The sequence below is a fragment of the Harpia harpyja genome, chromosome 6 (assembly GCF_026419915.1).
Source record: "Harpia harpyja isolate bHarHar1 chromosome 6, bHarHar1 primary haplotype, whole genome shotgun sequence".
Taxonomy (NCBI): Eukaryota; Metazoa; Chordata; class Aves; order Accipitriformes; family Accipitridae; genus Harpia; species Harpia harpyja.
In genome coordinates, this window is record NC_068945.1 from 29,010,244 (window position 1) to 29,147,429 (window position 137,186).

At 43.4% G+C, this 137,186-nt stretch overlaps 4 protein-coding genes across 10 annotated transcripts; 2 read left to right on the forward strand and 2 right to left on the reverse strand.

The window, feature by feature from the left end:
- Positions 1-3,086: 3,086 nt before the first annotated feature.
- On the reverse strand, positions 3,087-24,170 carry SLC25A17 (solute carrier family 25 member 17). Its single transcript, XM_052790194.1, has 9 exons — positions 24,044-24,170; positions 19,107-19,167; positions 17,970-18,036; positions 14,991-15,142; positions 12,632-12,748; positions 11,783-11,928; positions 9,748-9,843; positions 4,934-5,016; positions 3,087-4,487 (listed from the first exon to the last, which is right to left on the reverse strand). The coding sequence occupies exons 1-9, from the start codon at positions 24,095-24,097 to the stop codon at positions 4,340-4,342; spliced, it is 924 nt and encodes a 307-aa protein (XP_052646154.1). The 5' UTR covers positions 24,098-24,170; the 3' UTR covers positions 3,087-4,339.
- A 7,841-nt stretch (positions 24,171-32,011) lies between these two features.
- On the reverse strand, positions 32,012-56,181 carry ST13 (ST13 Hsp70 interacting protein). The gene is made up of 12 exons (XM_052789400.1): positions 55,979-56,181; positions 51,025-51,082; positions 49,711-49,780; positions 49,531-49,601; positions 48,922-48,988; positions 48,267-48,351; positions 46,143-46,253; positions 44,693-44,795; positions 41,233-41,349; positions 40,495-40,558; positions 38,168-38,268; positions 32,012-33,869 (listed from the first exon to the last, which is right to left on the reverse strand). Exons 1-12 carry the CDS (start codon positions 56,086-56,088, stop codon positions 33,741-33,743), a joined length of 1,086 nt encoding a protein of 361 aa, XP_052645360.1. The 5' UTR covers positions 56,089-56,181; the 3' UTR covers positions 32,012-33,740.
- A 382-nt stretch (positions 56,182-56,563) lies between these two features.
- Positions 56,564-90,945, forward strand: XPNPEP3 (X-prolyl aminopeptidase 3). 7 transcript variants are annotated; one of them, XR_008235515.1, is made up of 18 exons: positions 56,564-56,688; positions 58,311-58,427; positions 60,925-61,332; positions 63,173-63,375; positions 64,064-64,126; positions 65,512-65,625; positions 68,048-68,133; positions 68,794-68,977; positions 70,488-70,608; positions 71,428-72,498; positions 74,285-78,418; positions 79,116-81,639; positions 84,199-84,276; positions 84,380-84,485; positions 84,591-84,669; positions 85,194-85,340; positions 86,375-86,446; positions 89,402-90,945. XR_008235515.1 is itself a non-coding variant. In XM_052789350.1 (10 exons), exons 1-10 carry the CDS (start codon positions 56,628-56,630, stop codon positions 71,592-71,594), a joined length of 1,524 nt encoding a protein of 507 aa, XP_052645310.1. In that variant the 5' UTR covers positions 56,564-56,627; the 3' UTR covers positions 71,595-74,254. The 7 variants fall into 7 exon arrangements, 2 of the variants coding, with proteins under 2 accessions (XP_052645310.1, XP_052645312.1); XR_008235514.1 differs by having other exon boundaries at positions 74,285-78,010; positions 78,356-78,418; positions 79,116-84,276; XR_008235513.1 differs by having other exon boundaries at positions 74,285-77,752; positions 78,356-78,418; positions 79,116-84,276.
- Positions 90,946-92,761: 1,816 nt separating this feature from the next.
- RBX1 (ring-box 1) lies at positions 92,762-105,045 on the forward strand. Its single transcript, XM_052790243.1, has 5 exons — positions 92,762-92,904; positions 95,258-95,336; positions 102,065-102,135; positions 103,437-103,522; positions 104,869-105,045. Exons 1-5 carry the CDS (start codon positions 92,827-92,829, stop codon positions 104,879-104,881), a joined length of 327 nt encoding a protein of 108 aa, XP_052646203.1. The 5' UTR covers positions 92,762-92,826; the 3' UTR covers positions 104,882-105,045.
- Positions 105,046-137,186: the final 32,141 nt, after the last annotated feature.

A 137,186-nucleotide genomic window follows, 5' to 3' on the forward strand; every position in this document is an offset into this window, starting at 1 on the left:
ATGTTTCACACTAGTAAAAGTTTTACAGGGGGTCCACATGAGCAGCCCTGTGCAGACCGTGCAGTCGAGCGCAGCTTTATTTGTGCAAGAGATGGACCTGCCCCCTTCTCCTTACCATGAAAACTTGCTTTGATGAGGCCTCTGCAGCTGACGCCATCAGCGTGCCCCAAAAGCGAGAGGTTTCTGCTGCAAGAGACAGCAACTGCAAGGGGCAGAGAGGGGTCTGTTATGCAAAGAGCATCTTCTCCCCCCTGCGTGAAACAGCCTTTGCAGACACGGAATTCAGCCTTTTAGACTAGGTGATTGAACAATTATAAGAAAACAACTGGTTGAGACATCCTGCCTCCCCATTTAACACTCTGCTATAAATCATACTGGTAAAAAAAAAAAAAAAAAGACATAAAACCCCACAACAGACATAACACTGCTGCCCTCCTGAAGAGCTCCCGCTCTCCCATGGCTCTGTGCTCTCCTGCCCCATGCTCATCCATTGAGAAATATTTTTCGCTTGCGATGGAAAAAATAATTCCATCGATAGCAATGACTACATTTTTCAACAGAACCCTGTGCAGGAATACCCCTACCCTGAAGGTTCACTCATTTTTTTCTCTGAATAGACTGTGTTTGCCTGCCTTTACTACCAAAGGCCAGCAAGGAACAGGGTCAGCACTCCCCTTTTCCTGCCTCAGCAGATGAGCAATAAGATGCGTAATGGAAGGATTAATCTGTACAAGAAGCTTTGCAGTGCAGCGTGCTCTATTCCTCTTGCACATGCTGGAGGTAAATCTCATTTCTCCTCCCACACAGGGTACGTGCCAGCTTTCAAGTTTTAATAACTTTCTTCGGTGCAGCCAGCAAAGGCAAACCGTCCGATGGAGTGAGTTTTCCAGCAAAGTACAGCCAGCTCTGGCAACAGACACTGCTATTTAGCTGCATTCAGCAACAACATTATTTAAGACAAGCAGTACACGTTCTGCCCTATTGGCTCTCAACCTCTAACCCGAGGCTTAGGAAGTAACATTAAAATAAGGTGTGTTAAATACTGCCCTACTATACAGGCAAACAATCTGTAATCATGAGCAGCATGGTCTAGAACACAAATAGGAGCAGAATTCACCCCAGACATCACAGATACCTGAGAAGCCACTTGCTTTGCAACCTCTAAGGTGCTGTAGGGGTTTCCTACCTTCGGTCAGTGTGGGGCAGGGAAGAGAAAGAAGAGGACAGGATTAAATTTCAATCTCCTAAATTGAGCCAAGGTCACAATTATCCATGATGGAACTTGGCTAAGACAGATGATCCTCTCTGCTGTTGTCTTTTATAATCATCTCTCCCTTCTTTCTTCCCTCAAGAATAGTATTTAAAAAAAAAAAAAAAAAAAGAGAAAGTCTGTTTTTCACTTCAAGATGAAAATACTTTGTTGGGTTCTCTAGAAGTGAACTGACACCTTCTTTGGCTGGAACATGCAGTTACATACTGACCGCACAGCAGAAATGCAGTGCATTGGCAACCACAATCCCAGAGTCGAGGGTTTCATTGCGAAGTCCTTGTGCATAGAGCCGCTTCTGCCACCGCACCTCAAACGCTGTCTCCATGTCCATCTCCAGCTTCAAATGCCAAAACCATGACAACTAGACACGAGACACAAGACACTTTTGTCTAACAGAACACTTGTATGTTTTGTGCTGGCTGTTATGGAAATGGATCATTAGTTCTCCTAAAACTTTTTTTTTTCCAGTGAAATGACCTAACTACAGAGCCAGATTAGCTGAATCATGTCTTTACGACACCTCCTGAAGCTATACATTTGCTTGTGAGGGACATCAGGAAGTAATAATTTACGTAAATATATTTTAAAAGAGAGTAAAATTATTGTATATTGGTTTCATTTCTGGACAGTATTTATCTACCAAGGGTGACTTACAACTTTAGTACCAAGATTAGAAATAGTCTTTCATAGTCTGCTTTGATTAATTATGCTTTTTTAATCTCAGAGATACTCACATACGCCTTTGAAGCCTGAAATAGTTTTAGCAATTCTAATGGAAATGTCATCATCTGTTCAAACTATGCCTGAGAAAACTTAGGCAGAGGTCCCACCTGTAACATGAATGTTTGCCTGCTGATTGAACAAACAACTGAAAAATTCCTCAACCATCTCTAGTTTGGCTCAGTCACGAGAGATTAAGTAGTCTTTCAGTTAATTCAGTCTAATGTCTACATCAATACTGCAGAATGCAGGAGCAAAAAAAGTTTTGAATACCATAAGTCTAGCACTCCCAGCTCCAATAGCTTTTGTTTTCACCCCTTTATGAAACTGCTTCATTCTAACGACTGGTCAGCAGAGCCAAGCAGATTTCAGTGCAAAATGTCTATTCCAGGTTTAATAGTAACACAGACACAGCCAAGGCCAGCACTCTTCTCTACACAATTGCTCTGTATTTAGCTTTTTTGCAAAAATTAGATATTTCTATATCCCTTTGAAACCACGCTGGCTGGTAGGCAAGTATTTTTTGGCTAGATAGCAAGCAAGCATTTACTTTCTTCTTACAGGTATAGCAACCAGAAAAATCTTTCTGTATTTACAGGAATTGCTCCTTCATGCTACAGACCAGAAAAATCTGTGACACTGAACTAAAGCTTCTAGCAGCCACACAGATTTCAGCCAAGTGGCATGAGAACCACTCTGCATTTGCTTGAAGCCACCAGCCTCTCAGCTTCCCCACAATGATTCTGACAGCAGGAATTTCAAAGTGAGGTAGCTTACCAAGAGCCATACTACTGATTCCAAATTTCTTATTAAAAAACACCAAAAAGAGAGCAGACTATCTTTCCACAGGATAACTCATCTCAGTTAGAAGAATATTTTCACTGAAGTTCTCCAAATTGTGATTGTTTCTTTTCCAGTGGTGAGGTCTGCAGTCTTTCATTAAATTTCATCTATCAAAGTATAATTACAGCTCATTATGCTTTTTCATTCTTACTTCTCATATGTAAATCCCATTTGGACTGAAAAGCATCCAGCACTGAATTAAGAGCGTTTTTCCTGTATACAGATACTCCCAATACTCTTAAAAGCAGCAGTCAGTGGTAAAGTTTTTATTCTCGTTCAAAAGACAGCATTATCTGCAGAACTGAATTCCAATTTCATACTTAGAATTGACTCAATTGAGACCCAAAAAAGGGTGCCATTTAGCAATTCACTAACATATTTCCTGCAGCACTTAATTCTTCTCCCAGACATTCTTTGTGTTAAACTACCATGGAATTTCTCAATACTTCAAATATATAAAACTGTTCTTCAGAACAATCCTACTGCAAACTTAATGATGGACACAGCAGGATTTATTTGGATTTTATGGCCTAGGACTACTGAGCAAAACTATGCAAAAAGAACATACATACTTACATTAACTGGGACAACGGTTATGACCTTTATGCTTTATGGTCAGGAAAGCGTCTGGGAAGATCAGTGGAAAAATTAAAAATTAAAGCACATTTTTGAGAGGGCGTATCACTTCTGAAGCATAGGGTAGTGCTCCCTGTCTGCATGAGAACATGGCATGAATTCACATATTCTCACAAGGAACAGGGTTACAGAACTTCATGTATTTCTGTGTAGCAAGTCCATTTTCTTGAAGCAGCTTGAGGTACTCAGCTTGAAAAAGCATGAGGTTATGCTCCTCCTACCTAGCCTGTACCAGCATTCAAAATTTTCAAGGTTCAAAATAGGTGGATTCAAGGCAGCAGTGTGCCTACTCACTGATAATGTACATTCTAGCAGTTCAGAAATCTCACCACCAGATATTTAGGGCAATAGCCTATCATTCTGTGCCACAAACATACTGAAGTTACAAGAAAATTATGTCCAAAATCTTGTTCTTTATGAATTATTTTAATGAACCAAACATGAAGTGACATAAACACAGACCAAGGAAGATAACATGAAACCAGCCCCACCAGTTGCTGACAGAAGGTAAAGATAGAAGAATAGTTGAGGATGATTTGAGGGAAAACAAGAAAGCATAGTGAGAGATACTCATTCTTGCCAAGAATGTCAACCAAATCGTATAGTAGTTAAAATTTCATGTCGAGTGCTTAAATAAGGTCTCTACTTTGTTTTTTAACACAGCGAGTCCACAGAAGAGTAGGGAACAGGCTATCCTTGAATTCATGGCAACAGGTCCTATAGAGTGTATTCCAACTTTCTCCAAATAATGGAGATGGAGGTGGCTAAAAAGAAAGAGAAAAAGAGGAAGTGAGGACCCTTTGTTACCCAGCCTGGTCTCAAGTGGAATGTGTTTTCCAGACCCCACAATCTTTGGCATAGGTTCCTTTTTCAATGTCTGCGCGAATGCTTTAATCCCATGACAGTGAAGGTTGCAGCAGTCAGTTTCTCATACACTAGGAACATAAGAGCAGCAGTAAGGACTGTCTGCAGGAGCTTTGCTTCAAGGCCCTTGTAGAGTCCCATTAATCCAAAACGCCTAAGGAAAAAAAAAAACCAAACAAGAAAACAAACATGAATACTCTTCTGTAAGTAAATAGGTACACTGCAAGTATCACAAGTTAATGACAACTGTAAGAATCTTAAAGTCATTCTTGATTTCTTGAGTGCCAGCTATGTTTAATAATATTTTAAAGAGAAAACTCTGCAGAAAGTTAAGTCTCTTGTGCAAGAAACTTGCTTCTTTTCAAGACGAGTGAATGAATTAGTATTCATAGATATCCTTGATACCACTTACTGTACAGGTATTGAGGAGAATTTGGTTTTGTGTACTTATTCCGCAATATATTACAAAAACCAGGTTGACTCAAATGGCAAGTTTATGGCAGGCAAAAAGAAACAAAAGTCAGATCCAGCAACATTTTTAACATATTAGTAATACTCAAGTCTTCTGTATCATGTTAGGAAAAAACCCAGAAAGCTCACCTCACTCTCTGTTGAAGAAGGTAAAGAACATTTCTAAGACTGCCTAGTGTTCGGTTCTCTGGGTTCAACCTGTGGCGTCCAAACTGAAAAAAAGGAAGAGCATTTTGTTGTACTATTTCCCCATGGCATGAGGCAGAGAACCCAACATATGCGTAAAATCTGGAGAGCCTATCTTAAACCTCTTTTAACATTTTCCAGGTTATACTAGCCATCAGTGAAGAACTGAGGCCAAAGCTCACACTATTAAACTTTACATACCAGGGCATTAAAACAGTATGTGCTGCAATAATTTGGGTTTAAGATAGATTCCAAGAAAGCGTTACACATGGCCATACTTGCTCTCTTTTAGTTGCTCTGGAGGAAAGTTTTCACGATCTCCAAAGCATAATTTGCAGAGTCTTAGTAGGCATATGACATTCAAAGCAAGTTCTTTCTGACTTGCTCAGCTTTCATTTAACAAATCTTTACATTGAGGTTGCATAGTTGAACCCAAAATTTATCTGCCCAGCAATGGTCTTGGAGCAAAACATTTACATGTTAACTGCTGAGGAAGAATCCAAAATTGATCCACCTACCTGGCCTAAATAATACTTCTCTCTCACTTACTGTGTTGGCTTATCCCCAAACAGTTTTTCAGCAGGCAAGATAGCTGCTGCTGTAATTTTAGGTCTTGGAATTAAACTAGAAATTTCAGCAACTCCTTTTCTAGCATTCATTAATACTCTTATCTGATACAGGTCAATAGTACTGTCAGCAAGCCATAACCATGAATTATTAATATACAAGGGTTGCCACACTTGTATTTATAACAACATAGCCAAATAGCTTTTGAAGCCTGTATTATGCTTCTGTGCCAAGAAAGGTGAACTTGAGCAACTGCCTGTGGATGAGTTTCTCCCAGAACTTACTCAGGCAACTGCTACTTCTTAGGCATAAATTACCCTTGACAGTAGGTAGAGTATGCAAGCAGATTTAGTCAGTTCAGAAATTCTAAAAAAATGGCAGGATGACACAGGTCCCTTGCTATATGTGTTAAGAACTCAGATGGAAACAGCAGCAACAGAACGCTATTGGAAATCTCTCTTTATTAGGCGAATATGTGCTCACAATCCATGATCTTCTCATCAGCAACTAATTTGATATTGATAAATCAATGTTAAGGATTATTGTCAAAGACTCAGACACACCCCCAAAAAATTGCTAACTAGGTTCCAAGTTACAACTCCAGTTGCTGTCCAATTACTCATAGGCTTCCAAACTACACCAGGATTAGATGCTTCCTTCTCCTCTCTTCTCCACCATCGGACTGTTTTTGTACTGCAAACAAAGGCTCAAACAAAAGCAGAAAAAAAAGTTCATTTCTCCCTAAGACATCAATACTTCACTGATTACTGCAGAAGATTTCCCAAAGGAACTAGCGTTCTCTACGCTAGAGGAAAGAGGCTTGAGTTTTAAAGAGAACTTTTTCACCCAGGATCACTAAGAACATTAACAGTATTGCTATTTCTCCAGAGGCAATTTTAATTTACTCACTGTTTACTGACACATAGGCTAAAGAACAGTTTTACTGTATAATGAGTAGTACCCGTGCCATGTATTTTTAATGACTGAAAAGGAAATAGACATCCCAAATGGCAAGGCTGGAAGCTGCTTACTACTATCAATTACACCGGATAACTGTTCATTATATGGAAGCAAGAGAAGCGCTTTGCCAAAAAGTTGAAAGCAAAGGTGTAGAGACTTCATTACCAAGAACCCTAACTTTCAAAAAATAGTAAATTTCTAAAGGTTTAAGGTTCAAGAGTCCTGTACTTCTACTCTAACGATAGAACTTAATTATGATGTGTAAGTTTTTATGAATTATATTGAGATTGTATTAGCTTGTGTGTAAATCTGCTAAAATTGTTCCAAAAAATCCCCACAACTATACAAAGTATACTTAATGCAGAACGTTATTTCTGAAAATACTAAACCTTTATTCATAACTGTTTTTTTAAACATCACTTAGCGTGAGTGACAAAAACTTCATCAAATGTAACAATGCTAGCTTTAGATTAAACGTCACATTACGAAGTAGTGCAAGTCTGAACTGGACAGCACAGGTATCCCAGATGCCTGTTTCTGCTGTTCTTGCCAGAAATGTTCAGGGTTTCTGGCTATTACTTCTTTCATAGATCAAAGGGAAAGAAGTCACCACTAGTGACTGCAGAACTAGAGCTAGGGTCCTTGTATTCCCCGTCATCACAGGGAGAGGATGGACTGGCACTGAGAAGTAGAATACAGGCCACTTTATTTCACAGTGGGCCACTGTGAGAAAAATCCCACCACCACTGGGACACTGATGGTTAGCTGTGCTCTAGCAGAAAGGCAACTCGCCACTGCTCTGGCAAGCCAGCAGCGAGCTAGCTGACTTCAGCTGAGGTGAGCAGTAGGCAGCAGCTGGTTAGTACATCAAGCTAGCAGCACAACTTACCAGAGCTGCCGTTTTTTAAAAGAATGACACTGTCACCAAAAGATAGAAAAATTTTGTTCAAAAAGCCGAAAGGAGACAGACAAAACATGAAGTAATAGTCCAAGATTGTAACCATTTCTATAGCAACCATGGAAAGGACCAAGGGTTGAAGCTGTTCTATTTATGTAGCCCCAGGAAAATGGCGCTGCTGTGCAATGCTAAGGCTAAAAGAGAGCACTCCAACTTTCCTTCCAGTTCTCCTTCACACAGCAGAAAATGCATCACAAATTAAAAACAGACTGATGTTGCAACTTATCCAAAGAAAGCTATATTTGCTTAATTTTTTTTTCTGTATCTGTCACTTCAGCAATAGAAGTCTGCGTTACTAGTTTAACTCATGAGATGGGTAAGTCCAGGCTGTTAAAACAGGGTAAGACATCGAATGAAGGCACTAGCTCAGCTGATCACAAAAAGTTATGAAAACTTCAGAAGAGATGACTGCTGACAAAAACTACAATATGGCTGACATCTACAGTGCTGTGCTGGTTTTGGCTGGGACAGAGTTAATTTTCTTCACAGTAGCTGGTATGGGTCTATGTTTTGGATTTGTGCTGAAAACAGTGTTGACCACACAGGGATGTTTTCGTTACTGCTGAGCAGTGCTTACACAGAGTCAAAGCCATTTCTGCTCCTCGTGCTGCCCCACCAGCGAGTAGGCTGGAGGGGCACAAGGAGTTGGGAGGGGACACAGCCAGGACAGCTGACCCAAACCGACCCAAGGAATATTCCAGACCATATGACATCATGTTCAGCATATAAAGGTGGGGGAAGAAAAAGCAAGGGAGTATGTTCGGAGTGATGGCGTTTGTCTTCCCAAGTCACCCTTATGCGTGATGGAGCCCTCCTTTCCTGGAGATGGCTGAACACCCGCTTGTCCATGGGAAGTGGTGAATGAATTCCCTGTTTTGCTTTGCTTGCTTGCACAGCTTTTGCTTTACCTATTAAACTGTCTTTATCTCAACCCATGAGTTTTCTCACTTTTACCCTTCTGATTCTCTCTGCCATCCCACTGCAGGGGAGTGAGCGAGCGGCTGTATGGGGCTTAGTTGCTGGCTGGGGTTAAACCACAACAAATGCGGATGCCATTTTGTGCACCATTAGGTTGGTGAAGTAGAAAGCTGTGCAGACACAAAATTGTCTAGTGTCTTTTCAGGGCAGCAGTAACCACACAGTAAGTATATTCAAGTCCTGTTGGTCTGAAATATGGCATCCAAACTATCTTTTTACAGGCTATCAAAAATCAAAATACATTTAGTATGCTCTAATTAGAGAAGAAAAACTAAAATAATTACAAAACTTGCATGAAAATCACTTTTTCCAGGCGAACAATTAACAAGAAAAATCCCCTATTAGACAAGTCTGAAAAGTGATACCCTTAACATGGAAGGCTCACGTTCAAAGTTCAGCTAATTCTCCAAATTTGTACAAGTTTTAGAACATATATAACAGCTTTACCATACGTGTAAGTTAGGGCTTCTCCTTGCTTAGGAAAATAGCATTGTATTTCATGTGGAAACATATATTAATATTTAACTGTTATAAAAATCATCAAGAAACAGCTTACGAAAATAGATTAACAAGCACAGAAATTAGAGTACAATATGCTTGCTTATGTATGGCCAGGTCTCTTCCCCACCCCCAACTTTGTCTTGTTTCAATATTACAACAACATTGGTACATACTGAAGGTAGCAGCATTATCCAGCATATACACAAATTGCAAGTGAGAATAAATGCAAGTGTTTCCATTACCACTACAATTAGCACACAAGGCTGGGCAAGTGGTTAAAGATATTATTTACGAGGGAGCTCAGCTCCCCCTGATGAATCACATTCTGGCTACTGACAAGGTCAGGCCATCATCTGAATAAAACAAAACCTATGAATAGAACTTTTTCTGGATTACCCTAGGTCATCTGGGAACAAACTGGGTTTAGAGGATTTAATTTTAACTTCCCACTTGACACATTTTCTATTTATATTCAAAGAAGTAAATCTACATTTTTGTAGTGCCTAAAAGCAGTATGGTGCATCAGCTTCTGTGAGACACTGTATCCATGCATTATGTTGTCAATCCTACCAGCTACTTGAAACAAATGTGCACCAGTAACACCAAGTTCCACCAGACCCTGTCAGTACAGGATCAAAGGAAAGAGGCATCATTATCAGTGACCTGCATTGTGCAAAAGGAGCTCCCAAAATGATGGGTTCGTTAACACAAAGGAAAATGAGCCATTTGAACAAGGATTGCATTATACAGAACAACTCAGAGGCAGTTACCCTGAAATGAAATTATTACTTACCCGCAGAATTGACTGTATTGTCTGCAGAGGATAAGTGAGGGTGGTGGCAACTGCTTTGGCTATTGCACCAATGACAAAAGCATCCAAAGATGTGAGCTATTCAACAGATAAAGAACACATTACTTCCACACAGTACCAGAACAGCCAGTTACCCATATATGTTTGGGGATTTTGTACTGGTACCTGCCTTCTGGGTTATCTAAGTATCTTTGGCATAAAGATTTCATGAAGTCTCTGGGTTTTCTCATTTTAAAGAGTTAGTTATAGTTCAAACAACTCAGTTCCCCGCAAGTAAAGTTCATTTGTAACTTCTACCTGCTCACAAGCTTTTGCATTTCTCATTATAACTAGGTTACTAAAACATCGTGAAGATAAAGCCATACAACTAGACCAATTTAAAGCACTGACAGCAGACAAAAGATAGCGAAGTATCATTTAAACATACCATCAATCAATAAGCATTTCAGCTTTTGCAACATTTAAACTAACAAGTCACACGGCACTCGTGAAAAGGTGACAGTGAAAGATTCCTTGAACATCACTCTATAATCCTGAGACATAATCACTACGCTATCAGGCAGAATTTTAGTCTTGATGACACAGGCTAAATCTCATCCCCTATTAGTTAAGAACACCTGATGGTAGCCCATCCCCACCTCCAAAGCCCACACTGGTCTACAATGCACCAAATAGATTGTTATAGCCTAAGCTGATTACAGTGCATCTCAGTTTAACAGTGTGAATTAATCACTGAAAATAAGCAGGTGCCCATAACAAAACTCCAAATTTGCAAAATGTTGATTGCAATCAGAAATATGCACACACATGCACATCTTAAAACAGTCAATCTGATGTACTTAAGACAATCTGGAAAAGATCAAATAGAAAGAAAAATGTTGTCCAAAATAAAAATGACCATTGCTAGGGGAAAAAAGTATTTTCCCTCTGATGATCATGGACAAAACATGCCCTAATTTAAGCTAGAACTAAGTAATTTAAAAGAAACACAAGAAATAAATATAGCAATTAGTCAACAGGCAAATAACAATGCAGAGGGAACCTCAGCTCATCACTCAAAAAATGTATTGTCCATAATGTAACTGGATAGATCCATCAGGCACAAATAGAGTGCTACAGCTGCAGTATTGCCTAAAGATGGTAAAAACCCCAAGCCTCATTTATGAAGCAAAATCTCACGTAAAAATAATTTCACTATGTCTTGAGGAAAAACAAGACAGCTTTGTAAAATATTGATATGATCTAACATTTTAACACAACCAAATGCATTCTAAAGTCACAAATTAACAGCAAAGCACTGCATCTTAAACACGTAATAGTTTAGGATATTATCCTAAACTAACACAAATGCTCTTCAATTTGCTAGAACATAAAAGGAACGTGAGTTCAGGTGAGCTGCTATATCTGATATAGAGAAAAAAGAATAAAGAAAAAGACAAGGACTATAAAGCAGGGACAGAAAAATGATTCTATCTCTATTTAAAGAATCAAGGAGGTATGGCTGCAACACTATGTTCAATCCTAGTGTCCATCCTTGCAAAAAAGGTATTGAAAAATTGAGGGCTTCAGAAAAAAAGTGGTATTAAAATGACAGGGTCCAGAACAAATCTGTGATACTTCAAAGGCTCAGTATACTTGATTTACTGGAGAAAGGGTTAAGAGGTGACTTCAAAACAGTCTGTAGGTACATATTTATAAAACAGATATATTAGAATTGAAATATCTACTTTAAATCAAGTCCTGTGAACAAAGCTAAACAAATGTGGACAAGAGGTGCAGTTTTGTTTTTACAGGAAGAGGAATTCATCACAGGAATATCTTCCCTAGGGACATGAAAGATTCATGTCTCACTTCATGATGACAGATCCTTTTTAGAAGATATACTAACTCAAAAAACCCCTCAAAAACACAAGAACCAAAACCAAACCTACATTTCTGAATTCATTCAAGTAACACATGTCAAAGAACCTGTCTTATAAGACAGCATGTCCATCACCTGGCCTCAAAACATACTCACTTGCAGCTGCTTTTTCAAAAGCTTCCGTTTAAAGCCTTCATAAAACATGAACTGTATGGCAGGATTGAAGACCAGCAGCAAGGAGGGGAAAGTACCATTCCATAAAGCTACAACTCCTTCATCTCGTATTATCTGATGAAAGGCATCTGAGAAGAAAGTTGGAAAAAAAATTATTAAAATTTTGAGTACAAAATTCTGACTGTAGAAGATAAGAAAAGTTAAACTTAAAGCCTAATATTCAAAGTGTATAAAAATCCACTGCAGTCTTTTATGCAACTTTTTTTACCTTCCATTCTAATCTGGAAGTTAACAGAAAAATAGTGACAAAGATGGTTCTTGCTCACATCACCATTAAAGTAAACAAAGCTTAACATCTGCACAGACACCCTGCTCTCTTTAGTACAAGCTCAGCATCAACATTAAGGTCTTCTAAACCTTCTTCAAAACAACAATATTTATTTACTTATTTATTTTTAAAAGGAAGAGAGCCTGAACATGTGGATGATTAAGAGATTAAGGTGAGTGAAGTTTAATTTGCAGATTGTCTGTCTAAACTCAGACTCCCAGCTACCACCTCACTGGGCTCACTACTACTCCAGTATTTATATAAGACACCTGCCTTTGCAAAAGGTATTTTAGTTACAGGTGTGCATACTACAAACTCTTAATTATCATCAGAAATGGCCAAGTCCAGTTTCCTGTAAAACTCAATGACTGCAAAGTGATAGGGAAGCATAGAGATTCCAGAGTGAAATTGGTTACATGAATAAAAGTCTTCAAACATCAGTGTCCTTGATATATTTCATTTAATGAACTTCTCTTTGGTTGACGATAACAACAGGTGCTTACCTATTATACCTTTATAATTGGTTGGTACAATGTCTTCATTTCTAAATTTTGCTCCCTGCAGCTTCAGACGTGTGTTCACTACCCAAAGAGGAGTAGTCAAGAGTACATTCACTACACCTAATGCAAAACAGCACAAAGAAAATCAGCAAGAACCGGAAAAAGATTTGAAATGTTTTCTTATCCCCTTTTACTGGGATTCACACACTACTGAAATGACTGGTAGGAAGAGGGAAAAAAAATTAACACAGCATATGGGAAAAGTAAACTGGTAATTTGTAATGAGCTACTTCAGGTATCCCCCCACAGCCCCACCATGAATTAGTTGTCAGCAGATTGCATGCAGTGGGAAGACATTTCTGCTACTCCTCCCCAAAACTTAAACAAAACAAAACAACCCCCAAAAACCACTCACACACAAAAAAATCTCCCACCCCAAACAACAAAACACACCAAACAGGAACATGTTGAAGGAATCTTAAGTGGATTTGTGACTATGCTGCATTCTACACCACACTGGAGCACAAGATACTCTACTTTTTTACACCCTACTTCACTCCATGTTGACTTGCTGCCTGCCTACTTTCAGAAAGAAACACAGAGTGATAAGGTTAGAAGGATTATTTTATAAGGAGAGATCAAAACAGATAAGTGCATGCAGCTTGACAACCAGAACAGAGCTCCTACACTGCCAAAAGAATGAGGACATCTAGCTTCTAGATTCACTAAGTACACTTAAGGTGGAAAAGACAGGATTCTGCAAGTATTTTAGGTAAGGCTTAGAAGTGGCAAGAGATTACACACAATAACAAACCCCAACAGTAAAGCTTGAAAGTTGAATATCAGAAATTAAGATGGGGGAAGAGAAACAGACAAGCATACGTAAGGCTGCAACAATGAGGTATTGCAAAATACAGTTCTAAACCAACAGGGAGAAGGATTAAGTGACATTACTTCTGCAGTCGCCTGGTACAGGTCTCTCCTGCTCAGTAATGACCGAGGCAGTTACTTTGAAGTAACTATGTAAAAACAAGCTTCTGATCTTTCTTATTAATCTGCATCACAGAAATTAGCAATTGCTTCTACATCAGTTGCTTTGGTAGGAGTCTGAGTGACAGACTGAATTATTCCGTTATATTGAGATGGACACACTACATAACCATCAAGAACAGTAAATCTGAAAAAGGTGACATTTTACTACCTACATTGTGCCTGTTTTGTTCTTTTTCTTTTCCTTTAAAAGGGTTTAGAAAAGCAGAATATAAACATAACTATTTCAGTATCCTTCATAAGCACTACAGTCAGCTCTCAAAAGAAGTTTTGAGCAAAATCAAGCACTAGAAAAGGCAAGCCACATTAATCTCTCTTAACTAAAGTCAGTGTGATTACATTAAGGAGCAACAGGTTAGAGCACAGTCTACTTGTAATTTTTCACCCAGACTCAGTTAAAGGAAAAGTCATAAAACTTCATTTTCCAGACTGGAAAGGAATTTTTTTTTTTTTTTTTTTACTGTATTTTTCCAATCTGTATTTGCTACCAGTAGTAGGAATGAGAGATGGGTAGGGAGAATTAGTAAACACCTTAAGTGGAATTTTTCCATTTACACCAGATGTTATTCCATTATAAAGATATAAACTACTGACATTGAAGAAGAGTTAGTCATTTAACTGACAAGCTGTTACCCTAACTCCTGTAGCCTTTGATCCAGAATGTAATTATATGGAATTTTACCCCAGTGATAAAGCTAGCTTAGGAATTTCCATCCTTATTTTCCCCCAACTATTCAACCATTCATTGTGCCTACATTGAAAGCACAAGAAACTAGCAAAAAGTAAACAAAAAGCCTTCCCCTACTCACTACACCCTCCTCCCCGTGGAGCCCCATATATCTAGGCACTTACTGTCACTTTCAGGTGACAACCCAAAAACAAGTCTGGAAACTGACACCCAAATGCTTACATTAAAAACTCTTACTTATCGTAACCGAAAATATTTCAGAATTGGCACTTATCTTTTCCTCTAAAAAAAACCTATCCCTCTCCCTGCCACTTGTCTTCAACATCTAAATGATGATGCTTAGATAGCATGGTAAACAACACACCAGACACAAATAAAATATTAGACCACAGCAGCTCTGTGCTTTGTGCCAGAATTCACCACAGGAACAGTTTATGCACCTGCTGATGAGGTGGGGAGGACACAGAAGAGCAATCAGAGCTGTACAACGAAGCAGGTCTAGGTCTACATACAGTGGGAGGCATAAGCACTCACTGTGACCTCCAGTGGACTTCATAAAGAAAAACATTAGACAGAATATACTAAAAATACATTTTTGATGAAATTGAGATTTTTAAGTATTACCTGCAACAACCCCAAGAACCAAGTCTTTTCCAGTGGTTGAATGCTGACCTTTGACCCAGAGAGCTTTAAGACTATTAAATGTATAAAAATAAACAAAATTGGAGCAGCAAAGGCTGGAGATAACAGGGAACCATCCTCGATATGGTGCCAACCTAATGGAGAGGAAAAAGTCATGGTAAGTATCAGTAAAGTATTTATGTGATCTGGTTGATTTTACATGTTGGTGGAGGGTCCCAGAGATACAATACTGTATACTATATACAATACTAAACTCCTGACTGTACCACAAAAAAATTAAGCACTTATAAATATAAATTAATCGGGAATAATTCCATTGAAAAGGAGCTGTAGAGGTACAATAAATTTACAGTGAGAAGCTTGGGACTCAGTCACTCCAAAAGTGAGTATTACCACCATATTTGCTCTCTACCAACAGCCAGCAGTGAACTCCAAACATCCAGGGGATGAATATATGTTTGAAGTATGTAAGTTAACATACAGACTGATACATTCCGTTCAAACCATATACTAAAACATACCAAGACATAGGAGAATTCTCATCTTTGTTGAGAAACAGAGTTGTCAGTCCAATACAAAAGATAACACCCCAGTAAAGAGATGTTCACATCTCCAAGGAAACAAAGCAATGCTTAACATAGCTGGAAAAAAAATTAAAGACAACTACTGCTTCAATACAAAATTAAGAAAAACTAGCGTAAGGAAGACAAAAAATGTATGTCTGGATTCTCACATAAAATTTAAGAATGGAAGACTAGTTACTGAAATTAATATACTCCACCAAGGAGAGTTTTCCGAAGGATGCAACCTGGGGCATGAGATATGCAGGTGAGAGGAATTTCTAATAAATGCCTCACAGTGAAGTCTAGAGCAAATCAGTCAGGTGAGAAAGATATTAACTAGATTAATCACAGCTGAAAAACTGAATACCCCCTTATGATTCACAGCTGTTTTATTTTTCAGGTGTTGTGAATAACAATAATTGTTTGTGTGTCATCTAAATCTACCTTAATGATTTCCTAACAGTCAACTAACAAAGCTCCCTTCTCTGACAGGCCTGATGAGCCTGTAAAACAGTGACACCTCAACAGCTGCCCTACATCCCCAGCATGTTCTACAATACATCCAAAAAAAGACAGTAATATGCACCTTCACTGAAGCTGCACAGGACAGGCAGAGAACTGGTATCATGTTAAGAGCATAAGAAATCTCTTCAGTGAACAGCAGTGATCATGGAGGCTCTTTAGTATTCATTAAAATATTGAGAATACACAGAATATAAGGATCCCATAAAAGATGCAAGGCTGGTAAATGCAGCATCTGACTGTTCTTATAACCTAAATGCTAGTTTTTCATCTTGGATGCATCAAGTGCTTCTCCCTCCCATGTAGCTGGGAATACACCACATTATTAAGACTGCTTCTGAAGTTACAGGCTTAGCTAACCGTACAGTTACAATTACAAATTAATTGACTATACAGTTAGTCATGAGCAGAATTAAAACAATTTTTGCATCACCTCTCTCTTCTGTGCTGGAAAAGAAAGGGAGAAATACCCTCTGGGGACCACATCCTCTAACTGAGAGTGTTAGTTTGGTTTTGCTTGATTTATTAAAAACTGATGATTTTCAAACACAACATCTTGCAGTACAAAGCATGAAACTAAGACAAAAAACATGAGTTTATTTTAATGACTTAAATTGTCAGTGCTAGCATCCATAATTCACATACAAATACTTCTGCACACAAATAAAACCTAAGTTTGTATTCCAAACTGCAACCTTGTGAAGAACGCAGTGTACACCAGTGAACACCTTTCATATCACCTAGAAAAGCTAAACCTATTTGCTTTATCTAGATGAGAAAAGCAGTCTCACAAAAGTACAAGATAAAACTCTACGAAGTAATGTGAACGAGATGTTTATGATCTCACATTACATTTCAGATTTGTTGTTGTTCAGGGGTTTATTATTCCAGACACATCTCTAAAACTAGTATCATTGCTTAGCGAGGCCTTCCCAATGCCTTTGGAAGAAACAATGTTCCCCTCTTGCCAGAATTACTGATTTTTCTGTTTCACAGGAAAAGTAGGATTACCACTTTTGCAGTCTCTCCACTAAAGTTAACTTCTTAATTTTTCTTTTTTACTTTTTTCTTTTTTTTTAAATTGAAGTTTACTTGCCACCCTCATGTGACAAAAGTAATGCAGGAATATGAACAAAAGAGATCACCAACTGACCGAGAAGTACTCGCGCGTACAGCTGTCAACTGCTCAAGTTCAAAGGTGGCAAGACATTATTGGCCGAGCAAAACTTTTGTCAGCTTTACTGTCCTGGAAGCTCTGGTCTACTTAAGAGTTCCAGGGATTCACTTAGGAAAATACTTGTAACAAGGACACACATACAACTGTTTTTCCCAGCCAGCTCAGCCCAGACTGTGTGGCAAATACTAAAGCACAGCATTGCTGAAAGTTAACTGCTTTTAGATAGATCTTGAATCTCACCAGCATAAAGTCACTTGCTGTTTACTTCCACATGCTTAGGAGGAGAAAAAACTTCCAACTGGGAAACACGTCTCAATTATCCTGTTGAAAGTGGCTCAGCTGCCCAAGAGCTTAATGTTGGTTATGAGAAATGGACACACCCGATAATCCAGGTACATGAAGGTACGTTTGCATACAAACCTGCATTTCTGAGGAAGCACAGCTACCTCACTAATGGAGGCACAGTTACATCACTGAACAGATCGATGGCATAAGGCGCTCAAGAAAGTTAATCCAAATTAGCTAAAGACAAACACATAAGATTATGCAAGTCATATCACACTTATATGGAGACATTTTAATTCAGAGTAAAAATCTGTCCACAGAGATACAGGCTAACTATTCCACTTTAAAAGCAAATTCAAATTAGCTTTAGAGCTTGCCTACATGAAGACAAGCAGAAAATTAGTATCTACTCACAGGCCTTCTTCTCTGATTATTTCCAACAGGACTGCCGGTGTTGTCTTAGACTTCCGCTTCTCATCAACTGGAAAACAGGAGAACCAACCTTTTAGATTATTCTGATTTTTAGCATTCATTTTCAAGTCCTTAACCTTCCTATTCTGAACATATCCCAGAAAAGCATGTTTCTTCTTCCTCATAAAGGATAGACGTTCCCTATTTCTGCAGCAATTCCAGAAAGCTCCTTACTTTTATTTGCTAGGCAAGGCTACTTCCTTTTTTCATTCTTCCCCAGACTAGCAGGTTCTGTTGTGCACCAGAGTATCTGTAGTTACCAATTCCTCACCTGAGAGTTGTGACATGAACTGAAGACAGGTTCCCCTTAGGTAAGGGACTAGAATTGGGCCTGCCTAACTGCTCTCAAAATCGTTCCCTTGGACTCCAGACTAGCACCACTAGCAGAGCAATTTTTTACAGTTTATCTGCAAACAGCTAAGCCTTAGCAAAACACTGTCTCTTCCTGCATTGAAAGCTGCTCAACAGTGATATGGTGCTCATTTCTCAGCCACATGTTTCTGACGACCTGGCTGATGATCTCCCTCTAGTTCTTAATAGCGCTTGAGTCACAGTGCTAAAATGCTTGGTGATTCTGTGACTTTTGATTAGAAGATATGAGCATTAGAACAACAAAGTTTGTACCCAGATGCATTTCTGTAAATATTGGATGTTCCTACTCCCAGTTCTAACCCTGACTTTTCCCTTTAAACCATTCTCAGGAATAATTCCAGACTAGTTTTTCATGATACTGCCCCTGCATTTTGAAGTGTTCTCAGCAGCCAAAAGCAACAACACACAAATGTGATCCTGTTTAATCTCACATCTTTATTTTTCTTTTTGGTCTTAGATAACCGTTCAAAAGCCATGTCTGGCCACAGATCACACAGCCTTTTCAGCTAATTAAAAGGTTGCCCAATACTTCCAAAACGGAAAATTACCTTCAGCGGGAAAAATGGTGTTAGTAATTAAACGGTGTTAGTGTTACACAGGTAAGATTCCTGTTCATGCAAGATAGGTCCCCCTACAACCACCCTTGCAAGTGCCCAAGCCAAGATGAACAGAAACACCATCATACAAAGAAACTAGTTTGACACTTACCCTGAAGTCTAAGCCTAGCTGTATCCAACGGAAAAAATACAGTCATTGCAGTCATACTGCCCTGAAAAACAAAATAAACTGGCTATATAGTGTATCAGTTGCTTGTACAGATGTCTGCCAGACTCCTTGTAGCCCTTCACTTCTCACCCAGAAACCAGTCTACTGAGTAAGTTTAAAAAGGGGATAAACTCCATACATAACAACGTCTGTTTGAAGTGGGTTTTGGTGCCATGCTTACAAACAAGATTTTTTTTCTCTTGTATTACATCAAGCTAAAATTAAAAACATTAGAAGCTTTTTGCCCAAAAAGAAAGTTTTTGAAGTCTGAAAGCTGATAAAGTGGGTGTCAGGAAACACACATACTGCACTTCCTCTACCTCCTATTAGCCTCAGTACCCAATGTCCAGGTTAAAAAAAGAAGATGACGACTATGACACAAGCAACCATTGTGTTACAATAACCTTGTTTTGACTTAAGAAAAAACCAAAACTTTTATTCATTAAAAAACTGATAGTACAAGTTCAGGACTTAACTAGCATTGTACTAAATTCCAATTTAGGCAATAAAGATCTGCCTACTAAGGCACCCCCTGTGGCATGAATTAAATCATGACCTAGGTGTCAGCAGACTCCCTTCTTGTGAATCCAACACTCTCTTCACTTCCTGTGCGATCCAACCATTAAAGCCTCTAAATGGAAAAGCCAGCAGCCACCCTCCTTTATAACAGGGTTAAAGACTGTATTTGCAAATGCCCTTATCTTCCATACAAGCAGCTGTTCCCTCTCTGTCCCCACCATCATTCAGCTTCTTCATTCTTTAGTACCCTAGCATTAATATTGCACAGCTTTTGGAAAAGATATCTATCTCAAAAGGACCCTGGCTGGGTGTAAACCTGTTAACACTCTATAGTAGTATTAAATGCATTAAATGGCTGCTAAAGCTGTGGCACTCTTCCGTTAGTTGCCATGCAAACTGTTTAAACGGTGGGAAGGCCTGGGATACAGCAAGTCACACAAGCACTGTGTTTAAAGCATCCTGCACAGTGCAACTTGAATTTTTCTGGAGCAATGTTACGCCATACATTTAAGCAAGCTTTGTCTCTGGAAACACTCCAGCTCCTGAGCAGGTGGCTTGGACCTATCTCTACAACCAGCAACAAAGGATTATTTTTCAGGTGGTATTTCCTCACTAAGACAACTCTTGGCTGAAGTCTTAACAAGACTTAAGTTTCTCCAGCTTTCGTAACACCAGGTAGCAGATGAAAGGAAACACTTGGCCATTATTACCTGGTTATTTTAACCCATTTAGTTTGGGCTCTAGCCCAAAGGACTGGTTTTGCTCTCCCACATACTTGTCCTGTGTCTGCTCTTTCTAGGTACCTACTATGCACGCAGCTGAACAGCAAGCAGGATTAATGAACCCATCTGACTAAAAATTTACAAAAAATAAATTCCAGCTAGAAGGCTAGTGCCAGCACAAAAAGAAGTGCCAGAAAGAGCCAAAATGCACCTCCTAATGACAGCTGCATTACAGCACCTCTGAAGCCAACCTCAAAAGTTACACACACCTATGCACAAAACAGCCACAAAACTGCACAGTGACTACAAGTTCCAGCCTTCCCCTGCTCAATTTATCCTTCTTCCATCCTCCCGAAGTGAGATTTATCCTGAATCCTACTCTCAATGCAATCCGCCATACAGCAACACACACACTTGCACTCAAAATCAGAAAATGGAAATAGGGAAACAGTCAGGGTAGTGGCACACAGGACAAATGGGTGGACACAAGATACAGAATAAAATATTTCAGTTAGACCTACAACAATCACCTAGTCTAACTGCCCGATCACTTCAGGGCTGACCAAAAGTTAAAGTGTATTATTAAGGGCACTGTCCAAATGGCTCTTAAACACTGACAGGGATGGAGCATGGACTATCTCTCTAGGAAGCCTGTTCCAATGCTTGACCACCCTCTTGGTAAAGAAATGCTTCCTAATGTGAAGTCTGAACCACCCCGACACAGCTTTGAACCATTCCCACACAATGAGCCTTACAGGCTCAAACTGGCTTAAAACATATATGAAGCTATAGCTCAACAGAATGTCATGAGATAACTTAGCTAACAGATTACTGCCAATAAAAGATAATTTGTACCCTCTCCCCTCCTTTTGCTAAATTGAGGGAAATAAACTCAGAAAAGCAGAGTTACTTTTCTCCTGGGCTTATAAATGGAACAACTCAATTACATGGTGAGGAGAGTGCCAGAAGCATCATATGGAGCAGACAGGATTTCATGGCTAGAAGTAAGGGAAAGGAGAGGGATGAGCAGGAGCAGACCTTTCCCCAGCAACAAAAACCCTTGAGATGGGCTCAGATTCCTTACTGAATTGCACTTGAGGCCAGAAGGGAAAGTAACTCATATTACTGATTGCAGGAACATATGCTGATATGTATGACCCTGTACTGCTGAAGGGGTGAGGCTTCATTGCCTGCCTTCCCACCACCTCCCTGTTGGCGCTGAATCTCAGTAGTTTGCCAAGTCAAGTCATGCTATTGCTGAATAATTGCTAGGACAGGTACAAACTGGCTAAAGCAATCCTAGCTCTTGGTCAACTGTATTTGCATCCCTGCCTCCTCCATTCTGGTGGCATAAGTTTTGGGGCACCTACACAATGATGCAGACAAAGAAACTAAGCTGGCTGAAAACTAACTTTTTCCGCTGGGCTACTTCTTCAGTCAGATCAGTTCCCTGATCAGCTGCAGCACCACATAAACAACTGTGCAGTAGCCAAGAGGTGGTAGTCAGTGGCCAGAACAAACAGCCTGAGGTGACTGCTGCCAAGAAGAGGCATGCAGGACCACAGCCTAAAGTTAGGTTTTCTAAAAAATATTAATAATAAAAAATGTAAAATATATATAAAAATATTATATTGTCAGCCAACATTCAGAGTCAAGCAAAGCAGCTTGACTACTGCCATAATACTCCTATAAAATTCTCATTCCTACAGCTTTTGTAACAGGAAGGTTACTTTATAACTGTATGCAGAGTTAAAGAATACTTATGTAATTCAATTAAAGTTCACAGGAAATCAAGCACTGATTTTTTTTTGCTGGTCACAAAACTATTCATTTGTCACAGGTTTGACTAGGTAGCCTAGATGTATGAACTTTCATCACATTAGAACAAAAATTATCATGTTGTGATCTGACATGTTCTTCTCATTACCTCAGCACAGTTCTGTGGGTTGCTTTTTCTTTTTTTTTAAATTCTTGCATCACATCCACACATCAGTGTGCTTTATAATAATTTAAACAAATGGTGAGACAATACCAGAACAGTTAGTACCCATGCCAAAGATCTTGCCAAAATTCAGATATTACTGCAGCAAACAGAAATCTCTAAATCAATGAGCACATCTTTACTATACAAAAAAAAAATCAAGGTTTTCAGCATAAGGCAGTTAAAAAAAAAAAAAGCCACCTCATTTAAGGAAAAAATTCTTGCTCCAGAGCTTTAAATTGTATATGAATATTAGTGACAGCAAGTGGAAGTCACAAGGGTACAGAATTCCAATGGCTCCAGAAAGTCCTGTCTTCCTTCATAGCAGCATCACTGCTGAGATATAAGCATCTTCAAATACAATAGGGAATTTCTGTTAATTTAATTAACACCACCAAGGGACTTAAGATACTGTTTCATTATGTGTTTTAAGTTTATGGCCAGATTTATAAGGTCGGTTCATACCACAAACTTTGCTCAGGAGCACAGGCTGATTATAGTGATCTGTATATAAGAGTGAGAAGTTAACAGCGAGGGCTAGAAAGTATTACCAATTTCTGTACAAGCCAGCAAAAGGAGAGTGAGCAGTATTTCAATAACGAGATCATTTGAGAGAGTTCCATTTCTTGAAAGTCCCCATTGCCTTTGATGCTTAAATAAGCAGACTTAAAACACTTTAAGGAGCAGACAACAAACCCATGTTTACTTATGATAAAGACAAAACACCCTTTAGAGTCTTTTTTTCATTTTAGAATCAGCCGTTATTGTTCAATAACTTTTAGTGACTTTCATCCTATAGAAGACATTGCAAGATCTTTTAAGGTCTCAAATTAGAACAGTAGATCAGCAATTGCTAAAATACACATTTAGGTGTTCTTGCCAGTCTGGAATAACCAAGGAGTAGAGCTGTATCAGCTTGCTGGTCCAACGTGCTACGCTGCGCTAAAATTCTTAATCTGTTGGAAGTACAGGGCTGATTTGACATCTGCAGAGCTAGTGCTCATTCATTCAAGAGCTGGGCACACTGGGAAATCTACAGAAACCAAACGCTACTTTTTAATCTACGAGCGTCCCATGAAAAATGTAATGCAATAACCTATACAAACCTCCTCTAGCTGCACCGCGCTTGCTTTGCGTTTTGGTTAACACCTCAGCCTTGCCTCACCCTTCGCAACTTTTAAGTATTTACGAAACAATCGCCGAGCGCGGATGCTCAGTACAACTCGCCCTATCAGGCAGCTGAAGCGTTCTCCCCGACCGTAACTTCTGGCCGGCGTTAAGTCTCCATAGCTAGCCCGACGCCCACCTGCTCGCTCTCTAAGGCAGCACACCTCAGCCCGGACCCCCCTCTCCCGCCCCTGAAGGCCTCGGGCCCGCCTCAGCCGCCTCACCCCGGCCCTGCTGGGCCCGCCCGCCCTCACCCCCCCCGGCGGCCGCCCCCTCAGGCGCAGCCCCCTCCGCCCCCCGGTCAAACAAAAGCTTAAGGCGGCCTGCCACCTCCTCAGCGCCCGCCGCCAGGCTGGCACGGCCGCCCCCCCCCCGACCCCTCGGTCCCCTCACAGCCGAGGCCAGACGCCCTCTCCCCACCCCCCCCCCACACACACACCGGGAACCGCCCGCAACGGCTCCGCGGCGCGAACCCCGAGCCGCTCGCTCACCACAGCCCCGGACACGGCGTGCACCAGGCTCTCATAGGAGGCGATGGAAGACATCGCCACGGCTCCCGCCCGCTCGCCCACCCCAGGCAGACCCAGACTACCGCCCGCCGCCCCCGCTCGTCCCGTGGCGACCGCCCTCCAGTCACGTGGCGACTCGCCCCCGCCCCTAGCCGGCGGACCCTCCCTCCGCCGGGCCCGGCGCATGCGCGCTGCCGTGCCTCAGCCGGCGGGCGGCGGGAAGGGGAGGATGGCGGGCGGGACGGCTGAGGGCACCCACGGGAGGGGACGGGGATGGGATGGGAATTCCAGCGCCTACCTGTGAGAGAGCAAGCCGGGGGGGGGGGCGGAAATGCGTTACTGGAAACCCTGGGAGCGGAAAAGGAGGTGGGAAGAAGAGATCTGAAGTGCTGTTTATGTATCTGGTCTTGTACGTCGGGGTTTTTTTTTCCACACAGAGTAGACCTTACCTCGTGGGAGCTTGGAATAATTTCTGTGGCTGTAAGGAAAATACAGAATTAGGGTAGATACCGAGGAAATCCATTGTTCCTTCCTCTGAAACTACAGTAACACCTTTTCTCTCCACCACTGGCTTCCCTTTCTCAAACATTTAAAATAAGCATTTAATTACGAAGAGGAGACAATATTTAACTTAACACTGTTTCTACCTTCTCTGACTTCAGCCCCTCTCCTTCTACCTAAAGTCCAGCAGCTTTAAAATAACACTTCTTCAGGCCGATCATTCCTTACTTCTTACTCCACGTGGACCGGTCAAGCCTGTTGCTTTTCCCAACTGTCGTGTTTTCTCCTTTCCCCGTCCCGTAGCCCCTTCCTCCTCCTCTGCCATCATGGCTGAGAGACTTCCCAGCGCCCACAGCCAGAGCACACCGTTACAAACAGCATCTCCAGGCTCGTCGCTCCCTTTGCTGCCTGGGGATGGAAGGAGAAGTGCTGCAAAGACAAGACTAGACGCGAGTAGCTGGCCCAAGGACGAGGTAGCCACGGCTCGCAGCAGTTAGGGCACACAGTGACAAGTCTGTGAAATACGCAGTTTGGAAAATGCCAAGAATCCTATAGCCTCCTCGTAATCTTTTACGTAGAAGAGGTTCTGCAGGGTAGGAAGCAGCTGAGGGAATGAAATTAGGTTGGATGTGCCACAATTCGTAAAATCACTTGGGATGGCATCTGTGTCTGTTCCTGTCCTGGTTTTTTTCCCCACTCTCATGTCACATACTGGTTTCCAGATAGCTTCAGGGTTTTGCCTGTGTTAACAATCCTTCCCCTTTCCTTAGCTTCACCTGTACTTCAGAAAAAACTATAATTAAAGAATGAATATTCTCCTTAGCTTTGTCTCGTGTTACTCCTGAGCTCTTTTGTTTCTATTGTTACTCCATCATCTTTCGTTGTCTCTTTCTGACCAGACAAAATAACTTAATAACTCATTCTTCATATTTGCAGCTCTTAGTTCTTCGACGACAACTCTCCGGCTGCCTCTTGCTTGAGCTGCAAGAGCTTCTAGCACTTACACCAGTGGTAGGAATCACCACGCCAGCCATTACCTAAACACGGACAGGGCAGTGAGCACGTTACACCGTTCCCAAGAGTTATACTACCACACCGCCAGATAAGCCATTTCCTTTTGGGAAGACATGCCTTCATCAGGTGGCCTAATAACAGACCACTCGTCTTTATTTACCCTTCTGTGAGGAAAATCCCCATGATCTTCTGTGAGGGAGGAGGGCTGTAAGGAACGCAGGCTGCTCTGCCGAAGGCAAGCGTTTCGGCTTGAGAAAAACATTCTTCCAGTGCAGTGCTCCAGAATCCCTGTGCTCCAACGTCAGATGCTGACACCAGCAACCTAAGAGGCCACAACTGTTGATTCCTTTACGCGAGGCTGATACCGCTGGTAGTCCCAATATTTTTTTATATATATATATTTAATGGGATCCCCTGCGATGCGTGCACCCACGCTGACTGAGTGAGCAGTACTTTGGTTCAGGCGTCACCGACAGGTATGCCTGACTGAAATCAGCCCTGCCATGCAAACCCCGAGAATTGTGCCCGGCCGTATCTCCTCAGGAACTAAGGAGTTTAGGCCATGTCTTATCAGGAGCTAACAGTACCAGCCGGAGCTGGGACTAGACAAAACTGAAACCGCTACAGCTGCACATACACCAAAAGGGGATTGACTACGAGTCAATCACTTTATGCTATAAATATCTGTATTTGAGCTCTCCTGCACAGCAGCAGGCTGCCCGGTGATTATCTCCCCCTTGAGCAGGGATGCCTCTCAAGGTTACTCCTCGAGGTTGAGACCCCCTTACACGGCACCTGATATCTATGATGAGCTGAGTGATGTTTTACATTAGGCTTAAAAGTATATTGTATGCTAGCGGCATGTTTATATATATCCAGCTATAGCTTAATTATTAGAAGTGTAGTAAGCAGTAGGGTGTTTGACCGCTGTCTAAATTATTGTTTAAAACGTAATTTAAACCATTGTCAAATCACTGTTTAATTACCATTCAATTATTGCTTAATAACCGTTCAATTACCATTTAATTTTCATTCAGTCATCAATTATCATTTGATCATAATTTAATCATTAATAAAACCCTTTTAGTTAACCCCACAGTGATGACTTCTCTTAATAATTCACCTGTGACACCCCCCCTACATGCAGAAGACTCAAACCTTAATTTATAATTAAGGTGCACACAGTTCAGTGGCTATCTCCTGTCACTAAAGCAGCCAGGAGCAGCTCAGGTTTTACAAAACCAGGGAACAATTATGCAAAGTGACTTTGCACAATCAGGTACGTGTGCTTTTTGAAGAAATGCCTCGAGCACGACACAAACTCACATTTCCGCTGTTCTTTGTGATTCTGTCCCTCTTGCACAGAGGGAAGCTCTCGCCAAGAGTCAGTTTGTACTGAAGATTGGATTTCCATCATAAATGTGCACCCAAACCATTCTATACTATACCTATTCTATTTAGCAACATTTTAAATACAACACTATGCCCTGTACATATTGCAAAACAAAATATTAACAGGTAACGCAATAATTGCAATATTCCAAAACCAACTGATGTTATTGTTGGAACACACAGACCTAGTGCAGCTGTCCAAGAAAAACAAGGAGAACGCTACAGATTATGTTAAACAAGACATGCCAGTGTGCTCTGTAGGGAAAAAAATGGAACCTACCTATAAAAAGTTTCGTGAGGACATGGCCTTAGGTCTCCACAGCAACACTGCAAATTCAACAATTTTCCAGGCAAACATGTAATACGTGCACGCGGAGCTTACTGAAGGACAGAAGGCCCAAATTACCTCCTTTTCCTCCCATTTGTCAATTCTATTAGAAATCCTAGAAGAAGTAAACCAAGTTAAGCAACTACAAATATGAACACATTCTCTGTACATGAACTGCATCTCAGTAATTTCTTGTTTGCATAATTTTAATTCTGCAGATACCTGTACAAGGAGGTAACAGGTCTTGAGAAGCTTTAACCTTGACAGATTTTCTTCGGCCAGCCCACAGCTTTGTTTCTGATTCATGACAAAGAATGAGGACACTGTTGGTGACTCCAGAGGTCAAATTTTGCACTGTGTCTTACCTTAGCAAATAAAGGATGAACTCTGAACTTAAACCAATTTTACCCTACTACTCTCCTAACATTAATTTACAAAAAAAATTTAGAAATGCACATCTCCTTTTTTGGCTTAGAAATTCAATTCATTAGAGAGTGAAAACATGTTAAGACAGATTTACTACTTTCAAAAGGACTTTCTGAATCTGTTGCAAAACTTTATCTTTCAGAAAAGGTTGATAAACTGCATCATACTCCCAGTACATCATAGATTAAAGCAACTGGAGATTAACAAATGAGACTGTGTGTGCTGACGATTTGAATTCATTAAATAGCGCAGTGTTTGATCACACAAACTTGGCAAGATTGGGCTTAAGTCTAAGGCCGTGGAAAGACCAGCCTGTTCCAGAAGCAAGCATTGTAATCACAAATGTATTAAAAAGCCCATTGCTTAAGTACGTGTGTGTTTGTGCTTTGCCTGAACCAATTTTGACTGAGCCTTTGGAATGCCACTGTTTTCCCTACAGACTTCACTTAGGCTCAGGGACATCAGAGAAGTTGAAATGCTTTTCAGTTTAAATTACTTGAATTTGCCATTATTAAGTTTAATCTCCCATTATGCTACTTGTTTAACAGCCTTACTAGTTCAGACCAAATGTTCCTTAGCCACCTCTAGTTTTACATAGACTAAGCAATTGTCAAAGACAAATTTTGGTGCCTTGGTGTTTGGTTTTTGTTTTTTTTTCCCAGGCACTTCCTAAATATCTAACATCTGTTCTAATTGCACATTTTTGTGGTCATCTGTTTGTTCCAAAAAGGCTAGTGATTCATTCCAGTTTTGATTTTTACTACTTCTGGTTTGAAAAGTTTTCACACAAGAGACTACAGAAACAATATCACGGATTACAACGTGGCTTCTGAAAATCTATTTCTCTCAAGCACTTTTCCTTATTGTAGGATAACACCCCAAAAAGCTAGAGCAAATCTTCTTTTAGAATAGTTGTGTTCATTTTTTCTTATAAACTGTTAGCAATAAGCCATTTTTTAGATCAATTTTTTAAAATCTGAAATAAGAAAGCCCAGTTGGCACTTGGTGCTTTTCTTTTCCAAGAGAACTAGACACTACTGGCTGAGCTTCAGCGTGAATTTTCTCCAATGAGAGGTAGTGCAGTTGGCAGCAGCTCAGCCGCTTCATTCTCCATATAATACCTTGGTATTTTTCCATCTAATTCTGATGACTTCCTAATTAACTTGTACCTTCAGCCTATTTTAAAAGGTCATTTTATTAAACACTGCACTGGTGGTTACGTGACTGCTCTGATTTTTCTGTTATGATGCTTTTCTTTCTGAAATGCAAAATGCAAACTAACTCATTTCTAGAAACTCTTACCCTCCAGAGTGAGAACATTAGATTTAGGAAACTAAAGGTTTCAATAACAGAGTTCCCTTTACTATTAACTGATTTAGACCACCTCACCTCCTTGTCATTTACTTTACAGTTGAGTACCTTGTCTTTCCGAATATCTTTGTTCTATACAAATTATGCTTACCATCTGACTGCTTCCGCTGCTCTACTTCAGGAAGAAATTCCAAGATAAACTGCTACCCCCTGTCCTGTAATCTTTCACATTTAATTTCTTCACACCTAGTAGCAACTTGTATTCTTTGTAGCCACTGAAATGTTTGTACATTAAAAATATCCTGTTTTTAGTAAATGTGTGCAACAGCAACGGTGCTAAAGTTTGTTACCCAGTTACTTAACAAAGAGAGTCATAACACATTCTGCAAATACATTTATTTATTGACAAGATCTCAAGCTTGTCTGAGACCTCCATCTACAATATACATTTCAAAAGCGTATTTGTACATCAAAGACAGCTTCAGTAGTAACACTTTGTTAGCAAGATTACAAGTTAACATCTTGACTTTTGTAGTCCTCAAGATTCAGATTTACAGGAAAGTCCTTGGTATTTACATTCAGTAGGACCTCCAGTCAGTGGGGGCGAAGAAAGGTTTGTCTCACATAAAGTTCCTGTTCATGAGGACCACACCAGAATGTGACTTACCTAAGCTCTTGATTCACAAGGTGATCAACAACTTGCAGCCCAAAGTCACCTGAATATTTTGTTGCTCCACAGCACAGATCCACCAGCCACCACCTGACCTGCTTAATTTCTTTGTCACATGGAAACTGTTCCTGCTTCCTCTGTATTTGCATTTGCTTATATCACACTAGTGACCCCCTATGACTTTTCCTGTAGTACTCAACATAGTGGTCTCTGCATCCACTTGGAAGCTGCCATTTTTACTCCATTTCAGCTCTTTGGTAATCCAAAATTACTTTCTACAGTGCAGCCCTCGCTCCATCGTGTACGAAGTAGGGTTGAGGCCCACCTCTGCAAAGCTCTGAATAAGGTTCACCAGACACCTTTCTCTAGACATCGGAAGAAAATACTGCTACACTTTTCCTAGTGAATCACCCTCCTGCTCGCGGATGCCAGTCCTCTTCTGTACCGGTACCAGACACTATCAGACCACCCTGCAGCCTGTGGGATTTCAAAGGGGCTCCAAACACTTCCAGTCAGGAGCATGCCACGATCCACAGCAAGGTATATGCCAAAGCTGACCTGGCTCCAACTCACCCTCGCTAGATCCATAACCTCCTATCTGTTTGGGTGAAGGATTCTGCTCAGACAGCAGTTGCTATGAGCTCCCGTAACAATACTGCTTGCTCTTACATCTCACAGAAGAGGGATGTACAGGCATATACGAGGGTGTGTCTTGTACGAGCTTTATGCAAAGGCCCTGAAGAAAAACAAAGTGGCATTTAAAGACAGGTATTTTAAACTACAGATAATACTGCTGGCCACTTGCAACGAGCTGTTTCTACAACATGGGTTTACCTTTATGTGGCTTTTTAATACTCAATTTATTGACCCATTCAGCCTCTGGCCTATCACTGCTCTGCCCAGGCTTGTCCCACCTGCCTTCACCCAACTTTGAGATAGCCTGGCTCCTGCCCATCTAATCACTGCCTTCCAACCAAGACAAAGCCACATTGACAAATAGCTTTTATTCACAGCCCGACACTGAAGCAAGAGAAATTTTCAAAAAAACTCTGGTAAAGGCACCAAGCCTTGCATTGTCCACGTTACTATGCAATAGGGCTCACTGAAGTAGTACAGTCTGGAAGCGGCACCTGACCCAACATTTATTTTCCCTTGGGGCAGCAGTTGAACCACAGAGGACAGACAAGCCCCTCAGACTCACGTGCACAATAACAAGACCCTCTACCACCAGTCAGCTGCAGGTGTATCATCATGCTCTCCGGCAGACCAGGTCCTCTGATCCATGGCACTGGACTGGCCAAACAGCGCCGCACACCGCTTCCTTCAAATTGCAGAACGCACACCCAGACCCGGGTCAGCACCTCCGACGCCGCACTGCACTAGCTGAGCCCTTCATACACGCTGGCAGCTTTGCGAGTCAAACGGTCAGCTAAGTAGATTACTGCCACTGTACTTACAAGAACCACCCCTCCTCTGTGCTGCAATGGAAGGAAATAACCTGAAGGAGCTGCCAATAAATACCGGAGCAAGCACTGAAAATACTAACTTCCTCATATAGCTACTTATAGCCCACATTTGAAACTTATCATCCTTGCTCATCTCCTGTGCAGTTAACTTTCTGCATTTGCACTTCTGTTCAAACCCGTTTAGCTGCTTAGATGTCCACACGCCAACTTGGGGAACTGAGATGAAGTCCAGACCTCTCCTCCATTACCTTACTGGATAACACTAAAACCAAAAAACCCCACGCACCCAGGGAGCCATGGGATGTGCATTCCCAAAGAACAAGAATTCAACTAGATTGCTAATGCTAACACCAAAATTAGGGAGAATGTTTTTCTTGAGTCAAGCAGCTCTGAATAAGGGCAGCTGATGTGTAAGCAAGCAGGCAAGACACAGGCAGGACCATTTCTACTAGCTAGGGGCAACTTCCTACTTTTGCCTTGTCAGGGGTAGACAGACACAAACAGCTAAAGATGGAGTAACAGGAAACTGTAGGGAAGAAATCTATATTCAAGGTACTCTAATTCATGCACAGCACATACAAAGAAGTTGAGTTTCAGCCTATACTGAGGGGTGACCTACTTCAAGTATCTGCTCTTGGGAACAGGAGATCAAGAGGGTGACCAAAAGCCAGGCACACAGTAACACTCAATCATAACTTGAGTTCATTTAGTCATGAAGACAAGCCCTTAAGCATTTAGTTCCAATTTAAACCAGAAGTCATATATACAGTTTAATTAAAGCACTTCCACATTTAATTTAAGCAAAATAGGTTTCATCAGAAAGTTACACAAACCCAAAAAGCTTTATTTTTCAAAACCATACTTTATTTTTAAAGGCTAAGAGAAGTATTCAGAACTATATTTCTTAAGCAAAAAGATTCACATTTCATTCTGCAGGGTCATTAGTATGAGAAAAAGCATTTGGGGATTTATTTTTTGCAACTGTTGTTGAGTTCCTACACCAATCCAGATTTATTTAACAATGGTAACATCAGTTATGGCTTAAGATACTGGATTACAAAACAGTAACACAAACGTTGAGACTCAAGTGGTAGCTATGGTCATTCTTCCACAGAAAGATAATGTTTTAGCTAAGACAAACAGAAGCAACAACTGTCTTTATTGGTAGACAAATCAACTGAACATCATCAGCACAGACACTGCTTCAAGGATACCCACGCTCTTAATCTGCAAATGTTAGAAGAATGTTCTGTCTGTTCCAATTACTTCACCTTTTCCTCCATATCACAAGCCTCAAAAACATGGAAGTATGAAACCGTGACAACACCTTCTTGGTTGGGGGGGGGGGGGGGGGGTGGTGGTGTTTTGTTTTTTTTTTTGTTTTGTTTTGTTTTTTTTAAAGAAAAGGATAGAAGAAAAGATGGAAGACTACAGTATGTGGTGAAGGAAGAATCATCACCTCTAAAGCAACAGCAGGACTTTGGCCAAGAAATTTTAATCAGTAAGCAGGTAAGGACTCAAACTGACACAGAACCCAGAGCTGCAATTTCATTGGGTGTTCTCCCCTTCACTGATTTATAACTCTGCATTTACATGTTCTGGATGGCTTGCATTCAGTGGGACAGAGGTAGTGATGGGAACAAGATTCCTTCTCTAAAGATTCCAAATAAATGAAACCTGGTAAGCATGGCCCCAAGGAAGGGCAAGTGCAACCAGTGGAGGACCTGCCAACTGGGAAAGGACAAGAGCACAAGCACAGACAATAAGCTGCTCTCCCATACCCAGACTGATAAACAAAATGCTACGTAAAGGTGCTGGACAAGAATTGAGCAAGTAACAAAACCTCTGTGGCCTCTGCAATACGTACTTCATGCCAGGTTGTGCAAAGGATAGGACCGTACCTTTGCTGCACAATTGTGGTGATCAAAACATTGCATTATTTGCAGTACTGCCAGAAGTTCCAGTGTGTAACTAGCTAGCATGGTTATACTGATAATTTTAATAGCTATATAAAGTCAGTGACCCATTTAAAAAAAAAAAAAAAAAAACCACCAAAACAAAACCTGGTATTTGCAGACAATTGCTTTATCCAGTTAATTCTTCAGACTTGTCCCATCTTTGCTATTCGTGACTAGGCCAACTTTTCTGTCCTAAGGGGATTAAGACCGACTTCAACTGTTAAAGTTCCTTCCTCTTTGCTCACTGAGAGTAATTAAAAAAAAAAAAAAATCAAAACAACACAACAGCAGGTTTTTATCTTACACTCCTGGAATATTATAATTTCTTACTAGAGTGTTCATTCAAAGGAAACTGCCTGCAACACTTATAATAAAAAGGTTGCAACTCTTGGACTAGGAGGGATGGTTGAAACTAGGTCGTCTGAATATAATTTGAGTGCTATAAACCAATCATTGAATAAAGTCAACACTTGGGGCTAGAGAGCAGCTCTCCTTACAACACCCCATTTCTCTTCTTAAGAGGATCAGAGGTACAATGGTTTGTTTTATTGCAACACTGGTTAGCCAAATCCAATCCTTCCCATTCAGATATGATTTTTAAGAACCAAGGATTTTATGGTTTACTGCCAAATTTGGCAGACAATTTACTGATGAGATTCATGACCTTGGGATTGTTCTGGTACTTGGACATATTTGCTGGGTTCTGGGCAACGTCTTGGAACGCAACCATAACTTCTGGATCCTGCAGGACAAAGAGCAAAAATTTAGGGCATTTATACAAGAAGTCTACAAATGTTAGTGGTTATTTGGTTCCAACACGAATCTAGTCTTGCTCAGCTTTTAACATGGCAAAACTAGATTAGAGTTTTGGGTGAGAGGCATCTAAAGAGAACCAAATGATATAGTACATGTTGTTAAAACTGCATCAGTAAACACCAGAGTCATTACTGACCTTGTGACAGTAATAACTCAATGTGTGAGAAGGGGGATAAGGTAAGAGTTCACAGGAACCAAACACAGCCACACCTACTGGATTATTTGTATTCAGGCATCTTCAAATGCATTTTGAAGGAGGCAGGAGCTGTGTGTGGCATGCCTGATAGGATAACCCTCCGAGCAACAGCTGCTGCTCATCACTTTCAACCCTTTTCCTTCTAGCAGCAGAAACTTTAATCTGCTGAACTGTGAGCAGATGATGTGGCAATGTTTGGTTTTTAAAAATGCATCTAATTCTCAGTTGTTCCCCACCTCCTCTGAGAAATCACGCTTGGAAGAGAACCTTGTTATCTCTCATCACACTACTGTGTTGCAGTTGATAAATACACTCATATACACAATGAAGTCAGTGGTCAAAAAAATAACTTCATCTTCTCTACTTAGTATGAGAACCATTAGTACTTCTTTTTTTTTTTTTCTATACTTCTAGTATACCTTTGGCCTCCATTGAACTAGAACTGGTTTTACTCATTTTACATGTGTATGTTTTGAACAGTGCCCTTTAAGAATTAATCTGTATAGACCAATTTCACATCTCAGCCTGGAAAAATGTTTCTATTATAACTTCTGCAAAGATTCAAAAGCCTTCTTTAATTCAGCTGAAGTGCAAGCAGTTTATTACATCCAAACCAAATCATCTGCATTATCTGTAATTTCATCTGCTGTTCTTCCTAGCACATTTAAGTAGTTTCACTGAAAGATACAATCTTCCCTAGACTTCTAGCCCATTGCTACCACAGCTGTATTCTCTGGAAACCATCAAAAACCAGCTGGTGTCCTCAGAGCTGCCTATGCTACACCACCACCATCCTGTATCTATTCTAGTATCAGACAGACAAAAGCTGTTTAACAAGTCTGATCCAAAATTGCATTTGGTAGGTGTGGACTCCACTGAAATCACCCACATGGTTGAGTCACATTTTATACATGTTGGGAACCACAAGTCAAATCTTATCTTTTGTTAGAAGGATTTACAAGTGTTTCATCTCCCTCACAAAAGGGAATCTGCAAAGTCTAAGAAAAATAGGATGCTGAAGTTCAGAAAACAGACACTAGATATATTTTCTCCACTTTACAGGATTCCTATGCAAAGAAAAAAAGCAGACTTTCACAACCTCAAACTCCTTGTATTTTTTATTTCAAAATAGGGCATATAACTATAAAGATTGTGTCATGTTATTAAAGCTATGTTTTCACCTGTATATGAATCCGGAACAAAAAGCTGAGTTAAGCTGAGTCACTGGTTTGTGTCAAAGCACACCTAAATGAATGTTAAATATCCAATTTTATGCTATGTGTTTTATGGTCCTATAAATTCACAGCAAGTAAAATATTCTGTACTTGTGCAACTCCCTGGAAGCCCTCAACCTTAGACTGTGTTTATAAAAATGTTTAACACATCCAAGGTTTCACATTGATGAGCAATATTATCAGAATAAAGTTTAAGACTGAGGATATCAACATTTCCATAGGGAAATATTTAGTACATAAGGCAGAATGGGAACCATTGTATAAATGGCATTAGTGAAACATTCAGTTTTGTAATGCTCTAGTCTTTAGTTGCAGGAGGTTGAAAAATACTTTGAAGGAAAAAAGAATAGTGGTAACTTTTTCCAACTTCCACATTTTGGTGGAAGTCTGGGTCTAACATATGACTAGATGTCAAATAAGGAATCCATACATTTGTCTTGCACATCGCTCCTTTTGAAAAGGACTTGTATTTGACCCATGACAGCTCTCCAAAACACAAACATCACCTTGTGTCCAGAGAAAGCAGTTGCACATGCAAGACAGGAAGTACCACAGTACCCTCCAGACAACCAAAACAGTAAAATAAGAGAAACACACACACAAAAATTTCAGCCAATTCCTCTGGAGACTAGAAAGCTCAGGGGCAAATGAGCTAAAACAACATGCATTAGAAGTCATTGCAAAATGTCACAACTGCTACCGTTAAGAAGCCAAGAAAAGAAATGCAACAGAAGTTTTGCCACTCTGGAGTCTTTTTTATGTAAAAGACTAGTTATCAGCCACAATTCAAAAAAAAAAAAAAAAAAAAAAAAGGAAATATCCTGAAGACAATATATCTTCAGGTAACAGAACCTGAAATCTTCATCAAGAAACAAGTTTTTATACTAGTTTGCAAAGATTCTTATCTTTATGCCAATGATGAGCAATGACTTCTATAAAGATGTCCATAGGCAGCTGTATCTGGTTCTTTGGTTGCTTCTACAGATGACAAGCTGAAGTTGACAGCATAACTGGTTTTATCTAGCTCATGTTCAGGCACACACACACTTGTAAGGTTTACTGAGATGTTAAACAGACTCAGGCATATTTCAATGTTAGCTCATGGAGAACAGTCTCAAAGATGAGATGATAGTCACTAAGTCTAAAGAGACTGAGAAGGAGGTCTTTACTCTCAGAATACTCCAGTTTCAGGAAGAACTCCTCACTATGAAAAGCTTCTACATCCTGACAGTCAAAATAGTATCTTAAGATTAGCAATTTGGGAGAGACTTGTGTGATGCAGTATCTTCAGACTTTTTCCTAATACCTCAGATAACCTGTGTAAGAGCTGCCAGCTACCATTATCCACCAACATACTCCATAGCTGCACTGAGCAGAAGCCAAGCAGTAGGAACTACTGTCTTTTAAGACTAGAGCTTAAACTGCCAATTCAGAGAGGACCAGACCATAGTCAGCTGGACATTTTAAGAAAAGGCAGCAGTGCAGACATAGGTAAAACACTGAATAAATCATATCTAGATGTACGGTTTGTACAAAGAGGTCAGCAAGAGACTCAAAGCTTTGCTGACAGGTTCTACGTGTTAAAGCCTGCCTGCATTATCAGAAAAAACTGCCAACACACATCCTTGCAACAGAGTCCTACAGTATGTTGGGGTATATATAATCAGCATGCTGTAGAGTCTTCTCACAAGGCATGTGGCAAGCGCTTAATATTCAGCTGAACCTCAAAACTCTGTTTTTGGCAACTCCAATTTCAAACTCCTGTATTACAGCATAATTAGCCAGGTCATGAATACAATTACAAGTCATGGGCTTTTTTTGGATGACTTGCATGCAAATCAACATTGCTGACTCTGGCAGCCTAAGGAAAGGTGTGTTCCCAAACACCAGCAACCATTAAGGGAACCCTTGAACTTTTACATGGAAAGTGATGCCACCTTTGCAATTACAGGGCATACCAAATAAAGGTCCCTTGTGATGCTGTTATTGAGATGGGGACCATAGCTGTTCAATAAGGTGAGAACAACACGTAACTCTAGTTTAACCACAGCAATCCAGAAAGAGCAACAAGACACTTTTATACTTGATCATATTAGTATGCAAATAGTACTATATAGCTCAGATTTTTCCTAGCCCACCTGCCCATAAAACTGATGTTGTCAGATATGTTCTATTTAATCTGCTGGAATACTTTTCTTGTGTAAAAGTAGGCATGACATGGAGGAATTAATCAAGCCCACTGGGGAAGTAAGCTCTCTGAACATGAATTTAGAAAATGCCAGATGCAGAACTATTCTGATATTACTTTGTTTCTGGCAAAAACCAAACACTTAATCCCCTAAGAGAAAGGCAATTCTCATCTCAATATTATTGTAATAAATTGTGTTGCAACAATATTAACAATAATTTTTTGTTTGTGCATAATTATCTTGCCACAATGCGTGTGCATTCAAAAAAAGGAGCAAGTGAATCATACTGTGTGGAAAATAACAACTCAAGAGACTCAAGAGATGAATAACTCTAGATAGCACATAGTTTTGCCTATCATAAGCATGTATGGTTCTGGGGGGGAGGGTGCACATCTTTAATTAAGCTCCCATCACAGCCTGAAAAATAGCTAACATTGATTGCAGACAGTCTGGTGCCACACCCACAAGGAGAGAATTTCACAACAGAAATAAGCAAGCATCCCACTGCTATCCAGAAGGTCACATCTTTCTTCCTTCCCTTAGCTCACATGCACTGTTCTTCCCTCCTTCAGAACATTCAGCTTTGATTTTAACAAATACTCACCTGCATGGCTGCAAGAACTTCTGGATCACTGAGAATCTCGTTGAGACCCGGCATACCTGCCATTCCTGGCATACCTCCAGGCATAGCCCCAGGAAATCCACCTGAAAACCCAAAAAGAATGCATGATGAAAAACATTTATTCATCTATACAAGAGGCTGAGAGAGAGACCATGACATACTTCCTTTGCCACACCTCTAAAGCAACATCTTCCATAAGGCTACAGCTGGTTTGCTGAACAGAAAGCAGGGTCTTCACCTTCTCTTTCTGTGAAGGCCTACATCTTATTTCAACCATGTTTTTAACCCAATTCAATAGGAGGCTTGTCATGAGTTCTAGCACCTTGTACACAGATGCAGTTATTTTTCTGGTTAAAGCAGATAGGTCTCAAGCCCAGGAACATAAGGAGTCTGAATGCCTGGGGTGAACAATTCAGGGCAAAAGCAGATCAGTAGTAGTATGTCCCAGGCACATTCCACATTTGGCAAGAACTTTCGGTTTGCAGAAATTGTACCCCCCCCCCCCCCCAAAATCCCTGAAACGAAATGCTTGAGGTTCTGTTTCTGAATCCTTAATCAACAGCTACCCCAGCTGTGCTGAGCAGGGTAGATACGGTCTTCATTTGGTTCCCCTGACAAGCTGATCGGGCTAGAGCGTGCACACAGCCTACCTCGACTACATCTCGATCTTCCAAGAGCATTAGTACTTACTCTTGTTTCTTCCCCGTTTATTGCACCCAGAAATAACATTGAAAGCCTGATTTTTGTGGAACTGTTCAAGGACAGCTTTTCTAGAAGGTAAACTGCACTACCACCTTTGAGAAACTACTCTGTTCAACAATAGCTTGCAACCAGCACAGATTTCCCTAGTATTATTCAATACAAATTTTCAGCTTTAAAACTACTGTTCTTAAGCAGAATGGGTCCAAGGCACCCTGGGTAATTTAGAAAACATTTTTATACTAGTTTTGCAGCACATATTACTAAGCAAATACTGCACCTTTGTTTTCTCAGACCTAAATCCTTTCATTCCGTTATCCACCATTACTGATTTCTGTCTTCCCTGCCATCAATCCCTACCCAGCATCAATCCTCTTTTAAGAGAAAGAATCCCATCTCTCTTTCCACTAATACTCAAACAGTTCTGTAGACAAGTGTGATTGGCTCTAAGACAGACCCGCCACCAGCCAAGGCCAAGCCAATCAGTGATAGTGGTAGCACCTCTGTAATAACATATTTAAGAAGGAAAAAAAGTTGCAGGGCACACAGAAGTGGCAGCCAGAGAGAGGAGTGAGAACATGTAAGAGAAACAACCCTGCAGACACCAAGGTCAGTGCAGAAGGAGGGGAAGGAGGTGCCCCAGGCGCCAGAGCAGAGATTCCCCTGCAGCCCGTGGTGAAGACCATGGTGAGGCAGGCTGTCGCCCTGCAGCCCAGGGAGGTCCACAGTGGAACAGATCTCCACCTGCAGCCCAGGGAGGACCCCACGACAGAGCAGGTGGGTGCCCGAAGGAGGCTGTGACCCTGTGGGAAGCCTGCACTGGCACAGGCTCCTGGCAGGACCTGCGGACCTGTGGAGAGAGGAGCCCACACTGGACCAGGTTTGCTGGCAGGACTTGTGACCCCGGGGGTGACCCATGCTGGAGCAGCATGCTCCTGAAGGACTACACGCTGTGGAAGGGACCCATGCTGGGGCAGTTCATGAAGAACTGCAGCCTGTGGGAAGGACCCACGTTGGAGAAGCTTGTGTAGGACTGTCTCTCGTGGGAGAGACCCCACGCTGGAGCAGGGGATGAGTGTGATGAGTCCTCCCCCTGAGGAGGATGAAGTGGCAGAGACAACGTGTGATGAACTGACCATAACCCCTGCTCCCCTGCGCTGCTGAGGTGCGGTAGGTAGAGAATCTGGGAGTGAAGCTGTGCCCGGGAAGAAGGGAGGGGCGGAGGGAAGGTGTTTTGAGATTTGGTTTTATTTCTCATTACCCTACTCTGGTTGATTGGCAATAAATTACATTAATTTTCCCCAAGTCAAGTCTGTTTTGCCCATGACGGTAATTGGCTGAGTGATCTCTCCCTGTCTTTATCTCAAGCCACGAGCCCTTTGTTATATTTTCTCTCCCGTCCAGCTGAGGGGTGGGGGGGTAGTGATAGAACGGCTTTGGTGGGCACCTGGCATCCAGCCAGGGTCAACCCACCACAACAAGTTCTAAACTTCCTAAAATATTTTTCTCTCTGTCCTGAGAACAAATGCTATAAAAACTATGGTTGTAATATTCCACATGGAAACAACAGCCACCTCTACCACAGGTATTGGTGCTTAAAAATAAAATACCTGGGAAGCCACCTGGGAAACCACCGAACTGCGCTCCTCCTGCCTGTCGTCTTGCTTCTTCCTCCTGCAGATGAAAGCACATCATTCCACACAAAGCAATGGAACTGCAGCCTGTTTTCTACTGCTCAACTAGTTTTAGGAGAAAAAAAAAAAAAAAATAGCTGAGACTGTTTCAGGCAGGTAGGCTTTCGCAACAAACAAAGCACTTCACTACTTACAAAACCACTGACAAGAAATAGCAGTGGCTACTCTTACTTTAGTATGTTTTTACTGAATATGAACTCTATGATTTGTTTTAGCTCCTCAACTTACATTTTTAGAACCAACTCCCACGCCCAACATATTAAAATATATCAGTAAAGCATGAAGAAAAAGCAAGCAAACTGTGTCAGGAAGCGAGGAAGAGAAGCAAAGTATTATCCTGAATTTAAAGCCTCCCACTTCGGGAGCTGTAAGTGAAAACTATTCTGGTACAGTCATACAATAACTGACTTCTTGAAATACAGGATTAGTAGAGATTCCGGAGCCTGTTTTTGTCATAAGCAATAAAAGCAGATGCAGTACAATGCCCTCTTCTTCGGATTTCATTATTGGTCAAGTAACCAAGACAGAAATCAACTCTCTAAAATTTTATTCTAAGACTTAAAACAAAAGTAATTCTTCTCTGCAATTCATTTTAACCAAAATAACTACGACACTCTTCAAATTATTAAGAAATATTAAAGCCTAAATATTCACCCTTTGCGCTCTCTCATGCTCCTCCCGTGCCTTCTTCACTCTTTCCATTCTTTCCTTGATTTCCTTTTCTTCACGCTTCCGCTCATATTTTCGGCGGTGCTCTGCAATTTTTTGAGCCTGTTACAATAGAACACCAAGATTTTATATACATTTCTAGCATATCACACAATGTATTTCAATACAAAATACATGTAAGCATAACCATCTGCTTTTACCACTTCTTAAAAACAAGATCTGACTTCAATTCCTAAAAGCCCCTTTGTTTTAGGAGCCATTTACTCCTTCCCCTCTATGACAATCAGTTATTCATGTCTACTCAGCCCTAACTGGATTCACCAGAACATGCACTCTAGTATACTTTTTTGCTATAGAGCTCTGGGACTTCACCATAGTTAGAACTTAAATATGTTATCATTCCATATCCCTATGTGCTTTTATGCTGAAATATTAATTCCTCCAGGGCTAAAACCAGCAACTGCCCCAGAAAAGGGAATTTCCACTGGCACAACCAGGGGGAATTACAATTCCCCTTGCACACACACACACTTTTTGGATAGTGTTACTGCTGTTCCAGATGCCTTTGCATCTGGACATAAGCAGACCAAAGAATTCCTGAACCAAACCAAGACAGGGCTGGTGGGCAGAAAGTTTGCTTCCTATATGAGCTGCTTCTCAAGTCTATCAAATCTGCAGCCCCAACAGAAGAGAGTAGCTAGCAATGAACTCCCCCAAGGCTCCTCACTCGGTGTTCTGTTGTTACAATGAGCACTAACTGTAGCACCGCTTTCCTGAAACCAGAACGTACCCTTATATAGCATTGCAAAAAACGGTTCATGATTTCACAAATTGTGTATGACGGTTACGCTGTAACACTCCTGTAACTAAAAAACATAGCAAAATCAAGGTTCAAGAACAGAGATACTAACTACTACTACAAGGGATACTCTTCTATTCTTTCAGAATACTCTTTAAATGAAGAAATTATTTTATAAGTAGTGAAGTTTCAATACAACTTATTTTAGCTAGGAGATAGTCATTCCATTCCACATTATTCTTGAAGTACATCTGCCAGAGAAAGCACACTGCAGGCAGCAAGACTGACTGATATTGAATGCAGTACACATTATCAGAACCTTATGTTACAGCCATTCAATAGTTCATTAAGAGAGGGCTAAGTGTTTTGGTTTGTTTTCTTTTTTTAATGAAACATAAAGAGTTTTCAAAGTTTTGATTTTCATTGTTTCTAAGTATTTCTCAAAATGAACTAAGCATTTTTAGAATTTGACTCAGACTTCCAGCTGAAAGCGCTACAAACTAAAAAGTGCTAGGAAAGCTGAAAGTGAATAAATTAGGTGAACGTATCATCTTCACTCATTAAAAATAAAAAAATCACCCATTAAAAGATCATATGTTTTTCCTTGAGCTACATACACAAATTCCCATACAGTTGGCAACTACACATCAATATAGCACAAACATACTCTGCTATTTCTGTGCATGGGCAGATTAACTGGGAAATAAAAAGCTCCCCTTCAGCCAAGCATTAAGTATACCTCTCACAAAAAACGTTGAGACCTAAGACCTAATTACATTTACCATGGATCAATAGTCTCCAATACAGAAGACTAATAGGTTGCAAGATGGTTTCCATTGTTGTTTTGCTGGAGACAGCAAAGACATGGTAAGAAAACTGAAAGCTGAAGCTATTAGACACAGGAATGTTTATGCATGTGGTGGGTGAAGTTTGGCTGGCTCCCAGATGCTCACAAAGCCACTCTCTCACTCCCCCTCCTCAACAGGAGACAAAATAAGATGGACATGCTCTGGTTTGAGCTGAAGACAGCGAGATCACTCATCCACTACCATCTTGGACAATACAGTCTCAACATGGGGAAGATTAATTTAATTTATTGCCAACTAAAAAATAGAGTAGGATGATGAGAAACAAAGACAAAACTAAAACCACCTTCTTCCCAAACCTCAACTTTGCTCCTTTGTTCCCCACTCTTCCACCTCCGCCCCCCACCCCAAACAGCACAGGGGGATGGGGGCTGTGGTCAGCTCATAACGCTGCACCTCTGCCACTCCTTCCTCATCACACTTTTTTCCTGCTCCAGTGTGGGGTCCCCCCCACAGGATAAAGTCCTTCACAAGCTGCTCCAATGTGGGTCTCTCCCACAGCCTGCAGTTCTTTAAGAACTGCTCCAGCGTGGGTCCTCCCCATAGGGTATGGTCCTTATGAAACAGACTGTTCCAGCATGGGCCCCCATGGACTGCAGCTCCTGCCAGAAAACCAGCTTCTGCATGGGCTCCTCTCCTCTCCACAGGCCACAGTTTGTGCCAGGAGCCTGCTCCAGTGTCAACTCTCCATGGGCTGCAGCTTCCTTCAGTGCACATCCACTTGCTCTGGCACGGGGTCCTCTACAGGCTGCAGGTGGGTATCTGCTCCACTGTGGACCTCCATGGGCTCAAGGGGGACAACCTCCTTAACCATGGTCTTCTCCAGGGACTGCAGAGGAATCTCTGCTCCCGTGCCTGCCACACCTCCTCCCCTTTCTTCTTCACTGATCTTGGTATCTGCAGGGTTGCTTCTCTTGTATTTTTTGTCTTTACTCCCCCCTCTCACAGCTGCTGTGCTGCATTTTTTAACCTTTCTTAAATATGTTATCACAGAAGCACCACCGACATCACTGATGGCTCAGCTTTGGCCAGCAGTGGGTCTGTTTTGGAGCCACCTGGAACTGACTGTCTGACACAGGGGCAGCCCCATGTCTCTTCTTACAAGAGGCCAGCCCTGAAGTCTCCACCTCCCCCCAGCCTTGCCATGCAAACCCAATACAATGCAACTGCTGCAAGCTGTGGTCTGTCAACCACTTCAAAGGAATATGCAAAACAGATGAAAAAAAGTCTGCTATCAACAGTCTTACATTTGTTATACAAAAGTTCTTCCTTAGAAGAACGCTAGGGTCAACCGCTTGAGAAAAGCTGAAAACCAGTCTTACAGAGATTACGCTGCCCTCATGGGGTAGACTAATGAAAGTACAAATCACAGAAAAGAATGTTTCCTTTGTAAAATGTGTTTAGGATGAAGCTTTGATCAATTCAGAAACGTCTTATTCAAAAATCCATTATCAGCATTCTCTTGCTCTTCTGAATGTTTTTAGTCTAGATTCTAAAATGCCTGGCAAACTTCAACTGCTTCAGATTCTGCTGTTAAGATTTTTAAAAAGGAACCTACTATTTCATACTTCGGTTACATGCCCAGCCCCAGAGACTCAATTTCTCTACACACAGCCATAAACAGCTATGATTGAAGACAGAAGTATTTATAAACTCAGTTTGAAGTGTCAGATGACACATGAACACATTCCCACAAGACAATACATATTGGAAGAATTTGAAGGCAGCAATGTCACTTGAACAAATAGAGGAGTGACCACTATTATGACTCCCCACTTACTCTTGGTTGCACCTCCTTCAGCATGGCGCTAGCATCTTCATCATAATCCAGTTTACAAGCTAATGCAAGATCATGAGCAGCCTCCTCCCAGTGACCCAGAAGTCTGGAATTCAGAAGACACCAACATTCAGAAGGAAAAAAACAAACTGAACTCTTACAATTCTTCAACATATTTACAGCCATGCAGCATTCAGTATTTTTACCTGCAGCTATACGGACTTACAGAAGTTTGAATTTAATAATCGTGATGTTTTCTGTAACCTGCACCCTATGATGCCCTAATTAGGATACTTGCTTGCTTTATACCCTCACAATAACTTTCACTTGAAGTAACAATGAGGGGAAAAAAAGACCCTCAATCAACTAGTGTCATTGTTTGCTATAAACAAGGAGGGTCTAACAGGGAGAAGGTACCCTACCTAAACACGTGAGGCACACTAAAATACTCTGCACCACTAGGCACATGTTCAGTGTAAAACTACACATTCAGTGTCCTGTACATGTCTACACCACTACTACCTCAAGCTTAAGTGGACTCTCTTTACTCAGCACTCAAACATCCTAGCTAACTGGATGCACCATGTCTTAGCTGAAGAGGTCATACAAGCTACTGCATGCACTTCTTCACTACTCATTTATACAAACTCTTGAAAAATTTAAGAAAATGGCGGTATTCCTAAATGGTCAAAGCAATTCTGCTTACCAACAGCTGTTAATCCAAACTATGCTCCAGTCTTCTCACTCTTAGGTTCCATGACGTTTATTAAAACTGTAGAAATTAACAAACTACTCTCTGAACACTGTTTAAGATGCCTTTTTTTCTTTTATACAGACCATAAGAGGTGCCACTTTATTTTGGGGGAGCTAATTTATTGTCATTTAAAAACCCAAACAGTTGAAGTTTAGTTGGGGGGGGATGCACACTGGCCTAATGCCATTTTAAATAATTATGCTGTTTGCTTAATACCACTCTTCAGTTGCAACAAATGGTTCCCTTAATAACTAGGCAGTTTAATTTACTATGTAAGAGAGCTCTAGGATTTAATGGAATAGGGGCAGCAGAAAAATGTTTTAAGAATTATAGGTTAGTAAATAAAAACTAAACCAAGTGAAAACAAAAGACGTCCAGACAACTAAAACCAAGTCCTAGAACTTTTAGCAAATGATTAGAAAATGATACGCAGAACAGCAGTAAGCCATTAGAAGATATGTTTAAAAAGAGAAGAAAAGACAGTGCCAGAAGGACTACTCAAACTGCCATCAATAAATCACCATCATCCTCTCTTTCCTGTAAGCCATACACTCAGCACAATGGTTTCTTGGCTCATGGCTACTGCTCTCAGGTACAAGACAGACAGTTCAGAGACACAGAGAAGGAGAGCATGCATAAACAAAACTGTTCCGCCCCAAGTAAGTAAAGACAATATCAAGTACAGGTGCAGTTCATTACCTATGCGCTTTCCCCCTCCATTTATAGGTCTGTGCCGAGTCAGGATTAATCTTGATGGCTCTGTCACAATCTCTAATGGCAGCATTTGGCTTCTGTAGTTTCACAAAAACACTGTGGGAACAAGAACATTTATTGTACATATTGAAATACCAAGTTACTAACTTAAGCTGGAAATAATTCTGGATGACTAACAGGCAAGCTAGTGAGATAATACATTGAAATAGCTGAGTTCAAAAAGATTTCGTAGTGATAATGAAGTCACTGAAATTTAGTTCCACCCCCACCATTGTAGGTGAATCAGCAAAAGCATTCATCATTCAGACTCAAGCCTTGCCAGCAAGAATAACTTCAGTGTACAAGGAAAGGATGCATAAATGCAAAGGACAGTTCAGTTCCATGGTGTTTGGAGTCTACAGCCAACAGCAACTGGCAATTTCAACAAAACAATAATACTATGCATGCCATATTACACAGTCTTTAAAACAGTAAGACAAAGAAAGCACAAGTTATCATGCAAGCTACAAGGATCACAGCTAGAATCATCAGGAACTACAAAAGCAGATAGGAGATGAGTCATCAAAATTGAAAGAGGCAAAACATAACACAAACCCAGAAAGCAGCCCCAATCCCTTCTCAGTTAAGTGAAATAACTGCAAATTTTACAACACACAAGCATATCAGATTAACTAGTAGAGCAGTACTTTAGGAGGTTCAGGCATTTCAAATTAAAAATCTCTGAAGGAAACACTAAAAAAACCATTCCTGAAATGACAACAGCACTTTATACTCAAGATACTCCAAGTCAGAATTTCTGTCCTTTTACATCTACTTGGAAACAATTTATCAGCAATTGGAGTGCCTGTAAGTAACTTCATCATTAAGCAAGCAAAGTCACACATTCTCTTCTAGAAACAGAGCTGGACAATGTGTCAGGAAACCATCTCAAAGCTGCACCTCACCAATGAGAGACATTCTGATGCTGCTGGCTGCCCAAAAACCCTAGTCTCCCAAACACACAAACACCCCAGAACCAAAACCGAAGTCCAGAGAAGTGGATTACACACAGCACTTGATCAGCACTGCTGTTACACTGCAGGTTTTACAATATCCTAATATATTGTTTGCTTATTTCTTCAGTAGACCAAATTGAGGTAACTTTTAAACTTCTCCTAACACTCTTATTTTTCATTGCTAATCCCAGTCCTGAGAAGATGTGGCAACAACAACAGTCTATTAAGGCACACAAGTGGTATTACATGCAAAAACTTTTTATATGGAAAGGAAAAAAAACCAGCAAGGCACGTACCAGCTAAGGTGTACTAGAATAGAACACTAGTTAATCACATGAAAGTCTATCAAAAGTTGAACTTTTAAATTATACCTTGCTATGGAAAAGATCCACTAAACTATCAAATCATCCAGGGTTAGTGGGGGTTTTTTGTGTAAAAGGAGGACAAAAAAAAAAAAATATCTGTGGGAACTTCTGCTTCTGCAACCCATATGTGCCCAGCCTTCCTCAAAAATTAGGAAGATAAATATGTTTGTGCATTATTAAGTTAGGGTTACCACACATCAGATCTGACAGTGTTCCCAATGCATCATCTGCAGTCTGGTAGATGTAATTAGCAGTCAGGTGGTTATTGAATGAGTTGAGAAATAGGTGTGTCTTGTTCAAACGTAGGACTGTTGAACAGAAAAAGATCTACTTCACAGTGAATGAATTCATTTAGCAGGTACAACAGGGAGACAGTTTACATGACCCACAATTAACTTTGCATCTAAACACGATGCAATTTCAATCATCATCTTAATCCCAGAATAAACTTCAGATTTTACAAGTGTTTGTTATCCAACATTTTCCTAACTCAACATACCAAAAGCTCTATTACCATAATGCATTTTGGAACATCACTCTGTTACTTACTCTATTATCAAGATTCTTTATACGGCTGCTTCAGCAAATCTGGTTAATCACATATAAGAGAAAATCCATGAAGTGTAATTTTCTCTTTCCCTCATGTGGTTTAAGTTTACATAGATCCTCAAGTTGCCATTGTATTTAGGTTCCTTAAGGAAAATAACAGAACAGGCAGAAACATAAATCACTAGCTTATAATGACTCACCTTGCCCTCTTGGCATACAAGATGGCCAAACAAGGATTCAGCTTGATAGCATCTGTGAACAAGTCGACAGCCTTCTGAAGTTCACCTAAATACGAGTACCAGTAAAGTTTCAATCATTACGCAATGAAATTACATCCAAATTGCCACACTTGCCTTACAGGGTGTTATGTCTCTAGGTACTTCTTAAATGGAATGTTATCAACAAAGCAAAATCAATTTCTTCCTCTTGCTATGTTAGTGAAGTATGAACTCCAAAATTAATGCTGGAGGGGAGGAGAGACTTCTCCCATTTAAATTTGTGCATTTAACTTTGTACGCAATCACATAGGAAGTCACCTCCTCATTACACAGCTTTTCACTGCATTAAGACAAACCACTAGAGACACTAATCATAATATGTAGGGAAGTACTATAATGATCAATTTGTAATTAAGATGCTGCAGTACCTCATTCCCGCCGGCCCTGCCCAGAACTACAGCTACATTGGGAAGACAGTACTTAAAGAAGCTTTCATGTTCTAGATAGTTTTGGGTATCCAGCAGGAAGTGGGTCTTCTCTTCCTTGAAAGCATTCAAAATGGTCCAAGATATTTATTTTTTTTTTAATAACGAGAACCAAACCTAATGTCCTTGAATATGTACTAAAAAAGTATCACCTTCACTTAGAGCATTTATTGCTTCAATCTTCTTCTCATTAGCTTGATCCATCATCTCTTCAGTTACCTAAGAAAATAAAGAAAATTAAAAACGCACACAAAACCCAAAAGCTGTAGAGTCCAAGCCAGAATTACCATGCTGAGACAGCACCAAAGAAGGGAGCTCCAGTTTTCTGATTCTAGAATCTTGGTTTTAGTTTGCATTGAAATCATAGTTCAAAAAAAACCCCAAAAACAAAAAAACACAACCAACTTTGCTTTCAGCTTGGAGACATTAGCCATCATTATTTTTAGCTAGAAAATGCTCAAAAGCTAAGTTGAATAATGGCAGATTTCTACATATCTAGTTTTCATGGGCATTTTGATAAATTTTTTTGGTATTTTCTGAACTGATTTTCCTCACTGAACTTTCTGACAGACTCTAACCTCGAATAAGAAAAGACTATGGTTTTAAGCCAGTAAGTTTTCTATTCAGGAGAAAGAGCCAAAGCAAAAGCTGGCTACTTAGCTAATATAATACTCATCCCCCCTCAGCTGCTATACTTGTCTAAACTCAGAACTTCTCCCTATCTTTCCTACTGCCACAGACATTGAAAACACCATGTTTACCTCCACATTTTCATCCCCCATCTCTTGAGGGTCATCATTGTCTGGTTCAATCACTCCCTCATTGTCAATTTCTGGGGGAAAAACAAAAAGCAAGATTAAGCTACATCTACAAACATAGAGAGGATTTCCAGAATCATGTTCAAATTGGTGAAATGGGATAAAGTCATCTATTTTCCACACCTAAGTCACTCTCTTCACTTTCTGGTTCAGGTGATTTAACTGGCTCCTCTGGCTGTTCCTCTGCTTTGCCCTGAAAGAGAAATGTATTTGTAAACACACATTATTTCTGACTGATATTCTATTCCCACTCTAATAAACAACAATTCATCAGAAAATCCAAAATTAATCGCCAAAGCATCAGATTGCTCTACAGCTAAACTTTTATTTTTAAGATAGAAACCTTCTTTTTCCTCCTCTCAGATTAAGTCTGTCGTGCCTGCAAATAATTCAGAGCCCAAATTCTGACCCATGAATGTCTATTATTGTCCTTCAAATTGTGTAATTTTATAATCAATCAATTCAGAACCAGTTTTGCCATGATTACTAACCAATCCTTCCAATCTTCCTTCCTTCCCTCACACATTCTCTGGATCAAAACTTCTCTCAATTTAAGACTATTAAGCTAAGGTCCTTTACCAGTGAACAATAAGCTGGTGTCAATGATTAAAATATTGTTTCCATTTGCCAAGGTCAGAGATTTTTGCCACTTATGCATACTTAGAATGCTTTTTCCAAATGTTTTCCTACCAGCTTCTAACTATATTACCAATTTCCTCTGAATCCTGTAACTTAGCACATCCTGCTTTAATCACAGACATAAGCTGCTTGTCTTCATACTCAGTGTCACAGACTATACTCACTACATACACACAATCTCTCCATACGGTTCTAACTAGCCAGTAATTCCAGCATCCGCTATCTTGTTAAATCAAAAAAAAAAAAAAGGAATTCTACTTTTTCCAAAAGAATTCCAAGCTTGGGAAAATCCTGCTATAAATATCTACAAGCCAAATTTATTATTTCCCTTAAAACAAATGAACAAGAGACAACAAAAATCTCTTCCACAATACTGCCTTAAAAAGTTGATAGTTCACCTGTTCATTACTTACCACGCTTGCTAATATTTCTTCTCATGCAAGGATTATAATTTAATCCACTATGACTACAGAAGAGGTGCATAAACAGAAAACGTGAACATAAAAAAAAAGAAATCAAGACTTTGTTCAGCATTTGCATTGCACAGAACATCAGGCATTCAGGATTAGGGAAATGGAGCATGATAACACTTGAAATAAACTAGGAAGCCATCTGTAACAAGTCATCTACAATGTGCAATGGGCAGGCTTCAGACTGAACTGTCACACTCACTCAACCTAGCATATTCACCCACCCTACTTGAGTGAAAATTGACAGCAATTTTTTCCCCTCCTCCTCCTCAGTAATTTTTGCAGAGTCCAAATGTTAGTTTTCAATGATAAATTCTTCATATCTCACCTTACTTGTCTCCTCTGTGGAGGTATTGGCTGGAGCAGGCGGTATTGTGCCTCCCATACTTTACAGCAAAATAGAGAAGAGAAAAAACAAAACAGTAAGATTATCAAAATAGTGACATGTATTTTACTGATTCAAATCCTGCTGATAATCTCAGCTTTTTGTTGTAACACAAAACATGATGATCCAATTCACTGTAAAAGTAGCAAATAAAAAGCACGCATCCACCATGCTTTTCTCAGTGTAACATAATGCACACACTGTGTCTGTTGGCTCTTTCACCTAGAATTCCACTGTGACTTGTACTCACGCACATCACGTATCACCCACACACCCTTTCTCACGAGGAAAAGCTGCCTCCTTGGCTCAAATGGATTTTCTCCTTAAAAATGTAACTTATGTTTTAAGTCAGAACTAAATATTATTTTTATAGGTGTTACTAAAATTAGAATTATTTTTGGAACAGAGGTCAAACAAGTTAAGAGAACCATAATGGCCTAAAATGCTTATGCAACTAAAAAATTGCTGCCTAGAAAAAATTTCATTTCTCTTATGTATTGCAATATTCATGCCTTTCCTTAGCTACAAGTTAAGGAGCATTCTCCATATAGACAGCATTCTTTCAAGATAGAATAAACTTCTATATTATATCAACTTTGGTTAGCAGCCAGAAATAGGCATAGACTAAATTCTCCAGCTGCTTCATATAATATCTAATCATACCTAATGGCAGGCTGCCACAAGGACTACCATTCCCATCTACTGATAGCTTTCAGTTGCTCTTGCCATATGCGCTCCAAAGGGAAAAAACCATTTCTATCAACTCAACAGGCTCGACCAACTCCTTGGGGCCCCATGCAACTGGTTAGACATGATACAGGGGAGAGAAGGAAGTGGGCAAACAGGAGTGGGCAGGAGGAACTGGAAGGGTGCAGGACCATCTGCTTTCAGGAATTACTGCAACATAAAACTATAACCTAGGGGTGAGATCCTACAGCTTCTAAAGTCAGGCTGCTGCAGTCCCCTTCTCCCCTTTTTCCTCCCTCCCGTCACCAGCACCATCTCACAGTCAGGCCCCAAACTGGCTGAACACAAACCTGGATGGGGTGGGACAGGATGGGGACAGGGATGAATTGGGGGAGAGAGGGTAGAAGAGGGAAGAGGAGGTGGCAGGACTGACAGCACAAGGCCCTAGAGCAAAAGGCAAGCAAAAAGCACTACACTGCCTCTAGTTTTCAAGGACAAAACTGTCGAGAAAAAATACCACAAGTTACAAAACCCAGCATCTTCTGAAGCTACTGCAAACATCTAGATGTGTCCCTGGAATGTTGACGTTGCTTAATCTAAGTTATACTGCAAAGACTAAACAACTGCAGTCTGATAAATTGTTGCAGAGCTAGGCAAAAAAACCACAGTACATGTAGTAGTAACTGTTCCTCCCAAAAATTTTACTCTTGTAGGCTGACAACGGGGCACATAACTCTACCAGTCTGCAAATATCGAAGAGTTTTCTCTAGGACTATAGGGACTGTCTAGGGAAGCCTTGGAACTTTTCTTCTGCACAAAGGAAACTACAAATTCCAAAGCATTTTAGTAGTGCTAATAGCTAATATCCAGAGTAACACAATGCTCACAAGTTAAGATCCATCTAATGCTTGTTGACAGCACTTTTTTTTTTTTTTTTTTTTTTTTAAATAAGACTCTTTCAAAACCTGGCTTACTGGAAAAAGACTGAGAACCCTCTAACTCAAAAAGGTTAGTAACATTCCCACCTTCCAATTATGTATTTAAGAACAGTTCACACACACACACACAAAAAAATGCAGGAATCAAATTCTTGAGCAATTCTAAATTATCAGCCTCAAGATCAGCTGGTTTTAAGTCTGACACATTGAATCACCTCAAGGCTGAAACAGCTTGGTCAGTTTCCTCCGCCCTCTTCACATCCCTCCGAAAAACCATCCAAGCTTAGAACAGTTTATGAGATATGTTTAACTGATATATATGCATGTTTTACAATATGCTATTGCATGAACTGCCAAGGCTAAACAGTTTCACTCCTAGTCCTTCATAATGTTTGTACGGTTATCCTCTTAGTTATCCTCCAGTTAACCTCTATTTAAACCAGAGTTACAATCCCAGAACAATTCAAAAGCAAGTTACGCTAAAACCCCTTAAACCAGTTATCTGATTACTATTAAATGCACAGCAAGGATACGTGCAAAGTTTGCAACGTATTTAACCTCAGTGGTATATAGATACACAAGACTTGTAGGAAAAGGCAGGTACTGAGCTGTATAAATAGCGCATATACACACAAAAAGAGATTTTAAATTAAACCTTTGCGCTAAAATGGAGTTGTGCAATTCCAGTAAAAACTCCTGGGAGCTGTCAGGACTCCATTGCAACAATGACTCCATACTTCCACTCATCACAGTGATGAGAAGTGCTGCTTTTATGACTTGTTGAAAGAACTGCTATTTTTCTGCATCCACTTTCATCACTGACAGCAAAATTATCTTCAGAGAGAAACTGGATTACCACAAATTCAAAAGGGTCAAAATCTATTTGAGCACAACAACAACAAAAAAAAAGGGCAAAAAGCCCTGCTCATCAATTAGGGATTCTGTGCTTTACTTTTAAGGACTGCTGTTGTTTCTTTGCTCAGTTGCAGGTTTTTGAAACACATTCCCTTTAATGATGCATTTCATAACAATTCAAGTCAAAATATTTGTATTTTTATGCAATTATGAAAAAGCAGGGAAGACTAAAAGGGATGTTAAAACACTTTCCAAACATAATCATACAGTAGCATACACTTTCTATACAGAGAGCATCTATATAGAAATTAAATACAACAGCTAGACAGAATAAAGGTGCATGAAAACAGATGAGACTTAAGGTTTGTGATGCAATATTAACAGCTAGTCAGAAATAAAGCATCCCATTCTGGCTTTATGAGCGGTTAGCATCATTTAAGTTAGAATCATTAGCTTTAAGGGGAGGAAAAAAAAATATCAAATCAATCATCAGAATTTTAGTTGAAAAATTTAATGATGGATTTCAATATCATTTAGTCATTATTCTGTAATCACTCACAACATTACCTTGGTGACTAAACCTATGTCTTTTGGATTAATACAGGTAACGCCTGACAAGACATATAAGACTCATCTAGTTTATTTCCACCTGAAGCCAGGCCATGCTAAGTTTCAAGTAGTTTCCAAAGAGTGAGAAGACCCTATAAATGCACTTAATAGTCCTACCGCAAACAGCACTATTATGGAAGGGCAGAGGGGAACCCACCAGACTTCTAGACAGTTTGACACGAAAAGTAAATACTACTCCAAATATCCAAGTGTATAACTTACCCAAATATTTAGCTCAAATATGTGAGGAAAACCAGAAAACTTAGAAAGCTGTAAGAAGTTCTACTCTGAAATACTTCTTAACTTCTGAGATAAAGATATCCAGTGAAGATTTTACATGGAAAAAACATTCCACAGCTCAAAAGCTAATTATTATACTTACATACAAGCACCCTCCTATTAAACCAAATACAAACTCTAAAAATTAAACTGCAAGTTAGAGCCCTCCCCATTAACAGGGGGAAGGTTAGAAATCTAATGATTGCTTTGAAGCGAGTGTTCTTCCTCTCCCTCCCAAAATACTGTTCACACCTTCAGAGTGACGCAACAGAAGAATGGAAGTGACCTAGGGGGAGGCACTGAAGTCTTTTACACAGTAGCAAAAGGAACTACAGACCTGCAGTAGGATAAGATAGACAGGCATCTCCTCCCTAGGCATACCTGCAGCTACTATCAGTACTGCAAAACCAAGTGAAGTTAAACAGGAGTGGTTTTACAACCATGCTAATATTCAGATGCAGAAAAAAAAGTTTAAACACCACTGTAAAAAAACAAACAAACAAATAGATAGTTCATTGTAGCCATTTTCATTATATGAAATGCCAGTATTTAATTATATATATATATGCACACAAAGCCCCACTAGTTTTTCAACTAGTTGCAAGAACTATATAGCAGAAAGTACAATTGAAATACTTTAAGATTAAAATGTAAAACAAATTTTCTAAAACAAATCCCAGTTTGTCACTAAATAAAAACCTTTTAACTTCCCCTTTCATAAAAGGGTGTATCGGCAAGGACTTTCCTCACTTCTCAGTTCTGTGGAGTAGTGAGGCTTGCAGCTACAAAAGCCAAGCAGAGGTACCCTCGCCGAACACGGGGCTTCTGTGGGTGCTCTGCCAGCAGCAAAGCCCCTCAACCCTTCCGATCTGGTGTTGCCGGGCGCTCAGGGTAGAACCCCAGGATGTTTTTATATTGAGAAGCATCTGCTGTGACAGGCCACCCGTGCACAGAAGACGATGTGCATGCTCCTCCACAGCAGGCGCCCGAAGTGGGAGCGAGGTCTCAACTGCTTGGTACATCACTTTGGCCAGGAACCGTTCCGCCTGTCCAACCGTCAGCTGTTTTATGCCTTCGGGTACCAGGATGTAAATCAACGCCACTCACCTCCCCACAAACTCGGCTCCTTTTTGAGCCCGGCTAGCCAACTCCGCTGTATTAATGCGAGAATTAACTCGCTAAGTATTACTCTGGGGCTTTCCAACCTGGAAAGGTGAACCACCGAGATGGCCGGCGGGCAGGCTTTTGCCACGGGAATAGCCGGAGTTTAAAACAAAAACAACAAGTCTTTTTAACGCTCGAGTTGTAACTCCCCGCGGCGGGGAGGGGAGGGCGGGAAGGCGGCAGCGCACCGGAGCCGCTCCCCCGGCGAACGCCCGCCTAAACGGGACCGGCCTGGACCCGCACCGGCGACAGCCCACACCTCCCCTCCGCCCCTCAACCGGGCCTCACACTGATACCCCCCGCCCCTCCCCCCCCCCCCGCCTCCCCTCACGGCCACCTCAGCGGCGGCGCGGCCCGTGACCCACCTCTCCACCCACTCGCGGAGGAAAGCCAGCTCCTCGGTGTGCAGCAGACCCGGGTTCTGCTTGCAGAGCCTGACGAAGGCCCGCAGCTCGCTCAGCTTACGCGAGTCCATGGCAGAACGGCGGTGAGGCGGCAGCACCGGCCGAGGCTGCCTGGCTAACTCGCTCGCTTCCCGGCCCAACCGCCGCGCGGCGCCGTGGAAACTTCCAGCTCACCCCGCCCACCCCCGAGGCCCCGCCTCCACCCGCCGAGCCCCGCCCGCCCCCGCCGCCGCGCAGCGGCGGGAACGTTCTAGAAGCGGAGGTGGCCGCCGAGCGGCCGAGTCCCGCCAGGCGCGGCATCGCTCCCCGCCTCAGCGGCTCCCACTCACCGCCCTCCGCTGCCGGGGTCCCGCCGTGTCCCGCGTTCCTCCTTGCGTCTCCCCTACGGGCGAGACAGGCGGCCTCCGCGGGCGCCTAAGCCGGCGTGGCGCCGCTCATTGGCGGCGGGGAGTGGACGGGCGGCCGCGCTCGTTGATGGTGTCAGCGCCCGGCGCCGCGGCGGGGAAAGGCCCCGCCGTGCGCGGGCTGGGCCGGGCCCGGTGCGGGGGTGACGGGGGGGGGCGTCTGGGGTGGGGGGGGGCGATCCCCGCGTTAGCTGTGTCCCTCGGACATGTCGCACCTTCCGGCCCGGAGGCTTGTGGCGGCGGTGAGGGGCTGGCGCGGCTTCTCAGGTCAGAGACTCCCCCTTCCCTCACTACACGCCTTCACTTCACCTCACCGGCGCGGCCCCGCGCCCGTGGCTGCCCCCGTCCCCGTGGGGTGTGGGGGGGCTCTGGTAACTGACTGCCCGGGGCGGGCTGTGGGGCCGCTCCGGCGTGTCCCGTTCGGCTGAGGGGGCGCGGGCAGGCGGCTGGCTGCGGCAGCGGGGTTGTAGCCCTCGGTCACGGTTGGATCTGAGGGAAGAAGGGCTTGTTTGAAAAATAAAGCAACGATGTGGAAAGCTCCTTGCTGTCTTCAAAATACTGCTTTATTTAATGCCCGTTGCGTTCTCCTGTCTCGTTGCAAGCTGTCCTGTTTGCGTAGGTGGAGAGAAACAGTGACGACCGCTCTCTTTTTAAACTGCGCAAAAAGCTGTAATTATATTTCACTGCCCGGGTTTCCAGACTGTTATTCCAGTCAGTCATCCCGTAGTGAATGCTTTATGTTATGACTGTCAGTTGCCATGCATAAGTAATCTTCAATTAGTGGCTAATCGTACTGGCTCCCACAGAAAGTCCGCGGTCTATATGTTCTGCTGTAAGTCTCTGAGTCTCGGCTCCCTGAAAGGCAGGCAGCTGGTTCGCTTGTGTTGTACTCGCTTATGCTAGTGAAGAGTTGATTATAATTTGTTCTAAGAACCCAGCGCCATGCTATGGCAGCATGAATGGATTTTGTAGTAGGCACATGGTAAGTGACACAAAAGAGAACCAGTTTCCAAAACATCAGCTGGTGGATGTTAGGAAACCGATTACCATCTCCTTCCATGTGTCCAACTTGTATCTCAGCACAAGCAATTCTTCATCTGCAAAAGGCTGTGACTAAGAGTTGCAAAGTTTGTAAAGTTTATGACAATGATATTTAATTTTAGCTTTTGTCTTACCGTGCACACCCCCAGCTCTCAAATGCACGCTTGTAATTCTCTTTAAAACTTGTCTACTTTGGCTGCGTGGATGTGAAAAGGGATACATAACTGTATGTTCTGAGGAACAGTTTTCAGTTTGGCTAAGGCTCCTCTCAAGTAAGTTAAATACGTAAACGGAGACTCTTGTGTATCTTTCATAGAGAAAAAAAACCCGCATTGCTGCATAAACCTGTGGTATTTTATGGCTTCTTTGTGGTGTTATTAGTAAAAAAAGAACTGGAAAGGCCTTGAAAACTGTATAATTGTTCTATATGAGTGGTATTTTTGAAGATGTCGTCAAGAAAAGACAATATACAGGTGTTGTGCTTCAAGCCCTGGGGTGCTTGAGGGACACGAGGGAGGGTGAGCACCAAGTGTAGAAATTGGAGTATGTGCAGACTGACATAGCTTTCTGGGTTTTTGTGCTGAATTGTCAGGTTTAGCTTATGTTAATTTATTTCAATCTGTTTTGTGAATGTTTGATCGTTAGTTGAGTTGTGTGCACATTGTTTCATAAACTATTACAGTGCACAACAAATTGGGAAGTTGAGGAGGGATATTTATGTCATGTAAGTGAAGCGAGTGCTACGAAGAGGCGAGTGCTACGAAGAGGCAGGTGACTGGAGCATAATTCTGCAGTTTGCTAACTGGAAAGGTCTTTTAACTTGACATGGTGCATTTCTTTTCCTCTAGTTTGCAAGTCATGTGCTCTCCGAAGATTTTCCATCCAGCCTGCCCAGCAGAAGAAGATTCCAAACCGGTATTTGGGCCAGCCCAGCCCCTTCACACACCCACACCTTCTCAAACCAGGTTAGGTTCAGGCCCTGTATGAGCCAATCATTGCTATTCTTTCTTGCCTCTGTTTTTCTGAGATGTCTACAACAGAGTATTGATTTACTGCATCATACAGGTGTCCATGATTTCAGCTGTTTATGATTAACTTCTTTAGGCAGTAATTATATTTAGTAGTTAATTTCCTTGTCCGAGATGATAACTGATTCCAAAAACAGGCTTCATGTGTTAGCATTTTACCTTTTTCTCATGGAGTGGTTGGTGTCACTGACTTCAGTACTGCAGCCCTTTCATGGCAGTGGCATCTTGGGAGCTCATTGTCCTGCAAATACAATACAGTTTATATTAAGGAGGAGTCCTTTGTGCAAGCTGAACTGCTAGAATGCTTCATATCGAATGTCTTGTGGGTCACAAAATAAAGGTGTCATTCAGAAAAGCAGATCAGGGAGAGACTTACTGAGGGTTGGACACCACTTGTCTAAAGAACATGCCTCCTTCAGAAGAGTATTCAAGCTGTGAGAAAAAGAAGAAAAAGAGACTTGCGGCTATAAAGTTAGTAGGTACTCATGAAAGAGAAGCTGAGGTTGTGCAGTTTAATGAGATTAATGAAAACAAGCGTGTAGGTATGAGATGACCATGATTAAAAACTTTGAAGTAAAAATATATTCAAGATTATGTCCAGGAAACCAGATTCTGGTTCTGTGTTCTTTTCCATAGATGGGTATACAGAGAGAACAGATGAATATGTAACCATGGACTTATATATTTAACTGTAGAATAATTCAGGTCAGAAGGGACCTCAGGATGTTACTAGGTCCACACTCTTCTCAAAGCTGAGCTAACTTCAATATTAGATCAGGTTACTCAGGGGACTGATTAACAGCTCACATAAATGAGGCTGATGCTTCACAGCTGAAACACTGGAGATTAATCCTAGCTGCCCATAGTAATTTTCCATTTAATAAAGGAGTGGTGTTTTCCTTAAAATAATACAACATTGTTTTATTGCAATTATTGTTTTAAAAAGCAAATGCCTTTAAGGCAAAGAGAATTTCCAGGCCTTGCAGTCAGAAGACAAATGGGATTCCCATGTTCCATCCTACTGCAGTTTCTAAACTTCACTGGGCTGTTTGTGGTAGTTAGAAAGCTGGAATGCAGCGGAGCATAGGAAATTTGCAGTATAATATTGCAGAAATGTGGGGTCAGATTGCATTTAAACAGTTTCTGTGTTCTCTGTCATTTCTCGATCTACAGAGTAAAACAAATTTGGTGGTTTGGGTTTTTTCTTTACAAAAAAAAGACTTTCACACCAAATAGGTGTTGGGGATGTATGGTGTTGAAAAGGTGTAAAGTTTGATGCAAATAAAACATATGTGATTTTCTTAAACTCTCTTTTGTCCAGGAAAAACATTCTGGATAGAACTTCCCCCTCTCATCCCACCCATGCAAGAATCCACTTACAGTACAAGCCAAATTTCAATTTTTATTCTAGAATTGTCATTGTGTAATACATTAAAGAGGAAGAAAAAATTATGAAAGTAGAAAGTTAACCGTATGAAAATGCAATCTATGCTAAAATAGGGTATTAACCAAAGTACTGATTAAGGCTTATGTATTAATTTAAATCATAGTTAAGGAGTCTCACATTTTTAAAAATACTTACTTGAGCTGTTGTTGGTTGTTCCTCCAACCTCAGTTTGATTTTGTTGAGTATCTTGATCGCTGGACTTCGTATCCTTCATGACTGGAGCAGTTTAAAACACTTTCATCTAAGAGAGCATTTGTTTAGTTAGAGTCATTGGGAATATAGTATTTAGCTCTGGAAAAATCTGAATTGTTAATTATTGAGAAAAGCTACATCTGCCCTGGAGGAGATTCTTTCTCTTAATTGTGGTCTAGCTCCAGCTTGCAGTTAGTGGTTTATTTCTGCCTGGAATCTTGTGACTGGTTAGACTCTGCAACCTCTGTGTTTCTGCCTGATCTCCCAGTATCTGTAACACTCAATCTGCCCCTTATGGTTTAGAACTAGTTACTTTATGAGTTGACTTAGTGTGTATTTGAATAGACATTCTAGCTTTATCTGAGGAAATTAATGCTCAACCTCGGGAGGTAATCTTCTGTTCAATGTCCAGGTGCTATAAACCCCATTGGTTTTCAGCAGTCAAAGTCCAGTTTGCCTTGCCCCTTCCCCTTTTTTTACATGTCTTTCCAAAAACATCCAACTGTTTTGGATGTTTGTCTAAATCTACCAGGTTTTATGATTTCTGCTTTTGCACAGAAATACATAAGAGAAAATTGGATTTGTTAAAATAAATTTCTGTCTTTGCATGATGGAGGAGCAGACTGAGTGAGGATGTGCTGTAGGGATGGAAGCTGAAGAGATGCATGAGAGAGCAATGGTAAGGCTAATGAGGGACCACAACGAAGCCGTGCATATGAAAGGCATCAGGCATGCAACTAGTAAAATATCACGAGTGCCTTGAATTTCTCGATCTGACTCGTTTTGTACTCGTAGGAGAGGTAACTCCAGGATTGTCACAGGTGGAATACGCTCTTCGCCGACACAAACTGATGGCACTGATCCAGAAAGAAGCGCATGGCTGGGATGGATTGGACCACACAGTGATTCTGCTATCCAACCCCACGTACTACATGAGCAATGACATCCCCTACGTTTTCCACCAGGACACTAACTTCCTCTACCTCTGTGGGTTCCAGGAGCCTGACAGCATCCTGGTGCTGCAGAGCATTGCTGGCAAAGCGCTGCCTTCCCACAAATCCATACTTTTTGTACCCCGGAGAGATCCAAGCCGGGAGCTGTGGGACGGGCCCAGATCAGGCACAGATGGGGCAATCGCTCTCACAGGAGTAGACGAAGCTTACACCATCGAGGAGTTCAGGCATTTGGTGGCCAAGCTGAAAGGTAACAAAAAATAGAGGGGGAATGGGATGAGATGTGATTTGCAGGGTCTGAATAGTACGGGTTTGGAAGGTGGTCTGTGACACCAACTCAAGACTATCATGAACTTGGGGAGGTGTGGGGGCTATGACAGTATGACAAGGACAGTTGGGAGTTCTTGTTAGCTTCTTGAGGGTCACCAGTGGAAAAGTAGTTTTGAAAATAATAGTTTTTCCTCCCTTCTGAATTTCTTGTGTGCCCACGTGAATGCCAGTGTGCACATCTGTAAAATGTAAGGAACAGGATAAACAAGAGAGCGTCGCAAACCATGTTACCGTTTTAGTCATACCTTTTTGCTGACAGAGCCAGAAACAGACGAAGCATAGGAAACTTAAAGGTATTTTATTCATAATAGACTTGGAAAATGATCCACACAGGGAGGTTGTTAGTCCACTCACCTTTTTTAGATAGATGTTGACTTACTCTTGAAATACAAAAATTGCTGTCCTTTAGACATGGTGTTCTGCATCTAACATCACCAGGTAGCCTCAATACTTATAATCCAGAGTGAACTTAAATGCATTACAAAATGAAGGTGGAGGCTTACGACAATATAAAAAGGGCAACTGTTTGGGGGATTACACAAATAAATAGAGTGAATTCTGGAGTCTTAAATCGCATCTTGGATTCTAGTTATTTTGTTTCAAAAAAGTATATATTGGAAGTAGAGAAGTCACAGAAAGAGCAACAAGAATGATTAAAAGTATGGAGTGTGTGTAAGATACATGCTGGACAAACCTGCTCAGTTTGAACAGCAGAAAACAGAAGGTAAGGTATGAGAGATGTGTATGGTTATGGAAAGCATAGAGATGATGAGTAGGAATGATTAGTTGCTATTTTTCATAATTTACAAACAAAGGGAACACTGAATGAAATGATCACATGGCAGGTTTTGACACCTTTTAAGTTTTAAATTGTAGATCATTCATGGAAGGTTTGGAATGTCAAAAGTATAAATGGATTCAAAAGTTTTTAGTTCTGTGGGGGAGAGGTCCATGAAAAGCAGTTAATCAGTGTTACGAAGATGCAGCCTTGAAATGAAGAAACCGGAAGTGGGGAGGATGTGCTAAGGGAAATACTCTTTCATAAATGCCCAGTTTCTTAGAGACTTTTTGTTAGCACCTGCTAATGGCTACTGCCACCAAAGGAGGAGGGCCTAGGTGGACATTAGCTGTGACTCAGCATGGCTTTTCTACTCATTCCCATTTAAAATGCTCCTGTGGGGAGAATGTGGGTGCTAACTCTGATGTTCTAAATAAATTTCCACATGGGTAAATAAGTTTGTCCTCAGTAAGTCATCTTCTCTGAATGGCTGAAATAAGCAGTTGTTCCCCAAAGATACTCTGAAGCGTAGTTGATAATGACCCTGATTCCATGCGATGGGTAAAAGGTAAATTGCCTTACAGCATCGGGGGGACAGGCTAAATGAGATAATGATTCAGAACATGCACCACTGCAGTGCAATGGCTACTTAGCTTACACAAGTGCAAGTTTGATATGCAAACTGTGAATGGATCTGTGCAAGGTACATATTTTCAGTGATGATCGTAAAACCTAATATTGGCGTAGAAGTGGGGATTTGTCAAATCTACATGCTGCGAATTGATAATCTTCCAGATTTTGAAGAGACTGCTATATCCTGTGACAGTGAAAGTGTCTATATGGTCTGTAAATACAGATTCAGAGGAAATTAATTTCTCAAATATAGCAACAGGTCTAGTTTAGGAGGAGTGAGTTTGTTCAGTATGGGGAGGACATTTCTACATTTATTTTCTTCTGTATCAGCTTTTGTTTTGTATTCCAGGTGAGTCAAACATTGTTTGGTATGACTTGACGAAACCAGTGCATACAGAGCTGCACTCTGACTACATGCAGCCCCTGGCTGAGATAAAAGCTCGGAACAAAAACCACATCCAGGGCATCCGACATCTAGTGCAAAACCTTCGGCTGATCAAATCTCCTGCAGAGATTGAAAGGATGAAGATAGCTGGACGGGTGACAGCAGAGGTATGGGTTCGTGTGCTCTCCAGATGAACCAGTGCATTTCTTTAAAGAAGAAAGGGGAGAGGGCTGTTGATGGGGTGACGTGGGTTGGAAGGATAGCTTTGGTCTAATCTGCTACTGAACTGCTGTGTCTCAGCTGTTGGCTGGGCTCGGCTCCCTCCACTTGACAAGGAGAAACAGGAAGACTGCTTGGACTACCAGCTTCTCTCAATTAGTGTAACTTGAGCAAAGACAAGCCAGCAGATGTTAAACTTTGTTTAAAAGCAGTACCTATTCAGGAACAGGGGTAGGCTCTTCACTCTTTTCTCAGCCTTCCCTCTCCTTCCCCGCGCCATTCTCTTCCCCATTTATCCTGTTGTTTTTGAGGAAACAGGATTTTTGTGAACACATTGCCTGTGTATGTCTCCATTTTCCCCCTTCTCCCTCAAATACCTTTTGAACTCATTGGCCAATTTTAAACTAATCTGACAGATGACCTCAAATGCAATTATGTTTTTGTAAATATTATTAAAATAGAAAGCCAAGTAGAAAAGAGAGGCACAGCTTGTCCTTCTCTGAAGGAAAAGCTGCCTCTGGTTCCTGTGTTCTGGGCCAGCTGATTTTAGGCCTTCCTCAAAAGACAGCAAGTAAAAAAAAAACTTCTTTCAAGTTCAGGCTCCTTTGCTAACTGAAAGGCCCTTCTTTTTCATAGGCTTTCATAGAGACAATGTTTGCCAGCAAATCCCCAGTGGATGAAGCCTTTCTGTATGCAAAGGTGAGTACTGTGTGGTTGGAGGTGAGATAGAAGGTCTGGATGTTGGTTATCCTTCCACAAAACTAGAAATGTCAGATCTGTCTATAATGTAGGCTTCCTGCTGTAGCACATTCCTCCTTCACCAAGTTCTTGTGGTTCCTAGGACGTGCAGAAAAGTCAGTGTGAGGAATTCCTCAGCTGTACTTCCTGTACCCTTACTGAAGGAATGTAGTGGTTGTCTTAAGTTTATCTGCTATTGATGTCTTTTTCTGTTGTATTTAAATACAAAACCTGCTAAACCATCAGAGATATAGTTATTATCTTATTCTATAATACAGTTCTATTGTACAGAATTTAAGTAGTTATAACACCTATTTGTAAAGCCTGCTTCTCTTGACTGTAGCCTCTTACTACATCAGATTACCACAGCTATCTTGAAGCAGTGTAGACACATCTCAGTTACAAAATAAGCACTAATTGACCTCTGCATTTGGTAAGGAATTTCGTAAGGAATTGCAGTGAGATGCCCGTTTGAGAAACATCAGCAGGATTTGACCCTGTATGACAACATAGATGGGCCTGTGCTGACATGGCACTGAGCAGTGGTACTAACTTGTAGAGAAAATTATTTTAATTAAAGTGTATTTTACAGATCAACTTTTCACTCCAGATCAGGATTGTAAAACCTACTTTACTACACGTAGGCATCCTGGAGTGTTCTGTCCCATGTGGTTTTGGTAATTATAGAAAAGACAGGTTGTTAATATATTGAGGATATAGAGGACCTTTACAGATGTAAGTTTATTCATTTCCATGCTTTCATCAGCTTCATCACTCAAGAAAGATAAAGATCTTGAGGCTTACGGTGCCTTTTTTTTTTCTCCTTGGACATCAAGGTAGTGCATGCTTTCAAACCTTCTTAGTTCAACAGAGTCATGAAAATAGATACTGCTGTAAATATGCTGGTACTTTGTAATTTTAAAAGACAACAGCAAAACACAACTGTTGTCATGCTGACATTTAGGATCTTTGAAAATTCGCAAAGTTGTATGGCAACTAAGAGCATTACTTTATAAAAGAACAAATCCTCACCTTTATGGTGATTTATGACAATGTAATGAATGTTTGATACAGTATTGAACAGCTTGCACCAGAAGGAGCTTCCATGAGACCAGATGCAGACTTAAAACACTATCTTGAAAAGTGGGTAGTTCTGTAATTTTTTTCCTCCAGTGTTCTTGGAAAACCTTCAAGGCTGCTTTCATTTAGTGAACTCACTTTCCAGTTTCACTTTGTGTTGTACAGATTAAGAAAACAGTTGCAGGACATGAATTATAATAGCCCCGGGGCAGTTAATCGCCTGAATCAGTGCTAACAGCCTCCTCCTCTCTGAATTGGTATTCCAGTTTGAATTCGAGTGCCGGGCTCGTGGTGCTGACATCTTGGCCTACCCTCCTGTTGTTGCTGGTGGCAATAGATCAAACACTTTGCACTATGTGAAGAACAATCAGCTCATCAAGGTAAATGATACAATGTCCAGTAACTTACAGTGCAGTGCTGTGACACACTGTGCCCATATGTGCCCTGTAGCTGCTCTTCATTTTGACTGAACAAATCAAAACACTTAAATACGTATTTTCAAGTGAGCAGGGGAAAGGAATCCTGCCCTGGTTAGTTTTACTGTCAGTGACAGGTTAACTTCACTCCGTCTAGTCTCTTTCTCTCCTCTTTGCACTTTCTGCAGTATTTTCTGAACAGTGGAAGGACTTGCAAACAAGCTTGGAAATAACTTCATTTAGCGAGCATGTCTGCTCCCACACTGTGTGCAGCAGTGTGCAGTGCTGGGTGGATTGCTAACCTCACAAAAGAGAGGGACCACTGCAGCAGGCAGAGTGAAGGCTCTGGGGAGGTCTTCTACTGTCACGTGCATTGCTTGGCCTTGCTTTGCAACAGAAGGTGCAATAGTGCATTCCTCCTCTGGCGAGGAGGCTGAAAAGCATTTCGGATTCTGTGTAGGCTAGCAAAGCAGGGAAGGGGAACAAGGAGGGAAAGGATCAGCATTAAATGTTGAGAGGTGGATTAGATGGCTGTAGGTAAATGAATGTCTTATTTTGAAGATCCACATTATTGAATTGAACCCTCTCCAGCTTTTGTGACAATACACCTTTAGATTCAGATAAGTATTTTCAGGAGCAGTTATTCCCCCACTGCTCTACTCATGATTCACTTTTCAGAGGAGCATATTTTTTCTCTGTCTTAATGCAGGAAGAAACTTTCCCACTAGCATTGTCTGTTCTTGAAGCTGGCATGCTAGCAGACCTTGAAATGATCTGCAGAGACAGACATACAAAAGATATGACAGGCTGCTTTTGGCAGAAAGAAGCCTCCTTTGTTGTACTGTCGTCTAAGGTCAGGCGTGCTCATGTAACTCCAGTTGCTTCCGATAAAGTTGTTCAGTTAAATGACTGTCACTTGTTTTTTTCAAAACTGTTAAGTAGGAGGTTAAACTCATAAACTTGACTCTTTCTTTTCCTTTGCGTGCTACTTCCTACAGATCTTGTTGCCAAATAGGCTAACAGAGTGTCTAATTTGAAAGGTATCTGAAGGCTGCTTATGGCCACATGTGGACTTCATTCAGTCCACCACTTAGTGGTCTCAGCTTTAAAGAGGACACGATGCACGACATAAGGCACTTACTGGGCAACAAACCACAGGCAGAATTCCCTTAGCCAATAAATTGCTACTTAGCTTGTTTAATTGCTTGGAAGAGGGCAGGTGCTATAATTTCATATTTTACTTAAAGAATTGAACCAGCTATTCTGAAGAAGCTAAAAATACAATTTAAATAGATAGTTAAGGGCCTGTCTATTCAGTGGGATAGTGAGGTCTGAGTTTATCTGCTGTGTAAGTGTTTGTGGCACTTAACTGTACACAATGATAGTAGCTAGCACTGGAAGTAGTGCTAGCAGTGAAATTCTGCTTCTTTTTTCCCTTAAAGTGCTAGAATTATTCTTTGTCATGCCACATCATGGCTGCTGGCACAGTCACGGATCTGTGGAGTGAATATGTGTAAAAGGCCTTGGATTACATGTAGTGTGAATTCATAGAGAATTTAATCCAAACTTTTTACAGATCTCACTGCTCTTATTTGTTGTTAGCCTCTTTAAGGAGGGAAAGCAAGGCAGTGGTTTTGTTCCTGGCCCTTTGTCTTTTTTTGTCGGGGTTTTTGGAAGATGTGTGGTCAGTGATTTAATTGACATGGAACAGTTTTGCTGAAGCGAATTGGAGGTTCACATCTCCAAAAGTTTTTTCTTCCATCACCAGATAGATTCAGAAGTATATCTTAGAGCAAGCAGTCAAGGAAGACCCGGAAGAGAACAGGGAAGATGGTACAAGCTGTTCAATAGTGCATTTACAGTAATGATACACTGTCAGAGAAGTGATTTTGCTGGGTCCTCCTACCTTGTGACAAGGCTAAATCTTTAGCTGTTAGTGGTCTTGTGGGTAGCTCAGAAATCTATGTTTTTGTTGCAAAACCCTTCTGTCTCAGTCACTAGCAGAGAACTTCTAGTGAAAGGAGTCACTGGTGTAATCTGCTGGAGTAAGTGATCCAGGTGTGAATGGGACTGGTGTCTCAGAGCACAGAATAGTTCAAGGAAAATGTCTTTTTTTACTCCAAAGTGTTTGAAAATCAGCGTGTTAAGAGTTCAGGCTGTAGATAAGCGTAACAGTCAGAGACTACCTTGCAGAGAAGCAATCCAGCTGGAATAGCCTATTTATAAACAGCAGCACCTGGGGTGTTGTTCTGCAAAAGGAACTCACATATCTGCAGCTGCTTTGCAAAAATAAAGACATAATCTCCTCTCCCACTCTCAGACAGAAAAATCAATTCAGTTAATAGCTGGACTGACCCACAGGGCATTTTTTCCTGTTATTCTCCAGGATGGTGAACTGGTCTTGCTAGATGGTGGATGTGAGTCTTCCTGCTATGTAAGTGACATCACACGCACCTGGCCCGTCAATGGAAGGTATGCTGCAATAAGGCTGTTTTGAAGAACTTTGAGAAGCTCTTAGATAATTGATGGATTGAGTGTATGTGTGTTTAATCTCTGTGTGAGTGGTTTTAATGTGTCCCATTCTGTGGTTCTTCAGAGTAATCAAATTATATAAACTAATCTTTCAGCATGAGAAGCTGTATTCCCCACTGCCTCATTAATTACTGGATGAATATGTGTGATTACTGCTATTTTCAGCTATTACAGCATGCTTAAAGTGCAGAGAGGGCTTTTGTGCATTCAGCTGTGGCTGACTCTGGTTGTATGTAAGAAAACAGGAGTTTAGTTGACCTGTACATGGCTCTGTCAGTTGTGAATTTGCTGGTGTGATGTCCCTGTGGTTGTGTGTTTGATTCCTGGATGTTTTGGCTCAAGTGCGTTCTTTTTCCTGCGGTAGCTTTGCCTTGCTTTGCTTTGGGGTTAGGTTGTCAGCTGAGAAACCCTGCCTCAACCCTGTGCATTGAAGGGCATGTTGCAGTGATGCCTTGCCTGGCATTTCATATAAGGACCCAGTTGCGTTCCTTTCTGACTTTCCCTTCTCCAACATAGAACTGAATCTATCCCCAAAATAGGTTCTGGGAAGAGGTTAAATTGTGAGAAATATCCTTTGTTCCTTTTCTCAATGGTTTTCAGGTTCACCAAACCCCAAGCAGAACTATACCAGGCTGTCCTGGATATCCAGAAGTCCTGCCTGAGCCTCTGCTTCCCAGGCATGAGCCTAGAAAATATCTACAGCCTCATGCTGAGCCTTATTGGACAGAAACTGAAAGAGTTGGGGATCCTGAAGAACAGCATCACTGAGAGCCACTTCTTCAAGGTACCTGAAGTTTTTTTACTACAGCTTCCCTCTACTAGGCCTAACTGTTTTCTCCTTGGGTTATGTTAGTGGCTTTAGTTTGGCTCAGGAATGTGCTTTTGAGATGTATCTTCTAACTGTCACCACACACTGTGCTTTAATTCATGTTGTGGGCTGGTCTCAGCACAGGACTGGATTTCTCTCAGACAAGGCTGAACTTTAAGATGTGTTTAACCATTCAGCACGCAATTTTGTCTGAAGTAACCCCCCAGTCTTACATGCACAGTGTGAACATTTGTTCCTCGGCACTTGCTATTACACTCTGCAGATCCATTGCCATTGGTCTGCACTACTTGTTAGTGTAGATGCACCTTTAGAGTACAGACAGTCTGAAGGGACCTATAGAGACAGTGGCACTAACACAAAATTCTGGGTCCAGGGCTGGCTGCAGGCAATTAGTCATAGTTTTGTGATCTGTTTAACATAGCATAAATCTGCAGTGCCACCAAAATGTGCAGCCCATTCTTCTCAGTCATTCCACCTGCTGCCTGTTCTGCACCATTTTGTGTCAGTATTGGGATTCACAGAGCTACCTGGTGAATAAGACCAGGAAACTGGTCTGCCTTAGAGCTGAACCTGCAGATCAAATAGGATTGGTTTGCAGTTAGAGAAGTTTATCCGGTCCCACTCACTGCAAACCTGCATGATTGCTGATGCCAATACAAGAAGGATGGTGGAACCAAGTGAGGGAACTACCTCTTTGGCAGCAGGACAGATTTCTGCCAGGTTTAATTGTCCTACAGCGTCAGTGCAACAACAGCACAAGTTCTTGCCTGAGAATGGAGGCTATCATGCTGGTTTCCCTCGGCAGGCGGCAGCACAGCCAGACGAGAGCAGCGTCTGCAGCTCACTCCCCAGTGAATGTGAGGAGTGTGGGGCAGAGGAAGAATTAGCTCTTTGATGCCTGCTGTCAGGGAGCTCCTCTCTGGAGGGAGGGGGATTAGGAGGGTGTGCGGGTGAGGTGGTGTCTGTGCCCTGTAGAGGTGGATTAGAATCCTGCTGTAGCTACTGAGTGAAATCAGCACAGCATTTGCTCTGTCGTGCATAGGAGACGTCTTTGCCACATCACGTAGCAGCTGTGTCAGCTGCTGCCGGTTGTCCGGGTCTGCTGATGGGAGCAACGCAGGGCTTGGATGTGTAAGGGATGGAAAGGGTTGGGGTAGCAAAGCTCAGTGAGCTGAAAACTGAAGTCTTGCCTGACATGCTGAGGTGGTGATGGGCTTGGGCTGTTCTTTTCAGTGAGGGGGAAAGGCAGTGGGCAATATGCTCATAATAGGCACATGGTACTGGTGGGTTTTGAGGGCCATCCAGTTCTGGTAAGTGGACGGCAGCCCCTGGTGACCTAGTCGTGGCAGTAAGGTTGTTAGTTAAGCACGTGACTGTTCTGTCTCTTCTCCCCATCTTTTGTATTAGAACAACAGGTTAGGCTGTGTTTAACTGCCTCCGTGACACTTGTTTTGTTTTCTGCTAGGCTGTTCGAAAGTACTGCCCACATCATGTGGGCCATTACTTGGGCATGGATGTTCATGATACCCCAGATATATCCCGATCGCTCCCACTCCAGCCAGGCATGGTGATAACCATTGAACCAGGTAAAAAGCGATGCAGTCAGTGGTGGACAAAAACATGCCAACACTGAGGATAACAGTATTGCTTTGAGTAGTTAGTTGATCCCTCAGACCAAAGCATTCAGGTCCTTTCTGGTGAAATTGAAAATGATTGCAGTATTAGAAAACCTTATTTCCCTCCCAAGCACAGCCAAGGTAACAAATTGTGGGAGTAAACTCTCAAAAAATGTCTGTGCAGCAGAAGGCAGAGTGTTGTAGACCTCAGACTGCTGCTGTTTGACCCACAGCAGTGCAGGTCAATTGCAGTGCAGAGAAGCAGGCTAAATTCACTTGTGCTGTGTTTTGCGTTACTGTGACTAAACTACTACCAGTCACTGGTAGTGTAAGTCTCAAGCATTGCAGTCTGCAATTACAGGCATTCACAACTTAGCTTTGCAAATTAGGCATTTCACCATGAATCTTTCTTTCTGCTTGTCACTGGATTTGGAGCTGTCAGCCGGAAACTGATACTTAATGCTTGGCTCTTCTCTCTCTCTCTATTCAGAACATTGTTAAAATCATCATTGTGAACATAGCGTGGAGAGCAAGAAGTGCGGAAAGGCCAGCTGTAATTGTGGAGGTTTTTATTAACATGCTAGTGTCTTTAGGCACTAAGGGACACTTTCCTTTCTTAGCCCACCAGCTGCTATGGGTGAGGGGAAAGAGTAGCTTTCCTTGTTAAAAAATTTCAGGATCAAACTCATGTTATGGCCAAAAATCCAACCCTGCTCTCACGGTGGTGCAGTAAGGGAAAGGTGTTGTTCTGGAGAGTGTTGTATGTTTTAATTCCCTTCCTTCTTTCAGGCATTTATATCCCTGAGGACGATGTGAGTGCGCCAGAGAGGTTTCGTGGCATTGGTGTGCGCATAGAGGATGATGTTGTGATAACAGAGGATGCGCCTCTCATCTTGTCTGCTGACTGTCCCAAGGAGATCTACCACATGGAGCAGATCTGTGGCCGCAGCTCATGATGTCCCTTCTCTGCCTCTTGCATCCTCCTCGGGAGACGCAGCCCTCCAGTGATGCATGCGATCCCTGTAGCTGGCTGTAGTTGTCAAGCGATGGAGGGTGTGGACAATTGATGTCTGTTTCCAAGACTGGGGCTGGGAAGTGGAATGCAAAAGGCTTGGGTACTGAGGAATGAAAAAGCAAAGCAACCTTTTCTGTGTGCATTTTCCTTCTGATTTGATTAGTGCTGGTGTTGAGCTGTTGTAGGACATGGGGGTGGATTCATCCATCTGCTGTGTGGATCCATCTGTTGTGGTGCCCTTGGAGGGATGAATTTTGTCGGTGCCACCAGCAGGGCTTCTGCCTGGTCCCTCTCCAGATGCATAGGTACAACTGCTAAGACCGAAGTCCGATTTTTTCCCCTTTAGCAGTAGTTTCACAACAGTCAAATTTTGAAGAATGAAGCTTTGATAAATGCTGTTTTGGGGCAATAAAAGTGTGTCATACAGCTTTGATTTTTACAGAGCCCTGGAAGGAGGGGGTTTGGTTGGGAGGTAGTTATAACTGAAGCCTGTGGAGAGCACTTTTAGTATTTTAAGGATAAGGATGTGTTTGGGCCTTGTTCAGACCTATGCAAAATAGGCCAGCAGCAGGGAAAATCATCTCATCTGGTCTTTCAGCTTACTTGAATGTTTGGTAATTTCAGAAAGGACAGATAGGGCTCAGGAGGTTGGACACACCCATTCTTGCTGTCTTCCACATTCCCTTCTTTTTGTCCCAAATGTCCATTCCAGTTCTGAGCCCAGTTCTACCCTGGGAAGCAGGGCTGTGTTGGCTGTGCTGGACTCCACTGGTGAGCTGCTGGTTGTCACCTAGATGTGAGGTGTCCGCTTCTGGGACAGTCACAGCACCTTTCTGGTTTATGCTGTAAGTGCCAGCAACTTCAGGAGTGTATTTTTGAAGTCTGCCCTGTGGCGAGTCTCAAGTCTTTATACAGCTTTTATATGAAATTTAAAGTAATTCTCCTTTCCAAAACTCTAAGGGCACGATCGCAGCTGCCTTTTGGGTTTTGCCAAGTGCAGTCAGTAACTAATGCTCTGTGATAATATTTTTGAGGCAGCTGCAAATGTGATTAGGGGCTAGGATGGATGAGGAGTAAAGAGAAGAGTTGTCTTCGCTCAACATCAGCCTACCACCCAGGCCATTGTATGCAGTAGTAAAAACACCTACTAGAGGCAAACGTGGCATCTGTGTGTTTACTGAAAATATTTTGACAATCAGCTATTTAATGTGTCTGAAAAGTGCCTCTCATCAGTTCATCTCCTTTTATTTATGCTTGCTGTTGCATCACATCATCTTACATCCTTTCTGATGGTAGCTTTCAGTATTTTTCAACTGTTATTCTCAATTTTCTTTCTTTTTCTCTTCTGTTCGCTTCCTATATTGTCTATTTTTGACCCACTATAATGTCACTGCTTCCTAATCCATTTTGCTTTCTAATCGATGTCACTGCCTCTTCCCTGGTTTGCCCTAATTCCCCCCAGTGGACGTAGTCAGAATCATGTGGGGGAGGTCAGGGTTCCTGAGTTGAACCTCTGGCTCTGTTGCTGTGTAACCTTTAGCGAAATCTGCTTTTTTTTTTCTTCCTTTTTTTTTTTCTTTTCTGTGTTTCATTTCACTTAGTGAAGGCTAAATGTGCAGTGTCTTGCATCTCTCATTGCTTTTAATGGGACCTGGGTGCATGCACTGGGGTTTGAATTTGGCACTTGAAAGGCAGCCAAGACATGCCATAATTTTATTTTCTAAACATGACAAAAAGTAAATCCTTTTACAGAGTTTAGTGTATCAAGTTTCACCTGTTTAAGAGAATCTGCTAATCTCTGATGGGAGCCTTTGTTAGATGCTCATGTGTTACAGTTGAATTGTTAGAAGGAAGGCCTTTTAAGCATGGACAGAGAACTGATGAATACTTTCGGTGTTCTGATCTGTAACACGTGTGTTGTTCCAATTACACCTGTTAGAGCCATGTCAACTGGGACAAATCTTAGATTTTGGAACTATGTAAGCAGCCTAAAATAACATTAACCCGAGAGCTACATGTGTGTGCTGATCTGCACATCTGCCCATGTACCTAATGGAGTTAATGATTGTACTTAGTGTAAATAAGCTTTTGAAATACATATAAAAAAGTTATTTTTAAAATAAAACAATTTCTAGAAAGTCATTTCTTGGGCCATCGAGTTGCATGGCTGTTGAATAGATATAAGCACCTCCAGAAAGAGCATTATTTTGCAGGGACATTTATGAATTACCTGTAACCTATCTTGGACTTGAAATCACATTGCCAAATGTAGGCACACACTAATTCCTCCTCCTCTCAGGAAAATCCTGCAACTTGCAAACACCAATAGATCTTAAGAATGTTGCGGATGATTGTTTTTGGCAGTGAAGAAGTGTTTGTGACTCTGCTGAGCGGGGAACAATGGATCTGTCAGGGCTGCTGTGCTCCACCATGCTAAGTGTGTCTGATTTAGGCTGTGCATTGCTCCATATTCTGTAATTCTTCCACAGTGTTCCACCGTTTCTTCAGCATAAACTGCTGCTAATGTTTGGAATCTGTTGTTCCATGTAAAGAAAAGTGCATTTTGCAGAATATATTAAATTTGAGTCTTATCAACCTAAATTTTTGAAGGCCTTTTCTGGCTTGTTGCAGAGGTGGATAGTCAGAGTATCATCTGGGACCTACACACATGCTGCAATGTCCCTTGAATACAACCAAATCCATGAAGATTTTACATGACCTTCATCAAGAAACTCTAAAGAATCCCGTCTCTGGCTGCACATTCCTGTGGTTTACCTCCCCAGTCGCCAGTCCCATCCTGCCAGATTTACGGTCTGTCTCTGCCACGGAAGAGGTTCCTCCCTCCAAACACATGGGTGCAGGAGCAGCTCTTGGTGGCAGCGCAAGTTGCCAGCTGCTTGATGGAGGCGTTGGTGGGATCACTGGAAGTGAAAGAGAAATTGAGGTATATGCAAGTTAACTTGGGGAGAGATTTCATTCCAACAATGGCACAGGTCTTAAGGGCATCAGAGTATGAGAGAAAATTTTCAAATGAGAGCTGCCCATCCCTGTGGAGAAGTTGCTTTGCTTTCAGAGGAAGTCCAGGAGGCTTTTCTCGGCTTTCCCATTTCACCTTCTACCAGGGGCCTGCTTTGCCTTGCAGAGAACTAGTTGGTAGGAAAGTCCTGTTGTTAAAGTACAGTCTGAGCAGAGGTGCTAATTTGCAGATATGCTTCTGTCATCAAAGTGGAAAGAAATTTGGCATTTAATGCAATTTGGCATTCTATCTCTGTTATCTGTGAAAAATACAGTATGTCTTTCCTAAAATTGCATTTGTTATTTTGCAAAGGAACCTGATGCTGTAGGAAGAAGCAAACTGAGGGAGCACATAAAAGAGAATGGAGATGGAGGGGTTTGGGAATGTACAGTGCAATAGAGAAGATTCAGAAGGGTGTCATTTGGAGCTGTGGGGATGCGTGCAGGTGGATGTGAGAGCAAGGAGAGAAGAACAGGGTATGAAATGGCTATTCAGTATGTTGTCAGAGTGGTGCAATAGCTCTAGGAAACTGGTTATGCTAACCAGGAGACCCTGATTGATTTGTCCTGCTCAGGAGGGGGGAACAAGGGAGTCGGATTGTATTGATGAACTTGGTCTTAACAGTTAGTTTAATTATTTCCTTTAAAAATCAATAGAACTATCATATGAGAAAGTTTTCTGCAGTTTCATGTTATTGATCATGTGTCATATTTTAAATAATGTGAAGGGGAAAAAGTATGTTTCTAGGCAAAATCTTCATTATGATGGAGGGAGCAAGGCTGAGTTTACGTGCTCTTATACTACCCAAATTGCTGCTATGGAAATTTAGTAATTACTCCCAGGAGAATTACCATAAAGCAAAAAGAGTTAGGGTTAAATTTAGAAAAAAATCTATATGAGATAAATGACAAAAATGCCTTAATGATGATGAGATGCTTAATACTTTGTGTAATTGGATAACAAAACTCTGCACTGCAATAAATTGACATTTTTTGATTTCTTTTAAACTGAGTTGTCTAGGACCCTATATAGGCATCTCTTCATTAGTATGCAGATCTAAACTGCATTTAAGTTTATAATTTTCTGAGATCATTACAGCATCGCTGTTATATGTGCTCCCTACATGCACGCTCAGCCTCTACTTGATTAAAAATCATCATTTGGACACTTTCAAAATGCTGGCTCTAGGAGTGGGTCTGACTTACACAATTTATTATATTTCAGAGGTGTAACAATAACTTACATTTTAAAGCAGAATTTATAATCAAAATGGATAGTGAGGCACGGTGGGCTCAATGGCGCTCAATTTCTCCCCTCAGCTCCTTTCACCTTCTTGGAGTTTTTCTTGCTGTCTTAACTGGCTGCCAGCTCTAAGCCTCCCTCGCTAGCAGCAAGCGGAGCAATGAACTCCTATGTGCTGGGACAAGTTGTGCCTCAGCCCACCCGGTTGTTTCTCTGAAGCACCACCTGATATTTGGCTAACGAAAACCAGACTCTTCAGAAGACGGGCAGAAAGGAACAAGGAAGAATTGGCAGGTCTTCCACGTGCATTACCTTCTCTTGCTGACTCATACTGCGTATGCCTTTTTAACTTACCATGACAGAGTTATCCATTAACAATGGTAAAGAAAAAAAATAATTCCTGTCTAGGTAAGCCTGATGACTAGATCTTTGAGCAAAGAAAAATTTAACAAGAAAGCTGGTTGTAGACCCAGGAGTGAGAATGGCTACCGTAGGATTCAGTATGTTCCTTCTCCTTGGATGATGGGGAAACAAGTAGCACTGCAGGAGCGATGTGCAGTCTTGGTTTGGAAGCTTCTTGGGAATGCTGGTCTCAGACATGCTGTGGTGGGCCAGAACTGACAGTGGTTGAAGCTCTGTGTTGGTTTTCTCAAGACCGTGAAGAGCCTATGGCTTTTTAAAGGAGTTTCTTTTTTTCATGATTTGGGCAGAATATCATGGCAGCAGAAGGTGGGAACACTCAGCTTGTCGTTCAGTGATCAACTAGGAGAAGTTGGCAGTCCAGCAAAAACTGGTTGAAATGCAATTCTTTCCAGGGAAATAGGCTCACTGCGGGGTTTTTTGTCAGTAAATTGGGCCAATAGGAACAATACTGTGTGAGGAGGAGGGAGGCTCAGCTTCTTTTTATTCCTAGGCAGAACAAGGCTTCTGCCTCTGTGTCTCCTTTTGAGAGATTAATGCAAAATGGGATTGGCCACTGACCCAAGTTAAGATTAAGCAGTCTGACTCTTGTCCCAGGAAACAGTTAGCAGATGTCAGGTAACTTCTTCTCATGTGAATCTTTTACTCAGAAAGGTAATGCTTTAAGTTTGGGGATAATGTACTTTGTTTTTTCTAGTCTAATGTGCACACAAAGGGCAACACGTAATATCAGTTTTGCCTCTGGGAGCTACAAGCAATACCTCTGTAATTAATGGTATTGCATCTCGGTCGTGGACATGTTTGCCAGCATTGTGGTCGTTCAGAGAAAGGGCAGCTGTTAATGGTACAGAAGGGGTGGGGGGGTCAGCTTTCTCAGCGCGGGTCTCTTACCAGGCTACAGAAGCAGGCAAATGATACTGCCTACGAACGCCCTTCCGTACCCCCTTTTGGCAGGCCAATCGTTTCCATTTAGTGGCCTCTGTGAAGTTTGTCATTTGCATTGGCATTTCTGTGCTGTTGTCCTAACGTGCCATCAGGATCCCCTTTTGATCTGATAACCACTTAACGTTTTTAACATCGCTTCTTGGATGGACAAGGTTTGGTGTGGCATCAGGGATTAGGAGAGTTACGCTCCCTCAGCTCAGTTGCACGTGTCTTCTCGTTCTCAGAGGGGCAGAGAGATGCGGCCCCACCGACAGCTCAGGAATCTCCAGTCCTGGCGTCCCCACGCAGCTGCCCCTGTCACGGAGGCCTTAAATCTCCAACTGTCCTTCTAAGCGTTCTCCCTCCGGACTTGCAGAGGTACAAGCCAGCAGCCGAAGGAGCCGTAGCCTCCGGTGCGCTCATTGCGCTGACCTCTTACTTGCTGTCAGATTCCGTAAGGTACCGCTGAGGTTCCTGTGATGCATTGCGGATATCTGGTATGTATATCGCTTTCTAATTTATGCTTTTACCCTGTTCTTTTTTTTCCAGGAGATAAGCTTTTTAACAGCTACATCGGTGTTACTGTGGTGACTGTAACCAGGCAAAAACATACAGTTCGTATTGAGATAGTTCTACATTTGTGGACTTGGATACGATTAGGAGATTTTTAAAGGCACGCTGTGTTTTTTGCCCTTCGCTGCAGAACAGGGAGAGGTTTCTCATGAACTTTCAGTTTCACACTATAAAGTGGAAAGGTATGATTCATCTTCAGAAGCATGTGTGTATTAGTCGATATATGCAAACACACGCATATTATGCAAACAAATGTTGTGACTTCTAGCTAGTTAGAGATTTAGAAGAGATTTTCTCCAAGCATAATTAAGATTGTTTAGATATTTGACTCTTCATTTCTTTATGCTTTATTTGGATTTCTTGTTAAATTTGATTTTACCTTAGAATTTCCAAGGTTTATAATTCTTGCGGTTTGAATAATTGCATTATCTCTGTAATATATTTTACTGCAAATCACAGCCACGTAACCTTAACCTTGCCTCCATCTTCGAGGGTTTTTTCAGTTTTATAATGTAATTTCCCTGCAGTATGAGGCTTTTGAGGAGACAGCATTCTGTGATTCTCACCTGAGGAGTGCCTTTCCAAAAAAGGTGAGAATGTGCTATCTGTAAGATGTGATTATTACTCTTGAAATTCAAAACTGTAAACTATGTGAGTTTTGAACCCAAATGTATCATTCTAACTTAGTTTCTTAGAGAAATAAAATAGAACAAAGGTAGCGATTAATGGAAAGGAGGATTGTGGTGCAAACCTAAATTCCTAATATACTGATAACTGCAAATTAATCTCAGCAATTAGATACGAGAGCTATTTTACTCCAGTGTGCAACTCTCTCTGAAATTTTAGTGAATGTTAATAATAAATTAAACGACTGATAAGCTGTTTCTCTAAGCTCATTTGAGACAAGAAATGAACCAAATGCTACATTTCTTAAGGACTCCATTTTTAATGAGTCACAAGCTAATAGAGGACTGTTGAAAATCCTCTAGGATATTGCCTATCTTCGGTTAATAGAGTCACTGAATGAAAGGGTAGGAGGGCCTTTGATCGAGCAGTTTGAGCGCCTTCCTATTAAAGCCATTGCATTTTACCTCCTCAGTTTAGTGCTGAGCCTGGTAGCTCGTGTGTGACACCAGCAGATCCCTCAATAAGGCATCAAGCCTTGATCTGAAGGTTGGGGGAGGGAGAAGGATGAGGTGGAGAATTGTTTCTTTCAGTCATTTGCTCCAGCTGTTAACCACCCCATCATTAAAAATCTATGCATCTTTTTTTGCTTGCCCCCTACAGCCCCAACAGGCACTATAGGGAGGATGAGGAGCAACTTCATATGTTTAATGAACAGCTTGGATACCTGCTCTGGGTTCAGTTTAGCCTTGACAGTGGAACGGTGACTGTACTTCTATAAAAATGTCTACGGCTCTGAACTTCATCTCCTCCTTCAGTTGCATTTCTCAGGGTCCCCAGAGCTGCCCAGTGGGGCCATCCATTCACAGTTTAGCAAGGAGAGCAAACCCAGAAGTACAAAGAACCAGAGAGGGAAGGAAGAAGATAAGCGATGAAGAGACATACGCGTCGCATGACTCTCTTCTGCTAGAAAAGGTCTTGGACACGTACACACACACACACACACACACACAAAAGAAAATCAAGTCTTCCAGTAAATAGTGCAATCTCCTTTTTATCCTTTTTTCCCCAGTACTTAATATAATCATTGTATGTTTAAAAAATTAAATGTAAAGTTGCAAAAGGGGCTGCAAAGTGACTCCTCTGGACCTGGATCCGTACTACACTGGGGCCTGCCCCCCTTTTTGCCACCATGTCTGTTCCCTTAAAATAAGCAATCGTGCAGGACATGAGCATAGTCCAGATGTTATCTGTCTTCCATTTATTCCCTGAATCACCTGGCTTTGCAGAGCTTAGACTACTCGTGCCAACGCAAAGTGAAAGAAAAAACCCAGATCCTGAAGAGTAAGTGCAAAGGAGAGAACTGAGTCATCCTGTGAATCGAGGTTGCCTGTTAGGTTACATTCTGGACTCAGGATTGGGGGTTTTAGAAAAGGCCCATCCTCGAAACTCTCTGTGTGCTGTTACTTTTGATCACTTTAACCTCTTCAACAGCAAAGGTCTTCCCTTGAAATCCTCAATGTCTGGTTGCTGCTCTTGCTTCACATTTGAAGTCTAACGGGCACAATACAGGTTTCATGTACCTCCAACTTTTTTCCATCCCACTTGGTAAACCTGTACTGATCCAGCTAGAGTGTATCTAACAGGCAATAAACATACTGCGGCAGGAGATGTTTCCATCCTGTCACCCGATGTTTTCAGAACAACGTTTCCATTGGAAAGCTTGCTCCAGATTGCATGCTGGAAGATACGAATGCCACTGAGCGTCGTTAAAAGAAGGGGTGACCTTTTACAGGGTCCATAACCTGGATTTGCCCTGAAAAAAGTTTGGAGAAGGTCTGGAGGAGACTGACCCAGGCAGCCTATCCCAACCCCAAGCAGTGACCAGGAGGATGTCTCCGTGAGAGCTTTATTCCGTGCCTGGAGGAGAAGGGGTGTGAGCCTGTGTACAGCCAGCCCTGCACAGCGCCATGTGCTTTTCTGCATGCTGCCTTTTCCATTCAAAAGGGGAAGTAGATACACACCGACTTTCCTCTTTTCCGTAACTAATCCAAGAGAAGTGACCGGGTTGTGTAGCACTTGCAGACTGAGCGCGCAGTGATGGGCAGTCTCTGTTGCTTATTTTGAATTCATTATTTCCTCTCTCTTTTCAAGTCAGTCGTATCATTATTTTGCTCCCAGTGTGCCTTGCTCCATTTTGAATTTTGCTCTGCTCAGCCTCTTCCATTCGGTCTCTCGTAACCTGCTCATGCTGCAGAGTATTATTTCATTTTATCTGGAGGTGACTGGACTGATGATAATTTTTAATCTGTTTCAGGAAGTTTTTAGAGGTCGCCAGTGTCAAGGAACAACAGTTTGCATTATCTCCTTTATTATGTGTGTTATTTTTTTCAAAAGAGTGTTATTTAACAGCCACATGGCAACTAGAAGCATTTGTGAAATTTATGTTTGTTGCAGACGTCATATCCTCTTCCCCCAACTTTGAAATAGTTACATAAATTAGAAGATTAAAAACATTTTTTTACTATAAAAATCTGAGGCAAGGTGGAAGTTGATTCTTTATTTCTAGCTTTTTTTATTCAAGAAACATGTTTATAAAAAGAACAAAATGTTAAGTAGAAGATGAACTGATTTAGAAAAGTTAACAATATGAATTGTAATTAATTTTGTAACTGTTTAATATATAAAAGTTTTAAAGTGTCCTTTTCCCTGCTCCCAGGTGTAAAATCTCCTGAGTTAATAGCTGAGATTAGACCAGTCTTGATCTGGCGTGGTCCACTCTCTGACTGGAAGAATGATTCCTGTATGGTCTGCTATTGCATATCATACCCTCAGCTGATTTTCGTAAAAAGGCCAGCCGAGGTATTGCTGAGCCTGTGGAAACAGGAACACTTGTTCCCGGCGTTATCCCAGCAGTGGTTTAGCTGGTAGGGTAGGACTTTTGCTCCTGTGAATTCCAGTCTTGATGGAAGTGACTGATGTTCCTGACATGCTCTAACGAGTATGTGAAACGTTAAGTATTAACGATGCATTCGAGTTATGGCAAAAATGTCTCCCAGCTGATCTGGCCACTCGAAGGACCGTTCTCCACGTGACTGCTGCTGGCTTAGGTGGATATAGTGAGACTAGAAGCTCTACAAGAGCTTTTGCATATGGGGCCGGAAAGAAACTTCCATTCTGTGAGAAAGTAAGTTCTTTTTTGCAAATCTCTATGAATGTGCTAGCACTAAAGGCAGAAGCTACAATTCCCCTTTCAATTAAAATACTCAATGTTAAAATAAAAAGACACTTTCTTTAATTATTCTGCAATTGTAGAGTCAAAATAAACTAGCACAATGGTTTTAGCCTAATGTATGCAGTGTTCGTGGCTTCAACCACTCGTTACTTGGGCAGTTTGTATCTTCTTAGGAAAAAAGACTTGAAAGATTTGACCCTTGACTGCTTCCCAGCAGTTTTCTGTGCATTATAGTAAATAAATAAAAACCTGTTGCCTCTTTTTCACACTCTTTCCCTGACTGTTCAGAGAACAGAGTGTCCTCACTCTGGAGCCAAAGCCAACACACAAATACACACGCTGCCCTGTGCACCTGGGCTTTTCCATGTAACTGGAATAAAGCATGAATATTCAAAATACTGTTACAAGCATCGGTGCAAAAATAACATAAATACTGTTGTTCACAGCCAGTCTGGAGGAGTTCTTCAGACTATCGTGAGCAGTCCACTGCATAGCCATTGTGTTTAGAGGATGGAAAGGTAATTGTACTACTGGCGTTCAGGTTCCGTGAACTTAAACTCAGAGGCAGTTTATACCAGGTGGGATGGAGGACTCGCTTTCATCTCAGAGAAACATAGCCTTGAAAATTATTTTGGTGACATACACCTGTGAATCAGGAACAGAGAACAAATTTTAACCTTGCAAATTTGTATACATCTGTTATTTCTGGTCCTGGAAATAGTTTGATTTTTTTTTTTTAATATAGTTTTGGATTTGCAGAGGGATGGTTTCAACAGAGTTCCCTGTTAGTTACATTAGTGTTTTATAGGCTGCTCATGTAAACTCTTGAGCTTTCATGGCTCTCAGTATTAGCTTTTTAATATAACACAGTTCATATTGGCTTTTATTGCTGTTTAATTTAGGTTGGGTTTTTTATGTGGCTCCTCAGCTGCAAGGAATGTGGCCTACACTTGTTTGAAACTTTTCTTGTCTGTGTAAACCTGCTCTTGATGTCCTTTTTTCTTGCATATTGTAACACTCTAAGAGCTAAACTTGTCTGTATTTGTCATGCAGATCCATTACTCTACATAGCAAACCCAGATCTCGTATTACAGGTGGGAACCGAAAACTTTTAGGTAGTAGCTGGAAGTCTCTCCTACCTTTGTACTATATTTTGGTTGTTACACAGATAAAGAAATCCATAGCCGAATTGTCTAAATAAATCATTCTTAGCAAATAATGCCTCTTATTCAAAGGACACATGCAAATAATTCCCAGCCAAATGTTAGTTATTGGCTTCTAAGTTCATGTGCTTTTTGGAGTGATCCCAATATCACCCTTCTCTTTTGGGCATCTGAAATTGTTTAAAGCAGTATGTGGTTTCTCACCCTTCTATAAGAAAAAGGCGATTTCTAAATAGGGTGAAGAAAAATGTAATTTAAATAAAAGCGTATTTTATTTTGGATATTCATGTTTATAACAGCAGCTTTACTCAACGGAGAGATAATTTTCTACCTAAAAAGATCCTTCTTAGCAGTTATTCTAAGTAAATTTGTATGGACAATTCAGATAGTTTTAAAAACTCTGTATAAGATACTGAGAGGAGCAAAGCTTACGTTTTCACAAGTCTTATGAAGACAGGATGTTCTTTCTTGTGCACTAATGTGTTTCATCAGAATTCCTGGGAAGCTGTCCAGCTATACATAGTAAATATTTCACATACCAATAAAGTGATTCCTCAGCAATTCAACCACTCAGCACGAATGAGATTTAATTTATAGTGAATATCTGCACCTGTTAAACAGTGAAATAGGCTCCTGCCATAAGTGATCCTTTCATGCTGTTATTTATCTAAATTTTTAAAAAGGTCCTATCTTTCTAGATTATAATCTTTTAAAGATCGTAATTTCAAAAACATTCCCAGGCCTGAATTTTGAACTTTCATATTGAAGAGGGACTAAATGTGGTTTTGAGCTAAAATACGTATATGTAGGGTGAGGATCAACACCATCAAGGAAAGGCATAAAATGTGCCTATTACTGAATTAGGCATTTGTTTTGTATATCTAATGATAAAATCAATGCATGGCTCCGTCAGAGGAGAGATCCATCAGCCTCTATCTTGCTAGCATTCAATCAGGAGATTGAATTTGCAAGCTTTGAGGGGGAGAAATGTTTCTCCATCTTTTGACAATCCATATTACACTAATTCGGACAGCTTTTACACAGAGCTGCACCAGTTTACTCGAGCGTTGCTTTCAATATCATTTCATTAAATCAATGCAAAAGGTTGTGTTGACCTTTTAAATATATATTTAAATCTGATCAGTGGAGCTTAAATCGATTAGGAACTGATTTTAAGCCAACTCTTAAGGCAAGTAAGTGTGTCCACACAGGGTTCCTCAGCTGTTCAACGAATTGATGTGAAATCCAATTTAAATTAAGCCGCTGCAAACAAACCGCTGTCGTGTTATACGCGAGTCCCAAATGTGCCCTCCAAATTCTTTGAGAACTTTCTTTTTAACTTGAACAGAGAACCCAAGGGAGATACAGTTAATGGAGTGGAATCTGCTCATCCCTGTCAGGAAAGGAGGGGCGACTAAAAACCGCGGTAAGGAGCTTCCAAACAAACACCCGAGGTTCAGCTGAAAGCTGCCTTTCTAAACCTGTTCGCTGTGAAATGATGTATGTTTTTCACTTGTCTCTCTTGGCAGCTGTAACTGCAGTGGACAAGACGGGTGGCATCAGGAATACCACCGCTCGCCTGACTCTGGCAGGAGGAAGCCTCCTCCATATCCCAGAGGCTAAAAAAGATCCGAAGTGAGTTTAAAGGAAATCTCCTCTAGTTTGTGTGTGCTAGGGCTTGGGACACCGAGGGTTTCCAACGGTTAGCTTGCCTCCACAGCAGCTCTGATGTTTTCACAGCATGGATTATTCCTCTCTCCTGAAACCTCACCGAAGACCTTCGCAGGACTGTGGAGAAGCCCCTTTATCTTCACAACCTGTAAGTCTACAGGGGAATTTCAGAGATTTTGCTCTCGCAGCAAAGCAATGGGAGCTGCAAAACGAACCATACTCCATGTTGATTCGTAATGCAAGTGAGACAGAATGAAATGGGTATTTGGAGAAGGGAAAGATTACCTGATAATTTCTACACACCAGCAAACCTGCAACCTGGGTTTTAATGATTGAGTTTAAAAATACAGTGAAATACAAACATATAATCATAGAATCATACAATAACACACTCTGTGAGAGAAAGCAGGGGTGAAGGGAGTAAAGAGTAGGCAACAGTAAGGTAAATTGAGGGGAAACTGGTTTAGCATAAGCAACTACACTATTAATCAGATAACATGGGAATGCCAGTTGCGAGTTGAACTTCTGGGGGCTATTCGTCCCTCAACCTCCCCACCCCACTCGTAACCAGAAAAATTGTCATCTGCTCCATCTTCCCCTGTCCTAGAGCTGAAGAAAGAGAAAGTGAACAGTTTTCCTTATACTTTCCAAAACGTTTTAATTAATTGACAGTTTTGCTGTGTGAAAGAAGAGTTTTAAGGGCTCTTCCTTGGTTTCAGGCCCCTTTCTAACCAACGGCTGCTGTTTGATGGGCATTTGCTGCAGAAGCTGTCTCTGCCAGTCCAACCCCCAGCAGGAGAACGGTATCTAAATGCAAAGGTAGGTACTTTGTCACTCCTTGCATGAACAAAGGAAGGTAAGAGAATGGGGCTTGGTTTTTAATCCTCCAGGGAATGAAATGGGTCTGGTAACTGCTGTTGGTTTGGATGTGTGTGGTATTGCCAAATCTCTGGCCCCTGAGTTTTTCCAGCTTTCCTGGTTCCTCAAAATTAATTACAATATTTCCATTCAGACCTGTGCAACTGGTTGTCTTGAATGATTGCAGACTCGCAAAAGAAGTTTATGGAATGTGAATGAACTTGAACATAAGGATCTTCCATGATAAACTCATGGGTATTTCTATATATTGAGGTAAAGGAGTTAACTCCTCGGTAGTTGTGGTAAACTCACCCAGTGTAGAACTTTCTGTGTGTCTTGCTAAAACCTCCCTGAAGCTGTTGTGTCTTGTTCTGTTCTTTTTTTTTAAAGTCTTGTTGATACTGCAGGCAGGTGGGAGAGTATTCCTAGCGCTGCATATGGTGCTTTCCTCTTTCTCCTAGCCCAGATAGGAATCAATGAATCTTTAAACTGGGTTGAGAAATACAATTTATGAGTGTGGTGAGCAGAGGCAGAAAGAAAAAAAACAAAAAAGCCAAAGTGACTGGAGGAGGGAGAAGAAGGGACTACATCACTTTGCAGTGGTAAATTACCAAAGCACTAGTCCCTGCACCTTACACTTGTTTCTCTGCTCGCTCCTATTTTCTGCATTTCCTGAAGCTGTCAGGGTTGGGGAGCTTGTGCTTTCTGATCAGTGAAGGCTCACTGCTTCAAATGGCCCTTCTTTCCATTGGGCTTCCAGAGATCCAGTTGTGCTGAGCTTTGAAATTAAAGGAAAGGATATTTGACACAGCGAGATACGTTCAAGGTATATGAACCTGCAGAGAAGTATGACAGTTTATTAATTTATTTTATTGTTCACTATAGAACTGGCCAGTAGACCATCTCTTGTGGGATTCGCTGACCTAGATGCCACAATGAACTTTCCAGTGAAGTCCAAAGTAAGGCTAAACTCAGTATATTGTGTCTTTATCTAGGCATTCACGACAGAGAGCAGTTAAATGCCAGACATACTTGAAATCCTGTCTTCTGAGAACTATCTGAGTCAGGTACCACAATTTTCTGTTCCTGCTTATGCTGGTATGGCAGGCAGGGGACTGCTGGCTCCCTCGCTCTTGGCTTCTTTTGTAATATCCATATAGTTTTTGCACCAGTAATTGCCATGTCTGTGGGCCACCTAACTTGTTTTTCCCATTCCTTTGTGTCTTTCCAAGAAGAAGTGGTATAAAATTAGTTATTTTTTTGCCGTGAAATCACATGTGAACTCCACCTTCAAATCTGCCCCACTGCACCCCCCATCCCCCCCCCAAAAGCTTGGATTTGGATTTTTACAGTTTTCAATTGCCAAATGGTGCCTTTGCTATGACTACCAGGGGCTTCAACAAAATGCTTTTACTGATAGCAGCATCTCTCCCATTGTGACGAAGAAGGATGGCAAAGGCTAACGAATTGTGTCTTGTTGAGCAGGGCCTGCAGTTAGGAACCTGATTCAGTTAGAAGAGATCTCTGGAGGAATTTGGGGATACTATATTTTTTGGAAAAAGGACAAAGAATTAATGGGAGATAACAAATGCAAAGCTGTAGCTCGATGGTTCTCACCTCCTTTCAAACAGCATCAAAACCTTGGACTCAGTGGAGGTAGCTTCCAGACCTCCCTTTGTTGATAATGGTTTTTTCTGATTTAGTGTTTATTCCCTCTCTGTGACTCTTTCCCCACATTCAAGACTGTCAGGGAGAAGTCATAGATAAGAATATCTGTAAACAGTCTCTTAGTGTCTCCCACACAGCAGTCTGGAACTGCGTCTCCTCGTGTTACTGAAAGTTCATGGATTTCCCAAATCAGTAGGAGTTCATGGATTTATATGCAGGCAAGCTTGCGATACTACTTTGGTTACTCTCGTGGTTTTTCCTGGCTACTGTTAATTACCCTGGCAGATCTTCCAACGTTGCTTACATGCAGTAGTAGATGAATATAACTACTTGTATCGAGCTATCATAACATTCTCCCTTTTTTTGCATCCTCCTTAAAAGGATAAAAGGCACTCTGAAAACTCTTGTCTAAGCAAGGAAGATCTAGACTGTGACCTGGTATTCAGATGATGTCTCTGGTGTGGTTAGTGGGGCTGTCTCCTGCTCTTGGACTACCCCATAGCCTCTTGTCACCTCATGCAGTTCTTCTGGGATGTTCAGGTTAAAAACAATCACTCCCCTGCTACTGCTTTCCTGTTACCCTCTGAAAGACTTGCCCTCTCTCTGAATTACAATCTCAGCCTCTGTCTCCGACATCTCTTCAGGATCCCTGCTCAGGTTAAAGCAGGACTCTTTCTCTCCCAAGCCCTCGCTCTTTCCCATGTGTGCATTTTTGGTCTCGGTTGCTGTAGGCAGTCTCACCCTCCCACCTCTTCTCCAGCCTTGTGAATAAAAGAGGTGGCCAGGCTGCAGCTGACCTAGAGGTATGGCGACTCGTCTTGTCTCTACGGGCAGCATGGAGAGCCCTGGCTCTCCTGGGGACCTCCGCGCAGGCTACGAGCCTGGCTGCAGAACGTGTCCTCTCCACTGAGCAGAAGAAGCCAGGACGCTGGTTTCTCTCAGGAGGTAGCAAGCACAGCCAGATGTGCTTCTGCAAGCATCTGCAGCTTGGCGCCCAGAACTGCAGAGGGGAGGAGGTGGGTTTGGTGTTGGATTCCTTCTGAGGTGGAGCTCCTTAGTTGGGGGTGAGGATTAGGATGGGGAGCACGGGGGTGTTGCTGCGTAGGAGGGATGGCTTCAAACCCTTTCTGGAAGCGGAGTGGAATCAGCCCAACATCCTCACCGTAATGCACTGGGGTCCGTCTATCCAGACCACGTTTCTCTGTCAGCTGCAGCTGATCACGAGGTGTGGTGTGGGGCTGAGATGCCCACTGTGGGGACAGGGTCATTTGTTGAGCCTAGACCCACACCCCAGCTGCTTTTTTTCATGTGTGGGGAAAGGCTGTCTGCAGGAGATTGGGCACAGTCGTTAAGTATCATGGTTTTTGCAAGCACCTACTTACCTGCAGGCTGCCACGATGGCCGTATGTTATTTTATCTGCAAGTTATCAAGCAGCTTTAGGTAAAATGCCACGAGAAAGGAGAAGCAACAATTCATCACCATCCCATTAAATGCTACAACCTGTTCCTCTCTCAGAATCTCATCTGTTCTTTTTAGCTAGATTATTGGGGGCTGGAGGCTCCATTTCTCTTCTGAGATTTTAGTAATGGATTGCAAAGCCAGGGGTACTATATGGGTTATAATGTGACCATCATCTGGAAGACATGCACAGAGGCAGGGGGTTTGGGTTTCTGCAGAAACCGAGCACAGTCTGGTCCAAAAATCTATGGGATATATTGCTTAATCTACCCCTCTGGCTCTGTTCTCTGAATTCAGCTTCCCTATGCCAAGCACACTGAATCAGCTGGGCATGCTACAGAGCCTTGGTGGGAGGTTGTTCGCTTACTTTGTGAACTTTGAGAAGTTTTGTGGCAACATGGAAAGACAGTAGATTCAGTTTTGTCCTGATAGTAATTTGTGAATGCTCTCTGTGGGTTTGGGCATCCAAAAGCAAAGGGGGCTAGAAATCCCCACTTAGTCAATTCAAATGGTTTTAGTAGCATCAGCAACTGAAGGGAGGGCAGCCAGCCAGCCCTACAGTTCTTTAAAAAGTAATAAGATGCACTTGATTTTTACTCCCTGGTTTGCAACCACTGAACGGGACCTAGTCTCACACACCAGGTAATTCCTGCTTGAGGCACCACTGAAACCGCACCTTAAGCAGGCAGCACCGAGAGGGTGAAGCACAGAAAGGCAACAGAAAAACTTGAGGTTTGTAAGCACTTAGAAAGAAAGGGGCCACCTCCCTTTTTTCCCCACTTTTTGCTCCTGGCAGTCTTGGAAGGCCCATCCCTACTCTCCTGACTGTAGAGTAAAGGAAAGTTTTTGCTCTGAAGAGTGTTTGAAATTGTTGCAGTTCTCTCCTCACTTTCAGAACAGTTTCATTCCTGAGAGTGACCCAAGTGCCCCAGAGAGATCCTGGGCCATCGGTGTGCGCGCTGAGGATGAGTCGTGATAACAGAGGATGCATCCCTCATCTTGTCTGCGGGGCTGGGACGCGGAATGCAAAAGGCAGGGGCAGCGAGGACTGGAAAACAAAGCAACCTTCCCTGCACGCGTTTTCCTTCTGACTCAGTTAGTTCTGGGGGATCCTCCTGCTGCCGTGGGGATTCCTCCGTTCTGGTGCCTTGGAGGGACGAGTTTTGTCAGGACCACCACTACCAGACCTTCCGCCTGCTCCCCGTGTGGGTGCAGCCGTGAGAGCCGGGGCTGCAAGCAGCTGCCCCTCCAGCAGCACCAACACGGCAGCCCAGTCATGCACACACGTTCAAAGGGTGCATGTATCAGGGTGGGGGGGATAAATCCCACATAGGAAAATGTTGGTGGCTGCAGAAAAAAAAAAAACAAACGCCAACAGAATGAACGTAAAGGAGAAGGGCAATGACCAAGATGAAAGACACTGGTTTTGGAAGGTAATTGCACTAGAGTCACCAGGTTGTTGTTGCCTTGCCTTTTGGAACAGCTTTTGACAACTGGGAGAGGGAGTTTGTCTCATTTTAATTGGGACTAACCGTATTCAGAGCAGTTGTCATGTGTCACCTAGTCTGTCTCCCTCCCTGCCTTTTCAGCTTGGCAGTCTTTTTCCCCTGCATGTCCCAGTGATTTGAAAAATGATCCATTCTTCAAAGCATCCCTGGCAATTTGGACCACAGTGTTACATTTCTTCTGAGGCTGATGCTTTTCAAAGCTGCAGCCTTTCTTTCTGCAGCAGCTGCTGACACCTCTCTATAACATACAGCCTTAAGAGCGGGAAAACAGGACTGAGGGGCTGCACTTTTCCAAGGAGGAAAGAAATCAGAGATGGCACTAAAATCAACAGAAAACAGATTATTTCATGTACAGTAAAGAGGGTAGCTCAGACCTTTTTATGAAGCGCAGGAGTATTAGGGAACACCATCACTAATTTCACTTTGCGAAGCACGCTGGAGATCTCTTAATGCACTTCCTTCCCACTGTTGGTATTATGTATCTGTTTACATGAATCAGTAAATATTAATTAAGCATGCAGACATATGTTCTATTCTGCACCACGTTTGTCATCTTTTTTCTGAAAACACCACACCTTTTTAGCAAGACTTAACTCAAGATCTGCATTGCTGTATTCCTTTTGCTGCCAGGTACAGCAAGATATATCCAGACCATATGATTGCTGGCTGCATGGCTTTTACCCATTGGCAACCATCTCCCCATGGTGACATCAGCTGAGGTGGGAAGACTATAATTTTATATTGCAGTAGTCATTTAAAGTGAAAATGAATGTTAACATTTCTCTGGTATGCATATGCCCTAGTGTTCATGTTTGTTCAATGTCCTGGATGCCTACTGAGTAATGTCCTACTGGGGACATTACCATACAGATTTAGGGTTAAAATTAATGTTTCTATTAAAAAGAAAATCTTGCAGATTCTGCTTTGAAAAGAGCTATTTTCTTGAAGGTGAAAAATCAATTTTCTCAAGCACCCACCTCCTGTTTTCAAAATAGCCCTTTGCAATAGCCTGCAGACTACAGCCCTGAATAAGAAGCAACAGGACGAAAACCTGAATCTGTGCAGCTTCATTTTACTGTTGGCAATAAGAGACGCACCATAGCTGAGCAGCATCTGGGGAAAGGGGCTGTTAAGCGAAATGGAAGCTTTCCGTGGAGATAACTGGAGGTGTTAAAGGTTATACAAATGAGAGCGCGCATTTTTCTTCTTCAAACTTACCTTTACTGTGTGTGTATAACTTTCAGGCTCGGCCTGACCCTGCAAACGTTTAGGTATGTGCTTAACTCAGGGCACAAGTGTTGCATGTCTTTCAAATATGAATCCCATTGAAAATTATTCCAAAACATCCAACGACAGCATCATCTTGCTCTTACCGCAGGCCCCTACTTTAGTTTAAAGTTTATTTGGAGACTTCTAGACGTCCCAGCCCAACAGGCACTGGATGTCAGGTAAAAGCCGTATGCATACAGCAAGATGGGTATGACGGAGCCAGACTGGAACAGTGCTGTTTGGCCCAAATGCTTATGACAGATCCAGCATAGATATTGCTTGCCTGTATGCATATAAAAGAATGCCCTTTCTATGCTTCTACTACCTCCTCCTTCCTGCATCCATGCAGCAACATGGTCTACAAACGGATTTAAAAGGGTTGACTCTGCAAAGAGGGTGCACACCTACAAGGACCTGCAAAGCTGGGTGACATTTCAAGACCTGCTGTCGTCCTGCTGGGGAGTATCTTCCACTGTTTCCACATCTGGGGGAACACTACTACTGACCACCTCTGAAAAGTACTTTAAACTGTACTGGTGGAGGGAGGAAGTTCCCAGTAGGAGATCCCATGCCTGTTGTCTCCATCTTTGCAACACAACGGGCAGGGCTTGGGCAGTTCGAGCACAAGTAAAACCCACGCTGATTGTCACGTTGTTAGCCTCATTTGCTGGCCAGAAGAGTAGTCTGGACGATGCGAATTTTCTCTAGCGATTCTGATATTCCATTTCAAAAAAAAGACCGGACCACTAGCAAACAAAAGGGCTACAGTACTAACACCAACAACCCCACCTCATTCCACGCTCGCCGGGGATCAATCAGGAAGCGAGAAAACGAGCAAAAACTTTATGGAGGGCTGAAGCCCTTCACAGCGGGGCGGGGAGAGACAACTCCCAAGGGATTTCAGGGAAGCCATGGACAAGGACCAGACCAGCCTGCGGGCTCGGGCCTTGTGCTGCGACCCTCCAAGGGCCTCTCCCCGCTTTCCTCCCGCCTCGCTCGGCCCGCGAGGAGGCCGCTGAGGCGAGGCGGCCCGCTTCCCGCCTCCCCACCCTGGCGTCTACAGCCGGGACAAAGCGGCCCGGCCCGGCCCGGCGCACCTGCTCCCCGGCCGGGGGGAGGCGAGAGAGCGGCCGGGCTGAGGGAGGGAAGGCGGCCCGGGGCCGGGACCACGGTCGATGTCGGGGATCCCCCCCCCGCTCCCCCGGCTTCGCCTGACCAGCGGCAGGGCCCCGCCCGCCCCAGCGGTTGGGGGTGCGTACCCCTTTAAATGCGCCCCCCCCCCCGGGTTGTGCAACCCCGCGGGGGGGGGGTGAGGTAACGGCGCGCGGCCCCGCCCTGACCGGCGCATTTAAGAGCCCGCCCCACGTGACCGCGCTCCCGGCCTCCCCCTCCCCCCCCCCGGCGTGGCGCTCTTTGCCCTCCCCGCACCTGTTGGCGAAGGGGCGGGGCGAGCGAGGGGGCGGGACCTGGAGGGTTCCGCGCTTCCCCCCACCCCCACCCCGCGCATGCGCGCGGAGCGAGACGGGCGATTCACGCATCCAAAATGGCGGCCGCGATGGATGTGGACACCCCTAGCGGCACCAACAGCGGCGCCGGCAAGAAGCGCTTCGAAGTGAAGAAAGTGAGGCCCGCCGGCGCGCTCCTCCGGCTGGCCACAGAGGGAGGGGGAGGCCGGGGCTGGCCCGGCGACGGGGGGAAGCGGGCGACTTCCCGCTCCCCTCACGGTAGCTGGGCGCCCGGGTCCGCACCGGCGCGGCGGGAGGGGTGGGGCGGTGCCTGCGGGGGGTGGGGGGGGGTGTCTTGGCGTGCGTCCGGGCCAATGGCTGAGGCGGGCCGCCGCACATGGAGCGGAGGCTGACCAATCAGCGGGCGCGCCTGGCGTGGGCCGCGCGGGCGGGAGGAGGGAGGTGTGAGGTGGGGGGGGGAGGCTGCCCCTGTCAGGGGGCTCCGCCGCCCGCTCCCCTCGCGCGCTGACCGCCCTCGGCTGCTCCCGGCCCGGGCCGCGCTGCCCGGAGCCTCTGGGCAGCTCGGGCCGGGGAGCAGGAGTGGAGTGCTGCTTCCTCCTCCTCCTCTTCCTCAGCCCCGGCCGCTGTGGCCCATATGCCGCGTAAGGCGCTTTGCACAAATTTGTGGCTGGTTTTTTTTTTTCTTTTTCCTCTTTAAATCAAACCATAACAACGTGTGCGTAGTCAGGAAATGCTCTGCTGTCACCCTGGCTTTGTCTGTTTCCCCAAAACAGCCATAATATCCCTCTTCTGTCCAGTGCCACCGGTTTGTCCATCAGCTGGTTTGTGGTAATAGTCCAAGCCTGTTTCAGGAGGGTGCAGAGGCAGCAGGGAGGCTGTGTGGGCTTGTACTAAGGTAGAACTTGAGGAAAAAATGACCCCTGGACTGGTTATCAGCAAACATTTCCAGTGATTCCTGCTTGTAGCTGTAGTTTGAAATGCAGCTGTCATCAGTGATGATGGAAACCCCTAGCTCTGTACAGGGCTGCAGGTCTATGGAGAAGAAGGTGTTTGGATGATGTGATTGTTTGTTCTTTGGAAATAGGGACAGGTATAATAGCACATGAGAGGAGCAGGAAGCGGCACCTTTTATGTGTCAGTGGCATTGCTCCTCCCCAACAAGGTATCAAGGCACGTTTGTTGCACGTGTGGCTCAGTATAGGTCTGTGGGTTGTAAGAGTGGATTATGATGGGACAAGAGATTAAGTACCAGAGAGTCTGGGAGACATAAGGGTGCTGGAAACTTTCATCCTAGCAGCCTTGAAGTGTGGATGAAGTCCTTGAGAGGGGAGTACCTCGGCCAGAAGTCTGGCTAGACGTGATGTTGGAAGATGGGGAGAAAAAATGAGATCACTACTGACACGTTTCCTAAACTATCTAGTAATATTGTGATGAATTTTTATACCAGTACTAACGAAAAATGGAAGTGCTTCTTGAAATTGATACTTATCAATACTTGGCAGTCTGCATTCCTCCTTCAGAATCCCCAACTGAGGGGAAGCAACAAAGACATCGAGATGTAAATGGAATTAGGTAGAGAAGGTTTACTGTGGTACAGTCAAAACAATCATATACTGAAAATATAGTAAATGAAGATTATCCTGGCTACCAATATGCTGTTGGATTGCTTTGAACATTGAAGGCAAGCCCATCTATTTCATGAATTTACAAAAGACTTGGTTATGTTTTTTGTGGGGAGGAATAAAAAGGCGCTATGCTTTTCTCCATAGCTTGTCTTAAGGTCCTCATTCTGAATCAGTTTTCTAAAATTGCCGTGGAAATTTGTAGCCAACCTTTCCCCTGAAGTAGCATGGGACAAAGTATTCCTTTTTTTTTTTTCTTTTTTTTTTTTTATAAACAAAGTATTTGAAAGGCTAATTTGGTTGTACTTTCAAATTTTTATAGTCAGCCTTGCTGGTAGGACATTTTCCAGTAACCTTTTTGCAGAGGAAATTGTTCAGGAGTCAGGGAAGGGTAGCATTAGAGATGATTTTAGTTCTTGGCCCCAACTGCTCTGGGGGGTGATTACTAGAAGAACTTGCGAATAATGGAAATTCCTCTTAACAAAATGGCATCTGGATTGGTCTTTCTGCAAGGCACTGTCCTTTCCATCAGAGTTGTGGATGTGGGGTGAGCTGCATCCTTGCCTCTGGATCTTGAATAGAAATGCAGATGTTTCCATTTGTTTCACAAAAAAGGGGACTACTGGAGTTATCTTGTTTCTGAAGTCGGAAGGAGACGCTGGGTCTGGGAGGTATGTGAGAGGAATGTACCACTGCTTTCTAGTAAGCTTCTGAACTCATGATAAAGAATTACTCTGGACTTCTAAGATTTTTTTTTTTTTTTTAAATATCCCAGCTTTTCCATTTAAAAAATACATGGGATCTTGAGGAATAACAAGGATTTCTGTGTGCTGTAAATTGAGTCAAAACTATGTTTTTCTTTTTCTTTTTTTCCCCCTCTCTCTAGTGGAACGCAGTAGCTCTGTGGGCATGGGACATTGTGGTTGATAACTGTGCCATTTGCAGAAACCATATTATGGATCTATGTAAGTAAATGGTGGGGAAGACAGTTGACAGTTTTGACTTGTACATGATGCACAGCTGAAATTTCCCCTGTTGAGGGTATAAGTCAGCAAATGCAGCTTTCAGTTAGGAATTAAGTCTTCACAGTGCAAACACTAAGCTCTATTTTATGTAATGCTGAAGTCCTATAATCTATTTTTGTGACCTCTGTCGCCATACTGCTCTTCCCTCACCCTTCTTTTTGCAAGAGTAGAATCACTTGGTACCACATCTACAGATGAGATGATGATGCTGAGTGTATTTTGCACTCAGAGGAATGAAGAGGAAAAGGAGTAATAGTAAATGGCCAGGAGGAACAGAAATTATTCAGGGTTGACAGGTATTGCTCACAAAGAGAAGTATTGGACTTTAGAGTTGGGGATGTTGCTGTAGGTACCAACTTTCTGATGACACTCAGTAGCATGAAATCTTGTAAGGCTTTCTGTGTCTGGCCAGGAAAGGCTTGGACCAGTGACTTCATTTGACTCCTCATTCTACAAAAACTACCTTGCGTAAGTTAGTTAATGTTATAGTATGGGGGATTTTGTTGCCACCTAGAGAATTAATTTTTCATTTACAAAGGAGAATAATCAAATGCCTAAATCAAAACCAATGTATTGCTAGTATTGGTTTGATTTTTGCAGTATAATCTTGATCGTTCAATTAACAAACACGCTTGCTATGTAGGAAAATAAAGTGATAGTGGAATTAAGTATACAAGCTTCTGTTGTGACACAGGTGTGCATACATGAAGTCACTGGTTTCAGTCCCTTAAAGGATTGGTAATGAGTACAAACCCATGGTTTCTTCCCCTCAAAACTGACAAGATACTGGTGGCTCCATAACTGTCCATCTTGTTTCAGTCATGAGGGACAGAGACCTTTTAATATACCCCAGATAGAAATTTGCCTTATTTGCATATATTACTAAAATGTGAGGATTGTGGAACCCCCCAAAAGAAGATCAGGTACAACTGCAGTGCCTGGGAATGGCCTGTCATGATCCCATTGTGATAGTTTTGTTGCACTTCTTTTTAATGCAGTAGCCCTTGGAAGTACTGGTAATGGCAACTTACTGTCAGTAAGCCTATGTGAAAATAAAACGTTTCAGAAAAATGAGACCTCAAGTTTATAATAACAGCTAGTGAGAGATGCACCTGATTTTACATCATATTTAAATAATAATTACAAAACTACTTTCAGAAGTTTTTTGTTTGTTTTTTTTAATAAAGAGAAAACAGACCATAACACACAGGGCTGAAAATGGGTTAAGCAAGTTCGCTTCTTTGCTTTGGGACAGATATGTTTGTATTTTGAGCGAGCCACTGTCTATCCATGCTTCAGTTTATTCTTGGTTATTAGAAAGGGAATGATAACACTAAAAAGAAGCAAGTGAGAATAGGGGTTATGAAATATGCCGAGGTCCTCTGATGCAAAGATTTCCTTTTTAAGTGCCTCTAACCTGTACCATTGTGAAAAGTAGTTGAGGTGGACACTGGACTACTACTTAGTCTCTCAGTTTTATGATATATTAGAGAGGAAAGCATGTCACTGACAGGCAAATGGAATTTTAAAGACTTGTTGGAACATAAGTTACATTTATAGAATTTACAAATGTATAGAATAAATATATAAAATCCTGTAATTCAAGATAATTATTCATGATAAGTGGGATATGTGGTCAGATAGTGGGTGCTGATGTGTTTCATTCTATGAATCTGCCTCAAAATTAATAGTGCCTCCCATGAAAGGCCAAATAGAGTCTCATATATTTGCTATTTATTATAGATAGCAAAAAGGACATATGAGGATGAAGGAGAGGTGTGGAGGAGCTGGAAGGAGAGTGAACATGTGTTATTTTCCAGTAGTGAATTTCCTATGTCAGTTCTTGAAGAAAAAAAAAAAAAAAAAAAAAGATCCTACCAAAATGGGGGTGGGGTTGAGAGTGTATAGGTAGATTAGGAAAAACAGTGAAGGAAAAGGGCATAGTTAACTTTTTTTTTTCTTTTCTGAGTTGCTCAAGCATAACACATTATTAGTTTGGGTATGAGCAATATTATGAAAAGCCTGGACTGCAAATGACAGGCCAAAATTGACAGTATACAGAGTAGAAGGGGTATCTAAATTGGTGTTCCGAGATCAGCGTTGGCTCTGGATTTACTTACTTCCTTGTTACAGATCATTAACATTGTTAAACAACACTTCAATTAGATTTTCAAACACAAGATGTGAAGTGATGGGAAATTGAGGAAAAATTAATAGAATGTGCAGGGAAGAACAACACAAGATTCAATTTGATAAAACGCAGGATACAAATGTCTCCCTCTCCTAGTGACAAAGAGAAACCTTGAAAGGAAAACATTAGAAGAGTGGTAAGTAACACCATCCATGCTAAGGGAGGCATCAGTGTTAAGGTGTCATGCAGTTCTCTTCATGCATGTACATTATGACTCGGTAATAATATGGTCAAAGGATTCCCCTTGCCCTCAATTTGGTTTGTATTTGGTGTACAGAAGGAATGAGTAGATTTTCAGTGTTTTGGTTTCATTCTTCTCTGGTAAGACCCAGGTGCTATTTAGATTTTATTTGGGCAGTGTTCTTGATTTCTTCAAAGGCTTGCTCTCCGGTGATGTCACTGCAGCATGGTAAGTTGGGGACTGTTAACTAAACCCTACGTTTAGTATAGTGAATTACCTTCGGTCTAAAATGTGGAATATAATATTGTAGTAAGGTAACCGGTATAGTTTTGAACTATGTGTAAAATGTGCCACCAAAATACTGTCCCCTTTCTTTGATAGTAAGATGCAAAGCACCACTTTTGATATTCCAGCTTCACAAAGATAGATGGATTGCATAGAATCCAGAGAAGAATCTCAGGATGCTTAACAGGTTGAATGATTTTGGATTTATGAGAAGAATAAAAGAACACAACTAAGTATATATATATAGTTTGCCAAGTCATAAGTAGGAGCGGAAGATGATAGCTGTGTACATATATTTTGAGAGCGTGATACTAACAGGAAATAGTGAGTGTGATACAAGGGGGTTTTAAGTAGAAGGAATGATGAGGTTATGATGGGGGGAACTTAGGGTAAGTATTTAGTAAAATCTGCAGATAATTCCTAAGAAACTGGAGAGAATTGCAAGGGGAAAACTCTGAAGTTTGAAAAACTAAATTGAATTCTGCATGTTGGGGGACCAGACTAGACTAGAGTAGACTATTTCAGTTGGAAGGGACCTACAATGATCATCTAGTCCAGCTGCCTGACCACTTCAGGGCTGACCAAAAGCTAAAGCATGTTGTTAAGGGCATTGTCCAAATGCCTCTTAAACACTGACAGGCTTGGGGCATCGACCACCTCTCTAAGAAGCCTGTTCCAGTGTTGGACCGCTCTCTTGGTAAAGAAATGCTTCCTCATGTCCAGCCTAAGCCTCCCCTGGCGCAGCTTTGAACCATTCCCATGTGTCCCATCACTGGATCCCAGGGAGAAGAGCTCAGCACCTCCCTCTCCATGACCCCTCCTCAGAAAGCTGTAGAGAGCAATGAGGTCTCCCCTCAGCCTCCTTCTCTCCAAACTAGACAAGCCCAAAGTCCTCAGCCGCTCCTCAGAGGACAAGTAACAAGTGTACTTCAAGTTTGTTAGCCTGGTTATTTGTTCTTTCTGTCTCTGTTTTCTGAGTGAGTACATGATGTTTTATGTTAGCCAAGCTAGGTGTATCTATTTCCCTTCTTCCCAATAAGTCGATCCCTTCATGACATAATTTTAGAAGGCAACATGTAAAGGGAAAGGGGAAGCCATACAGTGGTTACCCTTGTTCAAGCAGAAGCTGCTTTGAAGAGCTCTTATGAAATTTACCAGTGCAGTGGGGCTGTTATGGTAGCTGCGAACAAAAGACATGTACTTTACTTCTGTTACCTGCCATTATGGCTACTTAAATCTTAGGCTCCTTTTCTTGTTAGGTAAATATACAGAAGATTTCTGCAATAGAAAATGTACAGGAGGAGGGATGGTTCTTAATAGATGCCAAGATTCAGAAGCTGCCATTATATAATAGCATTTCTGTAACTCCCTGAGTTGAAATGCTTCCATTGCATCTTTCACAATTATTTACAGGTATTTCAGGTTTTAGCTGTATCTTTCTGCCCTCACCTCCAGATACTCTGTCAAAAGCAAGGCAACAGAAGAGTCATCCAGTATTCCTCCAGTACCTGTTAGTGTCTGACTCTTACTGCTTCTTTTGGGTCAGCAGATGGTAAATAGCTTCTCTTTCTTCCAAAAGCCAGAATCATCAGCTTTCATCCTCTGACAGAGATTGTTCATTTGTTTTATTTCTTTGTTGATATATTGCCCTTTTCTGAAATAAGGCAAACAGGAGACCAAAAAGTGCTTTAGCTTTTGGAGGCCCTTTTTTGGCAGCCAAAGGTAGTAGTGCCAGCAGTAGTCTCCAGCCTGTTTGATGAGGGAGTTAAATCTGGGTGTCTCGTTGGAAGGGCCTTACATCACCACCAGAGAACTCCTCCTCAGCTATTTCTGCAAAGTTCATCTGTCCTCTTAAGCTTTTGGGCCTGTCATGTTTTAGACTGTATTTGCTTGTCAGCAAATGTTTGAGTAACACTAAAATGAATTCAGTGCTGCTCTTCTTCCTTACCTAAATCACCTTTCTTCCCTCTTACTCCCAGTCAAAATGCAGAGTCCTTTAAAGCCTAGGGAAAAAAAAATTGTATTGTGTTCCAAAGCGTACAGCTCACAGGTTAGGGCCCCTTAGGAGAAAAAAAAAAAAGACAAAATGACATAAAAATGGGCTAGATCGACTTCAGATCTAATATGCCCAATATCCTGTTTCCAGCAGGGAAAGAGGAGAAGAAACAAGGTAAGTATATTGTGTGCTGGAATATTTTCCTTGCTTTCAGCAGAGACTTCCTGAGTTAAAGTTTGCTTATCAGTTGACTTTTCTTCCTTCAAATGAATTTCCTCTCCTTTTGCTACTACTCATCTTCTCATCATTTTCTGTTACTGTATAGACTAATGCCAAGTATTTAAAACTTAATATAATATGCCCCATGATATTCAGCAAGGCCATGAGTCTATACTGCAGTAACAGTAAAATTGTTGCAGCAATCTTGGGTGTCAAATTTTAAACAAATGTCCAAAGTAATTGAAGCTCTTCAGGGTTCTTGAGCATCTTCCATTTTCTGAGTCAGATTTAGTTTTATTGCTGTATGTATTGAGGGCTAAGGAATTAAGACATCAGACATTTCAGGTGCGCTCGGTTTTGTTCTCTTCTACAGGCAGGGCCAGGATTGAGCTTTGGACTTCCTGCTGTGGTATATCATATCTTGATGTAAACCATATAATAAATATGGGTCCATTCAAATCTTGCAGAATAGTTGTTGCTACTGAGTTTCTTTAGACCTCAGTCTTGTTTTGAGTAGTTCCTGGTGACCAAGGTTAACCGATCTCTCTCACAGCTCAGGAAAAATTGGCCTTTCTCTTATTTTGTTCACCTCCACACCTGAAAGAGAGTGAAAAATGGAGAAAGGGATGAATAGGACAGAGCAAATAAAGATCACATTTTTCAGCCAAACCTGTGGGGTTTGAAAGTTTTTGAATCTTTAATTGGTGAAGCAAATTCCTTTTCTTCTTGAGTGTATTTGGGCACACAAACAGTGAACAGAGAACTGGAGCTCATTCAGACATTTTCTTTGCCAGGAAAAAAAGATCAGCAAAACAAGCAAGCAACAAGCCCATGTATTGAGTTCTAGGCTGATCATCTATCAGCATGTCTTTTTAAACCATTTGGGCTTGACTTTTAAAGAAAGCATCGTTTAGCAGGAAGTATAATGTTGGTCTCATAGGTTTGTGCTGCTGACTGTGGAGGAGTTAGAAATACCTTTTTTTCTCTGGAAGTTTCTTTTTGAGCTGGAGCAGAAGTGAATTGTTCAGGCTCTAGAATGGAGAACCAGGTTGCTGGATTTATTTTCTCAGTGCTGTTCTTCCTTCTTTCCTCACTCTCTCTTGTCTCCTTCATCCATGCCACCTGACACAAAAAACCCAAAGCATAACCCAAACCCATAAATAGTCTTTATCCTTTTGGGGATCATCCTGGGTACTCAGGTCCAAGGTGTAAAAAGTTCAAAACATACATTTTTAAACTGTATTTCCTATTGTGTATTTTTGGGGTGTACTTACCTGTCACAAGACTATAGAAAAAAGACAGGCAAACTCCAGCATTACATGAGCAAATTAATTTGTAAATATAACTGATAGTACATAATGTCTGCCGAGACAGTGAATTTATATTTAGAGAAACTTGGGTAAGGAGTTTAAGTAAACATACCTTTAACTGATCATCAAAAGAAATCTCTTAAAACACAAGAGAAAAAATTAGAAATATTTATTTATCTTTAAAATTGGGAAAGCAGACATATGTTACCAGTAGATGAGCTATGTACTCTTGCCCTCTGGAACTTTGGAATACTAAAAAAGTAGAGGAAGGAGGAAATTAGGATGAAGTGTATTTTGATCTGATACTTTTGGGAAAACGGTACACAATAAACCACAGCTCTTGACACTTTCTGATGTAATAAATGCAACAAAAAAAAGAGCTGGGGTTTTTTTCCCCCCACTTGCTATTATGAAGAAATCTGCCAGTTGATGTTGAATATAAATCTTCTGCTCCTGTCTATATGTGTTTAATCTTTGTTTTCACAGGCATAGAATGTCAAGCAAACCAAGCATCAGCTACCTCTGAAGAGTGCACAGTCGCGTGGGGCGTCTGCAATGTAAGAAAGACTTTTATTGTGGAGCTCATGTGTGGTGACGCTATCCCCTTTTTTCATGACTCAGGACAAAATGAGTTCTATAAAATGTTTCAGATAATCCACCAGAAAAAAGAACTTTAAACACCATATGTTTAGTAGATTGTAGAAAAGAGAGAGAAGAAAAAAAAAGAAAGAAAGTTGGAGAGGTGTAATATGGAAGACACAGAAGAGAAGGAAGGAAGATAGACCTTTACCCCTTTTTAATTTTTTTTGTACGAATAATAGATCTTTAATTCTGAGCATGATTTTCCTGATCAAGTTTCTGCCTAGGAGCTATGCCTTTTTTTCCCTGGTAATAGGATTACTTGGATGTCAGCATGCTTGATTTGTCTTTGCGCAGGCTCATTCAAGGAGTCAATATGTGGTCACTAGGTGATTTACTTCCTGTTGGAGGAAGATGAAATCAGTTCTAGTTCTAGTGTATAATCTCCAGCTCTTCAATTTGTTGCCATTCGTACATGGTCCCACTAGCATGTGAACTCAAACTTGCATACCTCTTAGCTAGCCTGGGCCTGAGGTGGACGATAAAATTTTCCATAATGGAATAACTACCTGTTCCTCAGTCCCATCTTCACTATGCTGCGGGATCAAGTTACAGTGTGATAATGGTGGAAGGGGATTATAAATGATGCAATTCTGTTTGTAGAGGACAAGAGCAACTTTTTTAACCATGTCAGAATGTTCTAGTGTCAAAATCATGTTTTTGTGTGCAAGAGTTACCACAAGTGGAGCCTTGTTTTTAAGTAGCTGCAGGGGGTATGGAAAACGGTGTCTTTCTTAAACATGTAATAGAGATTTTTTTTTTTTCTTTCTTTCTAATTTTGCAAGTTCCTTTTTAGTCAGATTTTGGTTTGTCCAGAAGACTGGCAGAAAGCTTCAGCGTGTATACATACATATCATCCCTGCTACTCAGTGTGAAATCCTCTTTCTTGTCTTTCTGATTATGCTGCTTATCAGCATCTGCTCTGCCAATTTTAGCAGCTACTAAATTCTATGTTCTCTCCTTCATCAGAAGTCAGTCGGTTGCCACTACATGCACTGTGGAACAGGCTCCCTGCTGTCATTTCACTAATGTTCCCTTCCTCTTTGAAAATGTGGATCAGTTCCTTGGTGTTTACCAGTGAGCTGGCTGATGAGTCCTCCCCACCTTTGTCAGCAAACACTTGCTACTGTCTGCTTACTGTGATGCTTTCAGTGGTAGTTTTCACACTGAGATACAGTCATGTGTTCTGAAACGATGTGGTCTGAACTTTCTCTTCCAGCACGCTTTCCACTTCCACTGCATCTCTCGCTGGCTCAAAACTCGCCAAGTATGTCCACTGGACAACAGGGAATGGGAGTTCCAAAAGTAGGTATCCTGCACAGATTTCCAGATGAAAAATCCAATTGTCTTTCTGTTCATAGAAATGATCAATGTCAGATATGTGGGTAATCTCTCTCATTTGTGGGTCTGAGGGCAGAGTTGCTGTTAGGAAAGGTTTTTTCTCCGCCTTGCTGTACAGCGACCTTCCCTTAGTCACCCAGTGCTAAATGAGCTCTGAAGGAGGCCCAAACAGCTGTGGGTAAGTGGGAGTTGTTAAAAAGTAGTGATTCCTATTGACTTTTTCTCTAAAGAATAGAGAGCAGAAGAGAAATGGAATTCACTGAAAGTGGAGCCTCAGGTGAATACTATACTGCCGCATGAGCAATTTGGGTTTAGAAAATGACCTGAATTTAGCAGCTTGTGTTCAAAAGCATTTCTGCTGAGGTGCCAGACGTCTTGCTGGGTCCCTCTGTATCTTGGTGATTTGTTTTATAACTCTAATATGCTGAGAGATTTATACAGCTGATTTCCCAGCATCTGGAAATCAAATGTCCCTGTAGCCATTGCTACAGCCTTGGCTCATTTATTCATAATTTCTGTATTCATTGTTTTGTTTTGTGTTTTTCAAAGGTCTGTTGTTAGAATTATAATAGGGGGTCCATGGATGGGTTTTTAAGGGGTAATTGTATTTTGAGAGTACTTAGGAAGTTTGCCTGTCACTTGCTTCATTTGCAAGTACCATTTATTCATTAACCTTCTTAACTGTGGATTTTCCCTCTCCCCACCCCCTTTAAAAAAAAATAAAATTAATTCTAACCAGAGTCCACATTAAGACAAAGCAAAACAAATATTTTATAACTGTTCAGGATTATCTTTGGGATCTGGTTCACGATCAGTTGTGCTAATCGTCATTGACATGACAACTTGAGTACCATAGTTTTGATATTAAGATGTTTTAATGAAAACTGAGCCCACGTTGCCTGGCTTGTGACTTAATATTGCATGGGCAGCACGATGAGAAATGGAGACATGAATTAATATCTTCGTATGGGTGCTCAGTAATACGTCTGGGACTATGACAAGCTTTGGCCTTGTTTTCATGCAGGATATATTTGAAGTGGGATTCAGGGCAAAAGATGCTGATGATACTGAGGATCTCTTGCATACGATATTGTGGATTGCTCAGGCTCTCTTCCAACTAGTGTCTGGATAGACTTTGGGGGGAAGTGAAATGTGGAGAACTTCCTAAGCGTTCCATAACATAGCATTTCACCTTCATCTGGTTTACATGCTAATTACATAGTGGTAGAATGAGAATAAATCTGCCCAAATCAGCACTAGTATGAAACATATTTTTAAAAGAAAACCATTAACATATTATATATTTGCAGGTATGGACACTAGAGAGATGGTCACCATGCTTCTTGTTGTGTCATCAGCCTCAGTTGTTCTTGTCACTATGGGTTTGTTTTAGCAACTTGAAAAATCAGCAATGTATACAATTCTTCTTTAATCTTAATTTCTCCCTATTGTATAGCATTGAATAAAATCTTGCTGGAGCTTCCTGACGAAGTTTTTTGTCTTGTGTTCAGGAGTGGGCAGTCCATGAATGAGGGAGGAGAATTATCTGCAGACCGACAACTTAAGCTGGGCAGCTCTTCTGGTCGTTGTGCCCTGTTTTTGACTGTGGGTTTGGTCTTACTCCCACGCAATTGAGAACCACACTTGTGGCTCACTGAGGTCGGTGCTAAGCTCCGTCGTGTAATGCAATGGGTGCAGGACTTGGCCTGGCAAAGTGTCATTTATGCAAATAGCATTTCACGTGGACATGCTTCCTTGCAGCTGAGTTGAAATGATGATCTATACAATTAGGGGTTGCGTCATCATTAGAAACTACTCTCTTGTTTCTGCACTTGAGTTTGACTAGACCAGCTCCCCTGCAGAGGAAAATTTCACTAACTCTTCCCAGTTCCATCTCTTCAGCTTGGGGGACAGTAACTGAATGTTAGTTTTTATCAGTGCTCATAAAGCCCTTTCAGGTGCCAGGTGAAAGTAAACTCAGGAAATTCACGTGCTAGATTGGCTGGAAAGCTAAAAATAAGCAGTGTATGAACAGACTAATTTTTGGTTTCCCCATTCCAAGCCAAGCTGTAGTTCTTACTGGCCAAAAATTGTTCCTCTGAAAACGACATCATGTTTTGTTTGGTGTCTCCTGTGCCAAATGGCCTAGTATCCTCCTCACTGCATCAAATTTTGGCCCCTATGTCAACAGCCTCAGCCGGTGCCGGGAACTCAAACAAGGCCAAAGAAATTCTTCCTGCTACGAGAGGCTGTGTCCCGTCGTGTCAGCACCAGGAGATACAGTACCTTTCTTTCATTGGCTGTTCACGATGCCACCTTTGAATCAATGCTTTTTTGCTAATTATTGGGGATGGGAAATTTGATAGCTGATGTTAAACATTAGTGTACTATAGTGACAGGGAATAAAGGTGGTCATTGGCAGAACTGAAACCTGCAGGTTTTTCAGTAATTGCTGGGGCTTTCTTTAATCTGCAGCAAGCAAATGTCAGGATTATTTTATCAGCTGGTGTCAGTGCTCTGAAATGATATGGTTAATGATACGGTTTGCTGTTTTCCACTCTGAAGAAGAAAAGAGGACCAACTAGAATTGGGAGAGTTTGTAGCTAGACGGTTTATTTACCAGGTTTAGTTGGTAGAAAGCTCATCCTGAATTTGCAAGGTAGTTTTGGTGATGGAGGCAGGAATGGAACAGAAGAGGAGGGGGCAGATGATCTCAGCCATGGTCAAAACATTCATCCGGGCAGCGGGATATCCAGGTTAAATGCCATTCCCTGAAGTCTGAACTCCCATTTAATGTCCTATCCGGCTGAGCAAAATGTCAGATGTCCCTGTTCATGATTGTCCATTTTGTTTGCAGTGTTTGATTTTTCAGGACCTGGAACCCAGATGCTCACTGATGGGGGGATTTATTTCCTTGAGAACTTTGGTTTGGGTCCAGCTACATCGTTCTGGTTCATCTCCCTTTAGTCTGTGCATATTGCCCTGAGCATATTTTTTTGGCTGGGGACAGACACATCAGTGCAGGCATTTCCCTCTCCTTCCTGGCTTCATGTGCATTCGCCTGAGGCTGCGCCTGCAAGAAGACAAGAGGGTTTTTGTATATTTTTATTGCCTTTTTTTTAATGGATCCCTCCAAATGGCAGGCTACAGGCACTCTCCCCCCACACCCTTTGAACCTCAGTTCTGCAGCAGCGCGTAAAGCCCTAACTGTTACTTTTGACTTCAGATTGCTATTGTAGCGTCTCCCCCAAACCTGGTTTTCCCAAATGGAAAAATACGGACTGTAAAGCAGCAATCGCTTACAGACCCAGGAAAGAAAATCCTTTTTCAGCTGCTGCCCATTGAAATGGCCCTGCTGCCACTTCCCCTGCCGCAAAGGGCCCCAGCTCCGTGACGACCCACGGCCGCTCCAGCACAGGGCTGCCGGCACCCCCATTTTCCGTAGCGCATTAAGGGTTGTGTTTGTGGGGGGAGGAGGAGGAGGAAAAGCTTCAGCAAGCGACCCAGGAGAGGAGCTCTCTGGTATCGGCAGCATCAAGTGAAGGTAAGAGGGATCTATTTTATCCAAAGGCACAAAGTGCCCCATTTCCCCAGGGCACGGTTGCTCGCTCAGGCTGGCGTCGCTCTGTCCTGACTTTGACAGTTCGGCCTCCATCTCCGCTGGATGTGGTGGTGGTGGGAGGGGGAAAGCCCATTCGTTCCCACCGCCTTTTTCTTTTTTTCCTGAAGCAACAATCGTTTTCGACTACAGCTTCCCCTTCTTGCAAAATACAGAGAGCTTTTTGGGGTGGAAGGAGGAACTGGACACATTTCTAAGCATCCTTGGGGGGAGGAAGCTGTGCAGGGGAGAAATGATGACCACATCAGTGCTGTTTGCCCATCCTATAAATGGAGGATGTGTCTGAAGTGTGGACCCAAAAATAAAATCAGCAGAAAATGACTGTTAAAACTGCAGAGAGTAGTGTATCGTCCAAGCTGCCCGGCTTAGAGAAAAACAAATCGCTGGTAGACCTGCTGTGGAGCAGAAGGCAATTTTGACATTTCTGATGCTTTCCACAAGATTGTCAGTTGAGGCAAGCTGTGTCTGAGCAGGCCCTGCCGGGGAGCGCTCCGGGCCAGCCAAAATGACCAGACAGCCGATTCCTTCTCTTCCTTTCGGAAAGGAGGCAATGATCTCCAGGTGCTGTGCGGCGGCGGCCGTGCCTCATGTGCCAAATCCCTCACTGCTCTAGCATTAAAATGCCGGGATCCGGATGCCGTGGCGCTGAGACAGCGCGTTGGGCTGTGTGGAAGCAGGAGGGGATGGACGGGAGTTTCCCCGTCATAATCGCGCTACGGGCTGTACCTTAAAAAAAATGGCAGGCCATCAGGAGTCTGCTGGTTGAAAGGTGTCTGGTGTCTGAGAGAAACGGCTGAAGCCTCAGCCGGTTTGCCAGGCTTGCGGTGACACACACCACGGAGTGAACGTCATGACTCTGTCCTCCTGCCTCAGTCGGGTAAGGCGGGAGTTTCTGTGGAGATGCAGATGTTTGGGTTGGAATGAGGAAGCTTTGCAGCTGCTTTGGGGGGGGCCCGTGCACATACCCCTTGTCGGGGAGTGCCGGGAGCTGCTCCCACCGCTGTGTGCCCAGGCGTGATGGTGAAACCCCACCGACACGTGGGAAAATTCACCTTCGGGAGGGGAGGCGGGAGTAGCTGTCAGCATCTGTGTGTGCAGGCAAGCCAAGGCGCCGGCATCCGTCAGCCCTCTCCCGCTAGCTCCTAATGAAGAAGCTAATGGCATCCCAAAGCGGTCTGGGGCCACAAAACGCTCGGCAAAGCTGACGTGAAGACCAGCCAAGCAGCACCGGTGTTGCGCGAGCTGGAGCAATGCTAGTGCAGGCGGAGAGCCGAGCTTCCCTGGAGGGGAGCGCCCACGTGGGGAGATCGGCACTGTTTTGGGAAAATTCCCTCCTCCAAAGGCATCAGGGCAGAGGATGGCAGCAACACCGCTTCCCTGACTGACACCACCGTGGGTTTCATCCCCTCGGCTAAAAAAGGGCAGCCGAGAAGAACGGGTGTGAAGATAACTGAAAGAAGAGATGGGCAGAGGCAGAGACCAAGACTAAGTCGCTGCCTGTGCTTGCCCAAGACGCTGCTCCCGTCAGCAGGCAGGCGAGGAGATGTCCCGGCGGGTGGGGAGCACGAGCTCTTCCCCTCGGCAGCGTGGGAGTGCTCCTGCATTATTCCTGGGCAGCAGGAACGCGGTGCCGGCGTGGGACAGCAGAAAGGCTCTTGCAGGGCACAGAGCTGATGCCCGTGAGCGGTGCTCGGCCAGCCCGCTGCTGGTTCTTTCCCCGGCATGCCAGGAACTCCCGTGCTTCTGCCCTACGGCGGCTGCTTTACCGCCCGGCAAAGGGACGAGCCCCTCGGCGGTCAGTGATGAGGCTTTGGGTGGGCTCACTGCCCGGAGACCCCCCCAGGCCATGGCTGGAGAGAAGGAGGAGGTGACACTGCTTGAGGGTATTTTCCTACCGCAGGTTCCCCCGGAGGGCTGGAGGGGAGGAGGAGGATGGGTGTGGAGAAGCATCCCTTGTCTCCCGGCTTTGCTCACCCTGTTCCTCTCCCCCCAAAACCTGTGGGAAGAGCGAGCTCTTCTTGCCTGCTTTTGCTTTTCCCCACAAGCTCGCTCTGCCAATATCGCTGCTGGCTTTAATGTGCTGTGAGAAAACACGCCGTCCCCCCTGCCACATGCTCTATACATTGCTTTCTTTTCTTCCCCAATGCAGCAGGTTTTGCAGCAAGCCTGTTATCGCTCACCACGGGGCATCTCGGGCACACGGACCACAGCCCCCTCCCCGTTCCCTGCTGCTCGCTCTGCTCTCCTCTCTGCTCTGCTCTTTCCCTTTCCCCCTCTCTGATCCGGTTCCCATGGAGATCCCGAGGCATCAATGGTACCATTCCTCCCTCCGCAGCCTGAGGGAGGGGGTTTGTGGGATGATTTTTGGCTTACCTGGGCTGAAGTTGCATCCAGTCCCAGAAGTCAAGCTGCAAGTTGCTGGAAGGTCCGTTCTGTTTTTCAGTCACTTGACTCCATCACAGCAACAGGACATTGGCCTGTTGTCTCACTTTTTTTGGCTGCTTTGCAGCCTCTCCCCGTTGGACGCAGAAGGGGATGCTGCCCAAAGCTCTGCCCAGTGGCGGTGCAGCTCGCCGGGCCTTCACATCGTGCCATCGCCAGCAACGGTCCCCGCTGCAAAAGAGGGGAAAAAAAAAAAAAAAAAAGGCATTTGAGGTTGCACTTTAAAAGTCTGTTGAAAATTAGCACCAGCTGATTCTGGAAAGGCCAGATCTGGACATGGGGATGCACCACTGCCTGCTGCTGTGCTGAATTTACCTGCTGCACTGCAGCAGCCTGGAGTTTGCCTGTTTGCTGCCTTTTCTTTCCATATAACTGTGAGTGTGGCTCAATCACCTGATTTCTTGGTCCTTGCAGGAAAGGTGAGTCCTGGCCTCACTGCTCCAGCACATAAGCCAGGAGGAAGGCACAGTAGTTGCCTCCAGAAAGGTGCCAGTGTGGTAGGTATCAAAACTCAAGGTGGGACTGCAAAGCAGTATGACCCTGGCACATCAGGATTTTCTGTCCATGGGGCTTCAGGTAGGTATTTTCAGTTGATCTGCTGCCAAGGGCAGATGATCCTGGATGGCAGCGCGCTGGCAGTGCCTTTGAGAACACGTCCTCTTCTTCTGGTTGTGCTGTTCTTCCTCAGTCACTCTCATCTCCTCTTCGTCTTCCTGTGCTGGGTCTCAAGTGGATGTTTATGTGCTGGGGAAGGGGATTAAGGGAGGTTTTTCTTCTCCGGAGACACAGCCTGCTTCATATCCTTTTCATCGCCCTTCCTCTTCCATGTCCTAGAAGATATCAGCTGCAATGCAAATCAAAAAGGGCATTCGTCTCCCATCCGCTCTCTTAGAGAGGTGGTGTGCTGTTGGAGCAGTCTCTTCATTCCGGTTGTATCGGATGCATTGAAATTATTCATTTTGACATTTTAGACATGAAACGTTATGATTTTTTAATGAGAAACATGGACTTGGATGTTTTGTGTACTCCCCCCCACCTCCCCCCCGAATGTCAGTATTGTGGATTTTCTGAAAGGCGTGTATTTGCCAAAATTCATCCCAGGGCTGCAGCCTTTTCTGTAAAACATGAGTTCGGTTTTGTATGGTTTTGGTGTCCAAGTCATTATGCTTGTTACGAACCTCCTTTACTCATGTTTGGTTTTGGGGGTGAGAGCTGGCTCCAGGTGCCAAGGCTCTCGCATCCTGCTGCTCCACACAGAGTGAGTGGCCATCCATCTCCCTGCTCATCTAAGTGGAGACCGAACATTTAAAATACTCATAAATCACTGATCTCCGAACTGTTCAGAGATGGAAGTCTATGAAGAAAGACAACAGCTCTGTGAGGATTGTCCTTAAGCCTCTGGTTTCTCCAGAAATCTTCCAACAAGATAAACCACTCCGTAAAGGGATTGGTGTGAGGAACAACCCAGACTTGTCCTCCCAGGCAGATATTTTGGGTGCCTCGGTGCTGCTGTGTACCCTTCCTGCAGGGTGGTGAGATGACGAAGAGGTGTCGCTCCCAGTAGGAGGCAGAATGAGATACCCCATCCTTTTATCAGGCATTTTAGGACAGATTTCATTTTATCCACATGGGATCTTCTTGAGAGGGTTGAGGTAAATGTGAATCCCAATGAGTGTACTGGGCACCACTTCCAGGAGGGTAAAATTCAGAAAGGCCTGTGCTGGATTTGCTTCAGGAAGTTCTTATCCATCTCCCAGACCTTGTCCCTGTCCCCCCTGGTTTCACCCACGAGTGTCAGTCTCTTTTCAGTCATCAGCTGTTGATAAACCCAAACAACAGTCTCCTTTTTTTGATCCAGATGCTACCTGCCTTTAAAACCTGAGACTGGCACCCAGAGGTGCTCCTTCTGCTGGTGGAGAAATGGAGCCCATCCTTATTCCATTCCCATATTACATACGACATCTGTCAAAAATTACTTTTACTGCTTCTGCAACCACTGTGCTCATGCACCATTTATGCCCTGGGTTGTGACCACCGCCGCCACCGCACCGATGTGGCTTGTCCTGGTTACAGCTGGAGATCTCCGAGGGGGAGGATGGCATCCACGAGACAGGGACACGGCAAATCCTCAAAAACACAAGCAGCTGTAGCATTTGTGCTGAAAATCGATGTTAGAGCCCTGGCTGTTTCTCGTTTTGCAGCTGTTTCCTCAGCCTGATGCTGTAGATTGCATTGGCAGAACGGAGCTATGGGTGATGACGGTGGCCTCTTTTATACCTGGGGCTGTGGCCGCTGTTGATGAACCATCTATTGCAGCACCAAAAGCAGCTCCTGGAAGATGAGGCAGCCTCATTTTCTTTCTCCTTTCCCACTTGTCTCTTCCAGGGTCAATACTCCATTTTTGGCTTATTCCCTTGGGCTCTTTGTCAAGCTCTTTGGGTTGTCTATAAATGTAGTGTCTTCATTAGCATTTAATGAGCAGGATGTAGGGTTGTCTCTGAGCAGCAGCCCACGAAGACGCCCTGCTTCAGATGGGAGGCACCTATGGTCGGTCGTATCTGCTGGGGCGGCACACGCTCATCGGAGCTTTGCACAGAGAGTGGGTGCTCCTGGGGCGAAGATGATGACCTCAACCCAGCTCCTTTCTGCTGCCCATAAATCACATTAGAGTATATCAAAGCCCTGAACTGTCAGCGCTACCTAGATGTAAATACTGTAATTATCCTAAGTAAAATTAACAGTTCGTCAGACTTCCTGTGTTGAATCTTTTTATTACAGGCTTTTTTTTTCATCACAGATTTGATTTGCCATAGACTTTATGTGACCGTGGATTATAAATCTCTGGCTTTCAAACACTACCTGCCATCGTGAGCTGTTGCAGCAGCTAATTGGCAGCCGCTCGGAGGCTGATTTTGCTGAGGAGAAGGCGCTTTTCCTGGCTGCCCTGAAATCTGCTGGTCCCTTTCAAAAAAGGTTTGCCCATGCAATGAGTGATGCTGGATCCGTACCAAAGTCCTATGGGATCCAGGCGTGGATGCGACCCTACACAGCTAAAGAAACGAGCCCGTGTCAAGGAGCGCGTGGGGGGAGAGGAGAGGGCTCGAGCCTTCCTCATCCCCAGCAAAGCAGAAGGCAGCAGCGTCATGCAGTGTTTGCAAAGATGATCTCTTCAGCCCACCATCCCCACCAGCGACTGCCATCACGGATGCCTCCACGTGAGGTGAGGCTGCTGATGGCAGCTGCCAAGGTAGGAGCTTCAGAGAGGAGCCTGCAGAAAGCTGCGCTGGCATCAGAAGTTAGTTACAACACAGTCAAAGCTTTCCAATGATCGTATCAGGCTGCAGAGTTCAAGTCACATGAAATAATCTTTTTTTTTTTCTTTTTCCCTACCAGAAAAGATGCCGCTGACCAAATTTACTCCAGTAACGGGGAAGCACTCGGCAAAGCCCTGCGCTGCGTTTTCCACTGCTCACCTCTCTGCAGCAAAAGCCAGTGGACAGTCTGCGCAGGCTTGCACCATGAGTTACAAGTGGCAGATTTAAAAAAACCAAAGGGGCTGTACTTTGAACACACAAAAAAATGAGCCTTTTTTCACACGTGTCTTTGCACAGAATTAGAAGACAAGCAATGTTATTGCTTTTGTCCCAGCGGAGCCTGGCATGGCGGGTTCGTCTCAGATGTTTTTCCTGCCTTTGACTCTCAGCCTGTTCGGTGCGTTTCCACCAGCTCCACGCCTCCTGAAGGTGATTCAGAAAATGAAACGTGACAAAACAAAACTCATTTTAATAGCTTGTCTTGGCCAAGGCCAACTAGGAATACAGCTGTGTTATTATCATGAGTTGGAATGCAAAGCTATTTGCTTCATTAGCAGGAATGGCAACAAAATAGCAGCCCATGGTGCGGGCAAGGGTAGAGCCAGAACTAAAATATTGCATACAAAATAGAAAAAGACCTGGAATAAACTCCTTATTATGGCTCTAAAATAATTTTTCTTGGACAAAATATAGACTCAGAAACTTCCAATGGCTTGTGACAGTCTCCTTGAAAAGCAGGGTTTTATCCAACGTCTGACTGTGCAAACCTCTGACAACCTGAGGAGATGCCTCCAGACGAGAGCCAGGGCTGAACACTAGCACTTCACTGACGAGTGAATGCTTAAAGGCTGGAGACTGAAGAAGGACAGAGCTAAAACTATTGACCAAAGAGGTTTTATACTGACTACAGTTCTGGGACCAGCATTGAATTTGTATTTCTATTCCCAGCCATTGACAAAGCAGACCTGAAGAGCTGCAGGGGGAGTAGAGTAAGAGGAGGCTGAATTCCTTATCATGGAACTAACGTCACTAGGTTGGGTTTTGGTTTGTTTGGTTGGGTTTTTTTATTAAAAGGCTCTCCATACAATTTTGAGAAGTCTTTTCACTGATTATGGATAATTTATTTCAAGAAGGAGATTCCATTCCCCAGCTGGACCTAGAGCAGCTCCCCCCAGCAACATGGATGTGGAGGGCTTGCCTTGCCTTGAGAGAACAGTCCATCAGAAGTACAAAACATGAGGATAAAAAGCAGAAAGATCTGCAGTAAAACTGCTTATCTTTGAAAGAGGAACAGAGTGTCTATCTGGTTCTAACAATATGATGTCCTCTGGTTTGGTTCCAGATTGTCAGTCTATCTTGGACTATCTTTTGCTTCTTAAGCAGCTCAAACTGTCCCTAAATCCCCCATGAACATACCTGAAAGCAACACGTTGTGTACCTCAAGCATCTAAAATGTCGTCATCTTCCTCCTCGGTCCACTGGAGAAATCTCTTAAAACAGCCCTTCCAACGGCCTTCCGAGTGAGGAACCCGTCCCTTCATGGGATTTTGATTTTCTCTCCACGTGCTGGACACTCAGCCCACCCGCCCTGCTCCGCACCTCCCCGTTTCCCCAGCTCGCTTCCCACGCACTTGCAGATGGTGAGCACCGAAGATCTCCAACAGCTTCAGGGACCGGCACAGAGAGCATCCCAACGGGCACCACGGTGTGCCAGGCTGTGCCACCAACCCTCCAGCACAGCGTGCCCGGGAAAATCACTCGCTCTCAGGGCAACAGGTCCTCCTGCCTCCATTCAAACCTGCTGTGAGCGAGGAACGTGGCTGCGCGTCCTTCCTCCAAGCCGCGTGTGTTCATGCCAACTTGAGGAGGAGATATAAAAGCTGGCGGAGCTGCCCTGGCTTCCCTCTTTCCTCAGATTATTTCCATCACCATTTTTCCCCACACCACTGCTTCGGGTTCAGCTGCAGCATAAGCCCTGCGCAGGCTTGAAGAAGGCAAGGTCATGTACGTCTCCTGGAAAGGACGAGCTTCAAGATATTTAGTTCACAGGCATGTTTGCGTGCAGAATGGTGTTCAAGGGGACAGCAGGAAGAGAAATGCGGGTAACGAGCCCTGGCTCTGCCTTTTTGAAAAGGCTGCGTGCAGCAGGGAGAGCTGAAAATCTCAGCAACACCCGCGCGCTCTCGGTCTGACTCCGCAGCCTCTCCAGGGCGTCGGGCTCACCCTCTGCCTCAGCTTTCTCATCGGTGGGCCTGGAAAAGCAACGCGAACATCCATCGGTAACACGGGGTTAGAAACGATTACTCAGAGTCTACAGCGCTCCAGATCAGAAAAGTGCAGCGCAAGCGCTTTTATTATTTAGGTGCTAAGCATGCACAGTAATTATTCAGTGCTCACGTGTTTGGGTTGCTTTCTAAGTTTGGTTTTAAAAAAAAACCACCACCACAAATCCGTTGTCAGTAACGATGTCTCGAAAAGATGAGCTAAAGTAGGGAAGTTTCTGTAGTGAGTCATGGCGAGATCAGAAGTAATTTATCGGTGACTTCCCATCCTCAGTTGTCTGTCCTGAGCAGCCACTTCCCATCCCGCTGGATGCCCTCCGGGCAGCCGCCCACCCCCCGTGGCAGCATCCAGCATCCCAGCGCGCAGCCCCGGTCCTCACCTGCCTTCTGCGAGTGGCGGTGCATGGGTCCCTCTGCTCGCCTCCGCGTGCGCATCTTTTTTCCTCCCCAAAAGTACTCCTTGGGGCATTTTTCACGGATTATCCAGAATGTGAGAGAGATTTACGCTGGGGCTGAAACGTAAGCTCTTCCTTTAAGTCATACCGTTTGGATACAAGGAAAACCAAAAATCAATTTGCTTCCTCTCCTTCTGCTCACACAGTGTTAGAAACACAGACTAAATTAATTGCAGGAACATCAGGCACCAGAGGGGTAGAGAAAAAAAAAAACTCCAAAGCCTTGTAGTACAACTATAACGGCGTTTCATGTTCTCTGGGGTTTTCACTCGCAGTGACGCTGAATCAAGGTTTTAGTCACACAGAATTTAATGCCAATTTTTATTCTGCTCATTCCATGCCAGTGACATGCGCTTGACCTCTGCGAAAAAACACTCTAAGGCCTCAAAGCATCAGTGCTCTTTGAGTCTCGGGTAGGAGCAGGGCCCTGAAATGATTTCTCTCTTTGGTTTGCTACAAAACAACGAGCTTTTTCTTCCTTTCTTCTCTCCGGCACTGGATTAACAGATAGGCACTATCCATCTGTGCCAAGGTCCCAGCTCCTGGAGCAAGGTGATGAAATTGAAATCTCAGCTCCAGGAGCTGAGATTATTTCTTTTAATAAATTGGACTTCCAGCCTTTCATCGTACTGAGAGGAAATTTGAAAACATCGCCCAGAAGTTGTCGGCTGGAGTCTGCAGAGATGCTGGAGCTCAAACAAGAGGTGAGCTGTACCGTGAGTCTCAACCAAGCCTTAACGACAAGGTTTACTTCTACAAGGGCTCCCTGGTTTATCGCTGGAGAAGAGCGTGGCAGGTCCGGCCTTTCGCCAGCCCCAAAATCTGGCCACCGGTGCGGGATTTTTGGCAGAGGTCGGTCTCACTGCCGGAGGCGTGGGAGCCTCACAGCCTGACACGGGGTTTGACATCGCACTGGATGGTGGACTGCCCACCGCTGACTTGCCAACGAGGGTGCTGGGGATCACCCCTGAAGGTGATTTGGAGGCTGCAGCAAATTGCAGAGTGTGGCTGGCTGCCGGCACGGGGGAGCGAGCCCCGAACAGGCCGTGCCGTGCGGGGGGTCTGATGCTGCAGCCTCTTTTGCAGGGGCTGGTCACAGAATAGGGAGTCCTGTGTAGGAAGACCTGGCAATCTTCAAGAGCGCCTGCTTCGTGCCGCCCATCAGGAGCGCTACCATCACTGCAACCTCTGCCTGTTCATTTCTGGGGGTGAAATTTTCAGGGTCGGTGACCGCGGTGGTGATGCGGGGAGCAAAACGCTCCCATAAAGCTCTCCAGGTGCCCATGGGCAAAACGCCTGGCTCAGAAAATGAATCCACCAACGTTTTAGGCAACCGAACATCTTAAAACACACAATGCCGAACGTTCTCGGTAGAAGATCTTCCCTATAGGATTATCTTCCTCTCAGAGCATGTTGGAGCCTGGACGTGTCAGTTCCCCGGGCCCTGTGGAGGTTTGCTGGGCAAAGCCAGCCTCAGGGCAGTCATTTTCTCAGCTCTGAGCGAGGAGCCTTGTCAGAAAAAAGCGCACCAAGCAGTTAGCAAAGTCCTGATTACTTGTTTTGCCATCAGTATGTGCACCTTCTTGCACAGAAAGATTTCCCAGCCATCGCTCAGGCATCGGCAACCCCCATACCGTGCCAGTAAATGATTCAGGCTTTTCTATAATAAAGGAACTCACTTTAGATCCTGCTGCTTTAAACTATTCACTTCTTCTTACTATCTTTCTTTTTTTTCTTTCCTATTTTTTTCCTTGAGCAAGTGAAAGTAATTTGCCTGTTCTTGCAAGATCTGTTTTTCCTACTCCTTCCCCAGGACTGACACGCCGCACTGCTGGGACCGGGAGGTGACTAAGGGCTTTGCTACAGCACAAACCCCAAGCAGAGAACTTTGCAAAGTTGCATGTCATATAGCGGGAAATGCTAAATATGATGAAACAAGTTTCAGGACTCGGCGTTTCAGCAGCCAATACCAATTACTCCCAGTCCGGGATGAATCACCCTGGAGCTGCTGCAACCTCAGGCGGCTGCAGCGGAGCGGGCAGCTCTGCCGCCGCCGCAGCCCTCGCACCACCTTCGCCGTGGCCTTTCCCATCTCCTGGCAAGGTTTTATCCAGCAGCAGCGTGGGTACTGCAGAGCTGCAAGTGCTCTGCTCTCCCCGCAGCTCCGGCACGATGCTTGGAGCCTGTCTGGCATGGTGGGACATCGTCATGGGCTTACGCGATGGCACCAGAAAAATAGGAGAGAGAATCTCTAGCTGGGAGGTCTTACGAGGGGGTCTCTGGACTAGCTCTGGGTCGCCCTGAGCTCGTGCAATTTTGTGACAGCAGCATCTGCCGCTGTCGGATACTGCCAGTCTTGAGAGAGGCAGAGGGATTCAACAACCCTAAAAGCAATAAAATCCTAACTGGAGTAAAAAGGCTGTGGGGTCAGCCTCACTCAGAAAAGCACCGAAACAAGGAGGGTAGGGGTGAGCTTGAGAGGCAGCTGAAAATGCCGTTGAGTTCTGCAATCTGTTCACAGGCTGCCCACATCGCTGGCTGCCGGCCGGTGCTGGGGTTTAAAATGTCCACGCGGTGTTTTGGAGGAGCTGAGCCTAGATATTTGCTCAGGGACTGGACCGCAGCATCCCAACCCATCCCCGCTTTGTCCTGATCGCATAAATGACCCCGAAACAACACATGTCTCCGGGCAGTAAGGGGCTGAACACGCTCGTCATTGAGGTCTCCCATTGGCAGCGTTCTGCAAATGATTTCCTTGCTTGGCACGTGCACTGCTAATCAGCGTGGATGGGAGATGTGTCCTCCGCTGCTCTGCATGGCACCCTGTGGATCCCCAGGACTGTTTCGTGTCCCGCCGTGCCGTGGAAGCTGGGATTTGTAACAGCCACGGAGCCGGCCTCATCCAGAGCCGTTGCCGTCTGCTCCTGGACATCCTGCTCACACCACTCTGGGACCTGCTTGTAGCTGCAGAAACCAAACATCTGAGGGGCTGCTGCAGGGCAAGCTTGTGTCTCAGCCCAATTAAATGGTGGTTTGGGGTTGGGCCGGTAATAGTTTGAAACTGGGTCCTTCAGCAAATGTGGGTGACCAGAAGATGGTTCCGTTTATAGTTGGAGACAAGCTATTTATGAGAAGAAAGAAAAAAACCTCAATGATGTGATTATTCATTGTTTTGTTCTGAATTCCATTGCTGCTCTTTCAACTCCCTAAGATGAAAATGGAGTAAAATAGGAATTTTTCAAACTGACTCCTTTTCTTTATAGTAGAGGATAAGGGTAATGCTGAGCCAAGGTTCTGAGCTCTGCCATGATATCATGGGGGGGCTGGTAATTCCAGTATGGGACCCTGGACTGCAATAGTTCAACACTTTTCATATTTACAGTCCTCCAGATATCCCAAATCTCTGGGAGCTCACAAAATGCCACACCCACTTATACCTTTTAAGTGCATATGTGTATATATATATATATATATGGAAATGATGCTCTGAGCTTGACTGATGGGGACCAGGGGCTGGCTTTGGGGTGAGGTGACATCTAATCTGTATGCAGGCATTTTTCATGTGAAATGCTCTATTTAAGCTTATGCTTTTTCCCTGTTGTTTGTCCCTAAACAGACTTCAGACCCTTTGCTTAGGAGCAGGATGGTGCTGACCAGAAGCTAACCATGCAGCAATGGCCTGAGACGGGGATTTTTTTTCCCTCTGTCGTGGTTTAACCCCAGCCAGCAACTAAACACCACGCAGCCGCTCACTCACTCCCCCCCACCCAGTGGGATGGGGGAGAAAATCGGGAGAAGAAGCAAAACCCGTGGGTTGAGATAAGAACGGTTTAATAGAACAGAAAAGAAGAAACTAATAATGATAATGATAACACTAATAAAATGACAACAGCAATAATGAAAGGATTGGAATGTACAAATGATACGCAGTGCAATTGCTCACCACCCGCCGACCGACACCCAGCCAGTCCCCCGAGCGGCGAATCCCTGCCTCCCACTTCCCCGTTTCTGTACTGGATGGGACGTCACATGGTATGGAATACACCGTTGGCCAGTTTGGGTCAGGTGCCCTGGCTGTGTCCTGTGCCAACTTCTTGTGCCCCTCCAGCTTTCTCACTGGCTGGGCATGAGAAGCTGAAAAATCCTTGACATTAGTCTAAACACTACTGAGCAACAACTGAAAACATCAGTGTTATCAACATTCTTCGCTCTGAACTCAAAACATAGCACTGTACCAGCTACTAGGAAGACAGTTAACTCTATCCCAGCTGAAACCAGGACAGTATCCACCCCTTATTCTATACCATTGACGTCATGCACAGTTCCCATACCTTTAGTTACATCCTGATCAATCATCACTTTTCCATCCCTTTAAGACATATGAGCAATGATATATATATATATGTATACACACACAGAGATATCATTCCTTTAGTTCATGGGTCATGTTCATAAAATGTTCATTGAGTTCATTTAGTTTCCGACTCTGGGCTCCATCTGTCATACCAGTCTTTCTGGGCAGGAGGGATGGTGCAAAGTCCTCTCAGTCGGTAGAGCAGAATTGGGCTTCAGTGCAGTGTGACAAGCAGGTGACATTTGGCGCAGCAGGAGGATGGTGTGCACCGTTGGATTGTTGCATGCTGGAGTCAGTTCTGGTTCCATCACTACTGCGCTTTGCTCAGTTTTATCACAGTTCTTTTCTTGCTTGATCTAAGTGATTCTTACTATAGTACTATGGATATAGCACATAATTATAGTAAGGATAATATACAGTAGCAGGGTTATATAGCAACTAATATACAGTTTAATTCTGGCTGTTCTCACCTAAAATTAAATCCCCTTGAGGCACACATCGGACTTCCCCATCTTTTCGCATCACCCACCAAGTGCACCCAGGCCCTTGAGCAAAAGCAATCCCACGAATGGGTTTACCTTTGCCTGAGGCAGGAGTAACCCAGACTGTCTTCCCTAACATATTTTTTATGTGCACTACAGGGACTTTATCCCCTTCTACAGTATGTAAAAATTCCGACTGGGCAGGGCCACCCCGATTGGCAGATCCTCTGGTGTTGACTAACCAGGTGGCTTTTGCTAAATGTGTATCCCAATGTTTGAAAGTTCCACCCCCCATTGCTCTCAATGTAGTCTTTAACAGTCCATTGTATCGCTCAATTTTCCCAGAGGCTGGTGCATGATAGGGGATATGATACACCCACTCAATGCCATGCTCTTTGGCCCAGGTGTCTATGAGGTTGTTTCGGAAATGAGTCCCGTTGTCTGACTCAATTCGTTCTGGGGTGCCATGTCGCCACAAGACTTGCTTTTCTAGGCCCAGGATAGTGTTCCGGGCGGTGGCATGGGGCACAGAATATGTTTCCAGCCATCCAGTGGTTGCTTCCACCATCGTGAGCACATAGCGCTTGCCTTGGCGAGTTTGTGGGAGTGTGATATAGTCAATCTGCCAGGCTTCTCCATATTTATATTTCAGCCATCGCCCTCCATACCACAGGGGCTTTAACCGCTTGGCTTGCTTAATTGCAGCACATGTTTCACATTCATGGATAACCTGTGCAATAGTGTCCATGGTCAAGTCCACCCCTCGGTCACGAGCCCATCTATATGTTGCATCTCTTCCCTGATGGCCTGAAGCATCATGGGCCCACCGAGCCATAAATAGCTCACCCTTATGTTGCCAGTCCAGGTCCACCTGAGCCACTTCAATCTTGGCAGCCTGATCCACCTGTTGGTTGTTTTGATGTTCTTCAGTGGCCCGACTCTTGGGTATGTGAGCATCTACGTGACGTACTTTTACAACCAGATTCTCTAGCCGGGATGCAATATCTTGCCACAGTGCGGCAGCCCAGATGGGTTTACCTCTGCGCTGCCAGTTGCTCTGCTTCCATTGCTGTAGCCAGCCCCACAGGGCATTTGCCACCATCCATGAGTCAGTATAGAGATAGAGCACTGGCCACTTTTCTCTTTCAGCAATATCTAATGCTAGCTGGATGGCTTTCACCTCTGCAAACTGACTCGATTCACCTTCTCCTTCAGCAGTTTCTGCAACTTGTCGTGTAGGACTCCATACGGCAGCTTTCCACCTCCGATGCTTTCCCACGATGCGACAGGATCCGTCAGTGAACAGGGCATATTGCCTCTCATTTTCTGGCAGTTTATTATACAGCGGGGCCTCTTCAGCACGTGCCACCTCCTCCTCTGGCGACATTCCAAAATCTTTGCCTTCTGGCCAGTCCGTGATCACTTCCAAAATTCCTGGGCGACTGGGGTTTCCTATGCGAGCCCGTTGTGTGATCAGTGCAATCCACTTACTCCACGTGGCATCAGTCGCGTGATGTGTAGAGGAGACCCTCCCTTTGAACATCCAGCCCAGCACTGGCAGTCGGGGTGCTAAGAGGAGCTGTGTTTCAGTACCAACAACTTCTGAGGCAGCTTGAACTCCTTCATATGCTGCCAATATCTCCTTTTCAGTTGGAGTATAGCGAGCCTCGGATCCTCTGTATCCCCGACTCCAAAACCCCAGGGGTCGGCCTCGGGTCTCCCCAGGTGCTTTCTGCCAGAGGCTCCAGGTAGGGCCATTCTCCCCAGCTGCAGTATAGAGCACATTTTTAACATCTTGTCCTGTCCGGACTGGTCCAAGGGCTACTGCGTGAACAATCTCCCGTTTAATTTGTTCAAAGGCTTGTTGTTGCTCAGGGCCCCATTGAAAATCATTCTTCTTTCGGGTCACTTGATAGAGAGGGCTTACAATCAGACTGTAATTTGGAATATGCATTCTCCAAAACCCCACGACACCTAAGAAGGCCTGTGTTTCCTTTTTATTAGTTGGTGGAGACATAGCTGCTATTTTGTTAATCACATCCATTGGGATCTGACGACGCCCATCTTGCCATTTTATTCCTAAAAACTGGATCTCCCGTGCAGGTCCCTTGACCTTACCTTCTTTTATGGCAAAACCGGCTTTCAGAAGGATTTGGATTATTTTCTTCCCTTTCTCAAAGACTTCTTCTGCCGTGTTGCCCCATACGATGATGTCATCAATGTATTGCAGGTGTTCCGGAGCTTCACCTTTTTCCAGTGCAGTCTGGATTAGTCCATGGCAAATGGTGGGGCTGTGTTTCCACCCCTGGGGCAGTCGATTCCAAGTGTACTGGACACCCCTCCAAGTAAAGGCAAATTGTGGACGACACTCTGCTGCCAGAGGGATTGAGAAAAACGCATTAGCAATGTCAATTGTAGCATACCACTTGGCTGCCTTTGACTCTAGTTCGTATTGAAGTTCTAGCATATCTGGAACGGCAGCACTCAGCGGTGGCGTAACTTCATTCAGGCCGCGATAGTCAACTGTTAGTCTCCACTCCCCATTAGACTTTCGCACGGGCCATATGGGACTATTAAAAGGTGAGCGAGTTTTGCTGATCACTCCTTGGCTCTCCAGTTGGCGAATCAACTTGTGGATGGGAATCAGAGAGTCTCGGTTGGTGCGATATTGCCGCCGGTGCACCGTCGTGGTAGCAATTGGTACTTGTTGTTCTTCAACCCTCAGCAACCCCACAATCGAAGGGTCTTGAGAGAGACCAGGCAGGGTAGACAGCTGTTCCGTGCCCTCCGTCTCCAAGGCAGCTATACCAAAAGCCCATCGATACCCCTTTGGGTCCTTAAAATACCCTCTCCTGAGATAGTCTATGCCAAGGATGCACGGAGCCTCTGGACCAGTCACAATGGGGTGTTTCTGCCATTCATTCCCAGTTAGGCTTACTTCAGCTTCCAATACAGTTAACTCTTGGGATCCCCCTGTCACACCAGAAATAGAAATGGGTTCTGCCCCTTCATAACTTGATGGCATTAAAGTACACTGTGCGCCGGTGTCTACTAGAGCCTTATACTCCTGTGGGTCTAACGTGCCAGGCCATCGAATCCACACAGTCCAATAGACCCGGTTATCCCTTTCCTCCACCTGGCTGGAGGCAGGGCCCCTCTAATTCTGGTCAGAGTATCCAGTATTCACTTCTCGTAAAATTGGCTCAGAAGTCCCTTCAAGAGGATCAGAAATAAGATCAGCCCTTCTACTCTGTTTGGAAACCGGAGCGGCATTTTTCCTGGTAGAATCCCCTTTTGTGGTGTTTTTTCCTCGCAGCTCACGTACCCGTGCATTTAGGACCGAGGTAGGTTTTCCATCCCATTTCCTCATGTCCTCTCCATGATCACATAAGTAAAACCACAGGGCACCTCACGGTGTGTACCTTCTATATTCTTTCTCTTGGGCAGAGGAGCGCTCACTCCTAATAGCTGAGACATTGGTCCTTACAGGTGGGCAACAGGACATCTCCTCTTTGAATTGCTGGAAATCCTCGGACAGCTTCTCCACAGCCGAAATGCAGGCTTGTAGGGAGGAGGAGAGATTCTCTTCGTATTGACGGAGTTGGCGAGCCACTTCATCCACTGTCGGTGCCTCTTCGTCTTTCCAGGTCATTATTGCCAGTGAGTTGGCATAGGACGATGGTGCGCTCCGTACAAACTTCCGCCACATGGGTCGTGTGCATTGGACTTCGTCTGGATCTTTGGGTAATTGTGGGTTGTCCGGATCATGATGAATTGTCTCTAGCACAGCTAATTCCCTCAGATATTGGATACCTTTTTCCATGGTTGTCCACTTGCTTGATTGACATATAACATCTTCCTTAAAGGGGTACCTTTCCTTCACACTTGACAGGAGTCGCCTCCAGAGGCTGATGGCTTGTGTCCCTTTTCCAATTGCCTTGTCAATGCCACCTTCCCTGGCAAGCGATCCCAGCTGCTTGGCTTCCCTACCTTCTAATTCCAAGCTATTAGCCCCATTGTCCCAGCATCGGAGGAGCCAGGTGATAATATGCTCACCTATACGGCGGCCAAAATCTTTTCGCATATCCCGCAGCTCACTCAAGGATAGGGACCGGGTTATTACCTCTGGTTCTGCCTCTTCCTCCTGTTCCCGTGATGACCCTGGTTCGCCTTCATCCTTCGCTAAGCGAACTGATTTTTTTGTATATTTCTTTTTCTGTACGGGGGCAACTGATACTGGTGCAGGTTGGTCCACTGGTTCAGTTGCAGTACCGCTCGCCGGGTCTTGGATAACCGCAGTGTCTGTTGCCAAGGTTTGGGTAGCTGCTGTGCTCGTTGCTGGGGCTGGAGGGACCTCAGTGCCCGTTGCCGAGGTTTGGGTAGCTGCCGTGCTCATTGCCGAGGCTGGAGGGGCTGCAGTGCCTGTCGCTGAGGTTTGGATAGCCACAGTGCTCATCGTTTTGTTGTTAGGTCCAGAGACCTTCTCTTCCCCTTGAGGGTACTGAGTGGTGTCGAACAGGGCTCGATAGGCATGGGCCAGGCCCCAGCACGTTGCAGTAATTTGTATCTCTCTGGAGCTGCCGGGGTGACAGCATACCTTTTCCAAATATTTTACTAGTTCTTCTGGATTCTGCACTTGTTCAGGGGTGAATTTCCAAAACACTGGAGGTGCCCACTTTTCTAGGTACTTGCCCATACTACCCCACACACCCTGCCACTCATAATTATCCAGCCTTGGGGCAGATCTCTGGGTGATTTTCTTAAATAGTTGTTTAACCTTAAATGAGAGCTGAACCACATTCAGAAGCATGCTAATTCCTAGCAGTAGGGCTAGGACCGTGCTGGTCCCAACATCCCAAGAGTATTCAAATTTTTCAAAATTCTCAAACACCATTGTAACTGGACTGAAGGAGAAAGGAGAGGGGAAGAAAGGTATCCCACCCATAGACTGGTTTTCCAAGGAGGAAAGGTAAATGGTATAATTATTAATAGTTTCCCACAGATGGCTTCCACAGTATAAAGGTGACAATGCTGGGTGCAAGTACCGGATTAATCCCACAGCCGACGACTTTATCATACCATAAACCAGTGTTATACAATACATCAAAGCGAAAACCTTAATCCACCTCCCACGGATGATAAGCAGCAGAAGAGGGACTACATACAGCAAGCGAGGTGATACATAACAGAACTTTAAAAACCAGAGCAACAACTCTAAGAACACATAAATCAACATAATGACCAGCAACTATTAGACCGATATAATGAATGCTTATAACAAATTTGTTTTAACAAGCTCTGGTCAGGTTTGTCGTTATCTCAACCCTTCGTGCCCCACGTTGGGCGCCAAAAAGGACTGTCGTGGTTTAACCCCAGCCAGCAACTAAACACCACGCAGCCGCTCACTCACTCCCCCCCACCCAGTGGGATGGGGGAGAAAATCGGGAGAAGAAGCAAAACCCGTGGGTTGAGATAAGAACGGTTTAATAGAACAGAAAAGAAGAAACTAATAATGATAATGATAACACTAATAAAATGACAACAGCAATAATGAAAGGATTGGAATGTACAAATGATACGCAGTGCAATTGCTCACCACCCGCCGACCGACACCCAGCCAGTCCCCCGAGCGGCGAATCCCTGCCTCCCACTTCCCCGTTTCTGTACTGGATGGGACGTCACATGGTATGGAATACACCGTTGGCCAGTTTGGGTCAGGTGCCCTGGCTGTGTCCTGTGCCAACTTCTTGTGCCCCTCCAGCTTTCTCACTGGCTGGGCATGAGAAGCTGAAAAATCCTTGACATTAGTCTAAACACTACTGAGCAACAACTGAAAACATCAGTGTTATCAACATTCTTCGCTCTGAACTCAAAACATAGCACTGTACCAGCTACTAGGAAGACAGTTAACTCTATCCCAGCTGAAACCAGGACACCTCTCTTTTTTTTTTTTTTTTTTTTTCCTTTCCTGGATGCTGAATGAAGCAGCTCTTTTGTGAACAGCAGTTGTTTACATTCTTCCTAACAAAAGTTGGGATTTCCTCTGATGCTAATAATCTTGTCACTAATGCGTACAGCCAGCCAGAGCGCTTGGAATAGCTTTTTAATAACATCTGGGCCAACTTGAATGTGCTCGTCACTGGTAGGAACAGCCTCCCGAAACTCAACACAGTGCCACCAAAACAGGGAGATGACTCTTCATCACCACCGTCTTCGGCGCGGGCAAACACCACGCATGGCTCCCTGCAAACCTCGGGCCAAGGTCTGGACCACGTCTGCAGGTTTTCAAAGCACCCACTGTTACCCTTCCACTTGCTGACACACGTCGGGGCCTCCGATGGGGGGGGGGTGATCGGCCAAAGAACCTCGGGCCAGTCCTAGTTATCCCGGGCATCCAGCCAGGTTTTCCACATTTGTATTTGTGCTGTCTAGTAAGTGAAGGCAATGTTTTCTCTCTGTTTGACCATTTCTGTGCCATCTCAGTATTTCATTTCTTTTCTCCTTGAGGGGCAGCAATTGGACTTGGTCTCAAATCTGTGGCGAGGTAAGAAGACCGACAATTTTCCACGCTCCCATTTGCAGGTGGGGCTCATCCTGGGGAGGGGCACAGCTATCGTGGCCGGCTCCTGCCAGGTATTTGCTGGTGTAAATAGGGAAGAGACTTCCTTCAGGGAGCCGGTCTTGGCAGCCACCACCCCGCAGTAGAGCATCGTCCTACAGGATCGCAACTGGCGCTTGGAGGGTTGGCTGCGACCGAAAATGGTGAACAACAGAGACCCCTTTTTTTTGTTCCCAGCGTATCCTTCAGAAAAAGCTACTTGGTAGTGTGACCTGCTGTGAATCCTTGCTCCCATCATGGCTCTGCCCCATACCCAGGGAGGAGAGGAGCATCCCAGTGAGCTCTCTGGCTCCCGGGGTGTTGGGTGCAAACCTGTCCCTCCATCCCTCGTCCCAGACCTCTTCCCACTGCCACACCGAGGGCTAGGTGAAAAAGAAAGGTTCTTTCCAGAGGGACTCAAGCAAACAGATTGCCAGTGGTTTGGTTCTGTCCATAGAACTGAAAGGTTTATCAAAACCTGCTGTTGAAGTACCTAGGAAGCCCTTTGCCATTTAAGCATCTTTATGTAAGAATGCCATTATGTTTTAGAAGACCAAATCCAAGAGCATCATGCCATGCTCCATAAGTAAAGATGTTAGGAATTCTAAAAAGAAAGTAGTTTGACTGTCCAGAACGAATGAATGTTAGTAACCAAACTAAATGAAAACACAGCTAAAACCATAGTCCTTATTTTCTTTATTTGAAAGCGTTCTGAGCAGAGTTCAGTTTTTCTCCCCAGTAATCTCTTGCTTCCATGTCTGTAACATTTTCATTATTAGTCACCTGGTAGCTCTTATTAAACTACATGTTGAGAAATAAGATTTCCTTATTGATAATCTCAAACCTACAGAGCAAACCACAAGTTTCCAACCAAACAGCCCTTCCCATGTCAGCACCTGGATGCAAAAGCTTGAAACGCAACAAAGACAGAGATATTTCAATGCCTTTGAAAGCAAATGCCTCCCTAAAATATTACTATTAAATGCAGAAGTACCACCATTTGTCAAAGTTGAACACCTCTTTACCTCCTAAGACGTGCTGAAAAGAAGGAGGAGATGCTTAGGGGGGGTGCCAGGGGACTGCTGCAGCCGGAGGGTCGGAGCAGCTGGAGGAACTCGCAGAAGGCAAGGAATAGAAACTCTCTCTGCCAAAGAGAGGCAGAAACCCTGGTGAGGGACAAGCAGAGAAGGATGCAGATGCAAGTTGTGATCCTTTGTTAAAAGTCATCAGATCAGAAGTGCTACAATCTGGCAGGCAAAAGCATTAACTCTTGAGCCGGGAGGAGCGAGCGCCGGGGTCTGAAGTGTCCCTCGGTGACGAACAAGCATCTGCAGGTGAGCAAAGGTGGGTGAAGTTACGACGTGCACACTCTGAGGCTTCACCATCATTGCTTCTCCTTTCTGCTTGTCCCCTAGCTGAGGTGGGAGCACTAAGAGGGGGATCCCCCCGGGCCACCCGCAGGTCAGTTGCCTTTAGGCTGCAGACCCTGAAGGGCTCCTGGCCCATCGTGCCTGGCTCCTGCCCGTCCCCCGAGAATCGGGGCAGGGGAGCTCCTGGGCAGCCCTGCCGCTCATCGTGAGCAATTTGGTGGGTTTTGCATCCGAACCAGGGGGCGACGCAAAGATTTTTCTCTTTCTCTCCGATGTTCTCAGAGCACTGTGACAATGACAGAAAATGGATTTAAGATTGACAAAAAGCCTCCTTTAATCATTAAAAAGTAAATGAATGTAACAGTGGACCACAAAGGTTTCTGAAAGTTTTTCCTCGCAGTGTATCGCTTCCTTCTTGAATTCAAAACCACCTGCTAGCGATCTGAATTAAAATCACTGAAAATATAAAAGCTCCAGAAGCGTTTCTGATTGAAATAGGTGGACAACAAACAGATCATAAAGCTGCACACAGTCGCCATAGCGACAGGGCTTCCAAAAGGATGCAGGGGAGCCTCAGCCTCCGGGAGCATCACCAGCATCCACACGAGCATCCCGGAAGGGGGGTCAGGGTTGTCCTTTGCAAGGAGCCGTTCGGGGGGAACAGGCAGGAGGTTGCGCAAATGGGGTCCTCCCCGCCAGCCCCCTTGCCAAAAGAGTCATTGGGCAGATGTGGGGATTTTTGGATCTTGGGAAGGAACCTTCAGAAATGTGGCCTTAGGACAGCCACAGAGTTGTCTGGGCTTACCGCGGGCGCTGGGGATGGGAGGTGACCGCGGTCTCTTCGCCAGTCCAAATTTCTATTTGAGAGTGAGCCCTGAAGAACTTTAAAAAAAAAACCATTAAAAACCCAACAGAGGCCAGAATGAACCAGCTTGGCTCTACACAATCTTCCCTGTCATGCACTGATTAAAAAAAAAAGAGCATTGGACATCCCTGACTCCAGCATAGAGCACAGTTCACAGAGGACTTCAGCTCATATCCTAGTAAGAAGATGAGTAAGGAAAAGTGTTGCTCTGCCACCCAATAAAGAGAAAACACTATTGATAAATAATGTTAATAAAGTCAAAGTGCTTAATACTTTTATTATCAGTCTTCAGTGAATATATTGCTGCCGAGCAGGCAGCCAAGAAAGGGAATGAGATGCCAGCCTGGAAGAAAGAAGTGGTTAGAGAGCACCTGGATGAGGTAAATGTTTTCAATCTGATTGTGCAGGAGGAATTTCACCCAGCACTGACTGACATTACCTCAGAACGGTAGGTGGTTAATTTGGGGAATTTGTGACGGACACGTCAGGGCACCCCAAGATTAAAAAAGGGCAAAGGAGTTCCTATCAACAGAAAAGGGGAGACGAGAGGAGCCAAGGGAATCACAGACCAGTCAGCTTAACTTTAACTGTCTGGAACAAATAATCAATTTATTTGTAAACATCCCGGAGATGGCAATGAGATGAGAAGCAGCCAGCTTGGATTTGTCAAGAAGAAGCCGTACCAAACCAACCCGCTTTCCTCCTAAAGCAGACTAGCAGCGGGCTCTGGGGCGAAAGAAGCTCCAGATGTGCTGCAGCTGGGATCCAGCCAGGTTTTGGCACGGTCTTACGCAACGTTCTCCTAAACCAGGCAGAGAAACTCACTGGGTGAAACTAGTAGAGGGCTAGTGGCAAAACCCTGTGCTATTCTGGTCTTTAGCAGTGATTCATTTCCAAAATGAAAGGCTGTACTGCGTGAGGGTGAGCCAGGATCCGACTGGGGCACAGGCCCGTACACGGCTTTCATATAAATTATCTGCTTGAAAGAAGAAAGATTAGGTTTGTTAAACCTGCAGATGACCCAAAGCTGTGTCGGGCTGCAAGTAACACAGATAACTCTCCCTAAAAATAATATAAAAGAGGCTTTACGAAATAAAATAAGACATTCAAATTTCGGGTATGCTTACTAATAGCGTCTTGGAAAGACTGAATATACATATAGATGAGAACAGTCAAAATCCTTAGCTACATATCACCCTAAACCAGGAAATTGCTTTCTAGCAGAGCACTGTGCAGAGCTCACCTCCTGATTTGTGCTGTCTCTGCAAAAGGGGAACCAGAGCATCTTTTATTTTACATTTTCATTTTTTATTTTTAAGGCCCCCATTTCGCCTCAGATGCGCTATAATTCACATCAGTGACAAAGAAATGTGAAAAGCCTTCACTGCATTACCAGCAAGCCTGGAGCCTCCATGAATTGGGAATTCAAATATATCTTGACCCTTGCTGGGACTGGAGGTTGTGGAATGAAAATAGACCCAAATTAGAGTCAATCCTGCGAAAACTTTAATGGTCAAGCACTGATTAATATAACAGCATTTTGTTAGATCAGAAGCCATGAGAGTAAGTAAAAAATTTACCCCAAGTTAGCTCCCCAATTCTTTTCCATTAAAAAGTTCATGGTATTTTAACAACTGCTGACAACACTGGAGGAGGAACTGGCACAAGGAAAATGTCCTCAGGAGAAAGCGTGCTGAGCAGGATACCAGGTATTTTTCTGGAAGTTGATTTCTGCTGACAGCATGTTATAGTCCCTTCACCTCCGCTGCAAGACTGGCATCTGCCTCACCGGCAAGGCTCCTCCCATACATGTCTGTATTTTATATTACCAGGGAATGCACGAGCAGGTAAAATGAAAAGTCACTTGCTGATGGGACTTTCCACCACAACTTGTGAGGGACCTGGGTGAGAGATATGATCCAAAACACCAGGGTTCACCACTGGCCTGCCAGCCCTACAGCTTGAACCCAAGGCTGATTTAAGTGGAAAATACACCCACACAAATGACAACAATGTGGGAAACGTGGTTCTTTTGTATCGTCCGTTCCCCCAAAATAAAACCACTGACATCACCTCTCTGCCTTGCACTGGATGACCCGTGCAGAGGAAGATGAGCTGGACTCGAGCGAAGGCTCTCACCAGGCTGGACAGGCTGCAGCCCGCTCTGGGACCGTGTCAGACTCCAGGCTGTGCGCCCGGAGGAAGCCTTCAGCGCTGTGCTCAGCATAACAAAGAAATACAGGCGTGAATTAAAACCCCCAAGGGAGGATGCAGATGAAATTACACTGTTTATTTTTACCTTTGTTTTAATGAACTGATTCTCTCACTTCTTGTTTTTCTGATTTTCTGTTGCTATGAATGGTTGAATGGGTGCATTGGTGGGAAAAATACCCTTGGAGGACTACTAAAATTAAGTTGTAAAGGAATTAGGGTGGCAGTCTTCGGAGCTGAAAACAAGATTATTCAGAAGTAGCTGGGCTTACCCTAACCACCCCTTCTGCTTTAGTAGTGGAGGAAAACTGGGCCATTTGTGAAATGGGGAACATACAGACAATAAATGTTAATACGTTTAAAAATAAGCTTAAGGTTTAAGGAAGATGTGTTAAAGGAAAGTTACTGTGGAGATGCCCATCAGGTTACTTCCCCAAACAGAGCTAAGACAAGATTACTGCATGAACTGGGTCATATGGCTTGGCAAATATCCAAAGACTGGACATCCCCCTTCAACGTGGGGGGCAATATCTCCTTCAAAGGAGGATATATCCTTATATCCCTCAAAGACCTACGTTCTTCACGAGGGAGGTCACTGCATCCGCTGGAAAGCTCGCTCTGGTTTTAGCCTGAAATGACTGTGCCTCCTCCTTGAAATCTCCCTAGAAAAGATTAAATCTAAGTAATTCCTTCAGTGGCAACTTCACAAATCCTTTTGATAGATGGATATATAATCTGATGACCAGTCATTTGAATCAATTTATTGATTTGATCTTAATTGTGATCTTGGTGTGATCACTTCATTGGTCCGCCTTTAATTAGCTTAGTAAAAATAATGAATTAGTTTAGCGATATCCTTGCTCAGGTGTGCCTTCATCTGCTCATCCTTTTTAATCACCTCTGCAGGGAATATGCAAGGTAGGTTTACCCTATCGAATAGTCACTGAGGTCACAAACCTGAGGGCAGCGGTAAATTGGGGAGGGCATATGCAGGCAGCTCAGCTCTGCAGCCCTCCAGCCAACCCCTTGCGCACCCTGTGAATAAACTCATCTCCAAGCACATTCGGTCTCCAGCACCTCCCGAAGAGACCCTGTTGCACTGCTGAATGAGGGACGTGGAGGGCTTCATCTCAGAAAGCAGTCAAACTTTTTGAGGACATCTTTCTCCACGCTGCACCACCAAGGAGGAGAGGACAGGGCATCCTGGGCCCCACACTGGATGGTTCCTCCTCCCTTACCCTTCACCTGCAAGCACACAGAGCTCTAAGTCTTTTAAAGTCCTTAGGGAAAGAGCTCCGACCGAAGTAAACTGAAAGAGAAGGTGAGATTTTGAACTGTGAGGTTTTGAATAACACATTATTGGGATCAAAAGCATCCCATTCTGTTCTTTTTTTTTTGCATTATCGTAGTTCTTGGATACCAGGAGAGATCACGCCCCCCATGGGGTAGGTACTAGACGAAGAGCAAGTCTCAATGGACTTTTATGTGAGATGAATGGGTGGTGGAAGGAAAGCAGCAGCTCAAATCCCACAAAAAGGCTCTCTGTTGGGTATTTGCACCCAGGCGGTTAGAAATGTTGAGCGGAAGGGCTGAGACTTCATGCTTGGCACAGGATGGGAGTGAACAGAGAGCAGGAACTGGGCTGGTGCCCGTGGAGTAACCCACCATCAAAGCACGTGCTCCCGCTGCTCCCAACATCCAGGTTACTCTTCTTTCAGGATTGATGCTTTCAATTTCAGGTCAACTGCATACCCACAACAGAATCAGCAGCGAAAAAAGCACATATTACAGAGGCTGTCACACGGCGAGTAAGTAAGGGATGTGGCTTTCCTGACCCCTCAGTTAGCTAATCTTGTTCTTTATGGATATTGCTATCTGCTAGCTTTGTGAGGAGGTCAGAATACATCGCCTGAACTGGCTTGAAAAATTATAAACAAGCACTTTTGTTTTTTTTTTACTGGAGAAGCTGTTAGAGGCCTGGTCTGAAGCCAATTTAAGTCAATGGCAGGATTTAATTGGGCTTTGTTTCCAGGCTTGGCGGCAGCCTCTTTTAAAATCATTCCTCTGCTTATAATCAAGACTTGTCCCTATCAGATTTTAATCACTTCTTCCTAGGTTAGACACCGGGACGGGTGGATGACGGTCACTGCAGCAGTCGCATACAGCTCGTGCGTTCCTGCTGTTCGAAGCCAGGCTGCTTCACTGTTTCCACTGCCAACTGTTTGCAAACGCAGGAGAGGAGCTGGGAACGAACAGAGTGATGCAGAGTCGGGGAGGGAGGGGTTTGGTGGCTGGGCTGGAGTTAGTCACCACTGACTTCCATTTCCAGATCGTGAGGAAGGACTCAAGCCATTTTAGGCATTTTCTTGGACTTCATCCTCAGCTTTTAATTGAAATAGCCAGGAGGGATGGAGGAATTCCCGGGCCCCTTTTGCACCAATGTGGGATACTCGTGTGCAAGCACAGATGCACTTGCCCTTCGTATTGTAGTGTGAGTCCACAGTCATTAGCCCTTGGCTTGGCTCCTTCGCACGAGAACAGGGAATCTTCCACACGTGTCTCACCTTCAGGAAGCTGATGCACTCCTCTGCAAATAGAGAGACGCTCAACTGCAGCGCAAATAATTTTTAAAGATTTTTTTTCTTGCAGGGGCTAAATATGCTGGGATGGCTTGAATATTCTAAACAAAACACATTTAATTTCTATACTCCTGGGGTATAGAAATATACACAGGTATTTATACATATATATAGTATATGTACAGATAGGAAGACACGTGAACCAGCGAACTGTAAAATCACAAGAGGCCTCGGGCACCTCCATTTCTTTTCAGTAGAAATTCAGATGCCTACATCTAGCAGAGCAAATGAGAAAAAACCACTCTGCATAACTGCCAAGACAACCGGCACATCCAGCCGCCAGACTTTTCGCTACGCTACTCGGTCCGGTGTTGGAAGATTTGCATCTCCCCTTGTCCAGCAGCACTGTCCTTTTTGCCGGAGCAGCTGTTTGGGATATCACCACCGAGATGTTCCAGGGAGGCAGGCGGCAGGCACGCCAGGAGCACGGCCGGGCAGAGTCCCCTCTCTCCGGTCCCAAACATGGGGCCGATGCTCACCATGCAGGGCGGCAGCAGCAGAAGCCGTGGGTTGTTGGTGTTGCAAGGATTTGTTGTGGGGTTGATGTTACAAGCCTTTTTTCTCCTGCTGAGACAACTGATTTTTCTCTGTCCAGAGGAGCTCAGTGCCCCGGTTGCCCACAGGAGCTTCTCCTGTGGCCTGGTGCTTGGCCCTGCAGCACCATGCAGAATGACCATGGCCAAGCCCCTTCGTATGGGATCCAAATGGCTGCACAAAACATTTACTCGTCTCATACACGACGGTGAAAGAACCAAGCTTTCTGTCATTTTGTGATGCTGATTGTGCAGCCCACAGTTTGCATTTTTCTTTCTTGAAGCTGGTTCTTAAATAGCAACAAATTTGCAGTCATAAATATTGACAAAAGAGGAGTAGCATCAACCTTGAAACTGTTGTTTTTCTGATCACTAGGAAAGCTCTCTACATTCCCTCAAAAGTTACCTAAATGTTTCTCTAGCTCTAACAAAAGATAAACATGATATCATTGCTGCCAAAATACCATGCCAGCCACAACTTTCGCTTCTCATTGCCGCCTGCTGGCATCTGAAAGTTTTTTAATGGCCGGTCCAGCCGTCTCAAAAGTTTTCAGCTTTAATTCCAGGTGGTTGCATCCTTATTGCGGTGCCTGGGCTGGACCGGGCAACCGGCCCTCCCCGACATCCCACCGACAGGCTGTTTGTTCCACCTCCATGCATTTAGTCCGGGGTGCACTGTGCATTCCTCTCCCATGCCTGGACTGAGATCAAAGGGAAGGCGTCTGAGATGGCAAAAGAGCTTGGAGTAAATACCACAAATCAGCTCATAAAGCAGCCCTGCTCTGCAGAAATGATCTTTCCAGGGCTTCAGGCAACGTGAGAGCACCAGGAGGGAAAGCGTGCTGCCGGGGACCACTACAGCTTCTGCCTTCTGGCTGCTCTCTCAGTGGCTTTTAATAGCGTAGCACCCGCAGGGGCTGATGCTCCCTTCTCGGAGGCTCGCAGGTCTCGTGTCTGGGGCGGTCAGAGGATGCAAACAGAAAGTCCGGGGCTGCCTGATGTTGGCGTACCTTGCTAGAAGAGACCAAGAGAAAAAAAAAAAAACCTCACGGGTGTTGAAACGTGAGGGTTTGCGAGGGAACTTCTGGGAAGAGAAGTGATAAGCCCATATAAATTGGGAAGGTAAGGAACTGAGGATTAACCCTATTGTTCCACCCAGAGTCATCGCGTTAGAATCAATTGGCTTTTGGTGTTTGTCATTAATGATTGACTTTTATCTGCGTGTAGAAGGAAAGCACTTGTGAAGGCATTGCCTTTTCTAGTATGGCAAAAAGCCAAGAAAGCACATGATCTTTTCAGAGAAAAGCAGAAAATGAAAAAAAACAACCAGACCTATATTTCCTGTGAAATTTTTTTATTCCATGGCAACTGTAAAAACAGCTCAGATATTGTGTTGATTAAGTGTATTATCCCATGAACAACAGGGTCCCATTAACTCCATCAGAAGGCCAATACCCTCTGTACTGAAAACTTCTCAATTCATTACATTTCTCTGCCACAGAGTAAATTCCTGCCTGACCCCATTGAAGGAATCACTTTAGATCTTGAAGCATGAAAACTCATACATCAGAAAAAAAAAATTACTTTTTCCCTCTTTGCATTTTGATTGCAGACATCAAACAACACATTGCAGTTCAGCATATAGAAGAATGTTGTAGCACATAAAAAAACAATCTGAATTAAGGAACACTACGTGAAAAAACAGCAAAGGAAGGGGAGGTATAACAGAAATAATTGTATTTTGTTCTTTATAAACATGTGTGGACAGTGGATTTGTATCTGTGGGACAATTCAGGAAAACAAATGAAAAGATAAGTTTTGGGTTTCAGCTCAGCAGATTTCAAAGCACATTGTTTATAACTTCTGCAGTGCAATAAAGCTTATCAAGAACTTTCCCATTAGATACCAGAGTCAAAAGAAGTAAGAGGAATGTGAACAGTGTGCTTCCTCCACGTCGGTACAATAACTAATTCTTTCAGCACAGATTTCCCATGTTAGCTTGAGCTCTACCATACAATGATCATTTTTAGCAAATCTTTGTAAATATAGTGCTGAGCTGACCGAGTTGTTCAGAAATTTGCCATCCTTTCACTTTCCACAAGCTCAAAGCATGTGGCAAGTTCAAGGGCTCTTAATTAAAAATATTACGCTTTCACTCTAGAACCTCTTGCTTGTGTCCCCGTAATACTCTGGGATAAATCAACGGCTGATGTAAATGCATTAATTTCAGTGTAATTTTATTTAGAAGATATGAGTATTACATTTTCGTTTAATGATTCTGATGCACTTTCTGTAAGGGGGAGCAGCATCAACTCCCTGTTACAGAGGGGAGAGCTGAGCCTGGGAAGTGAAAGGCAGCGATTTGGCCAGCCCTCAGTAAAGCTGGGGGAGCGCGCAAGCCTCTCGCTCCTATTCCACATCTGTGCTTTCAACGTGAACCGGAATATGAAAACAATGCATGAAG

What these genes read in the sequence shown, in the direction of transcription:
- RBX1 (XM_052790243.1), top strand. Translation starts at nt 92,827, where the DNA reads ATGGCGGCCGCGATGGATGTGGACACCCCTAGCGGCACCAACAGCGGC. An exon ending in AAACCATATTATGGATCTAT is followed by an intron (nt 95,337 to 102,064) that starts GTAAGTAAATGG and finishes TTGTTTTCACAG; the next exon opens with GCATAGAATGTCAAGCAAAC. An exon ending in TCGCGTGGGGCGTCTGCAAT is followed by an intron (nt 102,136 to 103,436) that starts GTAAGAAAGACT and finishes TTTCTCTTCCAG; the next exon opens with CACGCTTTCCACTTCCACTG.
- ST13 (XM_052789400.1), bottom strand. Translation starts at nt 56,088, where the DNA reads ATGGACTCGCGTAAGCTGAGCGAGCTGCGGGCCTTCGTCAGGCTCTGC. An exon ending in CTCCGCGAGTGGGTGGAGAG is followed by an intron (nt 51,083 to 55,978) that starts GTGGGTCACGGG and finishes TTTGCTGTAAAG; the next exon opens with TATGGGAGGCACAATACCGC. An exon ending in TTGTATGCCAAGAGGGCAAG is followed by an intron (nt 46,254 to 48,266) that starts GTGAGTCATTAT and finishes TTGTTCCCACAG; the next exon opens with TGTTTTTGTGAAACTACAGA.
- XPNPEP3 (XM_052789350.1), top strand. Translation starts at nt 56,628, where the DNA reads ATGTCGCACCTTCCGGCCCGGAGGCTTGTGGCGGCGGTGAGGGGCTGG. An exon ending in CCCACACCTTCTCAAACCAG is followed by an intron (nt 58,428 to 60,924) that starts GTTAGGTTCAGG and finishes TTGTACTCGTAG; the next exon opens with GAGAGGTAACTCCAGGATTG. An exon ending in CTGAGAGCCACTTCTTCAAG is followed by an intron (nt 68,978 to 70,487) that starts GTACCTGAAGTT and finishes GTTTTCTGCTAG; the next exon opens with GCTGTTCGAAAGTACTGCCC.
- SLC25A17 (XM_052790194.1), bottom strand. Translation starts at nt 24,097, where the DNA reads ATGTCTTCCATCGCCTCCTATGAGAGCCTGGTGCACGCCGTGTCCGGG. An exon ending in ACGCCGTGTCCGGGGCTGTG is followed by an intron (nt 19,168 to 24,043) that starts GTGAGCGAGCGG and finishes TTTGTTTTTCAG; the next exon opens with GGCAGTATGACTGCAATGAC. An exon ending in ATAATCAGAGAAGAAGGCCT is followed by an intron (nt 15,143 to 17,969) that starts GTGAGTAGATAC and finishes CCTCTCCATTAG; the next exon opens with GTTGGCACCATATCGAGGAT.